The sequence below is a fragment of the Sardina pilchardus genome, chromosome 15 (assembly GCF_963854185.1).
Source record: "Sardina pilchardus chromosome 15, fSarPil1.1, whole genome shotgun sequence".
Taxonomy (NCBI): Eukaryota; Metazoa; Chordata; class Actinopteri; order Clupeiformes; family Clupeidae; genus Sardina; species Sardina pilchardus.
The window spans coordinates 21,477,824-21,622,002 of NC_085008.1; the positions used below are offsets into that span (position 1 = coordinate 21,477,824).

General features: G+C 39.8%; 8 protein-coding genes and 1 pseudogene across 12 annotated transcripts; 2 read left to right on the plus strand and 7 right to left on the minus strand.

The window, feature by feature from the left end:
- Positions 1–689: 689 nt before the first annotated feature.
- Positions 690–7,864, minus strand: LOC134101891 (cytochrome P450 2J2-like). The gene is made up of 9 exons (XM_062555753.1): positions 7,626–7,864; positions 5,019–5,181; positions 4,597–4,749; positions 4,304–4,464; positions 3,872–4,048; positions 2,194–2,335; positions 1,760–1,947; positions 1,497–1,638; positions 690–1,185 (listed from the first exon to the last, which is right to left on the minus strand). Exons 1-9 carry the CDS (start codon positions 7,815–7,817, stop codon positions 1,010–1,012), a joined length of 1,494 nt encoding a protein of 497 aa, XP_062411737.1. The 5' UTR covers positions 7,818–7,864; the 3' UTR covers positions 690–1,009.
- Positions 7,865–9,284: 1,420 nt separating this feature from the next.
- On the minus strand, positions 9,285–18,732 carry LOC134101887 (cytochrome P450 2J4-like). Of its 2 annotated transcripts, XM_062555749.1 has the most exons (9): positions 18,450–18,732; positions 17,269–17,431; positions 16,665–16,817; positions 16,330–16,490; positions 16,005–16,172; positions 15,172–15,313; positions 10,527–10,714; positions 10,246–10,387; positions 9,285–9,796 (listed from the first exon to the last, which is right to left on the minus strand). In XM_062555749.1, the coding sequence occupies exons 1-9, from the start codon at positions 18,645–18,647 to the stop codon at positions 9,621–9,623; spliced, it is 1,491 nt and encodes a 496-aa protein (XP_062411733.1). In that variant the 5' UTR covers positions 18,648–18,732; the 3' UTR covers positions 9,285–9,620. The 2 variants fall into 2 exon arrangements, with proteins under 2 accessions (XP_062411733.1, XP_062411734.1); XM_062555750.1 differs by lacking the exon at positions 17,269–17,431 and having other exon boundaries at positions 16,665–16,801; positions 18,450–18,583.
- Positions 18,733–20,746: 2,014 nt separating this feature from the next.
- On the minus strand, positions 20,747–35,225 carry LOC134101883 (cytochrome P450 2J2-like). The gene is made up of 9 exons (XM_062555744.1): positions 34,875–35,225; positions 33,991–34,153; positions 32,792–32,944; positions 30,690–30,850; positions 30,109–30,285; positions 29,738–29,879; positions 21,659–21,846; positions 21,377–21,518; positions 20,747–20,970 (listed from the first exon to the last, which is right to left on the minus strand). The coding sequence occupies exons 1-9, from the start codon at positions 35,064–35,066 to the stop codon at positions 20,795–20,797; spliced, it is 1,494 nt and encodes a 497-aa protein (XP_062411728.1). The 5' UTR covers positions 35,067–35,225; the 3' UTR covers positions 20,747–20,794.
- A 10,194-nt stretch (positions 35,226–45,419) lies between these two features.
- On the minus strand, positions 45,420–89,555 carry LOC134101890 (cytochrome P450 2J2-like; annotated as a pseudogene).
- A 2,796-nt stretch (positions 89,556–92,351) lies between these two features.
- Positions 92,352–100,567, minus strand: LOC134101888 (cytochrome P450 2J2-like). Its single transcript, XM_062555751.1, has 9 exons — positions 100,192–100,567; positions 98,181–98,343; positions 97,457–97,609; positions 96,608–96,768; positions 94,096–94,272; positions 93,599–93,740; positions 93,306–93,493; positions 92,989–93,130; positions 92,352–92,593 (listed from the first exon to the last, which is right to left on the minus strand). The coding sequence occupies exons 1-9, from the start codon at positions 100,378–100,380 to the stop codon at positions 92,418–92,420; spliced, it is 1,491 nt and encodes a 496-aa protein (XP_062411735.1). The 5' UTR covers positions 100,381–100,567; the 3' UTR covers positions 92,352–92,417.
- Positions 100,568–103,611: 3,044 nt separating this feature from the next.
- Positions 103,612–108,989, minus strand: LOC134101881 (cytochrome P450 2J2-like). The gene is made up of 9 exons (XM_062555742.1): positions 108,697–108,989; positions 107,462–107,624; positions 106,751–106,903; positions 106,334–106,494; positions 105,713–105,889; positions 105,040–105,181; positions 104,750–104,937; positions 104,432–104,573; positions 103,612–104,080 (listed from the first exon to the last, which is right to left on the minus strand). The coding sequence occupies exons 1-9, from the start codon at positions 108,886–108,888 to the stop codon at positions 103,905–103,907; spliced, it is 1,494 nt and encodes a 497-aa protein (XP_062411726.1). The 5' UTR covers positions 108,889–108,989; the 3' UTR covers positions 103,612–103,904.
- Positions 108,990–112,579: 3,590 nt separating this feature from the next.
- On the minus strand, positions 112,580–118,353 carry LOC134101889 (cytochrome P450 2J2-like). The gene is made up of 9 exons (XM_062555752.1): positions 118,126–118,353; positions 117,434–117,596; positions 117,169–117,318; positions 116,483–116,640; positions 115,678–115,854; positions 115,069–115,207; positions 114,598–114,785; positions 114,199–114,340; positions 112,580–113,946 (listed from the first exon to the last, which is right to left on the minus strand). Exons 1-9 carry the CDS (start codon positions 118,306–118,308, stop codon positions 113,771–113,773), a joined length of 1,476 nt encoding a protein of 491 aa, XP_062411736.1. The 5' UTR covers positions 118,309–118,353; the 3' UTR covers positions 112,580–113,770.
- Positions 118,354–121,868: 3,515 nt separating this feature from the next.
- LOC134101886 (cytochrome P450 2J4-like) lies at positions 121,869–129,814 on the plus strand. 2 transcript variants are annotated; one of them, XM_062555746.1, is made up of 9 exons: positions 121,869–122,384; positions 122,884–123,046; positions 123,225–123,374; positions 124,164–124,324; positions 124,645–124,821; positions 126,616–126,757; positions 126,866–127,053; positions 127,513–127,654; positions 128,170–129,814. In XM_062555746.1, the coding sequence occupies exons 1-9, from the start codon at positions 122,190–122,192 to the stop codon at positions 128,343–128,345; spliced, it is 1,494 nt and encodes a 497-aa protein (XP_062411730.1). In that variant the 5' UTR covers positions 121,869–122,189; the 3' UTR covers positions 128,346–129,814. The 2 variants fall into 2 exon arrangements, with proteins under 2 accessions (XP_062411730.1, XP_062411731.1); XM_062555747.1 differs by lacking the exon at positions 124,645–124,821.
- An 8,144-nt stretch (positions 129,815–137,958) lies between these two features.
- Positions 137,959–143,303, plus strand: LOC134102701 (collagen alpha-6(VI) chain-like). Of its 3 annotated transcripts, none has more exons than XM_062556893.1 (5): positions 137,959–138,360; positions 139,549–140,115; positions 140,221–140,778; positions 141,296–141,874; positions 142,222–143,303. In XM_062556893.1, exons 1-5 carry the CDS (start codon positions 138,285–138,287, stop codon positions 142,800–142,802), a joined length of 2,361 nt encoding a protein of 786 aa, XP_062412877.1. In that variant the 5' UTR covers positions 137,959–138,284; the 3' UTR covers positions 142,803–143,303. The 3 variants fall into 3 exon arrangements, with proteins under 3 accessions (XP_062412877.1, XP_062412878.1, XP_062412880.1); XM_062556894.1 differs by having other exon boundaries at positions 139,683–140,115; XM_062556896.1 differs by lacking the exon at positions 137,959–138,360 and having other exon boundaries at positions 139,910–140,048.
- Positions 143,304–144,179: the final 876 nt, after the last annotated feature.

Below are 144,179 nucleotides of genomic sequence, written 5' to 3' on the forward strand. Positions count from 1 at the left end.
TCAAACAAAGTTTCCTAGGGGTAAATAGAAGTGCACTCATTCCAGTCCTGTACAGATTTGAACACACTTGTAAAAGAGGCAGCAATTTGTTATCAGCAGAGGAAATTTCAAGTAGTAAGGGGAAAACCGTCATTTTCCCCTTCAATTACCAGTCTGAGTCCCTAACCCGAGGCCCGAAGATCGTGGATGCCCCTTTATGCTGAGTCACACGTACAAAGCTGTAATGAGGGTCTCATATGTCCAAACCCATTCATTTGTTGTATGTTATACTTGATACTTGATATACCTGATGTTATTACCTCCGCCAAGGAGGTTATGTTTTCATTGGGGTTTGTTTGTTTGTCTGTCTGTCTGTCTGTCTGTCTGTCTGTCTGTCTGTCTGTCTGTCTGTCTGTCTGTCTGTTTGTCTGTTTGTTAGCAAGATAACTCAAAAGTGATGGCTGGATTTCAATGACATTTTCGGGGAAGGACTGAAATGACACAAGGAAGAAATGATTAAATTGGAGTGATCCGTATGCTTTGCTTGGCGTGTGATAATGGCATAGTGTGGCCATTTGGTGGCGAGCTGAATAGTTTAGGTTCAAATGTACAGTATGACAACCAAGGAAGAAGTAGGCTACAGAAAGTGGCTACAGAAAGTGGAGCAAGAGCATAGACAGTGAAAGATATGCCAGGCAACATGATTGTGATTTTTCATCAATTTAATTATATGAAACATGAAAATTTCTACAGACATAGACAAAATTTTAACGCGCCACTTTTCATGCCTTTGATTGCCTAAGAGATAACTTGAGCAAACATCAGTAAAAATCGTGCTATAATTCATCTTTTGTTGATAAAAGAAGTGAGCACAAACCATTACTGTAATATTAACCATTTGCATTTCCCTTATTCTTGTTAAGATGCTTGACTTTTTCCTCTAAAAATAAGCATATAATACATCTGTGATGTATACATTTGATACATTTTACTTGCATAAGTTTAATGTATTCAAAAGGTCAATGCTCTGTCAGCGTGTATGTGCAAATATTTTGAAAGGGAATGGGGTGTGCGCAAATTTCACACGTCCTTTCAGGCTTAGCTCGACTCCTTCTTGCGTGGAAAACTTAAATTTCTGAAACAGGCTCACAATAAACAAAAACAACTCCATTCTAGCCAGCTGTTCCCCAAGGCATGCCCGCTTTCCTGTTAGTAAAAAAAAACAGAAGGAGAGTTTATTTAATCTGCAAGATATTCAGACACAACAGGAGAGGTGTCATCAGGCAATGGAAGAAGAACAACAATCCCTTCACTTTTGAGGAGCAACATTGAGAAGCACTTGGTAACATCATGAATCCTGAAGTTTGCACAAAGTTCATGACTGTGACTGCACTGTATATCTAGATAAGAGCACTAACATCATAATTTTATGAAGAAAAATACAGTACAGTAGGTCACTGGTCAACGAGAGCAGTACCCATCTTAAGCGACTGAATCACTCTTGCATTTAATCCTACCTGCAGAGAAGGGCATGAATGCGTCTCGTCTCCTGAACTTGCCCTCAGAGTCCAGGAAGTGACCTGGGTTGAATTCCTCTGGTGTTTCCCATTCAGACTTATCGTACAGCACTGATGTCAATATGGTCATCAGAGCTGTTCCCTACATAAATAAATACCCAATCACAGATGTAACGTGAGACTGGTCATCAGTGATCTACAAAATAATTAAATCCAACAGGTATGAGAATCCGTGACCGATTGACTGAGAAAGAAGACCCAACCTTGGGTATAAAGTATCCTCCCAGTATTGTGTCTTCTGCAGCCTTACGCATACCATTCAGAGGAATAACATGTCCTACTCTCTGAATCTCGTGGATCACAGCGTCAGTGTACGGCATATTGGCTCGGTCAGCCATGCTGGGTTGGCGTGACTGCCCAACTACATGGTCAATCTCTGCTTGCACCTTCTCTGTAATTCAACAGAATGGGAAACACTGGACATTCAGTCAAGCCCTTGAAACCTCTTATAACTGTAAACCCTACTCTTTACATAGTCAACTTCTTCCTTCTGTCAATCAAACTAGCGTGATTCACCATTAATGCATGTGCCCATGTAACTGTCTGCAGGATGAATTCCTCTGTGTCATTTGTAATCAATGATACACAGCTGAGATTTACTTAGGAGACTGACTGACTGGTCCACCAAGTCTCTCACCCTGTACATCTGGGTATTTGATCAGGATCAGCAGGGCCCACAGCAGGGTGGTGGCGGTGGTTTCTGTCCCAGCAAGAAACAGGTCCATTGAGTTTAGAACCAGGGTGGTTTCATCAAAGCCATCGGTGGGGTCACATGAACCCTAAAAAATAGATAATCAACACAGTGTACAGTAGCATCATAATCCAGTCACATTGTCTACAGCATGGGTCTTCAACCGGGGGTCCGCGACCCCTAGGGGGTCCGCGGAGGTACTGCAGGGGGTCCGCGAAAATATTTCGTCTGAAGCATTTTTATTTCTCCTCCAAAAAATAAAATTGGTTTTAGTTAACATAATGTTCAAAAGAAATTCGCTTCATATTCGTTTTTAAATAACACATTCATGTGATCCTCCCTGTGTAACTTTTGCCAACCTATGCCAAAACACATTAGCAATCAAATAAGAATGATGGATGGTTTTTTAACTCCCCGGGGGAAAAGCTACACGTCAGACATGGAGGTTCGGATAGAGGATGCCAACACGGCTTCCATGAATAGCCAGTAAACGCAGACAAGAAAAGACTCGTACATACTTGATCCAACTCAAATATGCCTAGCCTACTAAATTGAGTTGGATCATCGCGATTAAAGAACACTTTTTCTCCCGTGCGTTTTAGTTTAAAAATACCTTTGTTTTCAGCAGCATCTGACCATAAGCAAACTCGTTCTTTTCATTCCGTGAGATAAATTACGTTCCGACTGTTTGATTCGTTTGCTCAATGTCGGGACTGATGGACCCTGAGCTTTGCGGGGTAGCCTATTTGTTCTGTGTGATGTTTCGCTTTGTGTTTTCTTTTACGAGAGTCTGCGGTCTTTGCGCGTCAAGGCGTTCCGCGCGAATTAATTTCATCCGACGTTCAACGCGATTTCATAGGCTACCATCACAATAAAACGATAACGATAATCTCATGTGTTTTTGTTCCCTTCTGTAAGACAAAGTACAGTAGTATTTACACAAGAGTAACAGGCTTTCTGTCTGTATCAGTTTGAGATAATGAAGCTTTGCCTGAATTTAGCTGAACATATCCACCTTAGTTAACCCTTGTGACATTCATTCTATTATAGGGCGAATTTATGCAACAATATGTAAAGAAATATCAGAAACAAGTTGTATAAAGCAGTAGGCCTAGTTACACCCTGTTAATAATAACTTCTGTTAAAGATTGTGCGCGCACGCGCGTGCGTGCATGTAGGCTACAGTAGGCACTCATGACTGACTGTCCAAATGATAGACAGGATTTGAGGTGGGCCAGGTGTGGGGGTCCGTGCTCAGTCCCTCTCACAGCCAAGGGGTCCTTGAGCTGAAAAAGGTTGAAGACCCCTGGTCTACAGTGCATGGTGCCATTATGACGCCAGGTAATAAGTAAGTAACATGCAACAGTAAGCCTTATATGCATCCTAACTTCTAAAATTGAAACATTTAAATGTTGGGCCCTAATTTCATTGATAGAATACAAGCGAAACAATGGGTTAAGTCTGGTGCACAGAACATAAAGGTACTGTGCAGTTTGTGGTTGAGCTGACCCACCCATACCATGTTGGCACAGTTAGGATCTTGCTCATGGGATTTGCTTTGCTTGCCAATTGTCAATGGAATCAGGGCCCTTTATATTTGAGTATAGAACAAGCAAATATTTACACTCTTCATCTCAGTGAGGTAGGCATCAATGTAGTCTCTGGGGTTCTCTGGGTCAAAGTTGTCCTTGTGTCTCTCCACCTCTTTCCTTATGAATGCATGAATGCGTTCAAAGTGGGTAAAAATATCATTGTGTTTCCCAGGCAGGTGTTTCATTATGGCAGGAAAGGCCTCGTATAGCTATAACAGGAGAGTCAGTCATTTGTAGTCACGAATGCTAACACAAATATTTATATACTAATTATTTATAATAAGTTCTGATAAGAATGAACCATATTAGTAAGTGAGTAATACAACTACAGTACACTGTTCCTTCTGACCAAATGGTTGCAAACTAGAAACTTATAATCAAATTAATCCATCTTCACAGTGTGCAAATACTGTAGAGATATTGTGCGCTGAGTATGGATTATGGCTTATAATGTGCTATTATACCTGGCCCCATATTGTTCCTTCTAGTCCTATTGCTTTGTCCATTAAATGAATAATCCTCTTGAAAGTATCATCAGTGTAATCATACCGCCGTGCGAATACCAGTTGACAAATTATATTGGAAACTGCATTGATGAGAAGAACTTTCGGATCAAATGGATCACCTGGGAGGATGGAGAAGAGAGCAAAAAGATCCTTTGAGAAGGCAAAAATAGTTAAAACACTAACAAAAAAACATTCAGTATTGTACAGTTCTGTGGAATGTTACCGGGTCACTTCCTCTTCCTGGCCTGTACCTCTTTGGCTCTCCATCTCCTCCTGAAGGTAGCGGCACTCTTCACAGATGGCATTCTCCATCGTCTTCTTCCCCAGGCCGAAGTTTCTGAGTGTGGTCAGCGTGAAACGACGATGCCTTCTCCCTTTATGTCCACTACTGAGGAACAGACCCCCTGATATACAGATATGAACAGCTGACTTGATCACCATATAAGCAGTAATCTAATGAGTGTGCAAGTTGGGATGCTGCATAAGAGCACGAATATAGTTCTGCCTCTGTGTCCCGCGTGACTAGAATTGTGTCATCTCAACAGATGAATGGCAGAATGACAAAATTATGGTGAGTGAATGCCCTCCACACATAGTGTATATTAATCAAATAATTTAGCTCCAAGACCCGCTAAATACCTTATTTGTCTGAAATCTGTAGGCAAAAACTCACCATGTCCTTGACTGACTCTATCAGCCAATGGGCTAAAGGGACGATCCTCAAAGTTCTCAGCTTGAACCACAAGAGCTTCTTTCACCATTTTATAGCCAGTGACAAACACAGTCTCCTCTCGGCCCAGACGCAAAGCAAAAATGTTGCCATAAACCTCAGCCATCTACAAAGACAAAATTGATGAGTCACCTTTGACTTAAAAAACAACCCCAGAGAGAAGTACAGATTTTAGAACAGTTAAGGGCAATCCAGTAAAAATAGGCTTTGTACATCTACAGTATTTAGCTGTGCAATATGACCAAAATATCTAATCATAATATATGTTGTATCCCCCATAGCTATACCACTATACCACAACCACATTTTCTACAAATTTAATTAAAATAAGAAACAGCGCCAACCACATTTATTGGTGATGAATTTGTCATTTTATCTTAAAAAAAGAGGAAAAAACAACCTGTCTGAGAAGAAAAAATCTCCATAAAGATTTTTTTTTAATTTTTAACATCGGCACCCCTGGAAAATCTTCTCGTTAATTTTTTTCATTCAACTTCTAAAAGGTAAACAGGATTCCTATACCAAGAAGTAATCCCTTGTTTATTTAGGTATAAAATTAAAGGTCGCTATCATGACAGTCTAAAATACATGGTTCACTTCCAAAAAGTTGAACAAAGTAGTGGGTTGTCCAGTCCACATTGGGTGTGGTGTACCTATGAAATGTTATCAAACTGGTGCTTGACGCAAGAAGGTGGGCCTTATGTTTCTTAATCAGTCATAGGTGTGTTTTGGGCATCACATACTTTAAAGAGGATGGAGGAAACCGCACACTCTTGTTCTGATGCCCTCAAGCCTGTCAAGGCTCCTTGACAAAGGCTTCATCATTACCAATTAGCAAATGATGGTGTATTACTACAGTACTCATTGTGAGATGTATTTCATAAAATCTTTATTATGATTATGTTTCCCATTGTAATTGTGTAATTACCTCCGCCAAGGGGAAAATGTTTTAATCAGGGTTTGTTTGTTTGTTTGTTTGTATGTATGTACAAGTATGTTTGTCTGTTTGTCTGTTTGTTAGATGAAATTTCGATGACATTTTCAGGGAAGGTCTGAAATGACCCAAGGAAGAAACTTTTGAGAGTGATCCGTATCACCGCCGGCATTCCGGAGCCGTTTCTGTTTTTCGCTTAGCAGTGATATGGCCACATGGTGGCGATCTGAATAGTTTAGGTTCAAATGTATGACAACCTAGGAAGAACAATACAGGCGGAGGTCTGCGCTCTCTGAGTGCTTTTCTAGTTTGTAGGCCTAGTGTTTTGCCTGGATATGCGCTGGTGCACGCTCCTGTGGATAATAGAAGCAGGGTTTATTGTGCACCTGCCCATATCACTGTTGATAATGCGCTACATACAGTACATACATACAACTCACCACTGATTTCTTTTTTGAAAAGGCTTGGCCTTTTTGTCTTTATTATTATAGGACAGTGAAGAGGTAGACAGGAAACAAGTGGGAGAGAGAGATGGGGTGGGATCGGGACATGACCGCAGGCTGGATTCGAACCTGGGTCCCCGTGGGCAATCGGACCCGTATATGGTGTGAGCGCCTGCTGCGTCACAGCGCCCCGCTCACCACTGATTTCTGATCAGGTTTCCCTTGGTGAGTAGTGCAATGTGTTTCAGGTAGTGTACGATAGTGATTTTAGATAATACGCCAGACCCCTCCTTAGGTCATTTAGTGACCCACTTCTTGGCACGTTGCTCAATAAAAGAGACGAGCATGGTGAAAAACTCTATCATGATAGAGCCCATTGAGATGTCAAACACCCTAGTCATTCATGGGAAATACAAGATAAAAAACAATTAAAAAAAAGAGAACGTTTATTGACCTCTGTAAGTCAGGGCATGGGAATTATACAATTATAACAATAATTCAGAATTTCCAATCAAATGAAATGGAAAAGTAGCCTAGAAATCTAGACGCCCCTAGCGGCAGCACATCTTGATGTGGGTCTGGCTGGTCAGGCTACTGGAAAAGATCAATTCCTGGGAAAAGATCCCTGTCAATTTTGTACCTATGCATAGTGACAAGGGTGGTTGAGGCAAAAAATCCCTAACAATCACTGTTAGAGAGATACAGAAAAAGTAGTATCTTGGGATCTCCATAACCAAAAATCAGAAGTGGCCATGTTAACAGATTACTTATACTGTGTGTAAGCCTATTTGTCAATTAACCAAAATAATTGGGTCTAGTCATAAATAATCATTGTATTTATTATAACTGAATCTGAGGAAAATAGTCACCTGCCATTTTCACCACAATTACCTGTAGTCAAGTTTCAAGTCAAGTCAAGTTTATTTATATAGCGCATTTCATACACAGAGGTCATTCAATGTGCTTTACATAAACAAAAACCAAACAGTAATAGCAGATAAAAGCATAGATGAGCAAAGAGGAATCATAATAAGGCTATCTAGAGCTTGAGGCTCTAACCTTCTTCTCAAGCAGAATGAACAGTTTTGCCATAGACTATGTAAAAAAATTAACATTTAACCCACTGGCATTTGTTTTAATGAAATGGGAAAAAAGTTAAGTTTTTTTCCTCACCTTGGTTAGGTGAATATGTGGTTGTTTGGAGTCAATATTGAAGATGTTTCCCACAAAGGGCAATGCCAGTGGCCCCGGGGGATAGTTGGGAGGTTTTCGATTCTTCAGGTAGTCGACAATTAGAAGGAATATGACAAGAAAAAGCATGAAGCCCTTTAGGTCAAGCAAATTTAATATCATACTAGGCTGCATGTTTGAGAAAAGGTTTGTGCACTGCAAAAGACCTAATACTTTGCTGACTGTTTACAGAGCAACTGGATCTAGGTGCAAAGGCTATCCATGTTTTATACAGCTACAGTATTACATAATGTAGGCAGGGTAATAAAGTGACCTATTGGATCATTATGTGACAAATCACTAAGGGCCAGATGTGTTAACGCTTTTGTGCCGTATTTTCTTTGCAACGTGCATGTAAAAACATGGCTTGGTATGTACAAACAGGCCACACTTGGGTAAAACTGCAGACTGCCTGTCGCAGGAGCTGACAGTGACAATTTGCACTTTTTCTGAGTCATTCACATGCATTCAGAGGAGAGTCAGGGGAAAGTGGGAGTTCTTTGTAAAAAGATGGAAGGAGAAGCGTAAAATGTGCCTAATTAGGTATTCCCCTATATGTAAAACTGCCTATTTAAGCGCATGTCTGTTTTGCGGTTAAATATTTCTGCCTTGTAAAAGCAGGTGTTAATCCAAATTGCTGTTAAATATCGTGTCTATGTGTGAAACTGTCAAAGACAACAGAATCACTATTCAGAGCACCAGTTTTATGTCTTTGTGCTATATCAAAAGCTATACCTTAACTTTTGCTGGCCTTTCAAATGTCTTACATTCACTTTCACTTCATCCACTTACAGTACACTTTCCTACTCTCTAGATTTGATTAATCTTTCATAGCCTATGTGGACAAGTAGTTTGAATAGAACAGAACTAGTGTTTTTTATTATTTCCCTGCTTGTTGACATCTTATCATGAACTGTATTATTTCGTGATTGCTAAACGTTTGATTCCTTTAAATGTTGTCATCAGTTAACTTGATTGAAGATTGCCATTCAGTTGTGAACGTTCTCAAATCGCGGGTGAAGACGAAGAAAGCTGCTGATTACCTGATGAACTGCAGGTTTGAAAAATACCACATAAAATAAAGAATCACAGAGTGCACTCTCTGCGGGTTGGCCATGGTGCTGATAACACTATGTTCGCAAATGTACGTACATCTGGCCCACAGAATCGAACAAACTGGTTGCTGCACAGTCGCAGATTTTACTTTTTACTTTTGTCTACTACATAATGTTTAGGTCCCAAAACGAAGACCTGTAAAATATTTTTGTTCAATTTCATATATATTTTTTTGCCTTTGGATTTTTAAACTTTTCTGAAATTAGTTCAAGTCCAGCTCCTGGCTCATTCATGTTCACCTACATCAGCCAAGAACACATTTAGTATTTTTTTGGAAATGCAGTCGTTCAGCTGCCCACTAAGAAGTTCAGATAAACAGGGAAAACATCACACAAGAAACACCACCTTTTTTTTTTATATACCTGTCCTATTATTTATTTTTGAATCAAATATACCAGCTGTTAACAATTAATATTCAAATCATACTGTACATTATCCTGGAAATGAATGATAACATTGTCAATTATTAAATAATAATGAAAAATGTTACTGTCAAAATTTGTATTTTTATTTCTTTTGGAAATGGAACATTTCTAGTAAATAAAGGTTTCAGGAAACTCATTCTGCCTGACATACAATCCTTGCTCAAATACAATCTATTATATACAGTAGATATAGCCTATTAAAGTGCCACAATAAAGATTTGCCCTATGATTTCCTTAAATATAACCGGCCAGTGTCATATTCATACTTTTCATTGAATATTTTACATACTTTTGTCTCAGAGAAAGCTCTAAAATGAGTGTTGACATTTAAGATGAATTCAAGCTAAAAGTGTTGCATAAAAGCAGAAGTTTATGTATTGAAAAGATCAATTTTCTATCATCGTGTGTGAGCAAAAATTTTGAAAGGAAATGGGGTGCGTGTGGCTCCCACATTTCCTTCCAGGCTTAGCTCGACTCCTTCTTGAGTGGACACTCTAAATTTCTGGAACAGGCTCACAAAAAATAAAAACAGTTCCATCCTAGCCAGCTGTTCCCCAAGGCACACCCGTTTTCCTACAAGAAAACACAGACAAAGACGCACCAGTGTGAGCTTTTTTCACCTATATAAAACTGTGTTTTCTCAATTGCAAGGTAGCCTATTCAAACACAACATAAAAGGTATCAGGGTCAGGGACAGACTTCAGATGAAGTTACAGTGAAATGTGGATTCTGGAATGTGATCTACATGTAACAAACAAAATGTTTTGATCTACTGTAAGATGGATGAGTCTCTACAGCACAACAATGTGGATGTGTACTGTAAGGTTGACAATACCTTTTTCTAAAAACATATTGGGTCCTGAATTGCGCAAATGTAATGATTGTGAGTACACTACATGGCAAAAAAACTAGTTCATAACTATTAAAGGAAAAGAAACGACCAGTTGGCAGTCACTGGTGTAAAAGAACAATGGCACAGTCTACATAGTGCACATCTTGGCATATTGGACATTTAATCCTACCTGCAGAGAAGGGCATGAATGCGTCTCGTCTCCTGAACTTGCCCTCAGAGTCCAGGAAATGACCTGGGTTGAATTTCTCTGGTGTTTCCCATTCAGACTTATCATACAGCACTGAGTTCAGGTTGGTCATCAATGCTGTACCCTAAGAAAACCATCAACACCCATCACTTATCTATGAACAGTCTAATAGAATTAGGCTATAGTGTGTTAATATACTGTATAGCCTACTGTAAAACCAACAGGGATGAGAATCTTTGACAGCTTGACTGAGAACGGCCTACCTTGGGTATAAAGTATCCTCCCAGTGTTGTGTCCTTTTCAGCCACCCGCAGGGCATTCAGTGGAACAATATCTCCTACTCTCTGAATCTCGTGGATCACAGCGTCAGTGTACGGCATATTGGCTCGGTCAGCCATGCTGGGTTGGCGTGACTGCCCAACTACATGGTCAATCTCTGCTTGCACCTTCTCTGTAATTCAGCAGAATATCAACACATAAAATAAATGAAACGTTTAACTTGCCCACCTTATAATCAGTAATGCACTGCACTGTATTGTAACCCCTCATGACTGTTAAACTTTCTCCTCACAAACATATCTCATTGTAGTTCTTTACTTAAAGAGACCCTATGCAACTTTCTGCAGGAGACGATCGCTCCTTGTTTACATCTGGAAGTCTGAGACCAAGAACCACGCTTGCAATTTGTATATTTAAATATAGCCTATACATGTATAAATATACATGCTAAAGCTGTCGGGGAAGCTCTGCAGAGAAAATGCAAGCATAAAACGAGCGAAAACGAAAAACGAAACCGAAACCAGAGATGAAATCGCCAATCCTGCATAGTTCCTCTTTAATCCAGCCAGTGTGATTAAACATCAATATGTACCCTTGAGTGGCTTATTGCTTTTCTAAAATGGTCACTACATACATCATTTAACACTAAAATAAAGGTACAACAACGAGAAACACAATGATTTATTCATAGATAATCATCAAAGTCACTTCCGACTTCCGGCGCACACTTCCGACTTCCGGCGCCGACGAGAGTGGCAGCAACCTAGTAGCTCCGTAGCGTTTTGTGTTTTTACGTGTTTTTACGTGTTTTTTTGTTTACTTAAACATACTTTCTTACTTCGGATTACACACTTAAGGAGTATTTTTTATTCTATCCTATGGATATGGATCAACAACACCATTTCGGCGGCAGCAAATTTGTTTACACAAGGAAACAGCTGCTTGCACTACGCATACATGCCGGTGAGTCTAACGCTAACATCCCGGAGGAACTATGGTGCTTTCGGGGCTGCAGAGCTGGACTCAAAGTGAAGACGAGGCGACGGGAGATACGGGAGAAGAAGTGGAGATTTAAGCCCGCAGTTCCATCAATGGTGATGGGGAACGTGAACTCACTGGCCAACAAAACTGACGAACTGGCTTCCCTGGTAAGAAATCAGAAACTATACAGGGAATGTAGTTTAATATGTCTCACGGAGACGTGGCTGACTAGCTCCATCCCTACTGCTAACGTTGAGCTACCTGGCTTTAGCGTGGCCCGTTTGGACAGAGACAATAAACTTTCTGGCAAGAAGAAGGGCGGTGGACTGGTGATTTACAGTAACGACAGATGGTGCAACCCCGGTCATGTTACAGTTAAAGAAACTGCATGTTGTAAGGATGTGGAGTTAATAGCAGTGAGCCTTCGACCGTATTACTTGTCGAGGGAATTCACGCATGCCATTGTTGTCTGTGTTTACGTCCCACCACGAGCCCTACCGGACGTAGCGTGTGACATCATTCACTCTACAATTGCAAGACTCCAAACTCAGCACACAGATGCTTTCTTTGCGATCTCTGGAGACTTTAACCACATAACACTGGATTCTACCCTCACAAATTTCTACCAGTTTGTTGATTGCCCGACTAGGAAAAACAGGACAATAGACCTCATGTATGCAAACGTGAGGGATGCATACAGCGCCACCCCCCTTCCCCCCCTCGGAAAATCAGATCACAACCTTGTTCACCTGCAACCAATGTACATACCTAAAGTGCAGAGGCTACCATGTGACACACGCACTTTCAGGAAGTGGACCCCAGGAGCAGATGAGGCTTTGAGAGACTGTATTGAGTCCACTGACTGGAATGTACTACAGAATGGTGATTTGGAGGAGGCCACACATTGCATGACTGACTACCTGAACTTCTGTATGGATGTTGTTATTCCCACAAGAACTGTGCGCTGCTTTCCAAACAACAAGCCTTGGATAACCAGCAATGTCAAGGCCCTTCTAAATAGGAAAAAGATGGCGTTCAAAGAGGGGAACCAGGCAGAGCTGAGGCAAGTGCAGGGGGAGCTCAAAGTCAGGCTGAAAGAGGCCAAGGAGGATTACAGGAAGAAGGTAGAACAGAAGCTGCAGGAGAACAACATGAAGGAGGTCTGGGATGGAATGAAGACCATCACTGGACTTAGGAAAAGCAGCAGCTCTGTGGAGGGCGATCTGGACAGGGCGAACCAGCTAAACCAGTTTTACAACAGGTTTGATTGCCCTGCTTCAGTGGACAATGGTCGTCCACCATCACCATCACCAGCACCATCAACTGCTTCAGTGGACAATGGTCGTCCACCATCACCATCACCATCAACATCATTAGCACCATCAACTACGGACACTGCTCTTGCTGGCTTAACTGCCCAACTCACACCTCCCCCCTCACCCCCAGTGCAGCACGTCCCCTCCTCCCCTACCCCCCGGAGTGACCAAGACCTTGGTAACTCCTCACCCCCTCCCCTCCCCTCCCCCCTCATCATAACGGCAGATCAAGTTAGAGGACAGCTGAAGAAACTCCATCCCAGGAAAGCAGCCGGACCTGACGGACTGTGTCCAAGACTGCTCAAGGCCTGTGCTGCTGAACTGGGAGAGCCACTGGAGCATATCTTCAACCAAAGTCTACGTCTCGGGAAAGTCCCAACACTGTGGAAGACATCATGTCTTATCCCCGTCCCCAAGAAACCATATCCACGTGAGCTGAATGACTTCAGGCCAGTTGCTCTCACATCACACCTGATGAAGACCCTGGAGAGACTGGTTCTGGGGATACTTAGGCCACAGGTGCGCCATGCACTAGATCCGTTACAGTTTGCATACCAGGAGAAAGTGGGCGTCGACGATGCAATCTCCTACCTCCTACACAGGACACACTCTCACCTGGACAAGGGGAAAAGTGCTGTGAGAATCATGTTCTTTGACTTCTCTAGTGCTTTTAACACCATCCAACCCCCCAGATTGAGTGACAAGCTCCTGCAGATGGGTGTGGATGCTCATCTAGTATCCTGGATTGCAGACTACCTGACAGAGCGGCCACAGTTTGTCAGACTGAAGGACTGCCTCTCCAACACTGTAATCAGCAGCACAGGTGCTCCACAGGGAACGGTGCTCTCTCCAGTCCTGTTCACCCTTTACACGTCTGACTTCTGCTACAACACGGAGTCATGCCACATGCAGAAGTTTTCAGACGATACTGCAATTGTGGGATGTATCAGGGATGGGCAGGAGGAGGAATACAGGAGCCTGGTGGAGGACTTTGTGCAATGGTGCAGACTCAACCACCTACAACTCAACACGACCAAGACCAAGGAGATGGTGGTAGATTTCAGGAGGTCTAAGCCTGCTCTGCTGCCAGTCACCATTGAGGAGGTCAATGTGGAGGTGGTGAACACATAAAAGTACCTGGGCGTACATCTGGACGATAAACTGGACTGGTCAGTCAACACTGAAGCAATATACAAGAAAGGGCAGAGCAGGCTGTACTTCCTGAGGAGGCTGCGCTCCTTCAATGTCTGCAGCAAACTCCTCTGGATGTTTTACCAGTCTGTTGTTGCCAGCGTCCTCTTCTATGCTGTGGCATGCTGGGGAGGAAGCACTAGGAAGAGGGATGCTGGGCGACTAGACAGGCTGGTAAGGAAGGCTGGCTCTGTTGTGGGAGCTGATCTGGAGTGCATCACTTCAGTATCAGACAAAAGGACCCTGAACAAGCTACACAGCATCCTGGACAATGACTGTCATCCACTCTACAGCACTATCATACAGCAGAAGAGCTTGATCAGCTGGAGACTACGCTCCATGACATGCACAACAGACAGACTGAGGAAGTCATTTGTACCCAGGGCCATACAACTGTACAATGCTTCACTGAAGGGAAAAGGAGAGTTGGACTTCTATGCATAGTATACTATATCTGCACCTCCACCCTCTTATACACTTACATGGCATGGCTTACATGTCTACCCTCATGTCTAACTCTTATATTATTACTATGTTAAGTTTATTTTAATTGTCCATATATTTATACTAGTACTGTTATTATTATTACTATGCTTACATTTTGTACTGTACATATTTATTGCTGGTCACTAGAATTTAATCTTGCACTGTTGCACTGTTGGACTTATTTGCACTACCAACTTGACACACACCTCAGACTGAATCACAGTACCAATCCTCAGTACATTCATGCATACCTTATCTATAGTATTCTACTGCTCCTTTAGTCATGTTGATTTGTTGATTTGCTTTTTAATTTTCCTGTTTACATTGTTTACATTGTACTGTATGTTGTGTGTGGTGTCTTAAGCTGCTGGGACCTTGAATTTCCCCTTGGGGATCAATAAAGTATCTATCTATCTATCTATCTATCTTCTTCCGCCAAGAAATATATTTCCTCTAACTGGACAGTTGCCTTGCAATGTCAAGACACGGCTAATCTAACCTTGTTAAGTTGTGTTAGTGCAGTACTATAGAATGAAATGAAGTTGCTTGTTTTTACTGGATTTTACAACAGCATCGAACGTGATTCAGCCAACCATAATCAAGGATCAGAACTATCCGTTTTAGAACTATTCTTAAGGACCACCAGGTTTCTCACCCTGTACATCTGGGTTTTTGATCAGCAGTATCAGGCCCCACAGCAGGGTGGTGGAGGTGCTTTCTGAGCCAGCTATAAACAGATCCAGTGAGTTCAGAACCAGATTGGTTTCATTAAACCCATCAGTGGGGTCACGTGATCCCTAAAGAACAGAAAACATGATCATGTCAAAGAACTGGTAGTGTCACAGCACCCAGGGCACCAGGTGGCCCTCCTATTGTTTGAGTTTCAGGTTGACTTTGGAGAGGAAACAGAGCCAGCTGATGATTGGCTTACACCAAGGGCCCGGTGCAGGCTAACTGTTTAAATCTGTGGAGCTGCTAGTGTTCTCGCTCTCTCTGCCCTGAATGCTGGCTCTTCATATAGTGCCTGTCTGATGACAGGCCTGATGCTGGCTGAGGCTTTTGATTATTAACTGCAGGAACATACGCGTCGCAAACGGAATGCTTCAGTTACGCGTCTGGTGTAGCTCTCCTGTTACTTATACTCTTTATATTCCTTAGCTTGTATCTACAACCATTTTTGTACATACAGTAATATCCTAATTTCGGTGAATTAATTATTCATTGTCATCTGCAACCCATCCTGTGTTCTCCCATTGTTCTCCCGTTTATATGACAGTACTGTAGGTAGAGGTATTCACATTACTGTACGTACGCATTGCTTGTAGCTGCACAGTGTAAATACTGAGACATACAGTAACTTGATAATGGAACTAATAAATAACACCTTGTCTAAAATGTAAAAGTGTCATGATAAAGTATGCATTACATACAAAAATGTGGAAAAGTAGTGATTTACTATCTATGTAAGAAGATATCTACATTATTCACCTCAGTGATGTAGGCATCAATGTAGTCTCTGGGGTTGTTTGGGTCAAAGTTGCCCCTGTGTCTCTCCACCTCCTTCTCTATAAATGCACCGATGTTTTCATAGTGGCGAAAATAGTCATTGTGTCGCCCAGGAAGGTACTTCATTATGCCAGGGAAGGCCTCATATAGCTGGTGGGAGAGGACAGGGCAGTAGTAATTTGGACTCACAAACTAAACATCAGTTACTGAATGCATCTGAAAGACAGCTGATCCTAATTATTCTACAATGCAGACATGTAATGCTCAAGCACCTTCCCCTTCCCCTCAGAATCAGGTGTTTTAGTACCTTGCGCCATACTGATCCCTCTAGATATACTAAGTCACTCAATGATTGGAGAATCTTCTGGAAAGTATGATCAGTATAATCATACCGCCGTCCAAATACCATCTGACAAATTATATTGGAAACGGCATTGTTGAGCAGAGCTTTTGGATCAAATGGATCACCTAGAAGAAGAGAGAACAAAAAACTGAGTTGTGAGTTATGAGTTTGTGAATGCAGTAACAGAACCAACACACTCAAAATGTCTATGAAGCTATCAGAGAATGTTAATTTTACACATCACCACTACAAGTAGTAATCAGTGCTGGCGACTTCCTGATCCTCTTCCTGGTCTGTACCTTTTTGGCTCTCCATCTCCTCCTGAAGGTAGCGGCACTCCTCACAGATGGCATTCTCCATCGTCTTCTTCCCCAGGCCGAAGTTTCTGAGTGTGGTCAGCGTGAAACGACGATGCCTCTTCCATCTCTGCCCATTACTGAAAAACAGACCCCCTGTCGTATATGGAGATGAACAGGTGGCTTGACTGAGCATAGTGAATATTTACTGCTTCAAGTATGACAACAAAAGCAAAGTTCTCGCACCTGAACTAGAGCTGTCATGTGGCAAGAAGGAGCATTGAGCTGACTCATCAACGTTTACGCTAAAGGTCTTGTCCATGATGTTAAATGAGTTCATTGAGTTTACTTAGTCATTTGCATTAGCTAGACTTAAGACTTTGCACTTTGCCCATCTTTCATTATGGCCCAGGGTGTATGACAATGGGTGTACAGTACGTGAGAAGGCACATTGTTCCCATCAGTGATTTCCCCAGGGGATCAGACTCATGACCTAGACATCTCCATCAGTTAAGGTAGAGATAGAGATGTAGGTGAATCAGTGGAACATGTCACAAATATACACACACACACACACACACTGATTAATAATAATTCAATTTCTCACCATTTCCTGGGTAAACTCTGTCAGCGAATGCACTAAAGGGTCGGTCCACAAAGTTTTCCGCCTGACCCACAAGAGCATCTTTCACCAATTTATAGCCAGTGACAAACACCATTTCATCTCGGCCCAGACGTATAGCAAAAATGTTGCCATAAACCTCAGCCAACTAAAATCAAACCAAAAATGTGTAAAGTAGAGTACATACTGTACATACAGTGAAGATAATAAGCATTTGAACCCATGCTAAAGTTGACTAAAAAGAGGAATATAAAAATCATCTTTTGGAAATTGCTTTCAGTAAAAACAAAATGAGGAAATATCCAACCGTTAAAGACACCAATTTTCTTTGAGAATGAAATGTATCGATGTGTCAATGTATCGTAGATAAATAAATGTTCCTCCTTAAAATACAGGGGTCATACGTTTTTGACTCCTACAGTATGTTAAATTCCCATGGAGTCAGGAAGAGTTTATTTTTAAAGGCCACTTTTTTTTTCATGAATCCAGGATGCTATGCATCCTGATAAAATTCCCTTGGCCTTTAGAATTTAAATAGCCCCACATCATCACATACCCTTCGCCATACCTAGAGATTGGCACCATTACACCAAGTGGTGAAGGGTTTGTGATGATGTGGGGCTATTTAAAATCTCCTTGCCTCTATGGGAATTATATCTCTATGGGACTCCATGGTTGGAGTACACTGAACACTACAGAAAGGTATCTTCCAGTAACGCCTTTCACTTGTGCAAAATAACTGGTCTTGAAGTAATTATTTAAGGGGTTATTTTTTTAAAAAAAATCTACTAGTATGAGGGTATGCCGGAGGCCCCCCAGACATAGCCTGTCCCTGCCCCTGACCTACTCCCTGGGGTTCTAAAATCATTAAGTCAATTCTGTAGTGGTGTGGGTGCGCTATTTTTTGGTTTGTGATATGAATCTTGAAAGTCAAGCCTCGGTTGATCTCCATTGGGTCATGTGGCTACAGAGCCTTTTTTGCTTTCCTTTCTCCTTGTCCAATTAATAATTAACAGTTGTATCAAGAAAGAATGGCATAGCCTATAAATAAGTTAGTGAATAATAAACTATGTGACGGTCAATTAATGTAAAATGATTTTTAAAAAATAATAAGTTAAGCTAGGCTACTGAATAGCAATTGATTAAATCACATGCTGTTCTCTCACCTTGGTAAAATAAATGTGTGGCTGTTTGGAATCGATGGTGAATATGTTTCCCACGAAGGGTAATGCCAATGGCCCGGGGGGATAGTTTGCAGGTTTTCGATTCTTGAGGAAGTCGGCAATTACAAGGAATATGACGAGAAAAAGCAAAATGCTCTTCAAGTCCAGCGATTGCAGTAGGCCTAGCAGACTAATCGGCATTTCGGATCACAGTTGTCGTTATGCGAAAAAAACAAATGAGGCTTCACAACTAAAGGGCACACATACAGTAGCTTCAGTCATGGGCGTAACTATTGATTCGCAGGGTAGCCTACATTGCTTATGGACCCTAACCAATCAGAGGCTCATACAAATGACACCAAAAGAAGGTTGCAACCAGGTCTTCATACAGTTAGACACCCGTAACCTTGCCTTTCACTGCACCTGCTGATGGTGTCCCTCTTTAAAATGGTCATCCGCTTTCCATTCCATGTAGGCCTATTTAAAAATCATTATAGAAATACATTTAATTTTTTTTTTTAGTGATCATTATAGCCTACATTTGTCAAACTAACTAAGATGGATTTAGGTGTAATGGGGATTGTGGGATATGGTAGGCTAAGTGTAATGGAATTGCGTGCAAAACAGTAGGCCTACACTTTGACAGTTTCAACGTTCTACAGTCTGAGTCACGTTGCACTCATAGACTGTAAAGGTTGCACTGCGACAGACAATTAACTCGTTTTGCTTAACAGGCTACCAGTGACAGTGCCTTCTGCAGGGCATTATTTTTCTAAATTGAAACAGCGAAGATCTGTCATCTTTGGACTCGCCATACTGTCGATTGGTCGGAAAATGCAGCTAGCCTATGATGTAAATGAGCATTTTCATATATTTGGTCCTATATGCAGTCATAGCAATGAGTTAGTCTTTTATAGTGCCGTGTGTTTTATTTGGTGCTGTTATTACGGCCAATCACGAAGACCGGACTCACAGACTCACAAACTTTGGTGCGCGTCCTCGCAAAATTCGTAAGGGCGTCACTCTCCTACAGTCGAATTTTCAAAGGGCGTGAGGGTGTTACTTAAACACTTACCCTATCTGTGACTTCATTCAACGGCATTGCCAGAGATGGTTAAAGCGGAAGTATTGGATAATCATCAAGGATCTTTGGAAATACCCAGTGTCATGGTCCGTCAAAAGCATTGTCCGGTGTTTTATTCGCGTTGTGGCGCGCCTGTTTGCTCGACTATTCACGACTTTTTCTGTTGTTTTTGGCATCGGTGAGAACGAAATTATCTGTGGAAATATGCGTAGAATACCCTGCTACGTATACACGTGTACATTACATTTTTACGTGTTGTAGTATGGATCCCGCCATGTTAATCCTTCTTAAGGGCCCAGTGTTGCTCATGACGCCACTGGTCTTTTTATTATTTTTTTCTAGTCCTCTTCTTGGCCCATGTGTTCACCTTTATCAGTCGAGGACACATTTAGCACTTTACTGGAAATATGGAAAATAGGCGATAACACTTAGTCTTCACCTTTTGTTGTAGTTGTCTTCACCTTTCACTGCAAGAATGTGTGCAATATATTGTTTTTGAAGCAGATATACCAGCTGTTAACAATTAGTATTCAAATCATATACAGTACATTATCCTGGCAACGTATGATAACATGTATTGTCAATTCAGTCATTATACAAAATGATATTGCATAATACTTCCAGAGTTTGTATTTTATTTTGATCATTTCTTTTAGAAATAGAACATTTCTGGTAAATAAAGGTTTCAGGAAACTCATTCTGCCTTACATACAATCCTTGCTCAAATATAGTCACTATTATATAGATATATTATTAAAGTGCCACAATTAAGTAAGTATTATATTCCTACTTGTATATGTTAATTTCCTATAATTGATTAGCCTGATTGCCATCGATTTGAAAGGTTCTGCGAGACTTTAGTCTGACCAAGAGCCTGTGCTACACGGTTTCTCCAAGCGCTTGGTTGACCCGCCTCCTTTAAGTGCCTCGATTTGGTACTGGTCGATGTCAGAAAGCAGTTTGCCGAGTTTAAACCAATAACAACACTCTTTCCTCTGCCTTGAACACGCCTCTACCCAGAGCCGTTGGAGCTGCTCAAAGTTGATTGGTTCTCGACCAAAGGGGGCAGTTCCGCAGATTTGGGGAATTCAGAAATCCTTCCCGATTAGCAGTTGACCAGACCAGCGACAGCAACGTCAAAGGTGCCAGGCTAATAATTGATCATGTCTCAGAGAAAGCTCTAAAATCAGTGTTGACATAATGTATATTCTAGAAATGTTGCATAAAAGCTGAAGTTTATTGTATTGAAAAGATCAATGCTTTATCAACGTGTGTGAGCAAAGATTTTGAATGGAAATGGGGTGCGTGTGGCTCCCACATCTCCTTCCAGGCTTAGCTCGACTCCTTCTTGAGTGGACACCCTAAATTTCTGGAACAGGCTCACGAAAAATAAAAACAGTTCCATCCTAGCCAGCTGTTCCCCAAGGCACACCCTTTTTCCTACAAGAAAACACAGACAAAGACGCACCAGTGTGAGTTTTCTTCACGCAAGGTAGCCTATTCAAACAAAACATAAAAGGTATCAGGGACAGACTTCAGATGAAGTTACAGTGAAATGTGGATTCTGGAATGTGATCTACAGTAACAAACAAAATGTTTTGATCTAAGATAGATGAGTCTCTACAGCACAACAATGTGGATGTGTAAGGTTGACAATACCTTTTTCTAAAAACATATTGGGTCCTGAATTGCGCAAATGTAATGATTGTGAGTACACTACATGGCAAACAACTAGTTCATAACTATTTCAGGAAAAGAAACGACCAGTTGGCAGTCACTGGTGTAAAAGAACAATTGCACAAACTACATACAGTAGTGCACTCTTGCATTGGACATTTAATCCTACCTGCAGAGAAGGGCATGAAGGCGTCTCGTCTCCTGAACTTGCCCTCAGAGTCCAGGAAGTGACCTGGGTTGAATTCCTCTGGTGTTTCCCATTCAGACTTATCAAACAGCACTGAGGTCAGGTTGGCCATCAATGCTGTACCCTAAGAAAACCATCCAACACCCATCACTTCTCTACTAATATAATTAGACTACCGTGTGTTCAATATAGGCTGTACACAGTATTCTGTAAAAAACAACAGTGATGAGAGAGTCTTTGACAGCTTGACTGAGATCGGCCTACCTTGGGTATAAAGTATCCTCCCAGTGTGGTGTCCTTTTCAGCCATCCGCAGGGGATTCAGTGGGACAATATTTCCTACTCTCTGAATCTCGTGGATCACAGCGTCAGTGTACGGCATATTGGCTCGGTCAGCCATGCTGGGTTGGCGTGACTGCCCAACTACATGATCAATCTCTGCTTGCAACTTCACTGTAATTCAGCAGAATATCAACACATAAAATGAAACGTCTAACTTGCACCCCTTATAATCAGTAATGCACTGTACTGTAACCACTCATGACTGTTAAACTTACTCCTCACACACTAATCTCATTCTATTTCTTTACTTTATCTAATCAGTGAGATTTAAAGGTAGGGTATGGAATTAGCTTTTTGGACATTTTTGCGAAATCACTTGAAATCCTATTCCTAACCCACTTACAGCCATTGAGTTGGAAGCACTGAAATGGACATTAAACACGTCTATGGAACGGGCAGGGCTCAAAAAACTCCAGCCAATTATATTCTTAACCCGATAGCATCATTTCACAGCTCGTTTGTCAATCTAACGGTCTACTCTTCCTCTCCTAACGGTCTACTCTTCCCAACCGTTAACATAAATATACATGTACCCTCGAGTGGCTTAGTGAACGGTTATATAATTTGGGTAAGATTTCATAAGTAAAGGCACAGCAACGAGCAATGTAATGATTCATAGATAATCATTCTTCCGCCAAGAACTATATTTCCTCTAACTGATGGTTTCCTGACAACGTCAAGATACGGCTATTCTAACTTTTGTATGAAGTTGTGTTAGCGCAGTAGTGGTCAAGTTGCTTGTTTGTGTTGGATTTTACAACAGCGTTGAATGCGATTCAGCCAATCATAATGAAGGCCAGGAACTATTCGTTTTAGAATTATTCTAAAGGACTACCAAGTCTCTCACCCTGTAGGTGAACCTGATTTCTTCAAGTAGCCGTTGTTCCAGGGACAACACCCCTAAAGTTGTTCCAGGTCCAACAACTCTGTTAACCAATCACTGCTATGTGATGTCATCAATGTGCGACTTCACCCCCGTTCAAAATTTCCCTCCCGAAATCAACATCTTTTCAGCTCTGTGTAGGTAAGTCATTGCACTGTTTCTTCTGTTTCCCATGTAAAATAAGAGACTCAATGTGCATTTTCAAAATTATTTATTGTAAGAACTATGTTGTTTTGGTGCCAGTTTAGTAAGGAGTTTTCGAGTTCAATTCACCTTTTCGTTATAGCCCATATCTAAAGATATCAGTTAGCTGCTAATGGTAAGCGTAGTGTTCAGTCAAATTCAGGCAATATTGTAATGACATGTATGTTTACTCCTCAATAGCTGTTAGAATAGCTGTTTTAGCATGAGCTTGTTAATAGCAATTTGTAAACTACCACAAGCTCTTATTTTAACCTTTCAGAATGTTTGAATTTGCAATGTCATGTAGATTTAGTCAGTTATGCTACTTGGCTAGAAGCACAGATTTTGGACTACTATTCTCCGATTGTGTCTTATTAGTGGGCTAAAATCTTTATTTAGTGTACATTAAGAGTTTATACTTCTTTTGATCTGCGGAGGGTGCTATTGAGGCAATGTTAGTACAGGTTCATCATTGATCAACCTGGACCAACATCACTACATTGATCCTGGGCCGTCATTACCATGTTGACCCAGGAGCAACATTTTCTCATTGACCCTGGGCTAACGTTACCATGTTGACTCAGGAGCAACATTTTCTTGTGGAGCCTGGGCTAACGTTACCATGTTGACCCAGGAGCAACATTTTCTCATTGAGCCTGGGCTAACATTACCATGTTGACCCAGGAGCAACATTTTCTCGTTGAGCCTGGGCTAACATTACAATGTTGACCCAGGAGCAACATTTTATCATGAACTATTTGTGCCAGTTTATTTGCTTATATGCGTTGGACTAAACATTGATAGTAAAGAGTTAGCCTTTAACAGAACAATGTTTTCTTGTTGACCCTTTGCTTGGACTAGACTTCAATATGTATACCCTGTCAGAGTATTCAATTAATTGGCCGCAATCCCGGTGTGAATGGGATCTTATATCAATATAGTAAAGTGCTCCAAGAAAACATTTCTTGCCCTACCTTTAAGTTAGCGTACTCAGTAACTGACAGTGGTATTTGTGTGTTGTGTGCATTTCAGAGATGGAGGATATAATCAAGGAAGCAGTTTTTAAAGAAGAAAAAAAGAGGGAAAGAAGGAAAAACACCAAGCTTCATATCCATTTTCTGAAAGAAGTTGATGAACAGGCACATATTAGAAAGATTAATAATGAAGAAAACACAGCATCTTTCAGGAAAACATGCTATTCCAGTTTCAGTGACCAAAAAAGGTGATGCTACAGTATGTTTCACTGTGCAAGGTCTGGTCCTGTGTCTGTAAAAAGCCAAAGAGTCACTGGATGCAAAGCGTACGTTTCATTCAAAGTCAGAAATGATCATAAAGGTTTGAAAGTGGTAGTGCAGAGAACGTGCAACGATAACAGTGGGCACAACCCACTTTTAAAAGAGGATGGCCACTGCCATCGTATTCATCCAGACCTTATTCTGAAGATTGAAAAGTGGATCACTCTTGGACTTAAACCAGACATCATACTCCTCCAAGCCAATGAATGGTCACGAAAGCAAGGGAAAACCTATATAGAGATGTTGTCATGCCTCCTTTTTGGGGATTTTTTTTATTTCATAAAAAAATAAAATGTATTTAATACCCTGGAATACATGCTTTTAAGGAGAATGTATCTGTTGTTGAAACTAGCCTTTTTTTCTTTCACCCTATTGTGTCCTAGATCTTTTTATCTACACCATATGCATCCCACCCTGTTAATGCCACACTGGAAATTGCTTTGACTGTGGTGAGATCCAGGGCAAAAGCTGTGCTCAGATCAGTAATCAAATAATTGGTAATTGTTGAATGATTGCTGTAACCGTATCTTACACTGATACCTACACTTAGTTGAGTCAAATTGTTTATAATTGGGGCATATCTGTCATCAGTGGCGGTTCTAGGATTTTTCTGTAACAGGGGCCATTAAGGGGCCAGATGTTACATTCAGGGGCCGAGTACAGGGTACATCCAAGCACAGAAAATAATTTATTCAGTTCAAGTTTTCTCATTTATTTATACTGTGCGTAAAGGACACAATGCATAGAACTCATTGAATGCAACACACCACACGCACATACTCTTACCCTTATACTCTTATTTATACTATGCATAAAGGGTACACTGCATACAACAATGCATAGAACACACACACACACACACACACACACACACACACACACACACACACACACACACACACACACACACACACACTACTACAGCAATACTGCCAAGCCTGAAAAGCTCATGGAACATCTCTTTGAAAGACTCCAGAAAAGCAACAAACTCAAGGAGCGTGGTCACTTTTTTCTATCCTATCCAGCACTCTCTTGATCTGATACACATACTCTTACCCTTATACTCTTATCTATAGGCTACTATGCATAAAGGGTACACTGCATACAACAATAGACACCCCCCCACACACACACACACACACACACACATTACAGCAAGCCTGAAAAGCTCATGGAACATCTCTTTGAAAGACTCCAGAAAAGCAACAAACTCAAGGAGTGTGGTCACTTTTTTCTATCCTATCCAGCACTCTCTTGATCTGATACACATAGGCTACTCTTACCCTTATAGGCTACTTATTTATTTGCTGCAACTGAGCAGAGCAGCCACTCGTTTAATATGAGCCCTAAGCTGTTTTAAGGGCATTTTCACTACCTCTAGTTAGAAGCATTTATTCTGGTCATTGTAAGTGCCATTCACACATGCTACATATTGCTTTTTTCAGCACAGTCCAGATCTGCCACAATATCATGTATAAATACTTGCATTGATTTGATTTAGATTTTTAAATAATACAAATTTGAAAAGCGTACTATACAAATTCTTACATTTTGACGTGTAGGCTATCTCACCACAGCAAGCTGACAGCTCAACATGACTTGCATGGTTGTGTAGGCCTGACTGTCCTGAAAATGGCAATATAAGAACCATGATGGAGGTATACTTTGGGGCTGAGCAATTTACAGAAATATGTGGTGTGTGCCTTCCAGAAATAAATGGCAATTTTTATTTAGTGATGAAAAAAAATGACTTTCTCTCCATATTTGTGACACTAGCTGATCTCTCCATATTTGTGACACTAGCTGATCTGACATGACTTGTTTGCGATAGCACACATGACGTGCACAGATGATGATTCTCTATAATATTTGTTTTACTGCATTGCAATGAACACAGTAAAGGCAAAAAGTGTTTATTTGACAAACAAATTTGGATGCAATATGAGTCTTGAATTGGATACCATACAGGAGTTTGCTAGGATCTCAAAACCGTGTTATGAACGTGACTTGTCAAAGAGAAACACATGATAACATTGGATTATGAACATAGGCTATTATGCCACACAAAAACACGAGGTAAGTGGAGCTAAATGAAGTTATTATTTTGCTGTCACTTCGTCTGTTTTATGGCCTAGAAGGTTGTATTTGGTATCTGTGGATAGCTCTAGCTCTCCTCTTTCATCTGACATGAATGCCATATCTTTTTGATAGCGGTTTCACGAGGAAATCAAACGAGAGTAAAGGTAGCCATTTAGCTATATGACATTATTATTTGTTTGTAACTTCGTCTGATTTTATAATACGAAATGATCGATGTATTTGGTATCAATGCAAAGCTCTGCTTCTCCTCTTTCATTTGATATGCGTGTCATGTCTGTGCGATGCGTGGTCCGCGAGTAATTCAAGCGAGAGTTCTGGATGCGCCGGTGAACGCAGAGCAGACTGTAAATATGATATACTTTGATTTAACTTCATGATTTTATTTTATTTTCATACTTGATCGTACAGACAAGTGTCTAGTATCGTTGGAAAGCCCCGGTTCTGCTCTTTCCTGCAATATAAGTCTCATCTCGCTGTGACTAATAATAGCGGAGCAATGTAACAAAGAAAATGTGTGCGTTTTTAATGTGTGCGTTAAAAAGACTCCGGTTGCTCTTTCATCGGCGATTAATGGAACAGGGGCACTTCGGGGGCCAATCAGATTTCAGTAGGGGCCAGGGCCCCTGTGGCCCCGCCCCTAGAACCGCCCCTGTCTGTCATACGCTAGCTATTTGTTTATCCAGCAAATAGCGACGTCCACAGACAAGGTGGAGTAAGTTGCGTGATTTTATGTATTGAAGCAAGTAAAATTTGTAGTTTCTTATGTCTCATTTCATCAACTACAAATACGCTACCCGATCTGGTAAAGTTACATAGTGCGGTTATAGCCAATAGAGGGACGCAGAGTGAAAGCAGAAGTGCCGTTCACCCTGTTAGGAGTTGATGAACCGCTGAAATGATTTTGGAAACATTATTTTAACATTTGGGAGATCCGGGGCCTTTTCACGCACTTTTAAATATTTAATCTAACTTAAAACATCTAATGCAAAAGTGGCACATATGGTTATATTCTAGAGGTCCTCCACAATAATTATATGAGCGTAAAGTGGAAACTAGTTGATTTAAAGTTTCTGATGGTGTCACTTATAAATTATGTTTCTAGGACAAAAACTAGCAGAGATTGAGATGTAAGTTTGGAACAGTTTTTCAAATCCCCAGGGGGGGATTTAGACTCGGGTTAAGGTACAAAAAACTCTTTTGTGTTGCTTTAAAAATAACCTTCACCACGGCACCAGATAGACATGTAATTGAGAGATGAGGAACAGGCCTACTCTTTCTTCTTACAGCCCGTTGGCCCATGATTCTTCAAACCAAAAATTCCCTAGACCTTTTACCTCAGCTTTACCCATTAAGGTATGTAATAAGGTAATGTTAATTTCAGGGTTACTTAGGTGTTCCAGCATTTTCAATTAAAGATATTGAATGTTATCAATCACTTTGTGATAGACCTCTGTATAAAAAATGCTCTCATGAATAATACAAATGTTAAAGTTGTAGTGTAGTGATTTTGGCCTATACAGGCCTCACTGAACCAAGCCGATTTGAAGTTTGCCACAGGAAGCAAAGAGAGAAAGTGGGATGTGTTTTTATGTCTGTGTAAGTGCACTTATACTGCACATCTGATCAGCTGATCTGTAGGTAAAACTATATGTGCCTGGAATCAAATTTAGTTACGTATGTTTAAGTTGTTTTTTAACAGAAGACCATAGGTGTCACAAAGTCAAATGAAATACCCCAAATGTTATGAAAATATTCATGAAAAATTGTCTTTCATTGATTCAGATGTCCTGTATGAACAAAGACAAAAAGCCCAATTACATCTAATTTATATGACATTTAATTAGACTGAAACACAACTGGGGGTTTTAAGACAAAAAACAATGTGGCTTTACAACAAAAAACAACTAAAAGGACAACTAGTGCCTTTCATTTGCCAACCCTGTCCAGCTTGTCAATAAGAAAAGACATAGTAGCATCCAAAGCTGGAGATCCAAATTGATGATTCCGTCAAGGCTGCTTTCAGGTTGCTTTGTAATTTCTGAAGTGTCTTCCTGTAATGAGGATACGCAAATGTTACGTAAAAATATGAAAAATAAGACTTTGAAGAACAAGAGTGCATTTTGTCTCATTACAAAAGACAACTTTGGATAATATAACACTAGACAGTAACAATAGTTTTCATGAACTCTAACAGGAAGACTTCAAAGAACAGTGCATTGCATTTTCATGCAATAAAGAATAAGGCATAAGCATAAAACAGTAGTGTGGGTCAGTGTAACTGGAAAATGGAAAGTGTAGTGTTAGTCTAGGATGGAAGAACACTTAGTTACAGTACATCAGCACATGCAGCATCCACTCCTTCACAGACTGTGTCAGCAGTAACATCCAATGCCAGTCTAGTGGCAAAACCATTGGCCAGCTCCTTTGCTTCCTGCTCTGACAGGGCGCTGAATATTGTTGTCCTTGTTTTTTTCTTTTTGGGTTAAGCTTTTACGATAGCAGGCACATTCTTTTTTTGCGTCCCTGAAAAGAACAGTAATTGTGCAATGTTAGGAAAATGTTGCTCCTGGGTCAACATGGTAACATTAGCCCAGGCTCAACAAGAAAGTGTTGCTCCTGGGTCAACATGGTAACGTTAGCCCAGGCTCAACAAGAAAATGTTGCTCCTGGGTCAACATGGTAACGTTAGCTCAGGCTCAACAAGAAAATGTTGCTCCTGGGTCAATATGGTAACGTTAGCCCAGGCTCAACAAGAAAATGTTGCTCCTGGGTCAACATGGTAACGTTAGCTCAGGGTCAATGAGAAAATGTTGCTCCTGGGTCAACATGGTAATGACGGCCCAGGATCAATGTTGGTCCGGGTTGATCAATGATGAACCTGTACTAACATTGCCTCAATAGCACCCTCCGCAGATCAAAATAAGTATCAACTCTTAATGTACACTAAATAAAGATTTTAGCCCACTAATAAGAGACTAATCGGAGAATAGTAGTCCAAAATCTGTGCTTCTAGCCAAGTAGCCTAACTGACTAAATCTACATGACATTGCAAATTCAAACATATTGAAAGGTTAAAATAAAAGCTTGTGGTAGTGTACAAATTGCTATTAACAAGCTCATGCTAACATTTCTAACAGCTATTGAGGAGTAAACATACATGTCATTACAATATTGCCTGAATTTGACTGAACACTATGCTTACCATTAGCAGCTAACGGATATAACGAAAAGGTGAATTGAACTCGAAAACTCCTTACTAAACTGGCACCAAAACAACATTCTTACAATAAATAATTTTGAAAATGCACATTGAGTCACTTATTTTACATGGGAAATTGTTGAGAAGAAACAGTGCAATGACTTACCGTAACACAGAGCTGGAAAGATGTTGATTTCGGGAGGGAAATTTTGAACAGGGGGTGAAGTCGCACATTGATGACATCACATAGCAGCGATTGGTTAACAGAGTTGTTGGACCTGGAACAACTTTAGGCAGTTGTCCCTGGAACAATGGCTACTTGAAGAAATCAGGTTCACCCACCCTGTACATCTGGGTTTTTGATCAGCAGTATCAGGCCCCACAGCAGGGTGGTGGAGGTGGTTTCTGTCCCAGCAATAAACAGATCCAGTGAGTTTAGAACCAGATTGGTTTCATTAAACCCATCATTTGGGTCACACGATCCCTAAAGAACAGAAAACATGATCATACCAAAGAACTGTTAGGTATTCTCACATTACATACAGTATGCATTGATTGTAGCTGCACAGTGTAAATACTAATACATAACTTGATAATATAACTAATAATTTAAATAACATCTAGAATTGAAACGTGTCATCATGATAAAGTATGCATTACATACAAAACTGTGAAAAAGTGGTGATTCATTGTTTATGTAAGAAGATATTTACATTATTCATCTCAGTGATGTAGGCGTCAATGTAGTCTCTGGGGTTGTTTGGGTCAAAGTTGCCCCTGTGTCTCTCCACCTCCTTCTCTATAAATGCACCGATGTTTTCATAGTGGCGAAAAATGTCATTGTGTCGCCCAGGAAGGTACTTCATTATGCCAGGGAAGGCCTCATACAGCTGGTGGGAGAGGACAGGACAGTCAGTAATTTGTACTCACGAACTGAACATCAGTGACTGAATGCATCTGAAAAGTAACTAATCCTTAATTATATTATGATGCAGGTAGACCACAGGTAATGCTCGAGCACCGTCCTTCCGCATGCTGTCTAACCTGATAGATGCCTCTTTTGTAAGTAGTAATGTTGATTAATTAAGAATTGATGAAAGAGAAAGGAGAAAGGGGCTTTAGGAATAAAGGGCCACTTCAAGGAAAGTTTCATTGATCAGCAGTTTAAGAAATAATAATTAACCTATACAATAATAAAACAATTCATTAACCTCTAAAAACTAATCCTAGACCTGTTAACTGAAAACATGTATGTTGATTATGCGCTTCCCCTCAGAATCAGGTGTTTCAATACCTGGAGCCATACTGTTCCCTCTACATATAGTAAGTCACTCAATGACCAGAGAATCTTCTGGAAAGTATGATCAGTATAATCATACCGCCGCCCAAACACCATCTGACAAATTATATTGGAAACGGCATTGTTGAGCAGAACTTTTGGATCAAATGGATCACCTAGAAGAAGAGAGAACAAAATACTGTGTATGATTTTGTGAAATGCAGTAACAGAACAAAGACACTCAACAGTGAGATGAGTTCTATCTATAATAATCCCTCTTACACAACAAATAAGATACTGACACACGGAAATCAATGAGCTTCTTTACAGTTATTTCCACATCCCATGGTTGATTTCTATGAAGCTATCAGAGAATGTTAAAGAGGACATAGAATGGGTGAATTGAGTACTGCACTCTGATGTTAAAATACTATTCAACTTTGATTCATAAAAAAAGAATTGCAATTTTACAAGCCTAACGAGGGCTGTGCAATTAATCGAATGAATCAATTAATCGTGACTATGACGTCCAGCAATTATGAAAACAACATAATCGAAATGTAATGATTATTTTGCTACGTTCAGTTTTATAACAATGCTCTCCTTTTGTCTTGAGTTGCCGTGTGCATGATCTTTTTGAATGAACGTTTAGAATTCAATTTAAAAATGTTGAATATGGATGATAGTTCCAAAATCACAGAGTAATCACGTTTAATGATCGTGATCTCAATATTGAACAAAATAATTGTGATAATGATTTTTACCATAATCGAGCAGCCTTAAGCCTAATTAAAACCTTATAAACTGCTCACAAAAAGTAAGGAAACTTGACTTTGGCCCATTATATATTCCCTTTAGTATTACCAACCAGTAAAGTGTTTCATATCATTTTTATCGTTGATTTGTCACCTTTACAATGATGTATAGCTTGTAAGCATAGAGCAATCATGGAATGAGCAATACAGCCAAATGTCTGAGTAGTGCCAACCAAAAATGTGCCAAAATGGCCAGTAATAGGGTTCTGCTGCCAGACATCTCGTTTTGGGCTTCAAGTGCTACCAGGTGAGTTTAGATACCGGGATGAGATTCAGGAGCCAGTGGCAATTCCATATCTCCAGAATATGGGACCAATTGCCATCCTCCAGGAAGACAACACTCGCCCCCATAGAGCTGGGATCATCAGAGAGTACCTCCAGAATTTGGGAGTGGAGAGGATAGAATGGCCTGCCAGACCTCAACCCAGACCTGAACACTTGTGGGATCAGCTTGGGCATGCTGTACGTGCCAGAGTCAACAACAGAACCAGGTTGGCTGACTTAACAGATCCTTATCGAGGAATGGATGCCATCCTACAGCAGAATTTAGCCAGGTTGGTGACCAGCATGAGAAGAAGGTGCCAAGCTGTTGTGGCTGCATATGGATCCTCTATACCCTACTGAGGACCCTGACACTGAGTATAAAATGAACGAATGTATGCCTAACATGTTTTGTTCTCCTCATTTCTGTGGGAGAGTGCAATCGTCAATGCTTGAAGTGACAAAGGTGAATTCCAACAGCATAACAGGCCATTTTGGCACATTTTTCGTTGGCACTACTTACATGTTTGCTTGTGTTGCTCATTCCATGGGAGCCCAATGCTTACAAGCTGTACCTCATTGTGAAGGTGACTAATAAACGATGAAAATGACATAAAACACTTTAGTGATTGGTATTGTTAAAGTGGAGATATAATGGGCCAAAGTCAAGTTTCCTTACTTTTTGTGAGCAGTTTATTTAGGCTGGGTATTGAAATGGTCCGTTTGACTAAATGGCGCCCTCTTTGGCCACCACAATTGAACTTCGATGGCTTTGCGATATCTGACATCACAAGCCGGCTTTGTTCATTCTCCCCTTTTTTAGTGGCTATTTCTAAGTTCAAGATTGTCATATGAAGGAGTGCACAACCATGCCTCATGTTCATGATAGCTCTTTGGTTATGCACAACCTCTCCTAATTCATGATAACCAAGACAAAAATGGTTTCCATTCTATGTCTCGTTTAATATTACACATCACCACTACAAGTAGGTAGTAAGTAATCAGTGCTAGCAACTTCCTGATCCTCTTCCTGGCCTGTACCTTTTTGGCTCTCCATCTCCTCCAGAAGGTAGCGGCACTCCTCACAGATGGCATTCTCCATCGTCTTCTTCCCCAGGCCGAAGTTTCTGAGTGTGGTCAGCGTGAAACGACGATGCCTCCTCCATCTATGTCCACTACTGAGGAACAGGCCGGCTGTTTTAAGGAGTTGAGGTGGTTTGAGCATAGTGAATATAACTGCTTCAAGTAGCCTACTCATATGTATAGTTAAATTAGCAAATTAAGCTAATTATTAAATTAGCATTAGTTAAGACTTAAAGGGATATTCCGCCATTTTTGGAAATACGCTCATTTTCCACCTCCCCTCGAGTAAAACAATCGATATTTACCTTGCTCCCGTTCATCCAGCCATTCTGTGAGTCTGGCGATACAACTTTTAGCTTCAGCCTAGCATAGATCATTGAATCGGATTAGACCATTAGCTTCTCGCCTGCTAGCTTCATGTTTAAAAGTGACTAAGATTTCTGGTAATTTTCCCATTTAAAACGTGTCTCCTCTCAAGTTAGAAAGTGCAATAAGACCAACTGAAAAAGAAACCTGCCGTTTCTCTAGGCTGATTTGACATGGAACTACACTCTCATCTGGCGTAATAATCAAGGCAACTTGCAAATTTACCATAGGCGCAGTGATATCGTACGCAGCATCTGAAAATAGTCCCCATAGACAACAAGCAGTAGTAGTGCCAGTAGTTTGCAAGTTGCCTTGATTATTACGCCAGATGAGAGTGTAGTTCCATGTCAAATCAGCCTAGAAAAACGCCAGGTTTCATTTTCAGTTGGTCTTATTGCACTTTCTAACTTGAGAGGAGACACGTTTTAAATGGGAAAATTACCAGAAATCTTAGTCACTTTTAAACATGAAGCTAGCAGGCGAGAAGCTAATGGTCTAATCCGATTCAATGATCTATGCTAGGCTGAAGCTAAAAGTTGTATCGCCAGACTCACAGAATGGCTGGATGAACGGGAGCAAGGTAAATATCGATTGTTTTGCTCGAGGGGAGGTGGAAAATGAGCGTAATTCCAAAAATGGCGGAATATCCCTTTAAGACACTGCACTTTGTCCATCTTTCCAATTATGGCCCAGGGTGTATGACATGAGTGTATGTGAGAAGGCACATTGTCCCCATAGGCCTACACACACAACACTGATTTATAATAATAAACCCCCATTACATTTCTCACCATTTCCTGGGTAAACTCTGTCAGCGAATGGGCTAAAGGGTCGGTCCACAAAGTTCTCAGCCTGACCCACAAGGGCATCTTTCACCAATTTATAGCCAGTGACAAACACCATTTCATCTCGGCCCAGACGTAAAGCAAAAATGTTGCCATAGACTTCAGCCAACTGAAAACATAAACAAAAAAATGAGTTACTCCCTTTTATTTGTTCTGAAAGATGGGCTACCCCATGGGTGGAGTGAATTAGGTAGCCCATCTATAGATGCAAGATGCACGTCCAAAATTATAATTTCATTCTTCTCAGTTGAATTGCTCACTAGCCTACCCATCACACATCCCAGACATAGTCTGTCTCTGGTCCTACCCTCTGAGGTTCTGAAATCATTGGGTCAGTTCTGCAGATGCTCTTTAAATCTAATTGATTTTACTATGTAGATAATGACAATAAATTGAAGGTCAAGCCTCAATGTTCCATAGTTAACATGCCTATAGTGCTTAAAAAAACACAGCACTCTTGTCAGCTTCAGCATGTGTCACTCAAGGAGGATGACATGAATACAAGAATAGATCTGCCAAGATTAAACAGTGGGACAGGGCAGTTGCAGCCATTTGCCAATAGCATTAATTTGTTAACTGTATGGTATTTTGAGCCTACAGTTAAATTGGTCTTTGCAATCTGTAATTGATTTTCCATTAGGTCATGTGGAGAGAGAGCCTATTTTGCTTTAGCCTCTGTCCTCACCCGATTAATAATTTAACAGTTCTGTCAAGAACAAATGGCGCCTATAATAAATAAATTAATGAATAACAGGCTGTGACTGTCAAATGTTATCAAATTACTTAAATACTTAACAAGCAATTGATTAAACCACAGGCTGTTCACTCACCTTGGTAAAATAAATGTGTGGCTGTTTGGAATCGATGTTGAATATGTTTCCCACGAAAGGTAATGCCAATGGCCCGGGGGGGTAGTTTGCAGGTTTTCGATTCTTGAGGAAGTCGGCAATTACAAGGAATATGACGAGGAAAAGCAAAATGCTCTTCAAGTCGAGCGATTGCAGAAGCAGACTAAGCGGCATTTTCTACTATTCTATTAGTTGACGTTATGCGACCGAACAGAGTTGGCTTCAAAACTCTCTGTGTTGGTATTGTTGTCTTACTCCATGAAGAGCGCAAATAACTCTGTTTTTATTCGCTTCAAGAGGCGTACGAACTGGAGAACGTTAAGCCTACCCCGGCTTTATTAGCCTACCTTTGGGGATGGGGCGGGGATGAGAAAAGACAGATAGTAGGCCTAGGCTATGTGGACACATTGGACTCGTCATGATTTTAATGACTTAGGACTTTTTACTGTCTATAGGCCTATTCGGACGGGATTAGTTTTATGGGGGGACGTAGAGTAATGCAGGTTTATCATATGACCTCTGTACAGTGGCGGAACAACTGCACACAGGGCCCTGGGGCAGAGATGGTTGATGGGCCCCCCCCCCCCCCCCCCCTCTCCATACGCCCAACACCCCCCCCCCCCCCCCCCCTGCTCCGCCCCCGAACACGCATCATAAGATTTGAATGATAACAAGAATGTGACACAAGCAACTAAAGTAATGCAAATTGCTTATGTATTATTTGATATTTTGATCAATTGTGATATTGATATTGATAAATGGTGCAGTCACTTTAAGAAGAGTCTGAACGGTTCTCATAATGCCGTTTTGCAGGTCATGCTCAAGGCTGAAGGCTCTACCAGCTGTAGCTCGTTTGATTACACCATATTGATATCACAATACTTGTATTATTACAAGCAGCCTTCATTTGTTGCTTTGGAAATGGAGGGGCCCAAGCTTATATTTCTGTTTGCAAGTAGCCTAAACGTGCATTTTGAACCTGGTAGCCACTTAGCTATCTGAGTGGAATGCATTCACAAGAATAGTCTAATTTGTGACTCCATTCTTCAGATGGTAGATATTAGGCTAGCTAATAAATAAATTGGCTAAGTTACTCACAGTGAGTGCAGCCAATGTAAAATAGTGTTCTTACCAACCTGAGCTTACAAATGGTGAATCAAACCTGATCTGCCACCTCCTTTAGCCTCCCCTCGTCTTTGCTGCCATCATCATTAGCCACCTTTCTTAAAACGATTCTTATGGCAGAAGATGTCAACAATGACAAGCTATAGGTGGAACCTGCCTATTAGCTGTTTTCAAATGTTCTGCACATTTTGCGATAATTCCTTGCCGAATTTCGGACATCACGTCAAGCGGCCACTTGCTGTTCACATCTTATTTCGAATTTCCGTCGTTAGCTGGGCAGATAATGACACCTAAATAGGCTATGCGGTCTGACAGCGGAAGAGTGAAGCTGGAACCTGCCTCTCTGTCTCTACTGCATGCTCATAATTTCGTTCCAAATTATGCCTTAGTTTGTAGAAGTCACGAGCATGGAGAGAGCCCACAAAGTATAATGATCTTTCTCGTTTGATCGATAATTGGAATTGTCATTCATAAAAACGATACATTCTGCGTTAATTGTGTGAGAATGATCCGGGGCTGATGCTTGGCATAAGAACAAGTTAAACCAGGTAGCCTATTACCAACTTCCCGTAGCCCAGTGGCGGTTCTAGGATTTTTCTGTAACAGGGGCCATTAAGGGGCCAGATGTTACATTCAGGGGCCGAGTACAGGGTACATCCAAGCACAGAAAATAATTTATTCAGTTCAAGTTTTCTCATTTATTTATACTGTGCGTAAAGGACACAATGCATAGAACTCATTGAATGCAACACACCACACGCACATACTCTTACCCTTATACTCTTATTTATACTATGCATAAAGGGTACACTGCATACAACAATGCATAGAACACACACACACACACACACACACACACACACACACACACACACACACACACACACACACACACACACACACACTACTACAGCAATACTGCCAAGCCTGAAAAGCTCATGGAACATCTCTTTGAAAGACTCCAGAAAAGCAACAAACTCAAGGAGCGTGGTCACTTTTTTCTATCCTATCCAGCACTCTCTTGATCTGATACACATACTCTTACCCTTATACTCTTATCTATAGGCTACTATGCATAAAGGGTACACTGCATACAACAATAGACACCCCCCCACACACACACACACACACACACACATTACAGCAAGCCTGAAAAGCTCATGGAACATCTCTTTGAAAGACTCCAGAAAAGCAACAAACTCAAGGAGTGTGGTCACTTTTTTCTATCCTATCCAGCACTCTCTTGATCTGATACACATAGGCTACTCTTACCCTTATAGGCTACTTATTTATTTGCTGCAACTGAGCAGAGCAGCCACTCGTTTAATATGAGCCCTAAGCTGTTTTAAGGGCATTTTCACTACCTCTAGTTAGAAGCATTTATTCTGGTCATTGTAAGTGCCATTCACACATGCTACATATTGCTTTTTTCAGCACAGTCCAGATCTGCCACAATATCATGTATAAATACTTGCATTGATTTGATTTAGATTTTTAAATAATACAAATTTGAAAAGCGTACTATACAAATTCTTACATTTTGACGTGTAGGCTATCTCACCACAGCAAGCTGACAGCTCAACATGACTTGCATGGTTGTGTAGGCCTGACTGTCCTGAAAATGGCAATATAAGAACCATGATGGAGGTATACTTTGGGGCTGAGCAATTTACAGAAATATGTGGTGTGTGCCTTCCAGAAATAAATGGCAATTTTTATTTAGTGATGAAAAAAAATGACTTTCTCTCCATATTTGTGACACTAGCTGATCTCTCCATATTTGTGACACTAGCTGATCTGACATGACTTGTTTGCGATAGCACACATGACGTGCACAGATGATGATTCTCTATAATATTTGTTTTACTGCATTGCAATGAACACAGTAAAGGCAAAAAGTGTTTATTTGACAAACAAATTTGGATGCAATATGAGTCTTGAATTGGATACCATACAGGAGTTTGCTAGGATCTCAAAACCGTGTTATGAACGTGACTTGTCAAAGAGAAACACATGATAACATTGGATTATGAACATAGGCTATTATGCCACACAAAAACACGAGGTAAGTGGAGCTAAATGAAGTTATTATTTTGCTGTCACTTCGTCTGTTTTATGGCCTAGAAGGTTGTATTTGGTATCTGTGGATAGCTCTAGCTCTCCTCTTTCATCTGACATGAATGCCATATCTTTTTGATAGCGGTTTCACGAGGAAATCAAACGAGAGTAAAGGTAGCCATTTAGCTATATGACATTATTATTTGTTTGTAACTTCGTCTGATTTTATAATACGAAATGATCGATGTATTTGGTATCAATGCAAAGCTCTGCTTCTCCTCTTTCATTTGATATGCGTGTCATGTCTGTGCGATGCGTGGTCCGCGAGTAATTCAAGCGAGAGTTCTGGATGCGCCGGTGAACGCAGAGCAGACTGTAAATATGATATACTTTGATTTAACTTCATGATTTTATTTTATTTTCATACTTGATCGTACAGACAAGTGTCTAGTATCGTTGGAAAGCCCCGGTTCTGCTCTTTCCTGCAATATAAGTCTCATCTCGCTGTGACTAATAATAGCGGAGCAATGTAACAAAGAAAATGTGTGCGTTTTTAATGTGTGCGTTAAAAAGACTCCGGTTGCTCTTTCATCGGCGATTAATGGAACAGGGGCACTTCGGGGGCCAATCAGATTTCAGTAGGGGCCAGGGCCCCTGTGGCCCCGCCCCTAGAACCGCCCCTGCCGTAGCCTAGTCCAAGCCTATTTTATACGTTGTTCACTACAATGGAATTTTGATGATGACGTTCAACAAGTCTTCAGATATCATACCCATCATGCACTGCAGTTGTTAAAAAATTACACAAACATGATTTAATAAAAAATACAAGCCATAACAACATAGCTTATCTTAAAATAACATGACTAACTATTACATTACAAGACAGCTTTAGGGATTTCACTGGTATTTTTTGAGTCATGACTCCCACCATGATAAAAAAAGTAGATCTAAAATGCTAGATATATAAATAGGCTAGACACCTATGTCACGCAGTAAGGAGTGACGTGCGCTACAACACATTCGGTGAGAGAAAAATTACGCTTCGGGGAGATTGAGTTCGCGTTTTCGACGAAGTGCAAAGGGCCCTTTGAGCCCTCGGTAAGGGCCCGGGCTCAGGGGCAGCTGCCCCGCCTGCCCCGCCTATAGCTCCGCCCCTGCCTCTGTAATAAATGTCCAATTCGGACGGGACTAAACATCTGTTATTTTACCTGACATGGGAGGAGTAGGCCTAACTACGTTTACGTTCTGCCGTCACATCTTCGTCGTCGTGCACGTGATACTTTGCGTCAGGTACGTGCGGCATTTTCAGATTTACAACCTATGTTCAAAGCTGGTTCAAAGCCATCGATATCTCAAAGTTGCGACAGCCGTTGACTTCCATGTTAAAGCCAGATTAGAGCGGTCACGTGGTTAGTGGGTCGACTCAGTAGTTCCCTCGGTCCCTGGTTTAGCCTAGCCTACTACGGGTGTTACCAGATATACCGTTTCTGAGATTCTGAGTTTCTATGGGTGGAGTCGGGTGGAGTTTAGCGTGAATATTTATATAAGCGGAGGTTGTCGAGCGCGCGCGCCTAGACACCCAGTCATGGCGCGTGAATCAAAGGAAGAATGTTGGCAGAGAGAAGTTAGACAACAGCATGCTTTAATCTGTTTTTGAATGTTGGTATGGAGTTGTGTGCTAAAACATGACCGTTTCGACGATCACTGGTGGTATAGTAAGTTAGATTAGCCAATGCAATCTCGCGTATGTTGTGTTCTTGTGTATCCTAGTCTACAGCCTATCAAATTGTCATTTACGTTCGCTTGTTTTATGTAGGCCTAACGTAAATGTCAGTGGGACATCGTGGGCTATCGCTGTTGTCTTTAAAGTGTCAGTGGGCTTCACCATCTGTTTTGTGTGATCTGTTTTGTGTGATGTTCGAAGTGAGTTTCAAGCTTTGGTATGCATGCTGGCCTACACAAACATGCTAGCTAGTTAAAAAGAAAGAAAGACTTGTGCTGTACAATAGGCTATATTGGTACAATAACTTCAGTAATAAAACTTGTTTTGTACAATCATGTTGTTATTGTTAGGGGAGCAGTATTCTTGAATATTCCCCTATTTTTGAATTTCCCCTTGGGGATCAATAAAACAGGCTATCTATCTATCTATCTATCTATCTATGACCATGCACTCATATTGGTTATGTTAAGTTAAGTTAGGCCTTACTGCCTGCTGTGATGAAAACATGTTTACCAGCACTCACCAAGACACCACTCCACTCTTTCAAGCGATAAATGAATTTCTCCATGGGCGTTATTTCTCCAAATCCTTGTCTGTTCTTGTGTGTTTATTGCCAGACAGGCTGTAGCTATGCTGTTGTAGGCCTATGCTATGAATTTACATGTTTGACCTTACCAGACCAAGAACTGCTGTTCCACTATTCCCTATGAATATTTGCCTAACTTGGCTAGACTCTATCTTACAAAGTAACATTAGAATTGTTAGTTGGGCACTGAAAAGTATAAACATCTGATAGACAGGGCACCCAATTTCTGAAAGCTGATTACCCAGACTTTATTTTTTTTAAATATCATTATCCTTGCACACATGATAGGCTACTTTGGTATGATGAAATCGTTTTTTAAGCATATAACTTTTCATGAACTTTTATTGAGTTAATAGGCCTACTGAGTCGTGGATCTGTCTGAGGTTTCTTCCTATATGTATCTCCAATTCTAGGGAGTTTTTCCTTGTCCCTGTTACTCATGGGCTCTCTTTGAATGTCTAACACTCTGTAAAGCGCCATGAGACATGTGTAATGTATTGGCGCTCTATAAGCGACATTAAATTGAAAATTGAAATTAAAATTGAAATACTGATGTTAAGCCCATGTCTTGAAGATACAATGTGATAATGTGCCATCTTATTTTCCCAAGTCTGCACACAAACACTATATGGGCAAGGAACACGAATGGAAACATGATAACAATATTGTTTATTAGACTCGTGTTGGTCTACAGTGGGTCAATCTGATGCCAAGTCACTGTCACCACAGAAGCACACAGGCTGGGCTACAATCAAAACGATAAAAAAAAAATAAAAAAAAAGTAGCCTATCCTAGGACTACCATCACAGCATAGCCTACAGGTGTAAGCTACAATAGCCAATATTCTACATAGTCAAGCGACGTCAGATATAGATACAGATGTATATTTATGATTTTGTCTGACATGACGTTTTGCTTGAGTGGCTGCAACACAATCAGAATATCGAGGTTAATTGCATAATTTCCCCGACCACGAAATGGTCATGTTTCCTTCTTAACCCATGACAACATCCAAAAACGTGTTAAATCACCGTAGTCTTTTAACGACTGCCAACATGTTCAGTTCCCTCTGATTCACGCTTCAGTATTCCGTGTTTAGGGGCGTGCATGTGCCACAATCTCATAAATATTCACGCTAAACTCCACCCGTGGAAACTCAGAATCTCAGAAACCGGGATTGACAGCAGCGATCGCATTAATATTTACGGTGAATACTCGATGAAAATTACTATAAACTGCATTTCCACATACATATGCATTACTCAATGAAAATGCATTATTATGCACACGACTATAAGTCATGTAGAAAAGTCGTATTATATTCATTCATTCTCAATGGAATAGTTCCCGGAAGTGCCGCCATTGTTTGTTCACGGGAGTCAACGGCGGTGTCGCAACTTTGAGATATCGATGGCTTTGCCTATGTTTACAACCTACACAAGTTGGTTAACCCATTTAATCCCAACGGTCACAATTGTGACCGATTTTTTTTTTTTGCTTCTGTGCCTTTACAGATGTCATTGTATGAAGTATCAATACATTTTCCCCAAAAATGGAAACCTGAAAGGGTCTCAGTTAAATATGTGAAGTGCCAAATGTGTAGTGTAATTTGTCACATGGTCAGAGCTGCTTATGTTTTGGTTGCACCCTGAACAGAAAATTTCCACCCAAAAGCTCCCAAACTAAAGCTTAGAAAAGTATGTTTATGTAAAAATAGGGCAAAGAGTTTGGGTACACATAATCTTTAAGGTGTCTAGTATGGAGGGATGCAAATGAAATATGTGAACTTTGTTCAGCGTTCTCATAGCATGAGTGAACATGAAGACGGTCACAATTGTGACCGCTAGGCAACTACAGAGTCAGATTTTGGGGATTTTCTCTTTTTTTGACACATTTCTTTGTCCAATCATCTAATTTCCAATAAATTCCAAACAGAGATGATATGGGGACATTGTCCCAGGTCTGTTATTTACATTTGAATGTGTATCACAATACAATACTCAACATTGCCTCTGCAATTCTCTGCTATATTCTAAGTGTGCCGATTTTTACATAGAGAAGCCATTGTATCACACTATTATACATAGCTATTGTAATAGCTAATTTTCTATGTTGTTCTTTTTCTTAATTTTACTTTCAGTAATGTCCTACACATATAAGATCTAACTGACTGTCCAGATTTTACAATCATACCTCAAAAACAGTAAATCATTGTCCCCATTGACTATATTCCTATTCCTATATTGCATATGTCACAGGTGGTGGGGGTTGTAATCAACTCGCCAGTCAGCCTGTTGAAGGCAAATTGGCTGAATGTATGCAAAGACTTGCAATAGACATGAACAACCTTACCAGAAAATATATTCCCCACCCCTTTCCCAACAGCCCCCCAACCCACCCCCCAACACACACACTTATGCACAGTAAAGGGCCTATTCACAGGGGCCAGGCAGACAAACCAGAAGCACAGCTTCATGTGATCAAAAATAATTGTCTCATCAATCTGTCCTGACACTATTGTATGTCCACGTTACAGACTGTGTCCTATTATGTATTTAGAACCTTACTTAATCCAGTAGTAAAATTAATTAAATTGAGCAAAATAATGGATATCACACCGTTCTGACACTAGATTAGGCCAATAACTGAGGTCAGAGCAGGCTCCTATGCTCCTCAGGGTTATTTGGGATCAGGGACAGGGGTCCTGTGTTCTCCAGGTCAAGCATTGTATGTTTCCAGGGTCCTCCAGCATTATAAAGCACATAGTAGATACCCGAATGAGCATAGGTCCCAGGATATAGGACACTGGGGACATAGAGCCTTATGAATATGAGGCCTTTGGAGCAAAGGGACCAGGTAACTTAGGATGTCACTTCATGTGTGTTCACTAATTCACGGATGGGATAAATGCAGAAACCAAATTTCTTGTGTACGCAAGTATACTTGGCTTAAAAACTTGATTTACAATAATAAACAGACAAACGACATCTCTTTTTGCAACATGTGGTGGTTGTTGCATTGTGGTATATAGTTGATATAGATGATATAATGGCTTTTCTATGTAAACATGGTAAGGTTGTTCATGTCTATTGCAGGTCTCAGCATACATTTAGGCATTATGCCTCTAACAGGCTGACTGGCGAGTTGATTATACCCCCCACCACCTAGTTTGTATGTGACATATGTAAAATAGTAGTCAATGAGGACAATGATTTACTGTTTTTGAGGTATGATTATCAAATCTGGACAGTCAGTTAGATCTGATATGTGCAGGTAATGACTGAAAGTAAAATTAAGATAAAGAACAGCATAGAAAATCAGCTATTACAATAGCTATGTATAATAGTGTGATATAATGGCTTCTCTATGTAAAAATCGGCACACTTAGAATATAGCAGAGAATTGCAGAGGCAATGTTGAGTATTGTATTGTGATACACATTTAAATGTAAATAACAGACCTGGGACAATGTCCCCATATCATCTCTGTTTGAAATTTTTTGGAAATGAGATGATTGGACAAAGAAATGTGTCAAAAAAAGAGAAAATCCCCAAAATCTGACTCTGTAGTAGCCTAGCGGTCACAATTGTGACCGAAAATAAAACACTCCTTTTCACCCACTTTTTTATCAAAATTTAAAAAAAATAGTAATTGATTACTTCAAAGGGTTACTCAAGACACATGATTTTGATATTTTCATGTCTGGGAAAAATTTGGGATTAAACGGGTTAAACTAGCAAACGTTAGCTTTATGTTATGCCATAAGTAGTTTGAAATGGCTAACAATATCAAGCTAATAGGCGAACTAGCTAACGTCCTATTAGGAGCTGCACAGCATGTTATGTTTTCATTCAGACATTCAGTGGAATTGTTTTCAAATCAGGATGTGACGAAATATTACAGACATCTTTACAGAGGGTCGCGTTCGCACGGGATTAATTTTACCTAAGATAATTTCTCCGGACCGTTTTACGGAAGGTAAAAGTGTCTGTAAATGTCACCGACATACTCCGTTATGTTTACTGACATGGCGCGTCCGGACCATAGACTGTAAAAAATAGGTCCGGACGGGACTACATTACCTGCTAATTATTACCTGATGTCACCCCATAAAACTAATCCCGTCCGAATAGGCCTTTTGCCTCAAACTTGGTCAAATTCGGCATGGCTTGCGACTCAAGGTGTACAATCAAGCACCTTGATTATGAATGCAGACTGCATGGTGCTTGATTAATACACCTGTGGAAAGGGACCTGATGAAACCCATGAATAGGCCTATATTCTCTCGAGACTTGATTCGGACTTAGCCTCTTTGACTTGTAATGACATGTCTCGAGTAAAAAAAAAAAACATTTCCGCCATTGGACAGCCTAATAAATTCTTTGCGAGCAAAACAACCTTCTCATTAGCACATCAATGTGACACGTGTTAGTTGGTTCTCTCTAACTTTGGAGGCAACACCTTTAATCACTTTTCGTTTTCCTGATGTGAACTGTAAAATCACTGCCCCTATTTTTCTTTGAACTCAGTTGTTTTTGTAATTTGTAGGCTAATGCAGGTTAACATTGTTTTATTGAAATATTAAGTGTCATTGTGATGAAAGGAAAATGTTGACATGTACAGTAACTGTCATCCACTCAAGCTGCTGCTCTTGGGCATCCATGCTCATATGCCTCACTAGTTAAGGCGCTTTAACAACTTTAAGGTCAAGGTGGTGCACTCCGTGCTAATATAATTCAACCATCATTCACTTTCACTTTTTTCTAGACAACACACAATACTTTGAAAGTCTTATGAACATGTTCTAATCTGTAATTAAAAGACTTGATTAATGTTATAGAATTATTATTGATAGTATAATAACAGCATTTTTAAGTGAAGAGTAGGCCTACATGATGACTTGTGGTGCTTTAATCTCCCCTCCTATTCAGGGTTCCACTAAAAGGGTTGTTTGGTTACGGTAGGACGAAATAATGTATCCTTTCTTTTTTGTATTCTGTTTGCTTTATTAAAAATAAAGTAGGCCTAGTCCTGCGAAAAGGGGGGGTGGTGGCAGAAAAAAAAAGAAATGAAAGATAACATTGTCAATTAAATAATAATGAAAAATGTTACTGTCAGAATTTGTATTTTTATTTGTAACAATTCTTTTGGAAATGGAAAAGTTCTAGTAAATAAAGGTTTCAGGAAACTCATTCTGCCTGACATACAATCCTTGCTCAAATACAATCTACCGTATTATATACAGTAGATATATTAAAGTGCCACAATAAAGATTTGCCCTATGATTTCCTTAAATATAACCGGCCAGTGTCATATTCATACTTTTCATTGAATATTTTACATACTTTTGTCTCAGAGAAAGCTCTAAAATGTGTTGACATTTTGATGTATTCAACATAAAAGTGTTGCATAAAAGCAGAAGTTTATGTATGGAAAAGATCAATGTTCTATCATCGTGTGTGAGCAACATTTTTGAAAGGAAATGGGGTGCGTGTGCCTCCCACATCTCCTTCCAGGCTTAGCTCGACTCCTTCTTGAGTGGACACCCTAAATTTCTGGAACAGGCTCACGAAAAATAAAAACAGTTCCATCCTAGCCAGCTGTTCCCCAAGGTACACCCGTTTTCCTACAAGAAAACACAGACAAAGACGCACAAGTGTGAGTTTTCTTCACCGATATAAAACTGTGTTTTCTCAATTGCAAGGTACAGTAGCCTATTCAAACAAAAGGTATCAGGGACAGGCTTTAGATGAAGTTACAGTGAAATGTGGATTCTGGAATGTGACAGCACAACAATGTGGATGTGTAAGGTTGACAATACCTTTTTCTAAAAACATATTGGGTCCTGAATTGCGCAAATGTAATGATTGTGAGTACACTACATGGCAAACAACTAGTTCATAACTATTTCAGGAAAAGAAACGACCAGTTGGCAGTCACTGGTGTAAAATAACAAATGGAGCACCGCGTTAGTTCAGGCAGGGCACGGAGTCTCGCTAGCTTCCCTGAATGGCCCAGCTGACTGTCAATCTAATCGCCCAGCTGATTGCCAGCTGAGTGCCAGCCGGCCAAGCCTTGCTTTCATTGGTGGAGATCATTCAGAGCGCTTATTACAGTGCATGAAAATGCACTGTACTGTTCTTCCAAAACTTCTTCTTCTTATTACATTGCATGTGAATGCAATGTACTGTTATCCCTATTCTTCTTAATATAGTTATTCTTCTTCCGACCAAAATCCACGTTTTATAACGCTAAAACCACTTAACCGTTTGACGTCATTCAAACACTTCTACAAAGGTCTTGTAAGGGAGATTTGTCCAATGTATTTTTCACATTTGTGAACTTTATACTTGTAGAGATATTTACGATAAAAGATTTTAAAATTCCCATAGAGTTAACGTTGAGACCCTTTGGCGGTAAAGACTAATTGTTACGTCAGTGCTCAGCTGTCAGTAATCAAGGATCTTTGATCCAAATGCCACCGCTGCACCAGGCTGTAACAGCTATGAAAACATTCTACCATGCCACTGCTGTAGGCCTAGGCTAAACCAGGACGTTATCGTCTTGTCTCCAGCTACTCCTTACTTGATTTGTTTCTATCGTTACAGTAACCGGTTTGCTCTCTGTAACGTTATCAACAGCTAAAGGCAATCTAACCTAACGTCAACGTAAACACTGTATTTACTGTAGCTAACGACAAGCAGGTTACTAGCAAGTTACAAGCAACTAGTTGCACCATTTAGGTTCAAGCCTTACAGTCGTTTCTAGTACAAACTGCATTGCTATGATTTTCACGTTTGTTTGTTAGCAATTATCATTTAAAACTTTCGGCATCATTCACAAATTAAAAACCTTTGTTAACAGCGTATTGTACATTCCTATTAGGACAATCACACACCTGGAAACACTTCGAAGAACATACTAGCTCATCCTGTAGGCTAATATGTGTAGCCTAGGCCTACATAAAATATCCTACTGTAGCTAACGTTACATTTGCTAGCTAGATATCCTACCTGTTGCTGCATCATCGTTAATTGATTGGCGTTGTTTGAGATTGTATTCCGTGTTCCAATGGTGTCTAAATCTATAGCCTATGGTAGGCTACTTTTAACCTGCATTAGTGTATATGAAGGCTATGTAAGCTATCCTACCAGTCGTCACTGTAGGCTACTAAAGTGTCAGCTCTTGCAACTCGTTTTAAGTAGGCTAGGCAACTTCATGTCAGTCTTTTATAATAGAGTTATTTTCCAAAATAGCCTATATCCACAATTTTGATGCATTTTCATAAATCACTTTTTAAATGTGACTTTCCAAGTAATTTCAGTGGAATTGTAATTGGGTTATTGTTATTTATCTATATTCTGTGTAGCCTAGTTGTCTTTTTAACTATAGGCCTGATACAATGTTTTACACAATCAGCAACCTTTTTGCATTTACATGCAATGGTAATTCCTTCCATGGAATTACATTTTCTAGTTAGAGTGCATGAAAATGCACTCTACTGTTATCCGACTTCTTCTTATTATTACAGTGCATGAAAATGCACTGTACTGTTCTTCCTATTCTTAAACTTCATCTTCTTATTATTACAGTGCATGAAAATGCACTGTACTGTTATCCCTAGGCTTCTTCTTCTACTACTTCTTATTATTACAGTGCATGAAAATGCACTGTACTGTTCTTCCTATTCTTCTTATTATTAGAGTGCATGCAAATGCACTCTACTGTTATCCGACATCTTCTTATTACAGTGCATGAAAATGCACTGTACTGTTCTTCCTATTCTTCTTATTATTATTATTAAACTTCTTCTTCTAACGCTCGCAATTCAGCTTCAACCGTTTAACGTAGAAACTTCATTCAAACTTTGTTGCGTAGGTCTTGCTTATGCCATATGTGCTTTATATTTTTCAACTTTGTAACTTTTATACTTTTTAAACTATTAGTTAAAAACTATCACCATTTCCCCCATAGACTTAACATTGCTCATTATGACATCACGGCAGCAATTAGAATGTTACCCCAGCTGGTCAGCCACCTGGGCACCAACTGTCAGTTTCTCTCAGGCTCCTCTCTGAAGACTACATATTCTGTTCCCCTGTATCCTCTGCGCACAACAGTATCAAAATAAGTCCTCCTAATTCCATCCAACTTTATATCCATTCATCTTCTTCAAACCATTCACTCATCCACCCATTCTAAACAGTCTGCCTATCAACAACATCAATTAGACGCTCTACATTGAACTTTTAAACAATCTACTCTGTCTCAGGCTGGCTCTCTTAAGACTAGCCAGTTAAATTGATTACACCTGTATCTGTATCCACTACTCTCAGTAGAGAGCTGTGTCTCTCCATTCTACAAGAATATAAGGCACATTCCATCCAACATTCTATCCATTCATCTTCTTCAGACCATTCACTCATCCACCCATTAAACTGTCTATCAACATCTATTAAACAATATGTCTAACATCCATTAAACTCTCTGTCTATCAACATTAATTAGACTATCTACATTCAACTTTTAAATTATTTACTCTGTCTCAGGCTTTAAGATATTCTGGCTCTCTTAAGACTAGCCAGTTAAATTGATTACACCTGTGTCAACTACTCTCAGAGAGCTGTATCAGTGTCTCTCTTAACAAGAATATAAGGCACATTCCATCCAACCTTCTATCCATTCATCTTCTTCAGACCATTCACTCATCCACCCATTAAACTGTCAATCAATATCTATTAAACAATCTGCCTATCAACATCCATTAAACATTCTATCTATCAACATTAATTAGACTATCTACATACAACTTTTAAAGTATTTACTGTGGGTCCCTCTCAAGCAGCGTTTATATGTCCTCCCTCGATCCTCGATCCTCAATGATCTACATAAAGAAAGATAGAAGAAGGGCTAGACTATCCCATTGTTGCCGCTCCATCATTCTTTATGTAGATCAGTGAGGAGCGAGAGAGGACGCGTAAACGCTATGAGAAGCACCTTCTGTCTCAGGCTTTAAGCATACAATCTCATTAAGACTACAGATCCTGTTTCACTACTTCCTCTGTCCACAACTGTTTCAAAATAAAGGTCCTCACTGCAATAATACACTATTAAATCATTTAACCATTGAAACTACTCAACTATTGAACTGTTCAACCATTCCAACTGTCAGTTATCATCCACTATGCCTCCAGTCAACTACATGAAACCTCCATGTACCTAGCAACCCACATAGCAACCATTAAAAAGTGTTTATGACCGTTTCCATAGCAACCAACATGATTATACTGCAGTAACTTCTTGTTTCCTGATAGTGGCCACCATGGATACCCTAGCAACAAATGTTTCAAAATAAAAGTCCTCACTAGCAAGTTAGCTAGTTACCATGGTTAGCATAGTTAGCATTGTTAGCATAGTTAGCATTTTTAGCATAACTGCAAAAAATCATCAACTAAGTTAGCTAATTAACCTGGTTAGCATTGTTAGCAAATTTAGCATTGTTAGCATAGTTAGCATTTTTAGCATTACTGCTAGAAATCATCGGTTAAGTTAGCTAATCAACCTGGTTAGCATTGTTAGCATTGCTAGCATAGTAAGCATTTTTAGCGTAACTGCTAGAAATCATTAGCTAAGTTAGCTAATCAACATTTTAACATGAATAGAAATCATTAGTTAAGTTAGAACTGGAACGTTTCATCTTTAAACTGTCTACCTTCACACTATCAACTCTCTGTAAACTATGCAACCACCATGTTTACCCTAGCTACACCTTAGTAACCATATCTACATTATCTATCTATTTTTGCATTTTCATGCACTGGTAATTCCTTGGAATTGCATTTCTAGTTATTATCGATATTATTATTCTTCTTCTAACGCTTTTTGTGCGTTCAATTCAGCTTCAACCGTTCGACGTAGAAACTTCATTCAAACTGCGCTGCGTAGGTCTTACTTAGGTGACTTCAGCTATGTAATTTTCAACTTTGTAACTTTTATACTTTTTGAACTATTAAATAAAAACTATTAAAATTTCCCCATAGACTTAACATTGGATTATGACATCATAATAGGGCAATTAGAATGTTATGCCAGGTGGCCAGCCCCACCTGCAGCAGCTCTCTCTCTCTCTCTCAGGCTTTAAGCATACAATCTCTCTGTGAAGACTACATATCCTGTAAACTGTTTCCTCTGTCCACAACTGTTTCAAAATAAAAGTCCTCACTGCAATAATACACTATTAAATCATTTAACCATTGAAACTACTCAACTATTTAACTGTTCAACCATTCCAACTGTCAGTTATCATCAACTATGCCTCCAGTCAACTACATGAAACCTCCATGTACCTAGCAACCAACATAGCAACCAGTAAAATTAAGCGTTTATGACCGTTTCCATAGCAACCAACATGATTTTACTACAGTAACTTCTTTATTCCTTATAGTGGCCACCATAGATACCCTATCAACAAATGTTTCAAAATAAAAGTCCTCACTAGCAAGTTAGCTAGTTAGCATGGTTAGCATGGTTAGCATAGTTAGCATTTTTAGCATGACTGCTAGAAATGATTAGCTAAGTTAGCTAATCAACCTGGTTAGCATTGTTAGAATAGTTAGCATTGTTAGCATAGTTAGCATTTTTAGCATAACTGCTAGAAATCATTAGTTCAGTTAGAACTGTAATGTTTAAGCTTTAAACTGTCTACCTTCACACTATCAGCTTTCTTTAAACTATGCAACCACCATGTTTACCATAGCTACACCTTAGTAACTATATCTACATTATCTACTGTTTCTATACATTTTTGCATTTTCATGCACTCGTAATTTCCCTGGAATTACATTCTCTAGTTATTATTAAACTTCTTCTTCTAACGCTCGCAATTCAGCTTCAACCGTTTAACGTAGAAACTTCATTCAAACTTTGTTGCGTAGGTCTTGCTTATGCCATATGTGCTTTATATTTTTCAACTTTGTAACTTTTATACTTTTTAAACTATTAGTTAAAAACTATCACCATTTCCCCCATAGACTTAACATTGCTCATTATGACATCACGGCAGCAATTAGAATGTTACCCCAGCTGGTCAGCCACCTGGGCACCAACTGTCAGTTTCTCTCAGGCTCCTATCTGAAGACTACATATTCTGTTCCCCTGTATCCTCTGCGCACAACAGTATCAAAATAAGTCCTCCTAATTCCATCCAACTTTATATCCATTCATCTTCTTCAAACCATTCACTCATCCACCCATTCTAAACAGTCTGCCTATCAACAACATCAATTAGACGCTCTACATTGAACTTTTAAACAATCTACTCTGTCTCAGGCTGGCTCTCTTAAGACTAGCCAGTTAAATTGATTACACCTGTATCTGTATCCACTACTCTCAGTAGAGAGCTGTGTCTCTCCATTCTACAAGAATATAAGGCACATTCCATCCAACATTCTATCCATTCATCTTCTTCAGACCATTCACTCATCCACCCATTAAACTGTCTATCAACATCTATTAAACAATCTGTCTAACATCCATTAAACTCTCTGTCTATCAACATTAATTAGACTATCTACATTCAACTTTTAAAGTATTTACTGTGGGTCCCTCTCAAGCAGCGTTTATATGTCCTCCCTCGATCCTCGATCCTCAATGATCTACATAAAGAAAGACAGAAGAAGGGCTAGACTATCCCATTGTTGCCGCTCCATCATTCTTTATGTAGATCAGTGAGGAGCGAGAGAGGACGCGTAAACGCTATGAGAAGCACCTTCTGTCTCAGGCTTTAAGCATACAATCTCATTAAGACTACAGATCCTGTTTCACTACTTCCTCTGTCCACAACTGTTTCAAAATAAAGGTCCTCACTGCAATAATACACTATTAAATCATTTAACCATTGAAACTACTCAACTATTGAACTGTTCAACCATTCCAACTGTCAGTTATCATCCACTATGCCTCCAGTCAACTACATGAAACCTCCATGTACCTAGCAACCAACATAGCAACCATTAAAAAGTGTTTATGACCGTTTCCATAGCAACCAACATGATTATACTGCAGTAACTTCTTGTTTCCTGATAGTGGCCACCATGGATACCCTAGCAACAAATGTTTCAAAATAAAAGTCCTCACTAGCAAGTTAGCTAGTTACCATGGTTAGCATAGTTAACATTGTTAGCATAGTTAGCATTTTTAGCATAACTGCAAAAAATCATCAACTAAGTTAGCTAATCAACCTGGTTAGCATTGTTAGCAAATTTAGCATTGTTAGCATAGTTAGCATTTTTAGCATTACTGCTAGAAATCATCGGTTAAGTTAGCTAATCAACCTGGTTAGCATTGTTAGCATTGCTAGCATAGTAAGCATTTTTAGCGTAACTGCTAGAAATCATTAGCTAAGTTAGCTAATCAACATTTTAACATGAATAGAAATCATTGGTTAAGTTAGAACTGGAACGTTTCATCTTTAAACTGTCTACCTTCACACTATCAACTCTCTGTAAACTATGCAACCACCATGTTTACCCTAGCTACACCTTAGTAACCATATCTACATTATCTATCTATTTTTGCATTTTCATGCACTGGTAATTCCTTGGAATTGCATTTCTAGTTCTTCTTCTAACGCACGCAATTCAGCTTGAACCGTTTAACGTAGAAACTTCATTCAAACTGTGTTACGAAGGTCTTGCTTAGGACATCAGCGCAATGTATTTTTTAACTTTGTAACTTTTATACTTTTTAAACTATAAATTAAAAACTTAACAATTTCCCCATAGACTTAACATTGCTCATTATGACATCACGGCAGCAATTAGAATGTTACCCCAGCTGGTCAGCCACCTGGGCACCAACTGTCAGTTTCTCTCAGGCTTTCAATCTCTCTGAAGACTACATATTCTGTTCCCCTGTATCCTCTGCGCACAACAGTATCAAAATAAGTCCTCCTAATTCCATCCAACTTTATATCCATTCATCTTCTTCAAACCATTCACTCATCCACCCATTCTAAACAGTCTGCCTATCAACAACATCAATTAGACGCTCTACATTGAACTTTTAAACAATCTACTCTGTCTCAGGCTGGCTCTCTTAAGACTAGCCAGTTAAATTGATTACACCTGTATCTGTATCCACTACTCTCAGTAGAGAGCTGTGTCTCTCCATTCTACAAGAATATAAGGCACATTCCATCCAACATTCTATCCATTCATCTTCTTCAGACCATTCACTCATCCACCCATTAAACTGTCTATCAACATCTATTAAACAATCTGTCTATCAACATCCATTAAACTCTCTGTCTATCAACATTAATTAGACTATCTACATTCAACTTTTAAATGATTTACTCTGTCTCAGGCTTTAAGATTACTCTGGCTCTCTTAAGACTAGCCAGTTAAATTGATTACACCTGTGTCAACTACTCTCAGAGAGCTGTATCAGTGTCTCTCTTAACAAGAATATAAGGCACATTCCATCCAACCTTCTATCCATTCATCTTCTTCAGACCATTCACTCATCCACCCATTAAACTGTCAATCAATATCCATTAAAAAATCTGCCTATCAACATCCATTAAACATTCTGTCTATCAACATTAATTAGACTATCTACATACAACTTTTAAAGTATTTACTGTGGGTCCCTCTCAAGCAGCGTTTATATGTCCTCCCTCGCTCCTCGATCCTCAATGATCTACATAAAGAAAGATAGAAGAAGGGCTAGACTATCCCATTGTTGCCACTCCATCATTCTTTATGTAGATCAGTGAGGAGCGAGAGAGGACGCGTAAACGCTATGAGAGGCACCTTCTGTCTCAGGCTTTAACCCGTTTAATCCCAAATTTTTCCCAGACATGAAAATATCAAAATCATGTGTCTTGAGTAACCCTTTGAAGTAATCAATTACTATTTTTTTAAATTTTAATAAAAAAGTGGGTGAAAAGGAGTGTTTTATTTTCGGTCACAATTGTTACCGATGGGAAACTACAGAGTCAGATTTTGGTGATTTTCTCATTTTTTGACACATTTCATTGTGCAATCATCTAATTTCCAATAAATTCCAGTCAGAGATGATATGGGGACATTGTCCAAGGTCTGTTCTTCACATTTATATTTGTATCACAATACAATATTTAACATTGACTCTGCAATTCTGTGTTATATTCTAAGTGTGCCGATTTTTACATAGAGAAGCCATTATATCACACTATTATACATAGCTATTGTAATAGCTGATTTTCTATGCTGTTCTTTATCTTAATTTTACTTTCAGTCATTACCTGCACATATCAGATCTAACTGACTGTCCAGATTTGATAATCATACCTCAAAAACAGTAAATCATTGTCCTCATTGACTACTATTTTACATATGTCACATATACAAACTAGGTGGTGGGGGGTATAATCAACTCGCCAGTCAGCCTGTTAGAGGCATAATGCCTAAATGTATGCAGAGACCTGATATAGACATGAACAACCTTACCATGTTTACATAGAAAAGCCATTATATCATCTATATCAACTATATACCACAATGCAACAACCACCACATGTTGCAAAAAGAGATGTCGTTTGTCTGTTTATTATTGTAAATCAAGTTTTTAAGCCAAGTATACTTGCGTACACAAGAAATTTGGTTTCTGCATTTATCCCATCCGTGAATTAGTGAACACACATGAAGTGACATCCTAAGTTACCTGGTCCCTTTGCTCCAAAGGCCTCATATTCATAAGGCTCTATGTCCCAGTGTCCTATATATCCTGGGACCTATGCTCATTCGGGTATCTACTATGTGCTTTATAATGCTGGAGGACCCTGGAAACATACAATGCTTGACTTGGAGAACACAGGACCCCTGTCCCTGATTCCAAATAACCCTGAGGAGCATAGGAGCCTGCTCTGACCTCAGTTATTGGCCTGATCTAGTGTCAGAACGGTGTGATATCCATTATATTGCTCAGTTTAATTCATTTTACCACTGGATTAAGGTTCTAAATGCATAACAGGACACAGTCTGTAATGTGGACATACAATAGTGTCAGGACAGATTGTTGGGACAATTATTTTTGATCACATGAAGCTGTGCTTCTGGTTTGTCTGCCTGGCCCCTGTGACATAGGCCCTTTACTGTGCATACGTGTGTGTGTTGGGGGGCTGTTGGGAAAGGGCTGGGGATTATATTTTCTGGTAAGGTTGTTCATGTCTATTGCAAGTCTTTGCATACATTCAGCCAATTTGCCTTCAACAGGCTGACTGGCGAGTTGATTACAACCCCCACCACCTGTGACATATGCAATATAGGAATATATACAGTAGGAATATAGTCAATGAGGACAATGATTTACTGTTTTTGAGGTATGATTGTAAAATCTGGACAGTCAGTTAGATCTTATATGTGTAGGACATTACTGAAAGTAAAATTAAGAAAAAGAACAACATAGAAAATTAGCTATTACAATAGCTATGTATAATAGTGTGATACAATGGCTTCTCTATGTAAAAATCGGCACACTTAGAATATAGCAGAGAATTGCAGAGGCAATGTTGAGTATTGTATTGTGATACACATTTAAATGTAAATAACAGACCTGGGACAATGTCCCCATATCATCTCTGTTTGGAATTTATTGGAAATTAGATGATTGGACAAAGAAATGTGTCAAAAAAAGAGAAAATCCCCAAAATCTGACTCTGTAGTTGCCTAGCGGTCACAATTGTGACCGTCTTCATGTTCACTCATGCTATGAGAACGCTGAACAAAGTTCACATATTTCATTTGCATCCCTCCATACTAGACACCTTAAAGATTATGTGTACCCAAACTCTTTGCCCTATTTTTACATAAACATACTTTTCTAAGCTTTAGTTTGGGAGCTTTTGGGTGGACATTTTCTGTTCAGGGTGCAACCAAGGCATAAGCAGCTCTGACCATAAGGATAAGGATAAGGATAACTTTAATAATCCCCTAAAGGGGAAACTCAGTGCCACCATACAGACAACAACATAAGCAAAGCACAACATGACACACAATAACATAAAGCAAGACACAGCAACAGGAAAAGCAACATACAGTTAGACAGAACACAAGCAGACAGCAAAGCAGACCATGGCAGTGGACTACCAACATGTGCAACATACAGCAGTATAGGAGGAGGAGGTAAAAAAAATAATAATAATAATTATAAATAAAATTATAAATAATTAAGAAAATCAACCCTGATGTCAGAGGTGCTTATTAAAAAGCCTGACTGCAGAAGGCACAAAAGATCTCCTGAATCTCTCAGTTGAGCAGCTGGGAAACAGGAGTCGCTGACTCCTACCACTTCTTATAAAAAAGCTATGAAGAGGGTGGTCATCTTGTGACACAATCCTTTTTATTTTCCTCATGGTTCTCTGTTCTATCACATCTTCCAGGGCACTTTGGCTGAGACCAATGACTGAACCCGCTTTCCTAATGAGTTTATTGAGCCTGTTCCTATCCTCCACTGCCAAACAGCTACCCCAGCATACCACCGCATAAAAGAGGACACTGGCCAGAATCCCATTGTAAAAAGTGTTTAAAATGGGCCTGCTAACATTAAAAGACCTGAGTTTCCTGAGGAAGAACATCCTGGACTGAGATTTCTTGAGTGTAGCACTGCTGTGCATCTTCCAATCCAGTTTATTATCCACATGTACACCCAAGTACTTATAGCAAGAAACTATCTCAACAGGCTGGTCTCTGATTAAAATTGGGCTAACCTCAGTTTTTTTACGTCTAAAATCAATGGTAAGCTCTTTTGTTTTCTCAACATTTAAGATGAGCTGTGCTTCATCACACCATTCAACAAACCTACTAACCTCTTCTTCATATGCTCTAAAGTCATTATTAATGATGTAGCCTACCAGGGCAGAATCATCTGAAAACTTTTGCAAATGACAGGTTGCACTACTGTGTCTGTAGTCAGAGGTGTACAGTGTGAATAAAAAAGGAGAGAGAACTGTCCCCTGTGGTGACCATGTGAAAAATTACACTACACATTTGGCACTTCACATATTTAACTGAGACCCTTTCAGGTTTCCATTTTTGGGGAAAATGTATTGATACTTCATACAATGACATCTGTAAAGGCACAGAAGCAAAAAAAAAAAATCGGTCACAATTGTGACCGTTGGGATTAAATGGGTTAAGCATACAATCTCATTAAGACTACAGATCCTGTTTCACTACTTCCTCTGTCCACAACTGTTTCAAAATAAAGGTCCTCACTGCAATAATACACTATTAAATCATTTAACCATTGAAACTACTCAACTATTGAACTGTTCAACCATTCCAACTGTCAGTTATCATCCACTATGCCTCCGGTCAACTACATGAAACCTCCATGTACCTAGCAACCAACATAGCAACCATTAAAATTAAGTGTTTATGACTGTTTCCATAGCAACCAACATGATTATACTGCAGTAACTTCTTGTTTCCTGATAGTGGCCACCATGGATACCCTAGCAACAAATGTTTCAAAATAAAAGTCCTCACTAGCAAGTTAGCATGGTTAGCATAGTTAGCATTGTTAACATAGTTAGCATTTTTAGCATAACTGCAAAAAATCATCAACTAAGTTAGCTAATCAACCTGGTTAGCATTGTTAGCAAATTTAGCATTGTTAGCATAGTTTGCATTTTTAGCATTACTGCTAGAAATCATCGGTTAAGTTAGCTAATCAACCTGGTTAGCATTGTTAGTAAAGTTAGCATTGCTAGCATAATTAGCATTTTTAGCGTAACTGCTAGAAATCATTAGCTAAGTTAGCTAATCAACATTTTAACATGAATAGAAATCATTAGTTAAGTTAGAACTGGAATGTTTCATCTTTAAACTGTCTACCTTCACACTATCAACTCTCTGTAAACTATGCAACCACCATGTTTACCCTAGCTACACCTTAGTAAGCATATCTACATTATCTATCTATTTTTGCATTTTCATGCACTGGTAATTCCTTGGAATTGCATTTCTAGTTCTTCTTCTAACGCACGCAATTCAGCTTCAACCGCTTAACGTAGAAACTCCATTCAACTTTTGTCCCGTAGGTCTTACTTACGCGATGTGGGCAATGTATTTTTCAACTTTGTAACTTTTATACTTTTTAAACTATTAGTTAAAAACTATTACAATTTCCCCCATAGACTTAACATTGCTCATTATGACATCACGGCAGCAATTAGAATCTTACGCCAGGTGGCCAGTCCAGGTGCAGCAGCTCTCTCTTTCTCTCAGGCTCTTGAGACTACATTTTCTGTTCCCCTGTATCAACTGTATCAACATAAGTCTTCCTAATTCCATCCAACTTTCTATCCATTCATCTTCTTCAAACCATTCACTCATCCACCCATTCTAAACAGTCTGCCTATCAACATCAATTAGACGATCTACATTCAACTTTTAAACAATCTACTCTGTCTCAGGCTTACACTCTGGCTCTCTTAAGACTAGCCAGTTAAATTGATTACACCTGTATCTGTATCCACTACTCTCAGTAGAGAGCTGTGTCTCTCCACTCTACAAGAATATAAGGCACATTCAATCCAACTTTCTATCCATTTATCTTCTTCAGACCATTCACTCATCCACCCATTAAACTGTCTATCAACATCTATTAACAATCTGCCTATCAACATCCATTAAACTCTCTGTCTATCAACATTAATTAGACTATCTACATTCAACTTTTAAATGATTTACTCTGTCTCAGGCTTTAAGCACACTCTGGTTCTCTTAAGACTAGCCAGTTAAATTGATTACACCTGTATCAACTACTCTCAGAGAGCTGTATCAGTGTCTCTCTTAAGGCTGGCTTACATTGCACGATTTTGGTCTGTTTTAACAGTCGGCGACTAAATTTCCAAAATCGGGCGGAAATCTTGGGAGTTGTACTGAAATCGCAGCGCGCTCCCGTCATCTAAATCGTTTAGTGTAAGGTGCCAATCTTAGCGGTTTTAAGTCCGTCGGAGGCAGTCTTTTTCTAGTTTTGCCGTTACGACAATATCAAACATGTTTGATATTATCGGAAGTCTTTTCAGTCGTGGCTCATGCAAATAGTGACGTGAACATTAAAAACCAATAGTAACCTTGCGCGAACATGAAACAGGAAGGGGCAAAATAGGCGACAGCTGTAGCCTTTATGATTATTTGTTATTTCATTTCTTATAATTTATTAGTCGGTTGTTCTACGTGACAGAACAGCTCTATATCTGTTAGTGATGTCACACATCAAACAATGCTGCAGAAACGCGAAAAAATTACTTTGATATGAGTAGGCTATCATGTGATTTCCTGTGAATGATGACGTGTAGCCTATTGCACGATGGAAATAATTTGAAGGAATCTAGCAGCAGTCTTGTAAATAGTGACCCACAGTCTTTGCAAAATCCTAATCTGAGACTGGCCTGTGACTAGACTGTGACTAAAACCTCAATGAATTGTCTTTAGATGTGAGAGGGTCTGAGACTGTAGTTTTTCAAAAATCTTTTCCAAATCTTTGCAAAGTCTGGCAATGTAAGGTAGGCTTTAACAAGAATATAAGGCACATTCCATCCAACCTTCTATCCATTCATCTTCTTCAGACCATTCACTCATCCACCCATTAAACTGTCAATCAATATCTATTAAACAATCTGCCTATCAACATCCATGAAACATTCTGTCTATCAACATTAATTAGACTATCTACATACAACTTCTAAAGTATTTACTGTGGGTGCCTCTCAAGCAGCGTTTATATGTCCTCCCTCGCTCCTCGATGATCTACATAAAGAAAGATAGAAGAAGGGCTAGACTATCCCATTGTTGCCGCTCCATCATTCTTTATGTAGATCAGTGAGGATCGAGGAGCGAGAGAGGACGCGTAAACGCTATATGAGAGGCACCTTCTGTCTCAGGCTTTAAGCATACAATCTCATTAAGACTACAGATCCTGTTTCACTACTTCCTCTGTCAACAACTGTTTCAAAATAAAGGTCCTCACTGCAATAATACACTATTAAATCATTTAACCATTGTAACTACTCAACTATTTAACTGTTCTACCATTCCAACTGTCAGTTATCAACTATGCTTCCAGTCAACTACACGAAAACTCCATGTACCTAGCAACCAACATAGCAACCATTAAAAATAAGCGTTTATGACCGTTTCCATAACAACCAACATGATTATACTGCAGTAACTTCTTGTTTCCTGATAGTGGCCACCATGGATACCCTAGCAACAAATGTTTCAAAATAAAAGTCCTCACTAGCAAGTTACCTAGTTAGCATGGTTAGCATAGTTAGCATTGTTAGCATTTGTAGCATAACTGCAAAAAAAAAACATCAACTAAGTTAGCTAATCAACCTGGTTAGCATTGTTAGCAATTTTAGCAGTGTTAGCATAGTTAGCATTTTTAGCATTATTTCTAGAAATCATCAGTTAAGTTAGCTAATCAACCTGGTTAGCATTGTTAGTTTAAGTTAGCATTGCTACCATAGTTAGCATTCTTAGCATAACTGCCAGAAATCATTAGCTAAGTTAGCTAATCAACCTGGTTAGCACTGTGAGCATAGTTAGCATAGTTAACATTTTTACCATTACTGCATGAAATCAGTAGCTAAGTTAACCAATCAACCTGGTTATCATTGTTACCATAGTTAACATTTTAACATGAATAGTAATCATTACAGTGCATGAAAATGCACTGTACTGTTCTTCCTCGGTCTTCTTCTTATTACAGTGCATGAAAATGCACTGTACTGTTCTTCCTATTCTTCTTATTATTACAGTGCATGAAAATGCACTGTACTGTTCTTCCTATTCTTCTTATTATTACAGTGCATGAAAATGCACTGTACTGTTATTCCAAGTCTTCTTCCGCAACTTCTTCTTATTATTCTTCTTCTAACGCACGCAATTCAGCTTGAACCGTTTAACGTAGAAACTTCATTCAAACTTTGTTGCGTAGGTCTTGCTTATGCCATGTGTGCTTTGTATTTTTCAACTTTGTAACTTTTATACTTTTTAAACTATTAGTTAAAAACTATTACAATTTCCCCCATAGACTTAACATTGCTCATTATGACATCACGGCAGCAATTAGAATGTTACGCCAGGTGGCCAGTCCAGGTGCAGCAGCTCTCTCTCTCTCTCAGGCTACATACACTGGCTCTCTTAAGACTAGCCAGTTAAATTGATTACACCTGTATCTGTATCCACTACTCTCAGTAGAGAGCTGTGTCTCTCCAGTCTACAAGAATATAAGGCACATTCCATCCAACTTTCTATCCATTCATCTTCTTCAGACCATTCACTCATCCACCCATTAAACTGTCTATCAACATCTATTAAACAATCTGCCTATCAACATCCATTAAACTCTCTGTCTATCAACATTAATTAGACTATCTACATTCAACTTTTAAATGATTTACTCTGTCTCAGGCTTTAAGCACACTCTCTCTTAAGACTAGCCAGTTAAATTGATTACACCTGTATCAACTACTCTCAGAGAGCTGTATCAGTGTCTCTCTTAACAAGAATATAAGGCACATTCCATCCAACCTTCTATCCATTCATCTTCTTCAGACCATTCACTCATCCACCCATTAAACTGTCAATCAATATCTATTAAACAATCTGCCTATCAACATCCATTAAACATTCTGTCTATCAACATTAATTAGACTATCTACATACAACTTTCAAAGTATTTACTGTGGGTGCCTCTCAAGCAGCGTTTATATGTCCTCCCTCGCTCCTCGATCCTCAATGATCTACATAAAGAAAGATAGAAGAAGGGCTAGACTATCCCATTGTTGCCGCTCCATCATTCTTTATGTAGATCAGTGAGGATCGAGGAGCGAGAGAGGACGCGTAAACGCTATATGAGAGGCACCTTCTGTCTCAGGCTTTAAGCATACAATCTCATTTAGACTACAGATTCTGTTTCACTACTTCCTCTGTCCACAACTGTTTCAAAATAAAGGTCCTCACTGCAATAATACACTATTAAATCATTTAACCATTGTAACTACTCAACTATTTAACTGTTCAACCATTCCAACTGTCAGTTATCAACTATGCCTCCAGTCAACTACACGAAACCTCCATGTACCTAGCAATCAACATACCAACCATTAAAATTAAGCGTTTATGACCGTTTCCATAGCAACCAACATGATTATGCTGCAGTAACTTCTTGCTTCCTGATAGTGGCCACCATGGATACCCTAGCAACAAATGTTTCAAAATAAAAGTCCTCACTAGCAAGTTAGCTAGTTAGCATGGTTAGCATAGTTAACATTGTTAGCATAGTTAGCATTTTTAGCATAACTGCAAAAAACATCTAACTAAGTTAGCTAATCAACCTGGTTAGCATTGTTAGCAATTTTAGCATAGTTAGCATTTTTAGCATTATTGCTAGAAATCATCAGTTAAGTTAGCTAATCAACCTGGTTAGCATTGTTAGTTTAAGTTAGCATTGTTACCATAGTTAGCATTGCTAGCATAGTTAGCATTTTTAGCATAACTGCTAGAAATCATTAGCTAAGTTAGCTAATCAACCTGGTTAACACTGTGAGCATAGTTAGCATAGTTAACATTTTTACCATTACTGCATGAAATCAGTAGCTAAGTTAACCAATCAACCTGGTTATCATTGTTACCATAGTTAACATTTTAACATGAATAGAAATCAGCAAATCAAAATGTTTCAGCTTTAAACTGTCTACCTTCACACTATCAACTCTCTGTAAACTATGCAACCACCATATTTACCCTAGCTACACCTTAGTAACCATATCTACATTATCTATCTATTTTTGCATTTCATGCACTGGTAATTCCTTGGAATTGCATTTCTAGTTATTATTAAACTTCTTCTTCTAACGCTCGCAATTCAGCTTCAACCGTTTAACGTAGAAACTTCATTCAAACTTTGTTGCGTAGGTCTTGCTTATGCCATATGTGCTTTATATTTTTCAACTTTGTAACTTTTATACTTTTTAAACTATTAGTTAAAAACTATCACCATTTCCCCCATAGACTTAACATTGCTCATTATGACATCACGGCAGCAATTAGAATGTTACCCCAGCTGGTCAGCCACCTGGGCACCAACTGTCAGTTTCTCTCAGGCTCCTCTCTGAAGACTACATATTCTGTTCCCCTGTATCCTCTGCGCACAACAGTATCAAAATAAGTCCTCCTAATTCCATCCAACTTTATATCCATTCATCTTCTTCAAACCATTCACTCATCCACCCATTCTAAACAGTCTGCCTATCAACAACATCAATTAGACGCTCTACATTGAACTTTTAAACAATCTACTCTGTCTCAGGCTGGCTCTCTTAAGACTAGCCAGTTAAATTGATTACACCTGTATCTGTATCCACTACTCTCAGTAGAGAGCTGTGTCTCTCCATTCTACAAGAATATAAGGCACATTCCATCCAACATTCTATCCATTCATCTTCTTCAGACCATTCACTCATCCACCCATTAAACTGTCTATCAACATCTATTAAACAATTTGTCTATCAACATCCATTAAACTTTAAATTAAACATTAATTAGACTATCTACATTCAACTTTTAAATTATTTACTCTGTCTCAGGCTTTAAGAGTACTCTGGCACTCTTAAGACTAGCCAGTTAAATTGATTACACCTGTGTCAACTACTCTCAGAGAGCTGTATCAGTGTCTCTCTTAACAAGAATATAAGGCACATTCCATCCAACCTTCTATCCACTCATCTTCTTCAGACCATTCACTCATCCACCCATTAAACTGTCAATCAATATCTATTAAACAATCTGCCTATCAACATCCATTAAACATTCTGTCTATCAACATTAATTAGACTATCTACATACAACTTTTAAAGTATTTACTGTGGGTCCCTCTCAAGCAGCGTTTATATGTCCTCCCTCGCTCCTCGATCCTCAATGATCTACATAAAGAAAGATAGAAGAAGGGCTAGACTATCCCATTGTTGCCGCTCCATCATTCTTTATGTAGATCAGTGAGGAGCGAGAGAGGACGCGTAAACGCTATGAGAGGCACCTTCTGTCTCAGGCTTTAAGCATACAATCTCATTAAGACTACAGATCCTGTTTCACTACTTCCTCTGTCTACAACTGTTTCAAAATAAAGGTCCTCACTGCAATTATACACTATTAAATCATTTAACCATTGAAACTACTCAACTATTGAAATGTTCAACCATTCCAACTGTCAGTTATCATCAACTATGCCTCCAGTCAACTACATGAAACCTCCATGTACCTAGCAACCAACATAGCAACCATTAAAATTAAGTGTTTATAACCGTTTCCATAGCAACCAACATGATTATACTGCAGTAACTTCTTGTTTCCTGATAGTGGCCACCATGGATACCCTAGCAACAAATGTTTCAAAATAAAAGTCCTCACTAGCAAGTTAGCTAGTTAGCATAGTTAACATTGTTAACATAGTTAGCATTTTTAGCATAACTGCAAAAAATCATCAACTAAGTTAGCTAATCAACCTGGTTAGCATTGTCAGCAAATTTAGCATTGTTAGCATAGTTAGCATTTTTAACATTACTGCTAGAAATCATCGATAAGTTAGCTAATCAACCTGGTTAGCATTGTTAGTAAAGTTAGCATTGCTAGCATAATTAGCATTTTTAGCTTAACTGCTAGAAATCATTAGCTAAGTTAGCTAATCAACATTTTAACATGAATAGAAATCATTAGTTAAGTTAGAACTGGAATGTTTCATCTTTAAACTGTCTACCTTCACACTATCAACTCTCTGTAAACTATGCAACCACCATGTTTACCCTAGCTACACCTTAGTAACCATATCTACATTATCTATCTTTTTTAGCATTTTCATGCACTGGTAATTCCTTGGAATTGCATTTCTAGTTCTTCTTCTAACGCACGCAATTCAGCTTCAACCGCTTAACGTAGAAACTCCATTCAAACTATGTCGCGTAGGTCTTACTTACGCGATGTGGGCTTTGTATTTTTCAACTTTGTAACTTTTATACTTTTTAAACTATTAGTTAAAAACTATTACAATTTCCCCCATAGACTTAACATTGCTCATTATGACATCACGGCAGCAATTAGAATCTTATGCCAGGTGGCCGGCCACCTGGGCACCAACTGTCAGTTTCTCTGGCTTTAAGCATACAGTCTCTCAGAAGACTACATATCCTGTTAACTGTTTCCTCTGTCCACAACTGTTTCAAAATAAAAGTCCTCACTGCAATAATACACTATTAAATCATTTAACCATTGAAACTACTCAACTATTGAACTGTTCAACCATTCCAACTGTCAGTTATCATCCACTATGCCTCCAGTCAACTACATGAAACCTCCATGTACCTAGCAACCAACAAAGCAACCATTACAATTAAGTGTTCATGACCGTTTCCATAGCAACCAACATGATTATACTGCAGTAACTTCTTGTTTCCTGATAGTGGCCACCATGGATACCCTAGCAAAAAATGTTTCAAAATAAAAGTCCTTACTAGCAAGTTAGCTAATCAACCTGGTTAGAATTGTTAGCAAATTTAATATTGTTAGCATAGTTAGCATGTTTAGCATTACTGCTAGAAATCATTGCTTAAGTTAGCTAATCAACCTGGTTAGCATTGTTAGTAAAGTTAGCATTGTTAGCATAGTTAGCATTTTTAGCATAACTGCTAGAAATCATTAGCTAAGTTAGCTAATCAACATTTTAACATGAATAGAAATCATTAGTTAAGTTAGAACTGGAATGTTTCATCTTTAAACTGTCTACCTTTACACTATCAACTCTCTGTAAACTATGCAACCACCATGTTTACCGTAGCTACACCTTATTAACCATATCTAAATTACATTATCTATCTATTTTTGCATTTTCATGCACTGGTAATTCCTTGGAATTGCATTTCTAGTTATTATTAAACTTCTTCTTCTAACGCTCGCAATTCAGCTTCAACCGTTTAACGTAGAAACTGCATTCAAACGTTGTTGCGTAGGTCTTGCTTATGCCATGTGTGCTTTGTATTTTTCAACTTTGTAACTTTTATACTTTTTGAACTATTAAATAAAAACTATTAACAATTTCCCCATAGACTTAACATTGCTCATTATGACATCACGGCAGCAATTAGAATGTTACACCAGGTGGCCAGTCCAGGTGCAGCAGCTCTCTCACTCTCTCAGGATTTAAACACTGGCCCTCTTGAGACTACATTTTCTGTTCCCCTGTATCCTCTGCGCATAACTGTATCAACGTAAGTCTTCCTAATTCCATCCAACTTTCTATCCATTCATCTTCTTCAAACCATTCACTCATCCACCCATTCTTAACAGTCTGCCTATCAACATCAATTAGACGATCTACATTCAACTTTTAAACAATCTACTCTGTCTCAGCTTTAAGCACACACTCTCTTAAGACTAGCCAGTTAAATTGATTACACCTGTATCTGTATCCACTACTCTCAGTAGAGAGCTGTGTCTCTCCATTCTACAAGAATATAAGGCACATTCCATCCAACTTTCTATCCATTCATCTTCTTCAGACCATTCACTCATCCACCCATTAAACTGTCTATCAACATCTATTAAACAATCTGCCTATCAACATCCATTAAACTCTCTGTCTATCAACATTAATTAGACTATCTACATTCAACTTTTAAATGATTTACTCTGTCTCAGGCTTTAAAATACACTCATGGCTCTCTTAAGACCAGCCAGTTAAATTGATTACATCTGTATCAACTACTCTCAGAGAGCTGTATCAGTGTCTCTCTTAACAAGAATATAAGGCACATTCCATCCAACCTTCTATCCATTCATCTTCTTCAGACCATTCACTCATCCACCCATTAAACTGTCAATCAATATCTATTAAACAATCTGCCTATCAACATCCATTAAACTTTCTGTCTATCAACATTAATTAGACTATCTACATACAACTTTTAAAGTATTTACTGTGGGTGCCTCTCAAGCAGCGTTTATATGTCCTCCCTTGCTCCTCGATCCTCAATGATCTACATAAAGAAAGATAAAAGAAGGGCTAGACTATCCCATTGTTGCCACTCCATCATTCTTTATGTAGATCAGTGAGGATCAAGGAGCGAGAGAGGACGCTTAAACGCTATATGAGAGGCACCCTCTGTCTCAGGCTTTAAGCATACAATCTCATTAAGACTACAGATCCTGTTTCACTACTTCCTCTGTCCACAACTGTTTCAAAATAAAGGTCCTCACTGCAATACACTATTAAATCATTTAACCATTGTAACTACTCAACTATTTAACTGTTCAACCATTCCAACTGTCAGTTATCAACTATGCCTCCAGTCAACTACACGAAACCTCAATGTACCTAGCAACCAACATAGCAACCATTAAAATTAAGCGTTTATGACAGTTTCCATAGCAACCAACTTGATTATACTGCAGTAACTTCTTGTTTCCTGATAGTGGCCACCATGGATACCCTAGCAACAAATGTTTCAAAATAAAAGTCCTCACTAGCAAGTTAGCTAGTTAAACTTCTTCTAACGCTCGCAATTCAGCTTCAACCGTTTAACGTAGAAACTTCATTCAAACTTTGTTGCGTAGGTCTTGCTTATGCCATATGTGCTTTGTATTTTTCAACTTTGTAACTTTTATACTTTTTAAACTATTAGTTAAAAACTATCACCATTTCCCCCATAGACTTAACATTGCTCATTATGACATCACGGCAGCAATTAGAATGTTACCCCAGCTGGTCAGCCACCTGGGCACCAACTGTCAGTTTCTCTCAGGCTCCTCTCTGAAGACTACATATTCTGTTCCCCTGTATCCTCTGCGCACAACAGTATCAAAATAAGTCCTCCTAATTCCATCCAACTTTATATCCATTCATCTTCTTCAAACCATTCACTCATCCACCCATTCTAAACAGTCTGCCTATCAACAACATCAATTAGACACTCTACATTGAACTTTTAAACAATCTACTCTGTCTCAGGCTGGCTCTCTTAAGACTAGCCAGTTAAATTGATTACACCTGTATCTGTATCCACTACTCTCAGTAGAGAGCTGTGTCTCTCCATTCTACAAGAATATAAGGCACATTCCATCTAACATTCTATCCATTCATCTTCTTCAGACCATTCACTCATCCACCCATTAAACTGTCTATCAACATCTATTAAACAATCTGTCTATCAACATCCATTAAACTCTCTGTCTATCAACATTAATTAGACTATCTACATTCAACTTTTAAATTATTTACTCTGTCTCAGGCTTTAAGAGTAGCCTACTCTGGCTCTCTTAAGACTAGCCAGTTAAATTGATTACACCTGTGTCAACTACTCTCAGAGAGCTGTATCAGTGTCTCTCTTAACAAGAATATAAGGCACATTCCATCCAACCTTCTATCCATTCATCTTCTTCAGACCATTCACTCATCCACCCATTAAACTGTCAATCAATATCTATTAAACAATCTGCCTATCAACATCCATTAAACATTCTGTCTATCAACATTAATTAGACTATCTACATACAACTTTTAAAGTATTTACTGTGGGTCCCTCTCAAGCAGCGTTTATATGTCCTCCCTCGCTCCTCGATCCTCAATGATCTACATAAAGAAAGATAGAAGAAGGGCTAGACTATCCCATTGTTGCCGCTCCATCATTCTTTATGTAGATCAGTGAGGAGCGAGAGAGGACGCGTAAACGCTATGAGAGGCACCTTCTGTCTCAGGCTTTAAGCATACAATCTCATTAAGACTACAGATCCTGTTTCACTACTTCCTCTGTCCACAACTGTTTCAAAATAAAGGTCCTCACTGCAATAATACACTATTAAATCATTTAACCATTGAAACTACTCAACTATTGAACTGTTCAACCATTCCAACTGTCAGTGTTTATGACTGTTTCCATAGCAACCAACATAATTTTACTGCAGTAACTTCTTGTTTCCTGATAGTGGCCACCATGGATACCCTAGCAACAAATGTTTCAAAATAAAAGTCCTCACTAGCAAGTTAGCTAGTTAGCATGGTTAGCATAGTTAGCATTGTTAGCATTTTTAGCATAACTGCAAAAAATCATCAACCAAGTTAGCTAATCAACCTGGTTAGCATTGTTAGCAAATTTAGCATTGTTAGCATAGTTAGCATTTTTAGCATTACTGCTAGAAATCATCGGTTAAGTTAGCTAATCAACCTGGTTAGCATTGTTAGTAAAGTTAGCATTGCTAGCATAATTAGCATTTTTAGCGTAACTGCTAGAAATCATTAGCTAAGTTAGCTAATCAACATTTTAACATGAATAGAAATCATTAGTTAAGTTAGAACTGGAATGTTTAATCTTTAAACTGTCTACCTTCACACTATCAACGCTCTGTAAACTATGCAACCACCATGTTTACCCTAGCTACACCTTAGTAACCATATCTACATTATCTATCTATTTTTGCATTTTCATGCACTGGTAATTCCTTGGAATTGCATTTCTAGTTCTTCTTCTAACGCACGCAATTCAGCTTCAACCGCTTAACGTAGAAACTCCATTCAAATTTTGACGCGTAGGTCTTACTTACGCGATGTGGGCTTTGTATTTTTCAACTTTGTAACTTTTATACTTTTTAAACTATTAGTTAAAAACTATTACAATTTCCCCCATAGACTTAACATGGCTCATTATGACATCACGGCAGCAATTAGAATGTTACCCCAGCTGGTCAGCCACCTGGGCACCAACTGTCAGTTTCTCTCAGGCTTTACAATCTCTCTGAAGACTACATATTCTGTTCCCCTGTATCCTCTGCGCACAACAGTATCAAAATAAGTCCTCCTAATTCCATTCAACTTTATATCCATTCATCTTCTTCAAACCATTCACTCATCCACCCATTCTAAACAGTCTGCCTATCAACATCAATTAGACGCTCTACATTCAACTTTTAAACAATCTACTCTGTCTCAGGCTGGCTCTCTTAAGACTAGCCAGTTAAATTGATTACACCTGTATCTGTATCCACTACTCTCAGTAGAGAGCTGTGTCTCTCCATTCTACAAGAATATAAGGCACATTCCATCCAACATTCTATCCATTCATCTTCTTCAGACCATTCACTCATCCACCCATTAAACTGTCTATCAACATCTATTAAACAATCTGTCTATCAACATCCATTAAACTCTCTGTCTATCAACATTAATTAGACTATCTACATTCAACTTTTACATTATTTACTGTCTCAGGCTTTAAGAGTACTCTGGCTCTCTTAAAGGGATATTCCGCCATTTTTGGAAATACGCTCATTTTCCACCTTCCCTCGAGCAAAACAATCGATATTTACCTTGTTCCCGTTCATCCAGCCATTCTGTGAGTCTGGCGATACAACTTTTAGCTTCAGCCTAGCATAGATCATTGAATCGGATTAGACCATTAGCTTCTCGCCTGCTAGCTTCATGTTTAAAAGTGACTAATATTTCTGGTAATTTTCCCATTTAAAACGTGTGTCCTCTCAAGTTAGAAAGTGCAATAAGACCAACTGAAAATGAACCCTGCCGTTTTTCTAGGCTGATTTGACATGGAACTACATTCTCATCTGGCGTAATAATCAAGGCAACTTGCAGCTACTGGCACTACTACTGCTTGATGTCTATGGGGACTATTTTCAGATGCTGCGTACGATATCACTGCGCCTATGGTACGTTTGCAAGTTGCCTTGATTATTACGCCAGATGAGAGTGTAGTTCCATGTCGAATCAGCCTAGAAAAACGCCAGGTTTCATTTTCAGTTGGTCTTATTGCACTTTCTAACTTGAGAGGAGACGCGTTTTAAATGGGAAAATTATCAGAAATCTTAGTCACTTTTAAACATGAAGCTAGCAGGCGAGAAGCTAATGGTCTAATCCGATTCAGTGATCTATGCTAGGCTGAAGCTAAAAGTTGTATCGCCAGACTCACAGAATGGCTGGATGAACGGGAACAAGGTAAATATCGATTGTTTTGCTCGAGGGGAGGTGGAAAATGAGCGTATTTCCAAAAATGGCGGAATATCCCTTTAAGACTAGCCAGTTAAATTGATTACACCTGTGTCAACTACTCTGAGAGCTGTATCAGTGTCTCTCTTAACAAGAATATAAGGCACATTCCATCCAACCTTCTATCCATTCATCTTCTTCAGACCATTCACTCATCCACCCATTAAACTGTCAATCAATATCTATTAAACAATCTGCCTATCAACATCCATTAAACATTCTGTCTACCAACATTAATTAGACTATCTACATACAACTTTTAAAGTATTTACTGTGGGTCCCTCTCAAGCAGCGTTTATATGTCCTCCCTCGCTCCTCGATCCTCAATGATCTACATAAAGAAAGATAGAAGAAGGGCTAGACTATCCCATTGTTGCCGCTCCATCATTCTTTATGTTGATCAGTGAGGAGCGAGAGAGGACGCGTAAACGCTATATGAGAGGCACCTTCTGTCTCAGGCTTTAAGCATACAATCTCATTAAGACTACAGATCCTGTTTCACTACGTCCTCTGTCAACAACTGTTTCAAAATAAAGGTCCTCACTGCAATAATACTATTAAATCATTTAACCATTGAAACTACTCAACTATTGAACTGTTCAACCATTCCAACTGTCAGTTATCATCCACTATGCCTCAGTCAACTACATGAAACCTCCATGTACCTAGCAACCAACATAGCAACCATTAAAATTAAGTGTTTATGACCGTTTCCATAGCAACCAACATGATTATACTGCAGTAACTTCTTGTTTCCTGATAGTGGCCACCATGGATACCCTAGCAACAAATGTTTCAAAATAAAAGTCTTCACTAGCAAGTTAGCTAGTTAGCATGGTTAGCATTGTTAGCATAGTTAGCATTTTTAGTATAACTGCAAAAAATCATCAACTACGTTAGCTAATCAACCTGGTTAGCATTGTTAGCAAATTTAGCATTGTTAGCATAGTTAGCATTTTTAGCATTACTGCTAGAAATCATCGGTTAAGTTAGCTAATCAACATTTTAACATGAATAGAAATCATTAGTTAAGTTAGAACTGGAACGTTTCATCTTTAAAACGTCTACCTCCACACTATCAACTCTCTGTAAACTATGCAACCACCATGTTTACCCTAGCTTCACCTTAGTAACCATATCTACATTATCTATCTATTTTTGCATTTTCATGCACTGGTAATTCCTTGGAATTGCATTTCTAGTTCTTCTTCTAACGCACGCAATTCAGCTTCAACCGCTTAACGTAGAAACTCCATTCAACTTTTGTCCCGTAGGTCTTACTTACGCGATGTGGGCAATGTATTTTTCAACTTTGTAACTTTTATACTTTTTAAACTATTAGTTAAAAACTATTACAATTTCCCCCATAGACTTAACATTGCTCATTATGACATCACGGCAGCAATTAGAATCTTACGCCAGGTGGCCAGTCCAGGTGCAGCAGCTCTCTCTTTCTCTCAGGCTCTTGAGACTACATTTTCTGTTCCCCTGTATCAACTGTATCAACATAAGTCTTCCTAATTCCATCCAACTTTCTATCCATTCATCTTCTTCAAACCATTCACTCATCCACCCATTCTAAACAGTCTGCCTATCAACATCAATTAGACGATCTACATTCAACTTTTAAACAATCTACTCTGTCTCAGGCTTACACTCTGGCTCTCTTAAGACTAGCCAGTTAAATTGATTACACCTGTATCATCCACTACTCTCAGTAGAGAGCTGTGTCTCTCCACTCTACAAGAATATAAGGCACATTCAATCCAACTTTCTATCCATTCATCTTCTTCAGACCATTCACTCATCCACCCATTAAACTGTCTATCAACATCTATTAAACAATCTGCCTATCAACATCCATTAAACTCTCTGTCTATCAACATTAATTAGACTATCTACATTCAACTTTTAAATGATTTACTCTGTCTCAGGCTTTAAGCACACTCTGGTTCTCTTAAGACTAGCCAGTTAAATTGATTACACCTGTATCAACTACTCTCAGAGAGCTGTATCAGTGTCTCTCTTAACAAGAATATAAGGCACATTCCATCCAACCTTCTATCCATTCATCTTCTTCAGACCATTCACTCATCCACCCATTAAACTGTCAATCAATATCTATTAAACAATCTGCCTATCAACATCCATGAAACATTCTGTCTATCAACATTAATTAGACTATCTACATACAACTTCTAAAGTATTTACTGTGGGTGCCTCTCAAGCAGCGTTTATATGTCCTCCCTTGCTCCTCAATGATCTACATAAAGAAAGATAGAAGAAGGGCTAGACCAGGGGTATTCAATTAAAATTCAAAGAGGTCCAGTTACTAAAATGTCCTCCCGGCAAAGGTCCGAATCATAAATTGTCACTGAAAATAGTGTAGGCTACCCTGAAGTTAATAAAATCAATAACGCATGTACATGTCTAGGCCTATTTAATTTATTGTTACATTTCAAGTGTTTTCAAAGTAATATGCTTGTAACATACCAAAAAGTCTTAACTTGAATGGTACTTGAATGCAAAACAATACTGTAGTTGTCTTTACTAGGCCTACATTTCAAGAAAGACAGACAACAGACACTGAATCTATTCTGAATAGAATAAATATAAAGTGCAAAATAACTTTGAGCAGCCTGAACTTAAGGCCTATTTCAAGCAGCCTAGGCCTAATGTAAAACATTCCGAATCTTTTGAATAAAATAAAAGTGGATCTTTAAAGGGATATTCCGCCATTTTTGGAAATACGCTCATTTTCCACCTCCCCTCGAGCAAAACAATCGATATTTACCTTGTTCCCGTTCATCCAGCCATTCTGTGAGTCTGGCGATACAACTTTTAGCTTCAGCCTAGCATAGATCATTGAATTGGATTAGACCATTAGCTTCTCGCCTGCTAGCTTCATGTTTAAAAGTGATTAAGATTTCTGGTAATTTTCTCATTTAAAACGTGTCTCCTCTCAAGTTAGAAAGTGCAATAAGACCAACTGAAAATGAAACCTGGCGTTTTTCTAGGCTGATTTGACATGGAACTACACTCTCATCTGGCGTAATAATCAAGGCAACTTGCACACTACTGGCACTACTACTGCTTGTTGTCTATGGGGACTATTTTCAGATGCTGCGTACGATATCACTGCGCCTATGGTACGTTTGCAAGTTGCCTCGATTATTACGCCAGATGAGAGTGTAGTTCCATGTCAAATCAGCCTAGAAAAACGCCAGGTTTCATTTTCAGTTGGTCTTATTGCACTTTCTAACTTGAGAGGAGACACGTTTTAAATGGGAAAATTACCAGAAATCTTAGTCACTTTTAAACATGAAGCTAGCAGGCGAGAAGCTAATGGTCTAATCCGATTTAATGATCTATGCTAGGCTGAAGCTAAAAGTTGTATCGCCAGACTCACAGAATGGCTGGATGAACGAGAACAAGGTAAATATCGATTGTTTTGCTCGAGGGGAGGTGGAAAATGAGCGTATTTCCAAAAATGGCGGAATATCCCTTTAAGAAAAGAAAAAAAGACCTTTGCATACTGCGTTCTAGTATCCTCTGCTAATAGTTCAGATGTTCTTGAATCTTGTTGTTGAAGCTGACAATGGGATCTGTAAAGTTTCTGCAGCCGCATTAAGCACTCATTCACAGCTGCTGTCCCATTGCTAAATGCTCTCTTGTGTTGCATCAAAATCCACGCAATCTTTAACGAACACTAATTTGCCTGTACATGCATGCGTGATCACACGAGTAGACCTGTCATAGTGTGCTTTCAATTTGATAATTATTATCCTACCTCCGCCGAGGAAAGTAATGTTTTCATCGGGGTTTGCGTTTGTTTGTCTGTTTGTTCGCTCTCGGAGTGCTTTTCAAGTTTTACTTGCCCTCACTGCGGACTTCTGCGTGTACCTTTCCTCTAACGACCCGTGTCTGATCTCAGTGACGCACGCTAACGTCGCCACAGTTTCACAGCGCATATTCACAGCAGCACGAACATATTGGTCCGTCCGTCCATTCATCTTTAAAAGTTCGGTTTTCACCATCATTTTTGAGCAAGCCATTTTCTCTCATCTCCTCTCTCTCCCGCTAGGCCTATTCTCTGTTGCTGAAAGGTAAACAATCGAGTTGATTGGCTTGGCTACGGACGATGCTCTTTGATAATATTAGGCCGACAATTTCAACGGGTCCGGACAGCTCCGTCACTGGGTCCGGACCCGGACCGCGGTCCGCCATTTGGTGATGCCTGGGCTAGACTATCCCATTGTTGCCGCTCCATCATTCTTTATGTAGATCAGTGAGGATCGAGGAGCGAGAGAGGACGCGTAAACGCTATATGAGAGGCACCTTCTGTCTCAGGCTTTAAGCATACAATCTCATTAAGACTACAGGTCCTGTTTCACTACTTCCTCTGTCAACAACTGTTTCAAAATAAATGTCCTCACTGCAATAATACACTATTAAATAATTTAACCATTGTAACTACTCAACTATTTAACTGTTCAACCATTCCAACTGTCAGTCATCAACTATGCTTCCAGTCAACTACACGAAAACTCCATGTACCTAGCAACCAACATAGCAACCATTAAAATTAAGCGTTTATGACCGTTTCCATAGCAACCAACATGATTATACTGCAGTAACTTCTTGTTTCCTGATAGTGGCCACCATGGATACCCTAGCAACAAATGTTTCAAAATAAAAGTCCTCACTAGCAAGTTACCTAGTTAGCATGGTTAGCATTGTTAGCATTTTTAGCATAACTGCAAAAAAAACATCAACTAAGTTAGCTAATCAACCTGGTTAGCACTGTTAGCAATTTTAGCATTGTTAGCATTTTTAGCAAGTTAGCTAGTTAGCATGGTTAGCATAGTTAGCATTTTTAGCATATTTAGCATTTTTAACATAGCTGCTAGAAATGATTAGCTAAGTTAGCTAATCAACCTAGTTAGCATGGTTAGCATTGTTAGCATTTTTAGCATAGCTGCTAGAAATGATTAGCTAAGTTAGCTAATCAACCTAGTTAGCATTGTTAGCATAACTGTTAGAAATGATTAGCTAAGTTAGCTAATCAACCTGGTTTGCATAGTTAGCATAGTTAGCATTTTTAGCATAACTGATAGAAATCATTAGCTAGGTTAGCTAATCAACCTGGTTAACATTGTTAACATAGTTAACATTGTTATTATTGTTAGCATTTTTACCATAACTGTTATAAATCATTAGCTAAGTAAACCAATCAACCTGGTTATCATTGTTAACATAGTTAGATAACATTTTAACATACCTTTTAGAAACATTAGTTAAGTTACAACTGGAATGTTTAAGCTTTAAACTGTCTAACTTCACACATCAACTGTCTTTAAACTATGCAACCACCATGTTTACCCTAGCTACACCTTAGTAACCATATCTACATTATCTATCTATATATTTTTGCATTTTCATGCACTGGTAATTCCTTGGAATTGCATTTCTAGTTTAAACTGCCTTTGCCAATCTGCTGCCATCTGCTTTTCTGCAACTTTGCCACCCACCTCCTCCCCTTAACCCCCTCATACTTCTGACTTATCAATGTTGTGTCATTGATGTTTGTTCTGTTCTGTACCCCATGGGGGGGTTATTGCTGCTCTCCCTGCCTTGGGCTTTCCATGTTGAACATGGAAGGGCAGGGGGCCCCCAGAACAGAACATACCGCCAAGAATGTATTTCATGCAATAGTAAATAAAAATATTTTATTGACAAAGTGGTCCTGACTGAATTGCATAAACTACATACAGTAGTGCACTCTTGCATTGGACATTTAATCCTACCTGCAGAGAAGGGCATGAAGGCGGCTCGTCTCCTGAACTTGCCCTCAGAGTCCAGGAAGTGACCTGGGTTGAATTCCTCTGGTGTTTCCCATTCAGACTTATCATACAGCACTGAGTTCAGGTTGGTCATCAATGCTGTACCCTGAGAAAACCATCAACACCCATCACTTATCTATGAACAGTCTAATAGAATTAGGCTATAGTGTGTTAATATACTGTATAGCCTACTGTAAAACCAACAGGGATGAGAATCTTTGACAGCTTGACTGAGAACGGCCTACCTTGGGTATAAAGTATCCTCCCAGTGTTGTGTCCTTTTCAGCCACCCGCAGGGCATTCAGTGGAACAATATTTCCTACTCTCTGAATCTCGTGGATCACAGCGTCAGTGTACGGCATATTGGCTCGGTCAGCCATGCTGGGTTGGCGTGACTGCCCAACTACATGGTCAATCTCTGCTTGCAACTTCTCTGTAATTCTACACATAAAATGAAACGTCTAACTTGCCCACCTTATAATCAGTAATGCACTGTACTGTAACCACTCATGACTGTTAAACTTACTCCTCACACATTAATCTCATTCTATTTCTTTACTTAATCCAATCAGTGAGATTTAAAGGTAGGGTATGGAATTAGCTTTTTGCCCATTTTTGCGAAATCACTTGAAATCCTATTCCTAACCCACTTATAACCATTGAGTTGGAAGCACTGAAATGGAACAAGTCTGTGGAACGGGCAGGGCTCAAAAAACTCCAGCCAATTATATTCTCAATCCGCTAGCATCATTTCACAGCTCGTTTGTCAATCTAACAGTCTTTTCCTCCTCCCCCCCGCGCGCGACCCTTTCGTGCACATAGCTGCATATCTTCGGGAATTTGTGGAACTATTACCTACAACCCTTTGGAGGTGAATAAAGAATGTAAAACTAGTAAACTACTGTAAGTAACCTGCTAGGGGAAGTTGATTTGAGCGATTGTATGGAGACTAGAGCTCATATAGTGCTGTACAGACGCCAGGCTGGCATTTCATTTTATACAGCTCAAGAGTACCTAGCCTGGCTCGCTCTCGCGCATCTGAATTTTCACTTGTGCATGAATGTGCATCCATTTTCTCCGAATGGAGGGAGGGACTATCAGTTGTGTATTTTCAAAATATGGCGGCCGTTTTGCGAATTCCATACCCAACCTTTAACATAAATACATGTACCCTCGAGTGGCTTAGTAAACGGTTGTTAGATATATAATTTGGGTAAGAGGGCAATGAGAAATTTAATGATTTATTAATAGATAATCATTCTTCCCGCCAAGAACTATATTTCCTCTAACTGATGGTTTCCTGACAACGTCAAGATGTGGCTACTCTAACTTTTTGTATGAAGTTGTGTTTGTATGAAGTTGTGACCGCAGGAGTGGTCAAGTTGCTTGTTTGTGTTGGATTTTACAACAGCGTCAAATGCGATTCAGCCAGTCATAATGAAGGACTGGAACTATTAGTTTTAGAATTATTCTAGGACTACCAAGTCTCTCACCCTGTACATCTGGGTTTTTGATCAGCAGTATCAGGCCCCACAGCAGGGTGGTGGAGGTGGTTTCTGTCCCAGCAACAAACAGGTCCAGTGAGTTTAGAACCAGATTGGTTTCATTAAACCCATCAGTGGGGTCACACGATCCCTAAAGAACAGAAAACATGATCATACAAACTGTTATTCACACATTATATACAGTATGCATTGATTGTAGCTGCACAGTGTAAATACTAATACATAACTTGATAATGTAACTAATAATTTAAATAACACCTAGAATTGAAACGTGTCATGATAAAGTATGCATTACATACAAAACTGTGAAAAAGTGGTGATTTACTGTTTATGTAAGAAGATATTTACATTATTCATCTCAGTGATGTAGGCGTCAATGTAGTCTCTGGGGTTGTTTGGGTCTAAGTTGTCCTTGTGTCTCTCCACCTCCTTCTCTATAAATGCACCAATGTTTTCATAGTGGCTAAAAAAGTCATTGTGTCGCCCAGGAAGGTACTTCATCATGCCAGGGAAGGAATCATACAGCTGGTGGGAGAGGACAGGACAGTCAGTAATTTGTAGTCACGAACTGAACATCAGTTACTGAATGCATCTGAAAAATAACTCATCTTTAATTATATTATGATGCAGGGCAGGTAGACCACAGATAATGCTCGAGCACCGCCCTTCCGCATGCTGTCTAACCTGATAGATGCTCCTTTTGTACAAGTTTGTTACGCAATTATTAACTTGAAACATTAAATAAATTACAATAATGTTTATTAATTAAGAATTGATGAAATAGAAAGGAGAAAGGTAGCCTAGAAATCTAGACGCCCCTTGACTTGGGAGCTGGCCAATTTCAACGAGGGCCGGGCCAATCACGTCGTGTATAGTCGGTAGACGGGCTATAATGATGACTGAGCTGCGACCAGAAGTTGCGACTGTTAAAGGGATAATCCGGAGTGAAATGCACTTTAGATAAATTTTTCGGACTATTGGGAGTACATACGTTGAGTTGACACCAAAATCATGTCATTCGCATGTATTTTGAGAAAGTTCGAGTTCACCGTTTTTAGGCAAAACTCTTGGCCTGGAAGTGACCGGGGCACGTCCTTTCGTGCTACAAAACACTATTTTTATACCTCTTCTACTGTTCCAAACAACACTACACTTACGTGGTAGTGAGTAGAGGGTCCCTAAAGCCAAACCGAAGTATCCCCACATCTTTATGTGGTCGGATAGAGAGTCCAGAATGAATTTAATCGAGTCAGTACCTTCCCGGAAATGTCGCTGCTGCAGCTGGCAACGCTTTAACAACACTTTACTAACATTTCCGGAAAGGTACGGACTCGATTAAATTGGAGATTGGAGCGTTTTTTGACCTCGCTCTGTAGCTCTCACCCTCGAGATATATATGTATTTTGTGGATAACTTTATTATTTTTTGTAATGTTGCTTGAAGAGTTTTAAGTAAACAGTTAAACATAAGAAGTGGACTCGTGGAATCTTTTCAAGTGCTTTTGAGACGAGGGAGTTTGCTGAGCGTCAAGCTAAAGCTTCAATCGAAACCTAAGAACCTACAGCCTCTATGGGTTGTAGTAACCCATTTGAACCATTTTTTTTTTACAGACATCGTCTGCACATCAATGTGGCTCGTGTTAGTTGGTTCTCTCTAACTTTGGAGGCAACACCTTTCATCACTTTTCGTTTTCCTGATGTGAACTGTAAAATCACTGCCCCTATTTTTCTTTGAACTCTGTTGTTTTTGTAATTTGTAGGCTAATGCAGGTTAACATTGTTTTATTGAAATATTAAGTGTCATTGTGATGAAAGGAAAATGTTGACATGTAGCCTACAGTAGGCTAGGCCTAACTGTCATCCACTCAAGGGGTGAGGGGTGTTGGCTTATTTTGAGGGCCACCCAAAAAAATGGGTGCAAAAGGTATCAGCACAATCTTTAAGGCTGCGTTTACACTGCCAGTTTGAAGTGACCCAAATCCGATTTTTTGCTCTCATGTGGCACGTATCCGATCTGTGCCACGACAGTGTAAACAGAAAAAAAAACACATGAATTCCGATCTCCTCAGATCGGATACAGGCCCCTTTCGTATGTGGTTTTAAATCAGATATGGATCGGATTTGTGTGCATGTGTCTACAGTCTAAACACACAAATCGGATATTCCAGTGCAATGCGTCCCACACGTCATTAATCTGTGACAATTTTGCGCCTGGTGACGTTAGGTTACAATTCCAAGTGGGCGCGCTGGCGGACTCGGAGCGTGTTAAAAGTTGCCCTATTTGATACTTTGATAGACTATTACGTTTCCGTAGACCATGTATTGAGAATAAAACATTTGTAGCATACCTAATTATCTACAATCGTAGGCCTATAGCCATCCAAATATGAATGGTCTACTGTAAATAGCCTACAACCCAGGCGCGTAGGAACCGCGGGGGTCGGGACACCCCCAATGTTGGACCCCCTCCCGAAAGAAAAACGCTGCAAAGTACAGATGTTGTTGATTACTTAGCTCAATTATATCCTCCTGAGTTACGGCCCCATAACTATAGCTATCGCTGCGCATCGGAGGTCTTTTACATTGTGTTTTAAGAATGTTTCCCGAAACGAAGCCCGTCTCAATAATGCAGCATGGAGCACTTCCTCACCTTGAGTGTCTGAAAGCTAATGTAGGCTCCTCTCTCAGTCCACATATTTAGTGTACGGCCTTCTTTCATTCTTTTCGAAATAGTTAAGAGGATAGCCTATTGTGGGTGAATACAGTAGGCTAGTCTACGATAGCCTAAATATAGTCTTATGGCTGTCGCTTTTAAATGTAGGCTTATCACTTGCGAAATCGGACGTGGCACATAGCCTAATTATCTGGTTACCTGGATTTAGCAAGTCCATACACTTTATTCATCCTATTATAGGCTATGCTTTTAAAATTAAATGTGTAACAATTTGCCCCTTATTATAATCTACACACTGTCACGACGCACATAAGGTTACGGGCGGATATGAGCAACCGAAGGCCTCGGTTGACTTAAGATAAACGGGCAGAATGCCTGTTTACAAACTACGTCAAACATGCAACATTATCTAACAAATGAAAAAACACAAATGAAAGATGAATAGGCTAGGCTACTCACTGTATTTTGTCACAAATTAAGCAATGAGTTCGTTCGTGGCCACCTAGCGCGCAACTTACGCGCTGAGGTGAAGGCCCGACAAATACTAATTAACACAAAGCTTCATAATGCACAAACAAACACCCCCTCAAAGTTCAGTGTCCATACGTCCAAACAATAAACATAAGAAGCCGACAGTCAAAAACGACAACGAGATCTCCCAGACACGAAAAACAATGTTTATCTCACAGTTTGTTGAGTATCGTTCCAACACTGATGCGCAAGGCAATCTCAGCTTTCGTGTTCGTTAGCTGTATTCCAATGAGAAAAATCCACAAGGAAATGGTCACGGCAATGCAGCATACAGGCATCTTCTAACCACATTACTTTGTTGAGCTGGCTGCATACAGGTAACAATAGCCACAGCGCGCTCTCCCTGCGTCTCCATTTAAACTAAGGGCAAACCCATTCATTGTGCCCAAAACGCGCATCCATCTGTCAGCTGACATAAAATTTACTTAGATGGCATATGAAAAGTCAAGAAGAAGAAACATATTTTCATTTAAGCAACGTTTATGCAACCACGTAAAGGGAAGCATTGGGGGAGTCAGTTGTCCTACAGACTAGCTGTGTGCGTTTTCAGGGAAGAAATGTGTTCTGAACAGCCTATGTGCAGATGTTCTTCCCAGTTCCAAATAGGTTAAGAAAAAGACTGAAATAGGCTACATATTTTCAAAGCGGCATCTTACAGAGGGCCATTAAAACTTCAGCAATAGGTTTTGTTTATCTCTTATGTGACTTATAATTCGCCCCCTTTATTTATTAATATAAAAAAATTGCGCGCGCAACGGAACTCATTCTTGCCCCCCCCCCCCCCCCAATGCTTAGGTCTACTACGTTCCTACGCGCCTGCCAACCAGAGATATTAAGCAAAAAAGTGCCAAATTCAAGCATCGCGATTTGTAGGCTATTAGCCTATTTTTTTAAACTGCAACTGCAGTTCTGTTTGTTAAACTTTGCTTCGTGAAATTTGAATGTGTAGACTTCAATCACATGTCGTTCATTTCGTCAGTCCCTCGATCTGTTTCAAGTTAACATGAGTGCCATTTGATTTATATAGTCACAGCAAATGCAATTAAATGAAAATAAAAAACATGACCTAGACCTGTGCGGGTTAGTTGCATAGACAGTAAAAGAGTTAGTTGTAACACCCGTCACTGGCAAAATTAACTGATTTTATCGCGCATGTTGCGAGCAATTATGATTGCGAGTTATGGATTATTTTTATGTGCCGCGATCACACCCAATGAAAGTTAACACAGCAACTTCAAATATCAGTGTTGGACCAATTGCTTCAGACATGTAAGAAATAAGCAGTTCATCAACTATATTAACAGGTTTTATCAAGTCGATAGGACCAAAATAAGCCTATTTAAAGGTTATTGTGAGCTAGCATAATACCGTATGGTTTGCAATGGCTAATCACTCATACAACTATAGCTTTTAACAGTCATACATTTGGACCTTTTTTTGTTGATTATATATGAAAACAGATGTTCTTTGTTTAAGCCAGCAGTGTTTTGTGTTAAAATATGTTATAGGATTCACGATTTTAGCACTGTTACAACCATGACGCTATATTGTTACAACTGTAGCCTACCGCACTTTTTAATGGCTGCGTAGGTTGGAACAAAGGTACATGCCACTGTTAAGTTAAGTTATTAACAAACTGCAACATATTTGTTACATTCTGTTTCAACTTTCATGGAGTAGAGATGTATGACTCTGTTCTGGTCAAGTTTCACTGCTCTCAAGGCTATGGTCTTTGTGTAAAGCTAGTTTGAACTGAGAAAATAAAAAAGTGTTACGATTGTGCTGGTTAATAATAATAATAATAATAAAATTTTTTATTTGTATTGCACTTTATATTATGGACAATCTCAAAGTGCTATGGTTCTCCCCTACAAGAAACTTTTAGCCCATGCGCATGCGGGCCATTTCAAGTGTCTGGCAAATGTAAACACACATGATCGGATTTGGGTCACTGGCGAAAGTAGATGTAAACATGCAATCAAAAAAATCGGATATGAGCACAAAATCGGAATTGAGCATATCCGATCTGCAGTCTAAACGCAGCCTAAGTGCAGGCCCCTTGCCAGACACACGGGCCCATAGCCTAGACCACAACATATACTAACATATGGTTGTTTCACAGGTGAATATAATATACCAGCATGGGTTTCTCATGTCATTTAGTGGTGTTGTAGACCGATACAACTCACATCCAATACAATATATCTATTTACAGAATCATAGATGTTCTGTAGGCTATCTATCCATCCATATATTTAGGTCTATCTCATGCATCACTTAGGAGCCATAGCCAGTGAAAAATACATAATAAAAAAACAATTGTTTTGATATTGACAACCAGTCAAGAATGTTAATTTTCTTGATTTGATTTGGGATGCTAATGCTTGTTTTCTAGTAAAAAAAAGTGGTTCTCAAACTTTTTCTTTCATTCCCCACTTTGATCAAGGGGGCTTTCTCGAGTCACACCTGTCCATCACTCTAAGAAAGTAGTAGCCTAGGTCAAGCTCAAAATTGTCAAATTTATTGACATAATGTCACTTGCTAAATATACCTCAGTAACAAATAACAGTTAGGCTACAGATAGGCCTAAATATCAGTTCAGATATAGAGAAAATACAAATCTAAATCAATGACCAATATCGTCAGTTTTTGTCATCCTTGCTTCAAAAAAAGCTTATTTCCAAAAATACAGAAAGAGGGCCAACTATAGGTGGCATATGAAATCCAACCCTGTACAAGGGGTACATTGTCTGTAAAGCAAGTTGTGCTCCGTGCTTGAAAAGTGCTAAATAAATAAATAAATAAATAAATGTAATTACTATGTACTTATAGGCCTATTCATTTAGGTTCTTTGTGTGCATGTTGAAGATATACATATGTCAAGAGTTTAAAATGCTATAGATTGTACAGATATGTAGGCTATGGTTTCAATAAAATTAATTTGCAGGTTTTCAGTAACTTGATTTTTTATCAGTAACTTAAAGATGATATGTGTCCTGTGTGACCCTTGTATGTGTTTTCCAAAGACTTGATGGACTCAGCTGAACTTCAGCTCAGTAACCTTTGTCATCACTGAAGCATGTGATATTTTTGCTTGTACATTTACACTCCTGACTCACTGATTGGTTGATTTATTGGTTTGATACGCTTTTATGTCTCTTTATTATTTACAAACAACTTATTTTTCTAGGCCGTGGACTCTCTTGTCTGAAATGTAATTGTCAGATTAATTATCCACTGAGGAAAGAGCAATAAAAACTTCCCAGTCACCATACTTCCACATTGGAATACATTTTTGAAATGGTACATTGATACAACAAGATACATAAAAGAGGTATAATACCTTCATGGGTATATCATTTATGGGATATGGGTATATCATTTAAGTGCCATGGCCTAAACTGGCCTCTGAAATAACTGTTACGGTATTCTGCTTTGCGTTGACCATACACACTCGGCTGAACTCAAACCCGCAACTTGCAGCATCTCAGTTTGGGAGTTGACCACAGTAGCAAGTAAGCTAAAAGCCCAGGTTGCTAGCATCACCTACTAGGATGTGTCTTCAGGCGTCAGGAGGGAGGTTTACTGCACTGCAGCTAAATACCAGCTGACTACGTTAAATCAGCACCAGATACAAACTCTGGGACACATTGTCAGTCAATACAGTTAATCTTCATAACATGCAATTAATCACATTACCTATTACAGATTTTGTGTCAAAGTAAAGCCTCAAAAAATGAATGTAGCCTATTAAAAAAGTGCAATTGCTAATAATTAATTATGTAAAATAATTAAGGATGAAAAATATCAGACACATAATTGCTCTGTCACCGTGTGTGTGCAAAAATTTTGAATGGGTAGGGTGTATGTGTGACTCCCATATCTCCTTCCAGGCTTAGCTTGACTCCTTCTTGTGTGGAAAACCTAAATTTTTGAAATAAGTTCACAAAAAACAAAAACAGTTCCATTCTAGCTAGCTGTTCCCCAAGACACACCCGCTTTCCTGTGAGAAAACAGACAGGACCGTCAGTGTACGTTTTCTCAATTTATCAAGATCTATGCTCTCATTCTATAGGTGGGCCAGAGGTGAGCTAAACTGATGACAACAGCGCTGCAACGCTCAAAGTCAGTAAACATAGGTCGTAGTGATATCCAATTGCGTCGAAATCTGGAATCAATCAGAATAAACATTGATTGTAGTGTTATCCAATTGCGTGCAGCGAGATTTTCAAATGCATGCGTGGTACCACCCCTCGAGTTGGGCCATTACATTATTCGTCGCCAAACCGCTAATCTGAAAGATTACCAGGGTCTGGATTTTCCAGGCTACAAATGGCTGGCAGCGGTCCTATATGTCCTATATAACTTGCATATTTTATGTTCAGTAAGTTCAGTGGCCTGAGATGCACATATCTTTTGTAGTGTAAACGATAATGCATTCTAATGCGTCCCCTTACAATTAGAGCTCTAATAAATGTGACATTGGCAATAGTGGAATCTAAACACTCTGGCTGTGCACTTTGGATACATGTGTAAATAGTGAGTACGTATACATGGACATTAAAGGGATAGTTCGGATTTTAAGACACGAAGTTGTATGGGTTCCCTGTCAGCAACGTAGTGCATCAGCACTGACTTACCCCCGACAGCGTCCTGTGAGCCGAGATCCAGCCGGTTTTAGATCGTTTTTGATGCTGAAGAAAGTAGTCCGGCAAGTTTCTGGGGTCACGAAAGTAAAGTGTTTTTCTTCTCAAAACCATATGCGTTCAACAGAGTGATATATTTGCACCACAAAAACGTTGTCCAGGAAAAATTCAAACCTCGTTATCACTTACTTATTTTTCGCGATTCCTATCACTGCGCGCTACTGACAGCTGGACAACGTTTTTGTGGTGCAAATATATCACTCTGTTGAACGCATATGGTTTTGAGAAGAAAAACACTTTACTTTCGTGACCCCAGAAACTTGCTGAAGAAAATAGTCCGGCATCAAAAACGATCAAAAACCGGCTGGATCTCGGCTCACAGGACGCTGTCGGGAGTAAGTCAGTGCTGATGCACTACGTTGCTGACAGGGAACCCATACAACTCCGTGTCTTAAAATCCGAACTATCCCTTTAATATTCTGATATTGGTGATGTGTCTCAGCAGACTACTCAGATCCCCAAAGACGCATTCTAAAACCAAATGCAAACACGTCCACGTCCATTTATATTCAATTCAACACACTGACATGCTCATAAGGACCACCAAGTCTCTCACCCTGTACATCTGGGTATTTGATCTGGAGCAACAGGGCCCACAGCAGGGTGGTGGAGGTGGTTTCTGTCCCAGCAAGAAACATGTCCAGTGAGTTTAAAACCAGACTGGGATCGTCAAAGCCATCAGTGGGGTCACATGATCCCTAAAGAATAGAAAGTAAACACAATGTAGCTACTGCTGCTGTATCAGTTGAAAAGTAATCTTAACGATGTGCCATGCTAAAGAATGAATCATCATCATATTGCTATCTACGTAAAACAAGAAGATATTTACACTCCTCATCTCAGTGATGTATGCATCAATGTAGTCTCTGAGGTTGTTCGGGTCAAAGTTGTCCTTGTGTCTCTCCACTTCTTTCCTTATAAATTCACAGATGTGTTCGTAGTGGCTAAACATGTCATTGTGTGGCCCAGGAAGGTACTTCATTATGCCAGGGAAGGCCTCATACAGCTAGTGGGAGACAGGACAGACCATAATACTCAGGCTCTGAATACTGAGATACTATGGAGATACTACAGAGACCTTAAAATACTACTGAGCAGAGTATGGATTATAATGTGCCTGGATAATAATACCTGGACCGATTCTGATCCTTCTATGGATATTGCGTCGTTCATTAAATTAAGAATCTTCTTGAAAGTATCATCAGTGTATTCATACCGCCGTCCGAATACCATCTGACAAATTATATTGGAAACTGCATTTATGAGAAGAACTTTCGGATCGAATGGATCACCTGAATGGAGAAAAGAGCAAATTATTTGAATATTTTTTTGTAAAATAAAATAATAATAAAAGTAAACAATAATAATAATAAAAGTACCAATTGAACAAACTAACATTTCTAAAGCTCTCATTAATCATCATCATCTCATTAATTTGATTTCTAAATCGTTCTGTTGTGCAACCAGTCAGGACACTGGTGCTCAAAAATGTTTTTGCATATGTTCTCAAATCTCGACTCAATCTTTCAGCATCCCAGCAAATTCCACTGGGTTGATTTCCATCACAGAATGCAGAATGCGGAATGCTTACTGCCGCACCAAATCCAGAAAATATCTTCAGAGTGTTACTACTGTAGGTCCTCCTCCTGGCCTGTACCTTTTTGCCTCTCCATCTCCTCCTGAAGGTAGCGGCACTCCTCACAGATGGCATTCTCCATTGTCTTCTTCCCCAGGCCGAAGTTTTTGAGTGTGGTCAGCGTAAAACGACGATGCCTCCTCCATCTCTGCCCATTACTGAAAAACAGACCCCCTGTCGTATGGAGATGAACAGGTGGATTTATCTTTTATTTGCTGCCAGCCTATGGGTGAACTGGTATACAGCCACATGGCATGCAATGACAAGTGAGAAAAAAAGAGAGAAAATCTCTCACCATTTCCATGGTAGATTCTGTCACCCATTGGGCTAAAGGGCCGGTCCGCAAAGTTCTCAGCTTGACCCACAAGAGCCTCTTTCACTTATTTATAGCCAGTGACAAACACAGTTTGTTCTCGGCCCAGGCGCATAGAAAATATTTTGCCATAAACATCAGCCAGCTAAAAAGACAAAATGTATACATTCACCATCTATTTTTTTTCCTGAACAGAGAAACCTCTTTCAGGAAACCAATAACCCGTGTTGGCCTATGCATTACCCTTAGACCCTTCCCTCCACATGGTGTGGCTGATATGCAATAATCTCTTTCTCCTCGAATGACAAACAGGTGTATCAGGAAGTAGTAAGATGACTAATAAACTGTTAAGTAATAGCAAATGACAAAAACACTCAATTTAAGCCAAATCAGTGTATTGGTTGACTTGAGAGCGCTACCCTTCTCTCACCTTGGTGAAGTAAATATGTGGCTGGTTGGAATCTATGTTGAAGATGTTGCCCACGAAGGGTAATGCCAATGGCCCTGGGGGATAGTTTGGAGGCTTTCGATTTTTCAGGTAGTCAGCAATTAGAAGGAATACCACGAGGAAGAACAAAATGCTCTTCAGGTCGAACGATCCCAGCAGAAGACTAAGCTGCATGTTCCACTGTTAGAGTTGTCGTAATGCGAACGACCACAGTTGGCTCTAGAACTCGGTGCTAATATCTTAATCTCATATTCTATTAAAAGAGTCCGGGTGGGGTTAGATGGCGCAGCAACTTCGGTGAAGCTTCCGCATCGTCAGGGTCTACGTCATAGCCCACTGTTTTCTCAAGCGTAGGCTATTAACTTTACGCATTATAATGTAGTTGGCCTACGTGTATTTGTTTGCCACACAATCGTCAATTGTAGAGATGTAGTAATGAGCTATGATCTATTATCCGCACTAAGTAGCCTAGTCGATGTCAAAAATGTGGCATCAACATTGTGTGGAGCTCTCGAATTGCCACGGTGCCAATTATTGTCATGGGGCGGGCCTTGATTTTTAGTGCTTATTTTAGCAGTTTTTCACGTCGGTAACATTTTTATTACATAATAGGCAGTGTCAACCGTAGTAGCCTAGGGTAGATTTTGGGGTTTTTTTCACCCAAAAGGACCGCCTACATATGTGTGCGTAAATGAGATACGGGTGTTTCCCAGACGCGTTCTTAATTGCCTACGTTAAACATCATATAAGTGTATTGTATTATTATCCTGACTGTAGAAGAGTCGGTTAGGGTGCGCATTGGCCACAAAAATCAGTCTGAGTATAGGCGACGTTATTGGCTGAATGATTATTAGGCCTATGTTTTTCAAACTGGTAATTTTTTTCGTGGCGCAACGCGCCACGTACGCTTCTGGTGGGCGTTGGAAGGAGCCCATGTTTTTCAAACTGGTAAAACACTCAATGGTCATTTCGGCAGGCTGTGTAGCCGAATTACATTGATATCATATTGTAATACGATAACCTCTTCTTAATTGTGTGCGATGTGTTCTGTTACCTGTTGAGTTCCTGAAATTGTTGTGTTCCTTTTAGAGGGATGTCTGGCAGGCCATTTGCAGCAAGTCATTTGTCTGACATGGTGATTTTTTAGTTCAGTGGGATGTGCTTTTTCATTTCAAGGTGGTGTCATGTGGTCTGTAATCTATGTCAATTGTATACTATTGTGTATTGGGCCCACATTTGAGGGGTGTCTGGCAGGCCCTTTGCAACAGACAGTGTCTGGCATGCTGATGGTTGTACTTAGTGGATGTGCACAATTGGTTCAGAAACTGTTTGAAGTGGCACTCTCAACATTTATTCCACTGCTCGGTTGAGTTCCCCATTGTTCTGCGTTCTATAAGGGTGTGCATTAACTTTGAATAACCGCACGGCTATGAAGTAGTTCCATTGTTTTTGACCGTATTACACTTGAATATTAATTCGCCAAACTTGTTGTGAAGTTTAAATGCACTGTCACGTTACATACAAGCTGTAAAATACAGACGTTCAGATCATAGTAACGTTTAGCATATGACAGAGGTGTCATTTAGCTAGTTAGGTGGCAGTAGGCTAAGAAAAATAGCAATCTTTCAAAGTTAACGTTGATCAGAATCTTGGGATATGCCAGCTTGACAACGGGAGATTAGAACTAACGACTGGCTTTTGGCCATAGCAACCATCCATTTAGAACTAGTAACCGCAGTTTGAGAAATTAGTTGAAATGTGTCTGGGAAAAGTAGTTCTACAAACAAAACAGTTCTAGCGATTAAAACATTTAAATTAGCACCGGAAACGAACACAACGCAGTGGCAACAGTGGAATAAGCGGGATAATGGACTTCACGCCGTGCGGTTATTCAAAGTTAATGCACTTTTCTAGACGGAACGTCCCTCCGCTTCGCGTCGGGCCGTATCACCGTCTAGAACGTGCATTAACTTTGAATAACCGCACGGCGTGTCGTCCATTATCCCGTACTTAATCTATGTCAATATAATATTGTTTATTGGGGCCGCATTTGAGGGGTGTCTGGCAGGCCCTTTGCAGCAAGTCATTCGTCTGGCATGGTGACTTTTGGGTTCAATGGGATGCTTTTTCATTTCAAGGTGGTTTCATGTGGTACCTCCTTCGTTTGATCTAAGCCATATCTGAGGGGCCCTTTTTTGGTGTCTGCCGGGCCCTTCGCAGCAGATAATTTGTCTGGCAGGGGCCATTCAGTACTCTGTTTGACCTGCCTGTTCATATCAGATTAGTTTAAAATGGTACTTTTGAACGTTTGATCAAACACATTTTTTCAGCCCTCTTTTAGGACCCCAGGGGCAGCAGTGGGGCTCCGGCAGACATCCATATCTTCATAGGAGAGGTCATCTTCTGGATGCCCCTGTGCTCAAACATTGATACTCTTCTCCTTTGATCAAAAGGCTCTGGGCTGCCGGACTAATAGATGTGCAGGTTTCCAGCCTGAGTTTCAGGGTGAAATCCATATCGCTGGCAGATCAGGCAGGGCTTACGCAGCCTAACTACACATATATTTCTTGGCAGAAGAATGATTATATGAATACATTGTTACATTTTTCGCTGCTGTGCCTTTGTTCCATGAAATCTTGCCGAATAGATGTAACAGTTTTAGAAAAGCAATAAGCCACTCAAGTCCGTTGTTTGCACTGATTTTAGAACAGCTAAATAATGGCTGTTGTTAGGCATGAGGCGCAAGCGTGGCCTCTCGGGGCTTATTGCTTAATTGACCACCCTCTGGCCACCCCCAAGTCTAGTTCTGCTACTGCAGATTGGCCTACCACCTGATTGCTTATGACAATAGACCTGAATCGGTAGTGGTGATCAGCATCAATAACTATCTACCCTTGTATAAATAGTAATCCCAGACTGGATAATTAGATGAAGGTTCATGCATGGGAACAGTCTAGTTAACATTCAGTCAGAGGCTGGTTTTTGTTTTTCTGAATAAATGTCATATTAAATTGTTAATTCAGAAAATCAGGGCCCGTCTTTTCCCCCCCATCAATGCAATATGCTTCCTTAGGGGATACCCCAGATTGCCATGTGGATTTGTGAATGGACTGTTCGCCAACAATTAACCAATCAAGGGACTTATATGGTGGTTATACTTGATACTTGATATATTTGATGATATTAATAAAAAAAATGACACAACTGTCACATAAAACAAGATTAATTGTGATTTTTAATCAATTTAATTCAAGTTTAATGTATTGAAATGGTCAATGCCCTGTCAGCGTGTATGTGCAAAAATTTTGAAGGGGAAGGGGCTGTGTGTGACTCCTACATCTCCTTGCAGGCTCAGCTCGACTCCTTCTTGTGTGGAAAACCTAAATTTCTGAAACAGGCTCACAAAAAACAAAAACAACTCCATTCTAGCCAGCTGTTCTCCAAGGCACACCCGCTTCCCTGTGAGAAAAAAAAAAGAAGGAGAGTTTATCTAATCTGCAAGGTATTCAGACAAAACTGGAGAGTTGTCAATGAAAGGCCTCCAGCATAAAGTGCTGTGCTGAATATTTTGTGTGTGTTTTGTGCAATAAAAGGGATTTTCTCATCAGGCAATGGAAAAAGAACAACAATCCCTTCAACTTTGAGGAGCAAGGCTGAGAAGCACTTGGCCACATCATGAATCCTGAGGTTTGCACAAAGTTAATGACTGAGTGCACTATAGGTCTACGTAGATAAGAACACTATATCATAATTTTATGAAGAAAGATACAGTACAGTCGGCAGCCACTAGTCAACTAGTGCAGTTACCCATCTTAAGTGACTGAATCACTTTTGCATTGGACATTTAATCCTACCTGCAGAGAAGGGCATGAATGCGTCTCGTCTCCTGAACTTGCCCTCAGAGTCCAGGAAGTGACCTGGGTTGAATTCCTCGGGTGTTTCCCATTCAGACTTATCAAACAGCACTGATGTCAACATGGGCATCAGAGCTGTTCCCTACCGAAATAAATACCATATCAATGTAATATGAGACTGGTAATCACAGTGACGTACAAAACAGGTCATCGGTGACGTACTAAACAAGTCAATCCAACATGGACGAGGAATCTTTCATCAGCTCTACTGAGAAAGAAAACCCCACCAGAGAGGGTTGAAGGATTTTTTACCCCACCTTGGGTATAAAGTATCCTCCCAGAGTTGTGTCCTTCGTTGCCATATGTGGACCATTCAATGGAACAATATTTCCTATTCTCTGAATCTCGTGGATCACAGCATTAGTGTACGGCATATTGGCTCGGTCATCCATGCTGGGTTGGCGTGACTGCCCAACTACATGGTCAATCTCTGCTTGCACCTTCTCTGTAATTCAACAGAATGGTTAACATTCAGCAAAGCTCTTGAAACCTTAGGGTAAACCCTACTCTTTACATAATCAACTTATTCTTGAGACTGACTGACTCTCACCCTGTACATCTGGGTTCTTGATCAGGAGAAGCAGGGCCCACAGCAGGGTGGTGGAGGTGGTTTCTGTCCCAGCAATAAACAGGTCCAGTGAGTTCAAAACCAGCCCGGTTTCATCAAAGCCATCAGCGGGATTACATGATCCCTAAAGAATAGATAATCAACATAACCTCATAATCCAGTTACACTGTCTACATGGCACCAGGTGACTATTACTAATTATCTACTAGATTACAATGAAATAATCCCAGATGTAAATAATGTGTGTATAAAACAAGTAAGCCTTATACCGGTAGGTAATGAAGTAACATGCAACAGTCACATAGTCATAACCATTACATAAAAGGTACTGTGTAGCCTAGTTTGTGGAAGCACTGAGCTGACCCACCCATACCATGTTGGCACAGTTAGGATCTTCCTCATGGGATTTGCTTTGCTTGTTGCCAATTGTCAATGAAATCAGGGCCCTTTATATTTGGGTAAAACAAGCAAATATTTACACTCTTCATCTCAGTGATGTAGGCATCAATGTAGTCTCTGGGGTTCTCTAGGTCAAAGTTGTCCTTGTGTCTCTCCACTTCTTTCCTTATAAATGCACTGATGTTTTCATAGTCTTTAAAAATATCATTGTGTCGCCCAGGCAGGTACTTCATTATGGCAGGAAAGGCTTCATATAGCTAAAACAGGAGAGTCAGTAATATGTAGTTACAAATCACATTAGAAAGTGAGTAATTAACTTACAGTACACTGTTCCTTCTGACCAAATGGGTCTAAACTAGAGGCTAGAAACTTCTGCCTGCAAACCAGGGCTGTACACTGCGAGCAGGTCGTCAGTAAAAATATATTAGTGCGAGTATAAAAATGAAAATGCTCGCACACGTGCGAGTACTGATTTCAACCCTTTCATTCGCATTTTGCTCCTAAAATGAATCCACACCAAGTGGATCAAAGTATAGTACAATTTTTGCGCATACAAATTTCAGAGTTGACGACTCTTACACACCTGGCTGGACACTCACAGTTTCGGCATCAACCTCGCACTCTCACACACACGCAAGAAATGTCACTCCAAATCCATTCTTCTTTTTCTTCAATCTGTTCGTTATCAGTTGGTGACTATGTAACGATTACCGGTGAAACAGTAAACCATGATAAAAATGTTGACTATAACATTTACCGTGTTCATTTCAAATATTATAATTATCACAGTTGATAGGCTAAATCATCGTGAAAACCGTACGTTAAATTCCTCCCAGCTTCACCCGAGCCTGCATTTGACATACTGTAGGCCTGGTAGACTTCTATGAAACAAAAATGGTATCCTACTGATTCTGTGTCTAAATGATGTATCTAACCACGATTCGGTGTAGGCTACATCTGATTTAGAAAGGCGGAACATTTTCATCGCAAATGTGCGCTGTATCATATAGCCACTGCGTCTTTTTATGTAGGCTACGTTCACATTAAATCCATTCCACTAACGTTATCAGGAGAATACCGTAACGGTAACGTTTTATTTTGAGCTCTGGTTGTCACACATTGGATATAACAGATATAGGCTGCCAAACTCCAAGACAAGTCATGGTAGAATAAGTTAAGCACCCAGCCAGTTAAACATGACCAAGGAAAAAGTGAACGGACAACTCACAATGCCATGCCACAGTAGGTTACCTAAATCATAGAATTTAACATTGCTGGACACTCATCTTTTCTATTACACCGGAAATATTTGTCTTTACCGTTGTTAGTTTTTTTAAACATTCATGTTATTTAATGAAAACATGTATCCTTGAACTATGCGCGACTATTTTCCTAAAACCGAATGAAACCTAATTATGTTCATGTAGGCTACGGTAGGCACTTCTTAAAGTGTGTTAGGCCTACTTCTTAAAGTGACAGGCACTCAATTAGACCTACACACCACCCCTGTAGTATCAGTAAAGACAAGTGTAATCAATATGAAGATTTCAAATTACTTTGAATTTTAAGCTATAAGTAATTATCCTATAATGCTATGAATTGTTAACTAAATGTATACAAATTGTGAATTCAAAATATGAAATAGAAACCAGACAAGCCATTTTCTGTGTGTGTGGAGGGTTTGAGCAGAGACTAGGATTGCCACTGCTGTGAATGATCGGTATCCTGCTTAAGGCAATAAGGTTTTCAAGGAAATGTCATTTTTTTTCTGTGCTCCTACATTTTTTTTTCATTTATAGGAGCACCTATGCTCCTAGTGAAAAAGCTAAGCGTACAGCCCTGCTGCAAACTATATGAGCACAAGACAAGAGACAATACTAGGGATACAAATGGACGTATGAAATTGGGTTATTCATCATCTGCGCTAGAGCAGCCTCCGTCTTCACAAGTACAAAATGGCAATGCAGACTAAGACTAGGCGATTTCCTAGGCATATATTGACTTGGGACTATATTGGGGCGAAGCAATGCTACTTGTCCGTGCTGTGGCGAGTGAGAAAGTAATGATGTGTTGCATGATATCTCTGCAGTTAAGTAGCAGTGCATTGCCCCAATATACTGTAGTCCCAAGTCAATAGCTGCCTATAGGAAACAGAGGCCTCATTTTAATCTGCATAGTCATTTGTCCTCGTTGTGAAGAGGGAGCCTACAAGAAGTAATTAGGCTACATTTTATTTGCTGTTGGTTAACTCATACTCATGTCATGGTCATGCTATCCGGCAACAAAGGATTCCATGAGGCACTGCCAGACTACGCCATTGAATTCACTGAGACAAAAATATTTTTGCTCACTTATCTAACTCTCGGGAACACAGTGAACAGTGAATAACCCAATTTCCTAAAACGGTGGCGAGTTCCTTTAACCCCAAAGTTTCTCCTGGGACATACTAACATTGCCCTTGTAATATAATTGTCTAAATGAAATAATGTAATTTTTAAACAACATTCATGTTCTGCTCTTATCTTAGAATATCAAACAGGGTGCTGAGCAGAGTATGGATTATGGATTATGGATTATAATGTGCTATGGTACCTGGCCCCATAATGTTCCCTCTAGATATATTGCTTCGGTCATCATATGAATAATCTTCTTGAAAGTATCATCAGTGTAATCATACCGCCGTGAAAATACCATCTGACAAATTATATTGGAAACAGCATTGTTGAGAAGATCTTTTGGATCAAATGGATCACCTAGGTGGATGGAGAAGAGAGCAAAAAAGATTAACATTTTAGAAGGTAATATATTTGTAACATAAAACATTCAAAACAAAACAAAACAAAACACACTATTGTACAGTTCTCATGCATTGTTTGAGCTGTAGTTTTCTTATAGCCAGCTAGACCCACATCAAGCTGTAGGGACTAGAAACTCACCATAGCAGGGCTCAATCGGAGGGGTGAGATAAATTATTGTCTTTCAAACTCCCTCTCCACGCAATAGCATAGCGCTAAACTAATCATCTTCTTGTTTGCAAGTAGCAGGATGCTTAAAGCTGCCGTCGGCAAGCCTTCAAAATTATGACTCTTGAGAAATAAGAATCAACTGGGATACTGAAAAGATCACAAGATTTGTTCTTAGAACACTGATTGGCTGCATTAGAAAACTAGCCTAGAAATCTAGACGCCCCTAGCGGCAGCAAATCTAATTTGATGCCGGTGTAGTCTAGCAACTCTCCATTTGACTCCGGAGCTGGGCTTTGGCAGAAATCATTGTACAGTTCTCATGCATTTGTTAGAGCGGTAGTTCTCTAAAGCATCCAATCAGTGTTCTAAGAACAAATCTTGTTATCTTTTCAGTATCCCAGTTGATTCTCATTACTAGAAGCGGCCAGGGAGTCAGTGGAATGTTACCGGGTCACTTCCTCTTCCTGGCCTGTACCTTTTTGGCTCTCCATCTCCTCCTGAAGGTAGCGGCACTCCTGACAAATGGCATTCTCCAGCGTCTTCTTCCCCAGGCCAAAGTTTTTGAGTGTGGTCAGCGTGAAACGACGATGCCTTCTCCATTTATGTCCACTACTTGGGAACAGACCCCCTGATATACAGATATGAACAGCTGACTTGAGCATCATATTCATGGTGCCCAGCAGTAATCTAATGAGTGTGCATGTTGCATGGGATGCTGGATAAGGGCCTGCATCAACCCAACATACTGTATATGGCCGTGAGTCATGACACACGTCTTTTACACGCTTAAATGCACAGATTAGTATGCTACTTCCTTAAAGAATGACAAAAATGTGAAATGTCCATTTCAATACATTTTAAAGGAAGACGATGCACTTGTTTTACCTGAAAATAATGGCTTAAAACTCATTCTGATCTTACTCTGACTTACAGAGAATAAAATCTGACACTGCCAATGTGTCACTGTTCTGTTCAAGTTTTTCAGTGTCCTGATCCTGATTTGTGATGTGACCATTAACATGATCAATCAACAATAATATTGATATTAAAAGTCGTTTTTACAAGTGAGATCACTGTCTGTAGTGACTTACCTGAATCAAACCAATGTCTGTATTCAGCAAAGATATAGGACATACATCATAAATAACACACATATAGCATGTGATGACACTGATTAATGGAAAGATCTAATTTCTCACCATCTCCTTGGTAGACTCTATTAGCCACTGGGCTAGAGGGACGATCCTCAAAGGTCTCAGCCTGACCCACTAGGGCCTCTTTCACCATTTTATAGCCAGTGACAAACACCACTTCATCTTGGCCCAGACGTAAAGCATAGATGTTGCCATAAACCTCAGCCAACTAATAACAAACAAAACAAGTTACGAGTCAATTGAATATCAAATAAACAAAGCATATGTGGGTGGTTGACGTTTTAGGCCGAAAAAAAAAAAAATCTGATATTATGCATGGAAATCACTTAGTTATGTTGTACTGACTCTCCCATTCCCAAAATATGTATGATCTTTTAGAATTTGTATTGGAATTCATATTTATTCACTAATGTCTTGTGTTAGTGACTAAAATTACCATATGGTGTGACATGAAAGTTATTGTGTGTAAAACTATGATGGGGTATATATTTTTTATGTGAGTCAGTGTATCATAATCTTCTATCTTTACTTCATCAAGATCTAGCATTTCCTTGTGTTAATGTATTATATTTTACAGTACATTTTACTCATCAATACACAAAGTAAGGCATTTGTCCCTAATCTTTCAATAAACTTCATATTAATTTGGACATATTTTGATACAAAAGAAATGAAATGCATACAATGTTTGCTGACCCTATTTCCTATCTGTTACATTCAGATTTGTATGATTCAGACTCCGAAAGCCTTTTTATTTTCATAATTTCTTGATGTTTCTTGATGTCACACCAAATGATATGGTGTCACACCATATGATAAATTACACCAAATAACAATCTGTTAACGCAAAAATGTGAATATATGCATTTCACAAACAATAAATCACAGTTTAAGACAAATATATCACATAAAGGATCACTGTTAAAAACTCAGAACTTTGTAAAACAGAATTCCAGATATTGTATAGCACTTGGGTAGCCTAATAGGTGCCACATATTAAATAATAAATGTTAACAAAATGTTAAATATGTTCAAATATGTATAACACTAAACTATTAATTAAACATATGTTTGAAAAAAACATTATTCATGTAGGCCTAGGAAAATACAGATTATATCATATAGTGTGACAAATAAATCATATGGTGTGACAGCAAAACCCCATCACACTATGATATGGGGTCACTCCATATGAGGTTTCATGCACTTAGCAGAACAATGAGTCTTGAGGCTACATGCTAGGACCAAAATCATATATGCTCACTTTAACATGGTAACATAGATGTAAAGGTAATTTTGACCAAAAAACTGTTTACTTTTGAAATTTTCCTGAAAAATGGGTCACACCAAAAGACAGCAAAAAGTGGAACTGAGATAGGAGTGCTGGAAATACTTGATTTATTGAAAGAAATATGAGAGATAACTCAACACGTAAACTTTCAATGTCCTTCTGAGAAGTTATTATACTTCCTGAATGAGGAAGGACCCCCTATCCCTAAAGGTCTCCACACAATTGCACATTTAAAAAACATAATTTAGGGTCACACCATATGATATTGATTTTTGGGACAAAATGTTTTTGTTTATGGCTTGTTCAAAAATATTATGCCTGGACTTTAAACAATAGGCCTACATACTTACAAGTAGAAATCTTTAGTATTCATTGTATTTAAGTAATGGGAAAATATATTAATTAGATTTTTTTTTAATTCAAAATCAAACTTTATGAAATAGGCTCAGTCACGCCATATGAGCTTTTCCTGGTTTGGCTGAACATTTTGAGAAATAGATATGACTGGCATGGTCCATGTTCATATAAAGCAGGTTTTTCTGAACAATATAACCACATGTAGGCTATTTGCAGTTTAGACATTTCTTTACTTCAGTTTGACACTCTGGACCAAAAAAGGCCATGTCATGTCAACCACCCATACGGACCATTTTGACGTAGGCTATAGCAATAGACTACGTTAAGCTAGGCTACTAACAATATCAAATGTCAGGCGCTGTTCCCTTGGCTTAGCCTATTAGGTCTATAGACATTCTGTTCTCTCACCTTGGTAAAATAAATATGTTGCTGTTTGGAATCGATGTTGAATAGGTTTCCCACGAAGGGCAATGCCAGTGGTCCAGGGGGATATTTAGCAGGTCTTCGATTCTTGATGTAGTCGGCAATTAAAAGGAATATGACGAGGAAAAGCAAAATGCTCTTCAAGTCGAGCGATTGCAGTAGCGAAGTAAGCATTTTGTAGGCTATTCGGAACACAGTCGTTACGGGGACGAACAGAGTTGGCTTCAAAACTCACTAGCTCTTGTTGTTTTAAGTCTAGGCCTACTCCATAAAGAGTGCAAATAGTTTATGTCCGAGGCGTGTCTATCACACTCGGAATAATATAAAACAACAGCGGCCACCTGTCGGGATGGGCTGGGGAGGGGCTGGGGATGAGATGAGAAAAGGAAACTCGTTTTTTTTTCAGTGCTAGGATAGCCTACTGTCAATTCACAATTTTAAACTTCTGCTTATCTGTTCAAGACTAATAGTTTTCTATAGAGCTAAAATAATAGTGAAGTAGCCTAGGCTAGCCTAGCCTATTCATGTTTCACCAGGTTCCCACAGGTAGCCTAAACTTATGAATGCAGGGTGGATGAAACCAGACAATGTCTAATAATATTCGTTGACGGGCTCTGACTGATGAAACTATGAATAGGCTGTGAAATAACTACACAATTAAAACATTAGGCCTACTAGAGGCAGTTAAACCGGAGACAAAGGGAGACGATTAAAAAAGATTATAAGGCGAGACGATTCAAAAGAGAGTCATTTCCTGCCTTATAGCATCTGTTAGGAGTCCGGAAGTAGCTACAGCACAATCAATGCATGGGTCTCATTAGACTGCATGGTGCTTGAATAGGCTAATACACCTGTGGAAAGGGACCTGATGAAACCCATGAATTCTTGTTGTCAATTGAAATGTATTTCAAAAGCAGCCCCTAAAGGTAAAACAGCCTCAAAAGCAGTCAAAGACACTGTGCCCTAATTGCCAGATAAATTTGTTTCCCTTCAAGGTTGGATTTTTGCTCACTGTTTTCATTGTGAAACTTCAATACGAAGATGACATTACCAGGGGTGCCAATAATTCCTGAGGACACTGTGTATTCCTGCTTGACAAAACCAAGAGGGCTTATTATGACCTTTTTAGGCTACATTTGTAAACTATTTTTTAGGCCATTCAAGACACTAATAGTGACACATGCACCTTTTATCATGGTCTGTGATATTAGGCTACTTTGAAAAACAGTCTGCTGTCTACAGTACTTTTGTGCTGGACATATTGCGATATGCTTTTCCAAACTGTCCGACAAAACTCACACCATATACTGTAGGCCTACCTCATTATACAGGCCTACTGTGTGTATAGGCCTAAAGAGGTGGCGTGAAATCCAAACCTGCACAGGGGACATAATTGTCTGTAAAGCATGTTGTGCTCTGTGCTTGAAAGGTGCTACATAAATAAATTATTTTTACTAGGCTATATAGGCCCATATATCATTCTGTTTCTTTAGTGTCCATATTGAAGATATTTGTCAAGAGCCTACGATGCTATAGATTGTAGAAATATGTATGTGTTTTTTCAATTAAATTAATTTGCAGGTTTTCAGCAACTTGATTCTGTGATCAGGAGGAACTCTGAAAGATGATATATGTGTCCTGTCATCCTTTGTAAGCCTTGTAGGCTTTGTGTTTTCCAAAGACTTGTTGGACCTGTATTCAGCTCAATAACCTCTATATATTTGTTTTAATTATTTATTTATTTATTTATTTTTTCAATGTTTCTTTTAATTGTATCTACTTTTCTGGTTGTTAAACTTGCACCTGTACGGCACTGTGGTCAGTGTAAACTGTATTTTATATGTGCCTTATAAATACATTTTACTTACTTACTTACTTACTTACTATTACCACTGAAGCATGTGACGTTTTTCTGGGTTTCACCCTTGCTCTCAATGCACTTGCCTGTAGGCCTTTGTGTGTTTCACTCGTGACAGACATGATTCAACACTGTTGACTCACTGATTGGTTGATTTATTGGTTTGATATGCTTTTATGTCTTTTTGTTATTTACAAATGACATTTTTTACATTTTATGGGTATATTAAACAATATGGGTAAATTTAAATAATAGGCCTACTGTATGTGGATGCATGTTATTTATCATGAGCTTAACTCAAAGACTTTCTCTATACACAAACTGCCTGTTTTTTTTCAAATTCCTTCCTAACCCAACAAAATTATATATCCATATATGTATGTGTGTGTATATATATATATATATATATATATATATATACACAGTATATATATATATATATATATATATATATATATATATTGCAAGTCAATTCATGTACAGAATAACTAGCAAAGGTAAAAACCTAATTAAGGACAAAGTTGACTAATACATTGGAAGACAGAGAGACAGTCATGCTCATGCATAACCTGATGGTATTGGGATTAGTGAGATGATGATATAATGTAATGTATTGCAGGTCAACTAACTGGTTGATTGATTTGATGTGTAAAGGCTATGTAAAAAGGCCATAAGTTGTCTTTGTTTTCATTATTCCTATTATTTCCTATTTCTTTGTTTACCTTATCATCAAAGACATAATCTTACTCTCTAGCATTACTAAGGAAAAGCTGAGACACTAGCCCAAACTGGTCAGTGACTGCACAACCAACTTGCCGACATGCTCTTTTATCTGCCCCGGGCCAGCAGCCCATTGCTTATGTTGAATCCTGTTCTAAGAAGACAGAAGGAGGAGATGGAGAGTTGATTAAAAACGTATTTATTAGGGATTGTGTTATTTAGACGTTCCCTGTAGGTGTCCAGTAATTAGTTGACCAGATTGTGCACCCAAACTGTGATCCTTGAAGGTTCTAGATACTATCTCTGAGCCACAATTTGTTACAACATTCCACGTCTGTGAAAATATCTTTTCCCTCCACTGGTAAATAATAGGCAAACCATTTACAGTAAGACTATTTGGACTTGGCCTGGTTGACTTTCAGCACTGTAACCTCTGTTGCCGCTAAAGCATGTGACACTCTGTCACACTGCATTCTCTCTGTGCATGTGTTTCTTCACTCCCACCTGATATGATTCATTTCTGCGTGTAAACAACACATCCTTTTGAAAAGACAAAAGGTGAACTTGACTGCAACTGCTTATGTTCTGTTATGCAATAGCCTGTCAGTTTAAAAACTACAAATGTTCTCCCCCAACAGGCAAATATGGGCAAACCCTTTATGCTGAGTCACGCACACTAAGCTGTAAGGGAGGGTTCAATATGGACAAACCCTTTATGCTGAGTCACGCACACTAAGCAATGAGGGGCTCGTAAGTACAAACCCACTAATTTGTTGTAAAATGTTATACTTGCTTCTTGATATACTTGATGTTAAAAAACGACACAATTGTCAGGAAAATGATAACAAGTTTAATGGGATTTTTCATCAGTGTAATTATACATAATATGGACATTTCTACAGATGTAGATGAAACTATTACAATTATTTTTTGTTATTAAAACAAGTGAGTACAAACCATTACTGTAAACCATATTTGCATTTCCCTTATTCTTGTGAAGATGTTTGACCTTTTTCTAAAAAAGAATATAATGATGATATAATGATATAGCATCTGCGATGTGTTGTATAATTTTCTAAATGTTGCATAAATTAAATGCATTGAAAAGGTCAATGCTCTGTCAGCGTGACTGTGCAAAAATTTTGAAAGGCAATGGGCTGCGTGTGAATCCCACATCTCCTTCCAGGCTTAGCTCAACTCCATCTTCGGTGGAAAACGTACATTTCTGAAACAGGCTCACAAAAAACAAAAACAACTCCATCTTGGCCAGCTGTTCCCCAAGACACACCCGCTTTCCTGTGAGAAAAAACAGATGCAGAGTTTCTTTAATCTGCAAGATATTCAGACAAAACAGCAGAGGTGTCAAGAAAAGGCTTCCAGCATGAAGTGCTGTGGTGAATGTGCTCTGTGCCCTGGGCGCATCTCATCAGGCGATGGAAAAAGAACAACAATCCTGTCACATTTGAGGAGCAAGATTGAGAAGCACTTGGAAACGTCATGAATCCTGGGGTGTTAATGACTGTGAGTGCACTATATACTGTATCTAGATAAGAGCACTATATCATAATTGTATGAAGAGACATACAACTAGAGCAGTTACCCATCTTAAGCGACTGAATCACTCTTGCATTGGACATTTAATCCTACCTGCAGAGAAGGGCAAGAAGGCGTCTCGTCTCCTGAACTTGCCCTCAGAGTCCAGGAAGTGACCTGGGTTGAATTCCTCTGGTGTTTCCCATTCAGACTTATCATACAGCACTGATGTCAACATGGGCATCAGAGCTGTTCCCTACCGAAATAAATACCATATCAATGTAATGTGAGACTGGTAATCACAGTGACGTACAAAACAGGTCATCGGTGATGTACTAAACAAGTCAATCCAACATGGACGAGGAATCTTTCATCAGCTCTACCGAGAAAGAAAACCCCACCAGAGAGGGTTGAAGGACGTTTTGACCCCACCTTGGGTATAAAGTATCCTCCCAGAGTTGTGTCCTTCTCTGCCATCCGTAGACCATTCAGTGGGACAATATTTCCTATTCTCTGAATCTCGTGGATCACAGCCTCGGTGTACGGCATACTGGCTCGGTCAGCCATACTGGGTTGGCGTGACTGCCCAACTACATGGTCAATCTCTGCTTGCACCTTCTCTGTAATTCCACAGAATGGGAAACATTCAGCAAATCTCTAGAAACCTTTCGTAAGGGTAAACCCTACTCTTTACATAGTCAACATATGCTTGAGACTCTCACCCTGTACATCTGGGTATTTGATCAGGAGATTCAGGGCCCACAGCAGGGTGGTGGCGGTGGTTTCAGTCCCAGCGAGAAACAGGTCCATTGAGTTTAGAACCACAGCGGTCTCATCAAAGCCATCAGTGGGGTCACGTGATCCCTAAAGAATAGATAATCAACACACTATATCAAACACTACAAGATTACAATGAATCTTGTATAGTAGCCTATACAATATAGTCACACTACAAGATTACAATGAAATAATCAGTAAATCAGTAAGCCTCCTAGGTAATAAGTAAGTAACATGCAACAGTAAGCCTTAACATATTAACTTCTAACATTGAAACATTAACATGTTGGGCCCTAATTTCATTGACGGAATACAAGCAAAATGGATTAAGTCCGGTGCACTTAATTTACCATGTCAGAGTACCGTCACTACAGTTGAGTATGCACTCTGACTGCCAACGGGTCTGGCTCTATATAGGTGTTGTAGTCAAGCTTCAGGGTTAGTAATTTGGAGACCCAGGTTCAAGACCTGGTGGGGTTATCACTCTCTCCATTCCCTACCAACACCCACCCATACCATGTTGGCACAGTTAGGATCTTCCTCATGGGATTTGCCTTGCTTGTTGCCAATTAATGAAATTAGGGCCCTTTATATTTGAGTAAAACAAGAAGACTTTACACTCTTCATCTCAGTGATGTAGGCATCAATGTAGTCTCTGGGGTTCTCTGGGTCAAAGTTGTCCTGGTGTCTCTCCACTTCTTTCCTTATGAATGCATGAACGTGTCCATAGTTGCTAAAAATATCATTGTGTTGCCCAGGCAGGTACTTCATTATGGCAGGAAAGGCCTCGTATAGCTAAAAAAGGAGAGACAGCCATTTGTGCTCAGAAATATCATAGCAGATACATTTGAATATTAGTATCTAGCAATTACAGTACAAATAAGTAATTAATCATATTAGTAAGTGAGTAATTTAACTATGCTGTTCCTTCTGACCAAATGGGTGCAAACTAGAAACTAGAAACTCCTGCCTGCAAACTAGATGAGCACAAGAAATTAGACAATAGGAATACAAATAGCCATATGAACTGCAACCCCAAGTTTCAACATAACTGACTTAAATGAAATGATGTTAAACGGCATTGTTGAGAAGAACTTTTGGATCAAATGGATCCAACTTCACAGTGTCCAAATGTGGAGATCTTGCAGGTAACTAACTTTGATGTTCCTCTCTTATCTTGAAATATTAAACAGAGTGCTGAGCTGAGTATGGATTATGGATTATAAAGTGTTATAATACCTGGCCCCATATTGATCCTTCTAGGGATATTGCTCTGTTCATGAAATAAAGAATCCTCTTGAAAGTATCGTCAGTGTAGTCGTACCGCTGTGCAAATACCATCTGACAAATTATATTAGAAACTGCATTGTTGAGAAGAACTTTTGGATCAAATGGATCACCTGGGAGGATGGAGAAGAGAGCAAAAAGATCCAAGTTTGAGATGGCAAAAATATGTGTAATATTAAACACTAACAAAAAATATACACAATATTGTACAGTTCTCATGCATTTGTTAGAGCGGTAGTTCTCTAAAGCATCCAATCAGTGTTCTAAGAACAAATCTTGTTATCTTTTCAGTATCCCAGTCGATTCTCATTACTAGAAGCAGGGAGTCAGTGGAATGTTACCGGGTCACTTCCTCTTCCTGGCCTGTACCTTTTTGGCTCTCCATCTCCTCCTGAAGGTAGCGGCACTCCTCAGAGATGGCATTCTCCATCGTCTTCTTCCCCAGGCCGAAGTTTTTGAGTGTGGTCAGCGTGAAACGACGATGCCTTCTCCATTTATGTCCACTACTTTGGAACAGACCTCCTGATATACAGAAATGAACAGCTGACTTGAGCATCATATTCATGGTGCCCAGCAGTATTCTAATGAGTGAGCATGATGCATGGGATAAGGGCCCGCATCAACCCAACGTGTGACCACGCGTCAATGCCGTCTAAAATTCACCTCCGTCAAAAACGAGATAAATGGGGAGTGAATGCTCTCCACACACAGTATACGTTAATTAAATAATTTAGCCTTAAGAACCGCTACATGCCACTCTCCTCCTTGTCTGAAATCTGCAGACAAAGACTTAAAGGAGCACTGTGTTCCTGATCCTGTTAATAGTTTTCATTGTCTTACTATCATGTCCTGATGTCTGGTGATGTGGTCATTAGTATACGGTATGATCAATAAACAATAATATTGATCAAAAGTTGTTTTTACTACAACTGAGATACACTGTCCCTGCAGGGACTTACCTGAATAAAACCCATGTCTGACATCTACTCAGTTCAGATAGATATGGGACATAAATCATAAATAATAACACACATATGGCATGTGATGACACTGATTAATGGAAAAAATCACATTTCTCACCATCTCCTTGGTAGACTCTATTAGCCAATGGGCTAAAGGGACGATCCACAAAGTTCTCAGCTTGAACCACAAGAGCCTCTTTCACCATTTTATAGCCAGTGACAAACACGGTTTGTTCTCGGCCCAGACGCAAAGCAAAAATTTTGCCATAAACATCCGCCAACTATAAAGACATAATTGATAAGTCAACTTCGCCTTTTTTTAAAAAAACAACAACAGCAACAACAACAGCAAATCAGAAGAACCCTCTGAAATATTAGATTTTAGAATAGCTAAGGGCTATCCAGTAACATTAGGCATTTACTATCCATGTACAGTAGCAGTGCAATATGACCAAAAATGAATCTCTGGATTTAGGCTACTTGATTTTATCATGTTCATAGTTCTCTTTAAGAGACTAATGTGAATAGCCTACTTCTGGCAGCACCGTTTAGTTTAAGCTTCATGATTATCTCAGTGTTCTTGCAAAGGCTTCATATAAACTTAGCTCAATATTTTTTATTGAAATTGTTTGATCAAGCATGAATCAGCTTTGTAAACCTATACATTTAATTCATGTGCAACCGTTGTACATGATAAAATCATGTAAATCCAGCCTCTTTTTCTTCAGTGTACTTGAGGCTACTGTAACCTTCTTCTCAAGCAGAATGAACACGTTTTGCAGTGAATTATTTACATTTATAGGCTATAACCGATGACTGCATCTGAGGAAAATAGTAATTTTCCATTTTCCATTCACCACAATTACGTGTAGAGCTTGAGGCTACTTTAACTCTATTCTCAAACAGAATGAACAGGTTTTGCAGTAAACTACAGTATGTCCAATTAGACCCTGTAAAGCGGAACCAGTCGTTTCGGTAAAATTTACTAAATAAAGTTATTGTGCTCACGTGAACGGCCATAAACTAAGCTTTCCAACGATATGTAGGCCTATATCGAGGTTATTTCACAAACTCGCTAAGATAACTGCATCCAAAGTTGACATGGTTCTCCTGTCATGATGCCAGAAGAGGAGAAATCACCTTTTCCGTGAAATGCGTCCACGATATGAAACCGTAGACTGTATACAGTCGAATTATGCGAAAACGTGAAATTCAACATTTTAAGTTTGTTGATTTTCTCAAAATAACGTTGTGCGCAAAACGACTGATTTCGCTTTGAATGGTCACAAATGATCATGAAACGTATTATGGCATGTGTTTTACTGATATGGGAAAGTTGATCTTTTTTCTCACCTTGGTTAGGTAAATATGTGGTTGTTTGGAGTCAATACTGAGGAGGTTTCCCACGAAGGGCAGTGCCAATGGCCCCGGGGGATAGTTTGGAGGTTTTCGATTCTTCAGGTAGTCGACAATTAGAAGAAATATGACGAGAAAAAGCATGAAGCTCTTTAGGTCAAGCACATTCAATATCATACTCGGCTGCATGTTTGAGAAAAGGCTATTGTCCTGCAAAAGACCTAATCCTTTGCTGACTGTTTACTTATGCAGAGCAACTGGATCTTCGTGCAAAGGCGGTCCATGTTGTAGCTATTGCATAATGTAGGGTAATAAAGTAACCCAATAGGTTACTCTTTGACAAATGACACAATCCTTCACTGACTGTTTACCAGCTGGATGTTGGTGCAAAGGCTATAGGGATTATCCTATACGATTTGAAGTTATTGCAGTAAATAAGTGACATAATGGATTCTAGGAATCACGGAATCTAGGAAATGGTTGCTGCACAGTCTCAGATTTTACTCAAAGTCTGTCTACTACATAATAGTTATGTCCCAAAAATGAAGACTGTAAACTATTTTTGTTCAATTTTGATGTTTTCATATTTTCTTTGCCCTCAGGATTTTAAAATGTCTTGTTTGTCATGTTGGAAGCCATGGTAGGACATTGATATTTTAAGTAAGTGATACTTTATAATGTTTTTTTTTTTTTCTCATTACTCTTTATGGTGGCTTTTTGAGATGTGTACAGTATGTCATAAGACAACTGATGAGCAAAGTAAGGGATTTTGCATTATGTGTCTGCAGGGGTGCTGCGAGAGAACTTGGGCCCTATGACCGACAGTAATTCTGGCCCCTCTAATAGTATTATTGGGAAAGGGGCTCTCTGGGCTCCACTGCCAGTGTGGGTTTTTTCTGAGTGTACGTGATAAAACCAAGTAAATCCAGCGATTCCTTCTTTTCAGTGATCCAGTGAGCTATAGCTGCCTGTAGCTCCACTCCCCTATGCATCATGGAGATATTTGCCTTCGCCTCATTAATTCATTAATTCTGTATTTTGGGACACCTCGACAGCCGCTATCCCTTACCCTGCAATAACTACAAAACATGGATAATCCCTTGCCTGTGCACCAACATCCAGTTGCAGACACATAATGCATGAAAATATGCAACCATTGAAATTGAACAAAAATAGTTTACAGGTTTTTGGGACCTAACCATTATGTAGTAGACAACTTTTAAGTAAAATCTGACACTGTGCAGCAACCATTTTCCTAGATTCTGTGATTCCCAGATTCACATGATCCATTATGTCACTTTATTACCCTATATTACCCATAATCCCCTAACTGCTGTAGTTAGGACCATAATCTATCATTTTCAAGTTCAACCCACATGAGTTGAAAATGAGCTTTCCGTTCTTGCACCTGCAGTTAAACCCTTGTTAGTGCAGATATTGTTTTAGTCTCACAATCTGAAGGTTGTGGGCATGACGGTTTTTCATCCACTGTACAGATAAACCATGATTAATCCATGGTTAATTTTCGTAAGGGATAGCTTGGAACCATGATGTACCAACTTGCTCTTATACGTTGAGTTTACTCAAAGATCTTTGGCAGCGGGTTGCCTTACATTTTTTAGTTGTCCTGACTAAAATTACAGTAAGGGTAGCCTAGAAATCAAAAAGGAAAAGTCAGGGCAGTCCAATTTATCAAACCATATTACATTACAATTACATAAAACAGTCTAGTTCTGGATGAAACACATCCTTATTTTGTTCAAATAGTCTTCCGATTGAGTAATCAACTTTTTCTAATTGAATTCAGTATAAGATAAGGGAAATATGGTTTGTCACAAACAAAGAATTAAATTAAACAAACTCATGCTTTTCTTTCAAACACAATGTTATTACGTTGAACTGACATATTTTGCCAACAATGAATTCATCCAACAAAATCATGTTCAATGTGAAGCACCTACTGTAAGTACTGAACAAGTAAGGCAAATGAACACATGGGATGCCTTGATGTCACCATTACATTGTGTTCCCATGAGCCTTGCCAGAACACTGAGATAATCAAGCAGCTAACATTGTCCACTTAATGGTTGTGTGTGTGTGTGTGTGTGTGTGTGTGTGTGTGTGTGTGTTCACTATCTCAATTGTTGTACCTCCTCTGTCACCACCTTCTCTCTCTCCTTCTTCAATTGCTGTACCTCCTCTGTCGCCTCCTTCTCCCTCTGGTCACCTCTCTCTATTCACCTCCTTGGCCATTTCCCTCTCTTTCCCTCTTCTCCTCATATATAAAAATCTCAGTTAATGTTCAAATGGTTTGAGAGAGGTAGTATGTCCTAATCAGTTTTGGTGAATGTGTGTTTCCTCACCAAGAAGTTGGAAAGCATTTTAAACACCTTTTGCCCACTTACTAGCACATTAAGATTGCTACAAAATAATAATAATAATAATAATGTTTCATTGTTTCCCCAGAGCAAGCCTACTCACATGCACTGTCATTAACCGTGTGTACGTATACAAGTACAGTAGCCTACAGGCGTGCGCACTCTAAAGGAGTGCCGTAACCTCTGAACTAGCCCACAGCAGATAGCATGTGACATCTCCAAGTAAATTATGCAATCCCCCCCAAAACGTGTGACTGTATTGGAGCAAACGGCAACTTACTGTAAATTACAATTCAGTGACATTGATTCAACACAGTAAATCTCTGACACCCTCTGGCTTTACCTCATAGGACACTGGCAAACTATAGACATCTATGGGGTATCCTACGAAGCTCGATTAGTGGGTATGTTGCGCTCAAAGCCAGGGTATTCTGTCATACGAAAGTGGCTCTGTTTTAGCGTCACTCTATAACTATAGTGCCTTATGCTGCCGACCAAACCTGCTCGGATGCACGTTATGTGGTAAGTTATAGCCCAAATAGTGTAAAACTACCGCCTACTGACCAATCATCAATTATCTTGAAAAGCAAAGTTATCTCACGTGTAAGATATATTAGCTGGATATGATTTTTTGGGGGGTTATGACCCCCAAAACCCCCTGCAAATTATGTGCATGATCGCAAGAAATTGCTGAGTTTGAACTACCTTTTCTATAAACACCAAATCCAAGAACGACGAAGCAAACCACCAAGGTTGCGACGCAAGTTAGCCTACTGTAGGTAGGATGCTTTCTGGAAACGCACCCCAGAATGACCATTCAACACAATAAGGATTTGTTTCATTCAGAACTAGGCTAGTTTCATCTAATTGTACAACCTATGATTTGATAAATTGGACAACATAACTTTTCATTTTTTACTGTGCGCCTTACCCAGGCCTTGGTTTTTGGACCCGTTCTTAAAATAGACCAAGTCTGAACAACATCTGATGGTGGAGCAACACCTTATCTGATATACTGTAGCATGATTTGACATGACATGCCCATATGGGAACATTCCTTTAGTTCATGCAGGTTATTTGGAGCCCAAAAGAATGTTTCTCTCTGACCAGACAGACTTAATATGGATTGTTTGTTCTTTTGTTTAAATCATCTTCCTTATTATTTTTCCCTCTCATTTTTCTCTCTCAAATAGCAGGATAACGATGCTTGTACACTTATGGAAACATGTTTCCATGATTAGTGATTCATTTGTTTCTGTATCCTCATGCAAAAACACATATTCCTTGTTGCGACTCCTTTAATTTTCATGCACAACATTAGGCCTATAATGTTGCTTACTCAAGTTTACTTTGACCTATCCTAGGGCTTTGGAGATAAGGATATTGAGATTGTTCAGAGAGGCACAAAAAGGCTTTGGTTTAGTTGGCCAGATAGATAGCTTGTAGTAGGCTATTACAACCATGTATTTATCTTGCTGCTATTTGTACACATTGAGGGCATATTCAAATGATGAAATCTTTTATTTTCCGACACACAGTATCACTATCATCATATTCACTACCCTTTTTATTCCAGACATGACCATTCCCTGTTATTGAACAGCTAGCAGGCAGCATGTTTAAAATAATGTGCTTTCAAAACATACATTATGTCAAATAACAGACAAAAGGCAAACCCTCCCAGCACTGACACAATATATATAGACTATTTAAAGGTTTCACAGGCAGGCAAGCAGCCCAGGAGACTGTGAACAAGCTCGTTCAGAGCTCTCGGAAAACATGGTGGACCGATACAAAAGCCCTGCAGACTGTTGTTGTTGTGTGTGTGAGAGCATTAGCGCACTCTGGGCTTGCTTCCGATGAGACAGAGCAGGAAGAGAGCTGCCGCTCTGTTAACAAATGTGTGTGTGTGTGTGTGGAGGGTGTGTGTCAGCTGGACAGCCTGTTATGTAAGCTGGGTTCAGACAAGTTTTCCTGGAAAACCTAAGGGTGAATAGAAGTCCACACATTCCTTTTCTGCACTCATATCCCTCTGCTTGCAAACAAGGCAAGCTATCGCCACGGAAAATGTATACTAGTGAAGGGCACTGTGAATCACAATCTCAAGTTTTTTTAAAGGCATCACCCATAATCATCACTCACAAGTATCATCAGCTTGAGAGAAAACTGTTTATATTTAAGTATTTTTGACCACACAGTGATTTATATACATATAAGATTAATTTACCTTAACTGAACAGTTTCGGTTATGTATCTTTTTTCAGATTGAATGGTGGCAGTGTCGCTTCCACCTAGTGCCTGTGAGCGGAATAACATTTTGAACTGAGCTGGCGGGCCACCGTACTTACAAACAAAAAGTCTCATAGCCTCGCGATCTTGTAATGTCATGGCAGAGCCAGTGAAATGAAACACAAATCAGAAAAACGAAAAACAAGATAACAGCAAAGAAATTGCCAAAATGCATAGTTTCCCTTTAAGCAAGCTAATACATTTATGTGGAGTGACTAGGTTTCTCACAATTATGATGATTAACAATCTCACAATCAGACATAGACATTAATCCGCCTTTACATGGTTCCATGGTTTACTTGATTTGACATCCATTTCAGGATGTTCAAGGTGATCCTACAACAGTTTTATATTGAGACTGTCTTTGTTTCTTTGTGTGTTTCTGAAGGAAGAGGGCCTGGACATCACCGAGGCTTGACACAGATCTTATGGGCAGGAGGCGAGTAGGTGAAGCCTAGCAGTCCCTCCAGGCTGAGCTCCACACCTGGGATTGCGGAGATAGTGAACCTCTGCAGCAGCGAGGTGAACACCAGGAAGAGTTCCATACGAGTCAGCTGCTCCCCTAGGCAAACTCTCTTCCCTGGGGGGTTATGAATACATGTGACAACATGAAGATACATACCAGACCTAAGTGTACTCACATACACAAGAGTCAGTGTCAGCAACAACAACATTCTGTCTGTTGATTGCTTAGTCATTGACTACCACTGCAACAACGTGTCAATTTGAAAATGACATCATAATAATGTGATAATAACGTGTACTCAATTTTTTTCAAGAATGTGTGATGACACAGTTTAAAAAATAGGTGTAGGGCTTAATATTTGGTCACCTGCTGAAAACGGAAAGAAAGCATCTCTCTTGCGGAAGTGTCCCTTGGAATCCAGGAAATGTTCAGGGTTAAAGACATCAGGTGTCTCCCACTCATTTTTATCATGGAGCACAGATGACAGGTTTGCAGTTATCGCTGTTCCCTGAGCAGATAAAGACACACATGCCATTTAGAAATATACAGTATTGCAAACAATTCAGGCAGCATTTACTAAAGGCTTGAAATTGAACAGCTTAAAAGCTGTTCTTGTTTGTTTGGTTTGGTTTTCCCCCCTTTACTTGCTCTTGCTCTTGCTTTTGGGGGTTCAATGAGCTAGGAGGGTAAGCATGTGGTTTTACTCAGATGATTGAAAGGTCAAAGAAGGTCAAAGATCAGGGTCAAAGGTCAAGGATCATTCACCTTGGGTATAAAGTATCCAGCCAGGGTGGTGTCTTTGGAGGCCATCTTTGGAAATCCTAATGGCACAACATTTCCCAACCTCTGAGTTTCATAGATGACTGCTTCGGTGTAATGCAGTTTAGGTCTGTCTGTCATGTTTGGGAACCGTGACTGGCCAATCACATTGTCTATCTCAGCCTGGATCTTTTCTGCAATAGAGATGTAGATGTGCTGGCTTAGACACGGCCACTTAAAGCTGCTGATTATAGTGTGTCAGTGACCTCTGATGTAGTGATCATTACTAAATGGCATATTTCATTCATAATGTCATCACAACAATGCTATCCCTACCAGTGCATACGTTATGTTTCTCTGTTTCATATACAATACATAGTTGAACATCTTCATGGTCTCTAGTGACAACTGAATGTTGTATGTAAAATAATGATTTAAAAAACAACAACAGCAACAACAACATCATAGATCACTTACGTTGTATCTCAGGGTACTTCATCATGAAGTACAGGGCCCAGCGCAGTGTCGTGGCAACGGTCTCAGTGCCAGCCTCAACCATGTCGAGGGTGCAGATGACCAGGGTCTCCAAGTTAAATCCTGCCTCCTCATCAGTACTCTGAAAGGCAGAGAGGAGGAGCTTGCTTTTATTGCACCAGCATACTGGATGACCTCCCGATGTAAGTGCAGTTTAACTTGTTAATGTTAATGTTGCACAGTGGTGTTCTATCACAAATCTAATGTCAATGTTTTGTGATCTTCGAGGGCTGAGAACCAAAGGGGCGTAAGTGACATTTTGGTCAAAATTGAGTTATATATATCACCTGAAAGCTCTTGATGAGCTCTCTTAGCTGACAAAATTATAGAAGTAAAATATTTATAAATATAAGGTCTTTAACTGTGAACATATAGAAGCAGTTAGATTTGTTTTGGCTCTTCCGTAAAGTTGGTGAAATGTCACTTACGCCCCTTTGGTTCTCAGCCCTCGTAATGTAATCTTAAAATGACATTAAAATGACAAAAGCTAACATCGCAAAAAGCAGTTGGGTTTGTGGGATTCCAGTGGCTATCTGTCTGCCTCTGTCTCACCTTCTCCATTTCACCCAGAAACACGTCTACGTAATCACGTGGGTCTGACGGATCCCTGTCCTCCGTGTGTTTCAGGATCTGCTCTCGCAGGAAGTCTGTGACCATCTTGTAGTTGGAGTGAATGGTCTGGTGGGGACCTGGCAGGTGGTGGAACAGGCCCGGGAAGGCGTTGTACAGCTGGGAAAGAGTAGAACACCGACACAGATTAACAGGGGAATGTGGATCAAAATGTATCACGTTGCATTGTGACCAGGGGTGTTTGTGGTCAAATAAGAGGTGGGTAAACTATGAATTCTGTTCATGGTATTCAGAACATGTTTGGTGAGGGTGGAGGTTATTGACCAATGCTTATAACAATACCAGTGCTATGAAATGGTTCCTAGAGTGTTGATGAGTGTACATAATTGTGAATGTGAATAATACAGTGTGCTTTTTGAATGTGAACAGTTGCAGTGAATAAACTCTTTTGAGCAGTGGGTAAACTCGATGTCTAGAACTCTAGAATCGCCATATCTCACTGAAGAAGGGTAAAGCCCGAAACGTCTGTGAGGCGATTAAAAAAGTAAAAGGAAACTGCCGTGTGCTTGCTTTATTTATTTTCAATGTTTATGATTTAGTATCAAGTAAGTTTAAGCACCCAGTTCGAAGCACTAAGGTGTTGAGCGCGCTTCTTTATTTATAAACTCTATGTCTGAAATTTCAGAGGTGGATAAAGTGTGTTTGCGTGCATGTGGCCTCCACTAGAGCCCTGATCATGACGAATCAGAATTGTGGATTTCGCAACAAGTGCAGCTGCAGCACTGACCTGTGCCTGTGCAGTCCCTGCCAATATAACTGCCTGAGCATCTGCCTGGAGAACGTTCTGGAAATGTGCATCACTGTACTCAAACCGACGCCCAAAGACGACTGAGTAGATGACATTTGCTGTTGCACTGCACAGCACGTACTGCGGATCAAATGGCTCTTGGGGACAAAACAAAACAAACAAACAAACAAACAACAAAGACAGTCATTAAGCATGTATAAGAGAATGCTGCTGATGTTTTTCTGTGTGTTCAGCAGATTTCCCTCATCAGAATAAGATGATTTGGCAACTATTATTGCTCATTGCAAATCCATTACATTTTGTGTGACTGTTTGCCTCAACAATGACAACAGCAGCAGTGAGAATGAATCAGCATTGAGAATGAATCAGCAGTGAGAATAAATCACTAACTATTGAGTATTGACTGCCAATGAGAGCCCCACTGACCCTGTCCCTTGAACCAAAGGTAATAAATGTCAAAATCAGAATGATTTGACAGATCTACTTCTAATCAATAGTCCTTAGGTCAATAGTCCTTCATTAATAATCAACAGCTTAACCTGTCGTGTGTGGCCTGGGCTCATTGATATTTACTGCTTTTGTGGTTACAATATGCATCCATTCATATCTAAGCATGGAAATCATCTGTATTTGATAATTCAGTGTTGTTTCTAAGCGACTCACACCTTGTTCCTCCTTGAATGCGTCACAAAGGTATTGACACTCTTGCAGAATGTGAAGCTCCAGGGTTTTCTTTCCTTCTCCAAAGTGTCTCAGATGGGCATTGGCAAATTTCTTTTGCACCTTCCACATATACCCATTACTCAAGGCAATACCTTAATTCAAAGACATACAATGTAAATGTACATTCGGCGTGGCCTTGCAATGCCGGCATGTGCCATACCATACATAATGCCAACCATGCAGTTTAGCATCAGATTCTTTACTCACCGATCCCTTTAAAGACCTTGTGGAATAGAGGAACGACTGGCCGGTCTGCAAAACTGTCCAACTGAGTAACCAGGGCCTCCTTCACCATTTTGTATCCTGATATAAACACTGTTTTCTCACTGCCCCACCTCAGGCTGTAGACATCTCCATACACCTCAGCCAGCTTTAAAGGTAAACACAGTAAACTTGTCAGGAGGTCAGACATTACTTACTGACTTACTTCATATTTTTTTTGGTTTTAAAAGGTATAGTCATTGATTCCAGCTAAAGTGATTGATTATTTGATTGCATTTTGATATGAGTGAATGATAGCCTTCCAATGTGCTGCTGAAGAAGTGTATGGCTTAGTACCAGCAACTTGGCTTATTTCCCACTGAGAGAGGTCACAGAAACGTGCAGAGTTTTAAGACATTATTTTTTTTTTGGGGGGGGGGGGGGGGTACAAAAAGGATGGATATGGAATGGAAGGAAGTATAATGTAAGGTCAAATAAATACAAGCAGTCATCTTTTATATTCATTGAAGGGTGTAATGCAATACATTTATGGGTCTGTGTTTAGAATTCTGCTTGATAAAGCAAATATCACAGTTACGAAATGTACTGAAATAATATCTACAGCAATCCAAAGCTAAGAACTCTGGTGATGGTATTTGTAAGTGTGCAATGACAGCATGGGTATATTATTTTCCTACCTTGTCCATAGATTTGAAATCTACTCCTGTGAAAACATTCCCAACTACTGGGAGAGGCCATGGTCCAGGTGGAAAATTTGGAGGATCTTTGTTTCTGACTACATCCACTACAATCAAGAGAACACAAATAACAACTAACCATCCTTTTAAGTCAAGCAGATCTAGCAACAAGTTTAGTATCATGACTGGATGTGTTCTCAAAAGTCTTGCTATGTGAATGGCCCTCTGTTGGGAGAGGAGACTATATATGGGGTGTTATGTAACCCATTGCAATCTTTTCCTATGTGAGGGGATGGGGTGGGTGGGATCTTAGTTCCTTTGTTTATAAAATGTGAAAGTTTATGCTTGATAACACTCTGAAATGGGAGTAAAGTTCTTGCAAGGTAAATTGCTTGGGAAAAAAAACCTTGGAGCTGTGCCAAATGCTGTGCAGTGGGATTGTTGTGTGAGCTCTCTCTCTCTCTCTCTCTCTCTCTCTCTCTCTCTCTCTCTCTCTCTCTCTCTCTCTTTGTGTGTGTTTTCTGTTTTCTTGTGTGATTGTAATCAGTGTGTAGTGTAGAAATTCCTTATTGTAGTATGTACTGGTGGTAATAAGATTTATATAAAACTATAAGATAGTAGTGTGTATAGTGGTTACATGGTAATGTATAATACTTCTACGATGTATACCTCTATACAGTATATCACCCTTTATAGTGTTCCTATAGTATTTATATTTGTCTCAACATACAAATTCCAAAAATATTACTAATATGTTGTCACAAAATAATATTTTAAAGAAGAATCCGCACACTTCAAGTCTTTGTGCAAAAATAGCTTTACTGATAGCAATCAGTAAAGCTATTTTTGCACAAAGACTTGAAGTGTGCGGATTCTTCTTTAAAATATCCAGTCACTCTTAATCCTGCACCTCACACGGATGAGTGGTGATTTTTTACTTTTTTGGTCACAAAATAATATACAATTCCTGTATTTTTTGTAAGGTGTAGTTTTCTTCATGTATTCAGGTGTGATGAAGAGTTCATACAGACCTGCAATATGTTGGTCCGACATATCTGAAACTTTGACTTTCGGGAGAAAGCAGACTGCCTTGATCAATCCAATGGTGGAGAGCTTTCAAAGAACACAAACAGAAGAGATAAGATAAGATTGGCATGAGAGTTAGCCGTGTGTCAGAAGGATATGTTGACAATTATGAAAATCCTAAATCTTTCTATTTCCAGATTGCTAACTGAACCATTGGCAATGTTAAGCTGCTTGTGGATGACTGTATAGATCATTTTGGCAACCTTAGCTTCACATGTCATTATCAGTTGTATACCTTCATTTCCCCAACTTGAATTATGTTAGTTTTTTCTACATCTAAGGTCAGGTAGTTGACTTGGATATGTTATAGGCCCACTGAAGATGTTACAGTTAGCTACAGTAGCTTTTACAATTGAAGATCATGTGAAATGTATGCTGCCAGCCAAATTTGCCCTCAAAACTGGCACAATGGAGGCATTGGCACATCCCTGAGCTGGGTGAGTTTGGTGTGGTGAACTTGACTGGCCTGCAAAGAGTCCTTACCTCAACCCAATAGAACACCTTTAGGATGAATGAGAGCGGAGACTGAGAGCCTCTTGCCAGTCTCCACGTCCAACATCAGTGTGTGACCTGGCAAATGCGCTTCTGTAAGAAAATAATTCCCATAAACACACTCCTAAACTGTGTACTTAGCCTTTCCAGGCCAACGTCATACCCTTTGGATTGTCACTTACGTTCATATGCCAGACAGGTTCAGTTCAGACAGGGAACTGGTTTTTGAACCAGTTCTATTCAGAGTAGCCAAGACATTCCACATTGCTTCTTTTAAAGTATGGCTTTTTGTACTTTAATAATTAACGCTTGCAATCTAAATAGGAGAGTGAACAGTGATTGTGATGAGTGGGAGAGAGAGATGGGGTGGAATTGGGACAAGGTCAGATTCACACACGGGTCACAGTGGGCACCGCTTGCGCCACAGCTTCCATCCACAGTATCTATGATGTGGAGTGTTAAGGCTTATGCTGTGTAGGCCTATGTCCTTTTGGAGAAACAGTGGCCTAGTGTGATCCAGTTGTCCAAAGGGCTCTTCTTACGAGTTATAAGATGATTAAAAAACGGCAAATGACACGAGTAGAATACCCCCCCCCCCCCCCCCCCCTATACTCGTCTGATGACAAGTGATCTTGTACAAATAAAAAGGACCCCCAGTTCACGGTGAGTTCTTACGACAAGGAAGTTACGTCATATCACAGGTTGTCACAAACCTCCAGTATAGGGGTACACATGGCATGCAAATGCCTACATTTGAGAACCCTGCTGATGTCATAGTCATGTCATAGATGTCATTAGGGGCAGCCGTGGTGTACTGGTTAGCGCATCGGGCTTGTAATCGGAGGGTTGCCGGTTCGATCCCCGACCAGTCCACCACGGCTGAAGTGCCCTTGAGCAAGGCACCTAACCCCTCACTGCTCCCCGAGCGCCGCTGGTTGGGCAGGCAGCTCACTGCTCTGGGTTGTGTGATTCACCTCACTGTGTGTTCACTGTGTGCTGTGTGTTCACTAATTCGGTTAAATTGGGTTAAATGCAGAGAACTGAATTTCCCTCACGGGATCAAAAAAAAAAGTATATATTAATTATTAATTAGTCCCCCAGTACATGCCTGTGGTGTGGCCAGCTGCTCAGTCACCAAGATCCAAATGATCAAATGTTTACAATAATAACAGAGGCAGAATACAACTGATGGTTGAGAACTTCTCCACAAAAATAACCACACAAAAATAACCAGCATCACATACTCCCCACTGTATATGTGTGTGTGTGTGTAGCCACTGCAGTGCTGCCACAGTAGGGGTCTGTGTGTGTGTGTGTCTTATTTTTTTTTTATCTATTTATCTATTTATTATCTTCTTCCCACCCACACCCACACACACACACACACACACACCTGCCCCACCTTAACCTAACCCCCACTTCACTGCATCATAGAAAGCCACACTCCTTACAGACAACATACAGCTCACCAACCCCACTGTATCATCATAAAATTCTGCCACATACATACAACACACTGTCCACCACCCTCTGAATCATCAGTATGCCGCAGCCGCTGTCCCACACACAGCACATTGCTACCCCCCCCCCTCCCCCAACACACACGCGCACACACACACTGCCCCTTACCAGCATCTTATTAAGCCACATAAATACAACACACTGCCCACCACCCTTTGATCATCAGTATGCCACTGCCCCCCCCCCCCCAAACACACACACACACACACACACACACACACAAATGCACACTTCCAATGCACACACATACACTTCCCCTTCACCCTCCAAGCCCTACATACATATAGTACACCACTACATGACTATACACTTTGAATTTTGAACTTTGGTTAGATAAGCAGTTTTTTTTTTTACAGTGTATGGCATGTGCCTGTAGGCTACAGCAGCCTAAATACTTTCCTATACCGTCCGTTCCCGTCCGAAATAATAGATATAGCCTACTGTATGACATTTGAAGCATCAGTAAAACAAAAAAACAAAAATCCAGATGAAGTTAATGTAAAGTTCGTAACCACTAGTCTAAATTTAATAATAACGTGGACGACAAATTGATATGGATCACTTTGACGCTGTTTCCCTCCCTCGCTTCGGAAGCAACTCTGAAAAACTTGTTATGCTCCTATTTCCGTGCAGTGCCTGTGATTTTGAACGCACGCCAAACGGGACAGCAGGACCAAGCAAGAAGGCTACATTTTGAGGAACGAGAACTGAACAGGGTCATTCTTTAAGAAACACTATCCTACATTCAGCAAAGTCTGATCAAGAAACTGTCTGATGAGCTGTAATGAGAACAAACATGAAATAGAATTCGAAAAGAATAGGCTACCCAATGCTGCAGAGAATGACTGTGTTGTTTTGACTTTGCCGCTGACTGGTTTACACCAAGACAGGTTGTTTGTTTAGAAACTGAACGGAAGCTGATTTTATTTAGAAGTTACGTGTTTAATACATTTTAACCTAGCAAAATGACGTCGATCTTATTTATTTTTTATTGGATCGACATTAAGAGTGTTTTTGTGTTTCTCGCCGTTTTCCTTTTAATTTATGACTTCATCAAAAACAAACGTCCAAAGAACTTTCCTCCTGGGCCGCGTCCTTTGCCTTTTATAGGTAACCTTCATCATCTTGACTTCAACAATATCCATCTACAGTTTTCCGAGGTAGGTCCCTTGGCTGGTTGTAAAGCAGGAACTACACAAACCTGTGTAGCCTAGGCTATCCCTTACAACAAATAACTGCAAACAACTGCATTTTTCGAAACACATTGCCGTTGTACTGCAGTACAGCGTAGGCTAGGCCTACAATGATATTTTAATGTCCAAAATATTGCATTTCTCCAGTAAAGAACAGTATGCAATGCAATGCAACTGTTTTCATCTCTAAAATATTGCATTTCCTGCAAAAGAACTACAAAAACTGCAGGATACTTGAAGTAGGCTAGTAGTGCAGTTCGTTTTTGGAAAGGATGTGTCTTCATGATTCATGAATTCTGTTACTGTCACTAGGCTACAGTGTAGCATGTGTCAGAATGTGTTGAGATATGCAGTTGTAACAAATTGATACAAGGTTAAAGTCTAGGCCTGCGCAGCATTTACCAAACTTACTTTATTGTTAGAGTAGGGCTACATACTTGCCCATTTAATTCCTGTTTTATTTCAGTTTGCTGAAACATATGGAGATATTTTCAGTATTCAGTTCATTGGACCATGGGTTGTTGTTCTCAATGGACACAAGTTAGTGAGAGAAGCATATGTGCTTCAAGGAGAAAACTTTGTTGATCGGCCATCCTTACCTGTGTTTGAGGACCTTGTGGGACACAACGGTAGGCTACATGACTTCAAGGCAAGATTACAGGAAATGTAGACAGAATGCTGTCTATTATGATAAAGTTTCATGATAAGGTGTTAATAATAATAATAATAATACATACGTTTTATATAGCGCTTTTCAGGGTACCCAAAGACATGTTAAATCTTGACTTTCTGATGTTCCCTGGTTAGGGGTGGTGGCATCTAATGGATATTCATGGAAACAGCAGAGAAGGTTCGCGCTTCACACCCTGAGGAATTTTGGACTGGGCAAGAGAAGCCTTGAGCCCTCCATCCTTCAAGAGTGCAGATATCTAAATGAAGCATTCGCTAATGAGCAAGGTAAGTGAGCCAGATGCATGTAGGCCTATCATGATTTTTTATTTTTTTTGGATTCATATCATTTTGGTTCATGTTGTGTTATAAATGTTTATGTTAAATATTTTAGAAAAAGAAACACCATTTTATTTACACAAACAGGCAATTTGGAAACAATGTGCCTCATTCACATACCACAACAGTGGAAGTTTGTCATTATGCTAGTGCACAGAAACGATATGGTAGTCGAAGGTCAAGGTGTGCTGTGACCTTAAATTCTTGTGAATACAGTTATCAAGAAAGGAGCATCTGAAGGGAATTTTTATTCAAGGAAAATATTTGTATTACTCACTAATTGCCGCTACTTTTAAGTAAAACTGATGTAAAACTGGTGTGATGTTTAGATATGAACAATTACAACTTAATTTATACTTAAAATTATTAACAGTAGGCCTATTGAAAATGTGAGGTGTCGAAGAGATAACGAAACAAATGAAAACGTAATGGTACCAGCTACTCTGAAAGACATCCATGGGCAGGGCAGGTGCCTATAGAAGTGGTAAGGGAAACTCACACTGCCAGTTGAGGGGTTAGGTGCCTTGCTCAAGGGCACTTCAGCCGTAGTGGACTGGTCGGGGATCGAACCGGCAACCCTCCGGTTACAAGCCCGAAGCCCTAAACAGTACACCACGGCTGCCCAATAATTATATGTGTGTGACAATAATTGGACAATATGGCATGGAGTAAAATGGGAGCTTTTTGTTGGACTCAAAAGTGATCCGGCCAGTCTAATATGAGTGTTCTTGCTTCCAGGCAAACCATTTGACCCACAATGGCTCATTAACAATGCTGTGGCTAACATAATTTGCTTGCTGGTGTTTGGGGAGCGCTATGAGTACTCCAGTGATGAATTTCAGTCCCTCCTCAAGAACATCAACGAGGGTGTCCTTCTGGAGTTTGGAATATGGTCACAGGTGATATTCTCATCACACTTTCATTTTACTGTAACTCTTCCAGAAATGGGCGTAGAGCAAAGTCACTCCAATGAGCAGTGAGTCTACTCTTGTGCATGAACTAAAGCGGTTGTGTTGGATGTGTCAGCTCATGATCTATCTTGGTCGTTGAATTAGCAAATAGATTTTGCCTCGTTATTCAATTATCTTTAGACTCTGCTGTCTGCCCGCCTTTTAAATGAAGACTCGAGGTGTGTATGGATATAAAACATGATGGGGCACTAATATCACCCCAGAGAAACATTCTACGTTCTATTGCGCTGTACTTTGTGTGTTCACAGCTGTATAATATGTTTCCATGGTTATTTCGCCGAGTGCCTGGCCCACACAGACGGTTGTTTCATGTTTGGAAGGAAGTGATTGACTTTGTAAAGAAAATAATTGAGGATCACCGTGTGGACTGTGATCCTTCTTCCCCTAGGGACTACATTGATTGCTTTCTTGCAGAAATGGGAAAGGTGAATTTAATCATGCAAACTACTATTTGATCACTGCACTCTACCATTTAAAATGTTCTTAGAATTGTTGTTAGAATTGCTTTTAAAAAGCGTAAAATATTTTACCATGTTGTACTGTAAGTCGCTTTGGTTAAAAAGCGTCAGCCAAATGTAATGTAATGTTAAAGGGATATTCCGCCATTTTTGGAAATACGCTCATTTTCCACCCCCCCTCGAGCAAAACAATCGATATTTACCTTGTTCCCGTTCATCCAGCCATTCTGTGAGTCTGGCGATACAACTTTTAGCTTCAGCCTAGCATAGATCATTGAATCGGATTAGACCACTACACTCTCATCTGGCGTAATAATCAAGGCAACTTGCACACGTACCATAGGTGCAGTGATATCGTACGCAGCATCTGAAAATAGTCCCCATAGACAACAAGCAGTAGTAGTGCCAGTAGTTTGCAAGTTGCCTTGATTATTACGCCAGATGAGAGTGTAGTTCCATGTCAAATCAGCCTAGAAAAATGCCAGGTTTAATTTTCAGTTGGTCTTATTGCACTTTCTAACTTGAGAGGAGACACGTTTTAAATGGGAAAATGACCAGGGCCCGTATTCACAAAGCATTTTATCTTACCACTAAGAGTACTCCTACAGTAAATCGCGCTAGAAGATTTTAGTTAGGAGTTTTCCATTAAAAGTTATTCACAAAGCCTTTCAGACCTACTTTTAGTAAGGAGAAACGCCCACTCCTAAACTAAAAGTGAGTCTTCGTTGCTATGGTTGACGTCATTACTCATGCACAAGCTTGATGAAAGTGACCACGTTGATTGGCTGGTGATTATAAGGCGGGAATGATGGCAAACCTCCCCTACAATGACGAGTTGAGTGACAGGTGTTAGGTCTTAGCGTGCGCTATGTCGGGCTGTGAAGGATGGAAGATGATGAATAAATAGGCATAGCCTTACTGAATAAAGAGTAAAGCAAGCCTTGGCTTAATGAAACACTATGGACTGGAGCAGTATATGTGCAACATGTTTTAAATTAATCTGTATGAAAACACGTAGCCTATATTTGCAAAGAGGAGAAGCGATTTAATTTAATTAGGCACAATAAGACGTTACATTTAGTTTACATGCAATGGTGGTTTTGGTTGTCGGTGGCATTATTGCATTTGCATCCTTAGTTGCAATGCACATTTATTCCCTTGCATGACAGCGAGCTCCTGCACTGCACGGTGATTTCAAAACATCGCGACGTGAAATGCCACTAAAAGCGGGTTGTGAATAGGTCTTAGTGAGTTAGAAGTCCTCTCGAGTTCTTTTACGCTGTCTTAGACTTAGGAGCTACTTTTAGGCTTAGAATGCTTTGTGAATAACTTTTAGTGAAAAAAATTAGGAGTCATAAAGTTAGGAGTGACACGCCCATTATTTTTAGGAGTTCCTCCCTAAATTCGCCAGTTAGGAGCTACTTTTAGCCCTAAAATTCTTTGTGAATACGGGCCCAGAAATCTTAGTCACTTTTAAACATGAAGCTAGCAGGCGAGAAGCTAATGGTCTAATCCGATTCAATGATCTATGCTAGGCTGAAGCTAAAAGTTGTATCGCCAGACTCGCAGAATGAACGGGAGCAAGGTAAATATCGATTGTTTTGCTCGAGGGGAGGTGGAAAATGAGCGTATTTCCAAAAATGGCGGAATATCCCTTTAAGTTACATACGACTGATTAAAGGTGGATTGAGCTATCTCTACAATCAGCTACAGTATGTAAGACTATTACACATGATGTATGAATCAACTCTCTTTCTCTAGTGGAAGGATGATGAAGCATCAGGCTTCGATATAGAAAACCTGTGCTTCTGCACACTGGACCTGTTTGTTGCAGGAACTGAGACCACTTCTACAACTGTGTACTGGGCACTGCTCTACATGATTGCATATCCTGAGATACAGCGTGAGTAGTTTTGCATAGTCCCATGCAGCACCTACTTCTTTCTCTGAGGAGAAGTAATTCCTGATAAAATTGAATGTATTGTCTCTTTCTCTGTTGCTCCGTCTTAAGGCAAGGTGCAAGAGGAGCTAGACCAAGTGGTCGGATCTTCCCGACAGCCATCCTTGGCTGACAGGGAGAGCTTACCTTATACAGATGCTGTTATCCATGAGATCCAGAGATTTGGAAACATCATTCCATTGAACCTGGCTAGATGTACCACCAAAGAGACCCAAATTGGTGACTACACCATTCCCAAGGTGAGCTAGGTGACAGTTAGATCGAGCTATTTATCAATATATATTTTACGACCAAATTACAGCCATGCCTCGTGTCATATAGCTTAATTAACTATTGCATTATAAATATACAGTGTGTTGCAAAAAGTGAAAAGATTAGCTCATTTTACTCATTTTATCCATCGTTCCAATTTGGCCGAGTAGCTAATAGTATCCTTATCAGTAGTGTGGCTAAAATCCATTTCTTCTTTTCTCAATCTTGGCCGGGTTGCTTATAACTCATAACTGATAAAAAAAAAAAAAAGGATAAAGATACGGTTGCTTACTAACATGCCGGGAAGGGCGGGATATGTGTAGACAACTGCCATATTGGTGTTACAAACCAACTCCATACATTTCTATGAAGGATTCTTTGAGTGCTGTGTCTCCTCATTACATTACTCCTCTCTACTAAGTGATTCCCATTATGTGGTTTTTCAGGGTACAATGGTGATGGGCAATTTGACCTCTGTTTTGTTTGATGAGACGGAATGGGAGACCCCTCACACCTTCAACCCAGGCCACTTCCTGGATGCAGAGGGGAAGTTCAGGAAGAGGGAGGCCTTCTTGCCTTTTTCTATTGGTACACCACATCTATTAATCTTCACTGATGGTTGAGTTTGAATTTAATGGCTAAAACACATTTTAGTCATCAAAGTATTATACTGCAATTTAAGAAGGAGTTTGTTTTAAAGGAACACTTCACCGTTTTTTCATAATACACTACGTCATTCCCTTAACTAAGACGAGTTGATACTGTACATACCTCTCACGTTTCAATGCGTGCAGTGCACTCACTGGCTCTAGCGCACGGCACTACTTTGATAGCGCTTAGCTAACCCAGTTCATTCATTAGGATCCAAACAGAGATGAATTTAGAAACGACCATAGATCTTCATGTTTTCCGTGTTTCCCCAGTTACACAAATAGTCACACGACCAAGTATGGTGAGACAAAATAAAACGTGGTGCATTTCTAAGCGGGTAACAGGGATAACTATGTTGTGTGGCTACTGTATGTTGTGTGTGTTACTGTGTTCCTTAACTTGCTTCATTGATAGTTCTTGACTTGGGATTTTTTCGCTGGGCTTCTTCTCAGGAAAGAGAGTGTGCCTGGGAGAGCAGCTGGCCAGAATGGAGCTGTTCCTGTTCTTCAGCTCGCTGCTCCAGCGGTTCTCCTTCTCACCACCACTGGGAGTAGAACCCAGTCTGGAGTTCCGATTTGGAATCACTCGCACCCCTCATCCCTATCAACTCTGTGCTATCCCTCGCTGAGACTTAACTTTAAAAAAAGAAATGCTTCACTGCACCATGCAGTCTGCATTGATAATCAAGGTGCTTGATTTCATACACCTGTGGAAAGGGACCTGATGAAACCCATGAATAGATATAAATGTATAATCTTTGAAGAAGAAAAACTCCTGCAGTGGTGCTGCAGATGTAAACTAGGCATGAACGCAGCATCAGAGGATAACACGATGACAAGCACATTTACAAGCAGCAGATTTACATTTGACAAGCAACATTAGCTTGTGGAGTTGAGTTAGCCTACTGTGGACAAATGTCTGCTAAAAATGGGCTGAAATAGGCATATTCGCATACTGTATTATGGAATCAGAATTTCAATGGTGTATTAATTTATCAAGTAATTACAAATGAAACCTACATAATAATGCAACATTTAATTTGGAACAGCTACTTGTAGTTTAGTGTATTTTGACTTTAGTTCACTCCATTTGGAAGTATTTCCATAAAATAAGCTTAGCTGTTTCAAAAATGTTGATGTTTAGAACCAGCACAGATATAAAAAATAAGGTGAATAAGCTATTTAAAAAATGCTGTCAGGGCTTACATTCTGGAGCTGGCCAGTTGGCCACCTTGCTGACCGTTCTGTGTTAAATGTGGTTTGACTTGATTTTGATTTGTTTACCTGTCTGTTGTCATGTGCTTTTTCTCCCACACCTATCCTTATTTGTTCTGTGCTGAATCCTGTCTTTGTCTATTTTCCCGTCACTTTCAGTTCAGTTGTCAACTGTTTTGTATGATTATTACAGTGCATGAAAATGCACTGTACTGTTCTTCCTAGGTTTCTTATTATTCCAACTTCTTCTAACGCTCGCAATTCAGCTTGAACCGTTTAACGTAGAAACTTGATTCAAACTTTGTTACGTAGGTCTTACTAAGGAGACCTGTGCAATATATTTTTCAACTTTGTAACTTTTATACTTTTTAAACTGTAAATTAAAAACTATTAAACATTTCCCCATAGACTTAACATTGCTCATTATGACATCACGGCAGCAATTAGAATGTTACGCCAGGTGGCCAGTCCAGGTGCAGCAGCTCTCTCTCTCTCTCTCTCTCTCTCTCTCTCAGGCTTTAAACTGGCTCTCTTGAGACTACATTTTCTGTTCCCCTGTATCAACGGTATCAACATAAGTCTTCCTAATTCCATCCAACTTTCTATCCATTCATCTTCTTCAAACCATTCACTCATCCACCCATTCTAAACAGTCTGCCTATCAACATCAATTAGACGATCTACATTCAACTTTGAAACAATCTACTCTGTCTCAGGCCTGGCTCTCTTAAGACTAACAAGTTAAGTTGATTACACCTGTACTACTCTCTCAGTAGAGAGCTGTGTCTCTCCATTCTACAAGAATATAAGGCACATTCCATCCAACTTTCTATCCATTCATCTTCTTCAGACCATTCACTCATCCACCCATTAAACTGTTTATCAACATCCATTAAACTCTCTGTCTATCAACATTAATTAGACTAGCTACATTCAACTTTTAAATGATTTACTCTGTCTCAGGCTTTAAGCGTACACTCTGGCTCTCTTAAGACTAGCCAGTTAAATTGATTACACCTGTATCAACAACTCTCAGAGAGCTGTATCAGTGTCTCTCTTAACAAGAATATAAGGCACATTCCATCCAACCTTCTATCCATTCATCTTCTTCAGACCATTCACTCATCCACCCATTAAACTGTCAATCAATATCTATTAAACAATCTGCCTATCAACATCCATTAAACATTCTATCTATCAACATTAATTAGACTATCTACATACAACTTTTAAAGTATTTAGGCTACTGTGGGTGCCTCTCAAGCAGCGTTTATATGCCCTCCCTCGCTCCTCGATCCTCAATGATCTACATAAAGAAAGATCAGTGAGGATCGAGGAGCGAGAGAGGACGCGTAAACACTATATGAGAGGCACCTTCTGTCTCAGGCTTTAAGCATACAATCTCATTAAGACTACAGATCCTGTTTCACTACTTCCTTTGTCCACAACTGTTTCAAAATAAAGGTCCTCACTGCAATAATACACTATTAAATCATTTAACCATTGTAACTACTCAACTATTTAACTGTTCAACCATTCCAACTGTCAGTTATCAACTAGAACTATGCCTCCAGTCAACTACACGAAAACTCCATGTACCTAGCAACCAATATATCAACCATTAAAATTAAGTGTTTATGACCGTTTCCATAGCAACCAACATGATTATACTGCAGTAACTTCTTGTTTCCTGATAGTGGCCACCATGGATACCCTAGCAACAAATGTTTCAAAATAAAAGTCCTCACTAGCAAGTTAGCATGGTTAGCATAGTTAACATAGTTAGCATTTTTAGCATAACTGCAAAAAACATCAACTAAGTTAGCTAATCAACCTGGTTAGCATTGTTAGCAATTTTAGCATTGTTAGCATAGTTAGCATTTTTAGAATTATTGCTAGAAATCATCAGTTAAGTTAGCTAATCAACCTGGTTAGCATTGTTAGTTTAAGTTAGCATTGTTACCATAGTTAGCATTGCTAGCATAGTTAGCATGTTTAGCATAACTGCTAGAAATCATTAGCTAAGTTAGCTAATCAACCTGGTTAACACTGTGAGCATAGTTAGCATTTTAACATGAATAGTAATCATTAGTTAAGTTAGAACTGGGAATGTTTCAGCTTTAAACTGTCTACCTTCACACTATCAACTCTCTGTAAACTATGCAACCACCATGTTTACCCTAGCTACACCTTAGTAACCATATCTACATTATCTATCAATTTTTGCATTTTCATGCACTGGTAATTCCTTGGAATTGCATTTCTAGTTCTGTTTGTCATAGCCAGTCATTTGTGGCTTTTTTTCTACCCTGATGTTCCCTTGTTTCTTTATCAGATCATGTCACCTTATAATGTTTTTGTTTCCTCAATGATTGCTCTTTAGTATTTTGTTCCTTGTCTGCTGTTCTGTTGGAAGTAAAATCTTGTTTTTACTAAATATACTGCACTCTGTTTTGTGCATTTGGGTCCTTTCCCCAGTCCCTGACAAAAGTCGCTGAATACATAGGCTACTGTACACAAAAAAAGGATGATAAAGGATTTAGCAGAAGCGTGTCAGTGTGAGGAGAGTAGCCTATTTGCTACAGCTGCTATACATACAGACGGCATCTCGACATAATCGTGGTTACCGCCCCCAGTTACCATGGCTGAAACACCCCCCCGTGGGGGAAAACATTTGTTTTCTGCTAGCGAGTTAGCCCATTGACTTTCATGTGTGATGTTAGCATGTTAGCATGTTTTCCCCCACAGAGGGGGCGGCAACCTTCTAACCGTCTGTATCTGTGCCATTGTAGTCTAATTAGCGTTGCAATTGTGCAGCAAAGGCTGCTTATGTAGGTCTTAAACAGTGGAAACACAACAGACAGAAATGACTCAATGGCAGGGCATTTCACCCTGCAGCTCAGGCTGGATACCTGCACATCTATCTCTCCAGCTTCCTGTTCACATCTTCTGGGTCCAATCACAAACTAGCTTATCCAAAAGGCACACTGGGATCGTTGGGCTGATTGGTTGAAGGACTATCCAAAAGCAAACAGAATCATTTGAACTTTGCCCATTGATCACGCCTCTTGTGCTGCAGAAATAAAGCACAGACTCCTGTTCAATATTAAACGATTGCTTAGTATGGTGATAGCCAGACTAGGGCGTTTAGTGTACATTTAGTGCATTTATTCTTCAGGACCATATACAGGGTGATCACTTGTATGGAGGCACTTGGTAGAAGCACTCGGTAATAAAGAAAATCTAAAGAAAAATATTTGGCAAAAAGGTGGAAAGACTTTAACCTGACTTTCGCCAGATCCTGTAGTTCGCTGTCTGCTTCACACAAGGATCTGGGACTTCTCGATAGGAGATGTATTTCTGAAGGCGGGTCCTTGTAAAACATCCTCGCATGTGATTTGATAAACCACTTGCCTGTTATCTTGAATGACGTGCTAGGCTTCTTCAAGTTCTTGCCAAACCCGGTCTGAAGAAGAGTAAAAACATCCTTGCCACCAATAAATGTCTTCAAAACTATTCTCTGAAAGAATGAATACTCGATAGATTCGACAAAACGGTTGAAATAGCAGAATCAATGTCAGCACAAGACTCCTCGCTGCGTGCCGCCATTGTTATTTGAATCAAACACTCGCTTCGGCGCTCCTGATTGGCTGCTCATTTTTTGATCACTGTGGCAGGGGTTTGGATTGCCCTCGCGTCCAGACCCTTGTGTGGAGCTCAGCGAAACGCCTCTGGTGGAGCATGGCGGAACTACAAGGGTCTGGCGAGAGTCAGGCTAGAAAGACTTAGGGTTGCCACTTTCCGTGACACAAAAGGATTGAAAGCAAAGGGTACTGTTAAAAAATATTGGTGTAGCCTATTAATTGACAGTGATCAAAATTTCAACAGCCACATGAAATAAATCATAACATAAATCAGCTTTTTACCCCCTTAAAAATATTGCCAAACGGTAGAGGGCTGATGTCAAAACATGATTTAGAAAACATTTATCTCTTGAAGGGTTGATAATGGCAATGGACTTTTCACAGGCCTTCCTACAGATGGTACGGGTTGAGAATGCTCCTTTCTTTCCCGCACATCGGGACTCCCGAAGCATCGGGACTTTAATTAAAACTGCAACCGCAAGGGGGCAACATAAGACCGCCTTAATAAAAGGAAGGTTCGGCTCATACCGGAAAACACGGAAAAACCCGAAGACACCGCGCTGGTGACAAGCGGAGAAAAGAGACATCACGCTCGGCATGTCAGATTGCAGTTTCAGAGTTTTCGAATGTTTTACAGCGTAGGCTACCTCACAGCTGGCTCTCTCACTCGACGTAGCCTATAACTCAGTCAGTCCAGCAGAGATGCCAGAGCAACGTTTTGGTCAATGGAGGGGGAGAGAAATGCTCCGCATATCCGTCTCATTTAATCCGTCTCATTTAATCATTAAAATGAAGGTGATGACTGGCGAAATTATAATCAAACGACGTTTCAATAAACCATTGTTGAAATTAATGAAAATGGTTTTAGAAGCCTTCAATTCAACCTGAAAGACTCGATATAGGCAACCTTAGATTAATTCATTAATTCATTACGGTTACAAGACCGCATTTCCGTGAATAGGCTATTATTGTCAAGGCGAAGACGAAAGAGATGGACAAGATGGACATTTAGGCTACATTTATGTTAGGAATACTTAGAAATGTGTAGGCCTATAGGCTATTTTAAAACGGAGGCATGTTCATTTTAACCGGCGACGCTGGGTAGCTTACCCAGCACTTTATCACAGATTTTGTCCCCACCACTTTTGACAACTGAAAATGAAACGTATTTAACAGAAATATCTTTAATAGGCCTACATGCCTATCATGTCACTTTACTTATAACCGTAGGCTACATGATTGGAGAAGATCGCGCATTTTGTAACATTATAACAATGGATGGTCAGATATGCGATAGGGCAGTGAGGGTGATTCATTGTAACCATCGACTAGTAGGCCTAGCTCCGCAAAAGAAGTTTCTAGCAACTTAGAATATATGGATCTCGTTATGCATGTTCATGTTGATTCAGAGATAGACATAGACTACCGTGTGCGTCAATATAACAGCATTTTATCATGTGGTGAATTAATGACTAACGTCAGTTTAACATGTCAGAACTTTTGATCGGCGTTTCAAGTGCATGCTGCGAATAGGCTAAATGAACTCGACTGACTGAATCCTTTATATTTCTTGGCTAAGTGCGAAGAAATTGACACTCGAACTGTGGCGTAAATGGTTGAGGCATCTTAATCATACGTCAGCGACCGGGGTTCAAAACTTACTCTACGAACCTCCGGAACCCATTAAGACAAGAGGCATTATTTTATTAAAAAGTTTTGCGATTTTTTTATGATTGCGATGTCTGCTGAAAAGAAAAGTTAATATGTGAATTCGTGGTTCAGCGCACACACACACACACACACACACACACACACACACACACACACACACACACACACACACATTTTTACATTTACATAATAGGGCTCGGGCACACGCCTTGCATTCTAGGAATATCGCCGCCATTTGGTAGCGCACTGAACGTAATATCCATTCATTCAGATGCACAAGACAAGAAGCAGAAATAGTAGCGATTTATTCTTTTCCTCTTGCGATCGTGGGTTGCACTGTTACACCCCACTACACAGCAACATACTACCAAGAAGGCAAAAACTAAGTAACAGGAACACACTAAAAGGCGGGAGTAAATCCATAGTAATCCATAGTAAACTAAGGAGTGAAGCTGCCAATGTGGCTGTGCCCGCGAAGTTTTGATGTCATGATCCCGAGCCCTAGTGTCAGGAAGTGTCTGTCGAGAGAGAGGGGGAAGGGAGGCAATCGTCCAATGCCGCATACAGGTAGGCTATAATGTCTAGTGAACTGGTTAGACAAGTGTGGGGGAGGGGGAATGATCGCACAAGACAATTGCTCTTCATGAAATGGGTAGTCTCACAGACGTTTGTCGATGTTTAAACGTAGCCTACTACATCACTTGCGAAATCGGACGTGGCACATAGAATTATTAGGCTACTGGATTTAATATAGCATAGACTTTGTTCATCCTATATTAGCCTATATTAAAATGTAATGTGCTGCGGGGAAGCATTGGGGAAGTCAGTTTAAGTTGTCCTGTAACAATTTGCCTCTTATTATAAGAGTATGCAGCCACTACGCACATAATAGTCTAGGTTACGGGCGGATGCGAGCAACCCCATGCAAAAGAAGGCCTTAAGTTAACGGACTGAAGGCCTGTTTACATGTCAAACATGCATTAAATCTAAGAAACGAAAAACACAAATATCATGTATTGTGTCGTAAACAGTTAATGACTTCGTGGCCACTATGCGCAACTGCATCGCGCAGTGAGCTGAAGGATAGGAGGACCGACACTTATTAACACAAAGCTTTGTAAAGCACTAACAACCACCCCTCAAAGTTCATTGTCCATAAGTCCAAACAATAAGTATAAAAATTCGACAATCCAAAACGATAACGAGATCTCCCAGAAACGAAAAACAAGTTTGTTGAGTAGCCTAGTCCTTCCAACAATCTCAGCTTTTGCGTTTGTTAGATAAAAGGCATTCTGTCCTGCTGTATTCCAATGAGAAAAAATCATCCACAAGGTAGGCTAAGGGTCACGGTAATGCAGCATGCAGGAATCTATATAGGCCTACGCACAAAACGAATGAATGGATTATATCGGCCAAAACGAATGAATGGGTTGGGAGAGTCGTCTGGCTGTGTCAGCAGACTGCAGTCGGTCTCGAGGGGTTAAATAGCGCACGTACTTGAATTTTAATCTGAAGAAGACCAAATCAAATCAAAAAAGAAGGATTTCATGTGTGCGAACCTTTTTCCATTTTTTTTATGATTTAGCCTACTCTTGTTCTGCACCTTGACCGGGGATGTGCACAAACTTTTTTTACTACACTTGAATTTTAAACCAACTCTTCTCTAGCCTATATCCTATAAAAGAAGGATTTCAAGTGTGCGAACCTTTTTCCATTTTTTTTATGATTTAGCCTACTCTTGTTCTGCACCTTGACCGGGGATGTGCACAAACTTTTTTACTACACTTGAATTTTAAACCAACTCTTCTCTAGCCTATATCCTATAGCCATACTTTAATAATCAGATGTTATGCTCATTTTTGTAGGCTACACCTCACCGGCAAGCACGCACGCAAATGCTGCTTTTGCACATCTACAATATTGGCCAGGCTATATAGAATAGGCTTTTAGGACTGTATTTTGCCTTCGTGCAACTTTAGTTGTGCTCAATCTAAATTATTGTCAGTAAGGATAGGTCATATTACCAAATGGCGAACCTCGAAAATTATTTAGGATATAGAGCCGTGTCCATTACGCATGCAGTTATTTTTTAGGCTATTGTTTTATTTGAGTGTTTTTGTCTATGGCAAACATAGTTGAAACGTTCGCTCTAAACTTAAGTATTTCCAATCGGCTTTCACAAAACCGATGAGGTCCAGATCTCAGTGGCCTCATAGCTGCCTACAGCATGCATAGTAAGCCTAATGATAGCCTAATAGTTATGACATTAATAGCCTATTAATGACCTCATGTCGGAATGGCACGTTGTTTGAAAAAAAAAAAGTTAAATAGGCCTAGGCCTACCGCCGAGTGGGGATATGTCGGAATGAACAGCGGATACCAGCTGGGTTGTAAAACATTACTGTATTCGTTGATCTTATCGATGCAGTCCTTGCGGCCACTTCTCCCCATCGTAGGAAACTTTCTGTTTGACAACACAAAGGCCTTCACGTTGTGTGGCAGTGCTTGCTTGCCCTTCGATCCATCCCAGTTGGTGGTTTTGCACCTGTCCCTGAGTTATAGTCTATATGAGTAAGCGCTTATATGCTCTAACCGCATAATAAAAGAAGCACCTGCAGCAGTGCTTATGGCAAGGCTATTAACACCTGTCACTGAGCTATGGACAAGCAGTTATGCTCGAAAATTATCATAATAACAGACACACCTAATTGTATGTCTCTATGTTTAAACACATCAAATTAGGAAGCATTTCCGCCGCAACGTTTGCTTTCTTTTTCTGTCGGTCCGCGGTTGCTTGGTCAATTGCGCAGCAAATTATCAGATGACCGGACCTAATTTCACCCCATGTCTCGCGGACCAGCAGCAGTCTCCACGTTTCGCGGCCCATAGTTTGAGAAACGCTGCATTAAAGTGTCATTAGGTTGTAGGCTATATGTTTAGTGATTTCTTTGTGTGTTTTTCATTGTAGTGTGTGTGCATTGAGTAGTTCCTTAAAATACGGAACAAAGAGCGTCCCGTAGCCTATCTGTTCAATACGGAAGAAGACCAACTATTACTTATATATTTCTTATAACGAAACGCGAAGAAAAAATACGAGGACTGACCATCTCGTTTCTCCGCGTTTCCCCCAATACCATGGCGACAAAGAGAAATAAATATGATTTGACATTTAAGCTGATTGCTGACAAATTTGCCACACAATTCGGGAGAAGCAGCGGACAGGAGCGCCACCACAAGCAAGCACTTCTAGCCCAAATTAACATGGCAACGTTGCCTATGACTAAAGTGTCTAAGTAGGCTAGTCCTACTAATATTACATTTGATTGGTAGCATGTTTGTAGCGCGCCAGTTTACCCATCCCCTACATCAAAACAGCTTAGAATCAATCAAAGAATCAGCTGTGTCGGCGTTAGGCTGTAGGCGATTTTCTATAACCATTTTCATTCATTTCAACAATGGTTCATTGAAACGTTGTTTGAATAATTTCGCCAGTCATCACCTTCATTGTAATGATTAAATGAGATTAACGAGTCGACTATTGACGGATATGCGGTCTTCATCATTTTGAAATGCGGGATGAAACTTTCTGCCACCTGGTGGTTGTTTGGGTACATTGCCTTAGGCTCGAAAAAAATCGGCTTGACGGCCTGCGGGATCTCTTCGGGAGTCCCGCGGGAGAAGGTGCATTCTCAACCCGTACCCACTGTAAAAAGACTATCAAACAGCTTCAGGTGCTTCAAAATGCAGCAGCTACAGTAGGGTAAATCAGATCATTATACTTTGAGATCATTATACTTTCTATTAAGGTTGCTTTCACAGTAGGTCTGTTTAACTGGACTGGACCCGAGTGCGGTAACTCCCCCTGACCCCTACCATAGTTGGTCTCCGTTTACATAACATGTTTGTCTGCGCACCCATCTGTTTGCATCAGAAGTACCACCAGAGAGGGTTAAAGCGGTGAAATACCAGTAACTTCTTTACACAAAGTCATTGTCTTTTACATGTTATTTATTTCAGACTTTCAGAAATACTGTGAACATGGCAAATACTTGTGTTCTTTTCGGTGCCATGATCACAGCATCTTGTTTTCTCCTGAGTGCATCACAAAGAACAGGTAAATGTATCTCCGAAACAAAACAGATGTCCTATGATTATCAGGAACTTTCTGACTTTGCATGGTAATAATTAGGGTAGGACAACTGTCAATCGGATCGCTTTTCTTTCACTTATGAGTGGGTGTTAAACATATAGGCTATATTGACTAGATGTCGCCTTGACTAGGCTACTGCTGTTCATAGGAAGGAATGCGTCAATAGAGACGCCATCTTGCAGCGGGGATCTACTCCACTTAAATGCATTGGCGTCAATACAGGCAAAGATCTATCGAAAATTAAATCACCATAAATTGTCAAAATCTCAAGCGATTTCATAATGTTTTGGTTTGTTTCAACTGACAAACGTGTATTTACGTTGAGTCCAGAGAAAAATTAAGCTTTTTAAAATGATGAAGATAAACTTACCCGTCTAGCCCCATAGACTCCCATTCATTCTGCTCTAGCTCACGACCGCCTCTGAACTCAACCAGGTTTGACACAATGGCGGACCCTGAGGCTGCTGCTTGTCTCGTTGACTGTTTGAACATTTACTTCTGTGCTTTAACACGGTCTGATAATAGCCTACATAGGCCAATCATTACTTTGATAATCATGTGGCGATGCGTTTGGCGAATGCGAATGCGATGTAGTTTAGAGTAATTCACAAATGGAAAAGCCACTATAAAGGTGATTTTCTGACGTTTCAACTGAGAAACGGAGTTTGACGTCATTATGAGAAGTCGCCAAATTTGTCGCTAGTCAATAGATAAGATTTTAATCACTCGGGATGCCCAAAAGTAGCTAAATATGTAACCCTGGACAACACGGGTGAACTAGTTTAGAGCTTCAGATCCCCGCTCCAAGATGGCGCCGGTGTTAACGTACTGTAGGCCTATGCTTAGAAGCTCAAGGCGACATCTAATCAATACAGTATATCTATGGGTGTTAAAGATACATCTAAGAAAGAACTGATAGAGATGGCCACCAACTCAGTTAGGAACTATGTGGTATCCATTGATGATTTTGTGAAAAAAGTCAATGGAATCACATCTGACAAAAATAATTTGCCGTGACATTACGAAACCACCCCCACCACCACCACTGAAACGAGGTCAGTGTCCACAGCAGTGCTAGCTGCATTTATGACGTGAGATAAAATGTGATTTTGAAATTTTTATAGTATGTTCTGTTTGCTTGTTGTCTTGTAGACTGTGTCAAAACAGTGGAAGCAGATGTCTTTTTTTTGATTGACCAATCATCCAGCATTGCCAATAGGGATTTTGGCAAAATGAAAAAGTTTATTTTGGAATTTATAGAGATGTTTCCTATTGGACCAAAACAGGTACGTGTTGGTCTGGCAAAGTTCTCCTCCAGTCCTAACCTGGAGTTCAACCTGGGCGATTACAAAGACAAAAAGTCTTTGAAGAAGGCTGTGGATGCTGTCAAACAAACTGGAGGGGATACTTATACAGGAGCTGCTTTAAATTTCATGAGTCCGTATTTTGAGGAGGCTGTAAAGGCGCGTGGTGATATAGTACCGAGGTACCTTATTGTAATAACGGATGGGGAGTCGAGTGACAATGATGTTGTCAAAACGGCAGCAGAGAGATTACGCCAACAGGACGTCACCATTTTTGCCATTGGGGTGAAGGCTGCCAATATCGACGAGTTGCTGGACATTTGCGGTCATCCTAAGAGAAGGTTCTTGGTCAGTAACTTTGATGCACTTAGACCTCTCATGAACAGTATTGTGACACACATATGCTCTGAAACAGGTGAACCAAATGTATTTTTAATGATTGAAGTGTATGAATTGATATAATATTTTCCAGCTGTGTCCTGTGAATCGGTTTGACCAAGCTTTGATTTCTCCCATGCAGCATGCAAGGAAATGCTGGCTGATGTCATATTCCTGGTTGACAGCTCTGGAAGCATCAACCCCAAAGACTTCCCCATGATGAAGGCCTTCATTAACAACACAATTATGCGGTCCGTCATTGGGCCAGACTCGGTGCGCATGGGGGTGCTGCAGTTCAGCAGCTACCAGAGGGAGGAGGTTTCTCTCGACAGCAACCAAACCCAGAATGACCTTGTGCAGAAGGTGAACGCCATGCAGCAACTGGGTGGGGGAACTCTGACTGGTCAAGCTCTCAGCTTCACCTCCCAGTACTTTGACACCTCAAGAGGCGGGCGCCCCAATGTCCCAAAGATCCTGATCGTCATAACAGATGGTGAAGCTCAAGATGCCGTTAAGTTGCCTGCACAGGCTCTGAGAGACAACAATGTGGCCATCTACTCCATCGGTGTGGGCAGTGCCAACATAACCCATCTGAATGAGATCAGTGGCATCACAGACAGGGTGTTTACAGAGACAGACTTTGACACCCTCCAGTTTTTGGAGGATGAGATCTTCGATAAGATCTGTCATCCTGACACTGGTAAGTGGTTGTGGTCGCAGTAATGCTTGTAATTATACAGAAAATATATGTTCCTACTTGTTTACAAAAAAGAAAGAGTGCCTGAAGAATTTGTTACCTGTATGTTCTTTCTTCTGTCCTCTTCTTCATTGTCATTGTACTGTATGAACTATAAAAGTAAAGCTCTACACACATTTTCCCATACATTAATTAAGGCTAGACTGAAGGAAAGGAATGAAAATCTTCACTAAAGGATTTTTGGTCCTTTTGGTAGCCTGAAGGATTAGAATTAATCCAAGAAACTGTCCAAATAAAATGTCCATCCATTGACATTGTGTATTTGACACAATTGCTTTGGATAACAAACACTATCTCTCTCATACACACATACACAACTCGATTCTCACAAATACACAACTGGTTTCTCACCTCACCCGTAGCAGAAGAGTATCTGAGTATAAGTATACCTGACTCCTGAACGCCCTAAGCCCCTTTGTGACAACATAAACACAACTGTTTTGTTTCTACTCCCTTTTAGACTGCACAAGGACAGAGGTGGCAGACATGATCTTCCTTGTTGATGGCTCCAGCAGTATCAGTGCGGATCAATACAAGAGCTTGCAAAGCTTTATGATCTCTTTTGTGAACAGCATGAATATTGGAGAGAGTCTGGTCCGTTTTGGTGCAATTGTCTACTCGGACAGTGCGAAGTCGGAGTTCACCCTAAACCAGTACAATACCTCAAGGGAGGTACGAACGGCCATAACAAACATTACAAAACCAGGTGGAAACACATTCACAGGAGCTGCCCTTCGCTATGCACTGGACTACTTTGGAAAAGAATATGGCGGCCGTCGGGAGGAGGACGTAAATCAGATCCTTTTCATCATTACTGATGGAGCAGCAACAGATCCTGTTGTGTTGCCTGTGTGGTCGAATGAGATCATCAATTATGGGATCATAATATATGCCATCGGCGTGGCAGGGGCCAACATGAGTGAGCTTGCGATCATGACTGGTGGAGACAGAAGAAAGGTGTTTTATGTGGAAGACTATGATGCTTTGGAGTTCCTGCACAAGAGCATCTCCAGTGAGCTTTGTAAAGATATTAAACCAAGTAAGTTATTTTTTTTAATTAAGTAAACAGTCTCAGGTGCCCCCATTTCGTCTGGATTATCTGCTAAAGCTTTCTTCTTATTTCATTTTATCTACGCTACTGACACCTTTGTGTATATTCTAGAGGGTGGGGACTTTTTTGAAAAGAGTATTGAGACCATGTGTTTTGTTATCAATGTTCACTGAAACTATATGAATAAATGTAATTGGTACTGGTACTCAAAAATGATTGCAAGCATATGACCTAAATTCGGATGTGTAATCTGGAAGTAATTTCTAATCTCAACAATTTAAGTGTGAAAGTGAAAAACAAATCGACATAAAATACAAATTATGATTTTTCTTTAGCATGCCAGAAAAAGAAGGTAGACCTGGTCATGTTGACAGACAGCTCCGGCAGCATCAGTGCTGCGGACTTTGGCATCATGAAGACGTTTATGAAAAAGGTGGTGAGAAGCTTCCACATCAAACCAGAGGCAGTGCAGGTGGCCCTAGCTCAGTTTAGCTCTTTCCCCAAGAAAGAGTTCCATCTCAACGAGGTCGACAGTGAAGCCGCAGCACACGCCAAAATTGATGCCATTGATCAATTAGGACAACTGACGTCGGACATCGGACGGGCCCTTGAGTTCACCCGGAAGCGCTTCTTCCAGACTGCAAACGGTAGCCGGAGAAACAAGGGTGTCTCACAGAACCTTATTGTGATCACCGATGGCGAATCACATGGTGCAGTGGAAGAAGAGGCAAGGCTGCTCAGAGCCATGCAAGTGGATGTGTATGTCATTGGAGTGGGCAACATCCACAGGGATGAGCTGATTCAGATTGCTGGTACTCCGGACAGGGTCTTCATTGTGAATGACTTTCGTGTCCTTGAAGAAATCAAGACAAAAGTGGTGGAAACTGTTTGCGAGCCAGCTGACTCAGATGTTTGAGCAAATGTTATGATATTTCACAATCATAACCCTTTAATGCACAAGCTATTGAAACCCTGTCTAATACATAACATGAGTCACAAGTGACCCGTCACCCGCATTCATTTCAAATGTAATTCCAAGCATGGATGTGGCTTTCTCTCTTACAGCTTCTGAAATAATACCTTTAACCTTATACTATTTTCTAAAAGTTGATAAGTAGTGTTTTAAGCACACTATTTTTTTTTTACCTTTTTTTTAAAAAAACTTTTGTATCTTATAAATAAACATTGATTTGGGATTTTTCCATTATTTTGCAGACATGGGTCAAAAAAGACCCGCATTCATTTCTAATGTATTCCAAAGCATGGACATGATTTTCTCTCTGATAACTTTTAAAATGAATTAATTTCATCTTGTAAGATTGTACAAGTTTCTGCTACTACTTTTTTGGTTTTGTTTATGTAAAGCACATTGAATGACCTGTGTATGAAATGCGCTATTAAACTTGACTTGATTTTATTTGATATTGGTGCGTTCATGAGCAACTGATGTAGGAGAATGCTAGAGTTTATGGGGTGTACGTCACACCTACAGTAACTGAGAACTTCCCAGTTTGAAGTGGGGGCTTGGGGAGATTACCCAGGCAAATAGTGAACGCTCTCACTTCGGAAGTGGGGAGTTTAGAAGTGAGAACCTTCCCACTTCCCAGCGGTATGAACGCACTATAAATAATACAAGGCAACCACCCCCAGGGTGATGATTTTGCCTGGTTAAGGTAAAGAAGGTTACCAATGTAATCGACAAGGAGGGTGAATTTGAAGTAAGTTAGGCAGTAAGAGGCTAGTGGATCACTGTCGGCCCACTGGGGACAGATCTGGCAGTCCTCTGGCATTTTGCTCATCAGTTCTCTGGCGGTCCGCTGGTGGGTTGCCAACAAAATGCCCCACTATTGGTTGTTTTCATGTGTTCAGTTATACTTCATCCATCATGTTAATAACATGTCATGTCTTTTCTTAATATTCATGACAAGTTAGACAAGATGGTAGGCCCTAGTCCAACAGAGGACCACAAGTGGCACGCCACAAGCGCCCCGCTCGCACTGCCAATCTAATTTTGCTAAAGGGGGTGTGATATTTTTTCAGTAGTAGCCTGTATAATATGGTGATAGCCAGACTAGTAGAATACCCGAGGCTGACCACAAACATGTCATTGTTTCCTACAGTTGTATAGAGCATATAACAAACACATTTGAAATTGACACTAAACTACTGAGTAAACATTACTCAGGGAGGCCATGTTGCACGAATGCGATAAGAGCATTGATTTGCAACATATCACGCACATGGCGACAGGGAGGTGACCGTAGTGCGTGGATTCAGTTATCCCTCCCATTTC

What these genes read in the sequence shown, in the direction of transcription:
- LOC134101891 (XM_062555753.1), bottom strand. Translation starts at nt 7,817, where the DNA reads ATGCAGCCTAGTATGATATTAAATTTGCTTGACCTAAAGGGCTTCATG. An exon ending in AAGGAACAATATGGGGCCAG is followed by an intron (nt 4,049 to 4,303) that starts GTATAATAGCAC and finishes CTCCTGTTATAG; the next exon opens with CTATACGAGGCCTTTCCTGC. An exon ending in CAAATACCCAGATGTACAGG is followed by an intron (nt 1,948 to 2,193) that starts GTGAGAGACTTG and finishes GTTGAATTACAG; the next exon opens with AGAAGGTGCAAGCAGAGATT.
- LOC134101887 (XM_062555749.1), bottom strand. Translation starts at nt 18,647, where the DNA reads ATGCCGATTAGTCTGCTAGGCCTACTGCAATCGCTGGACTTGAAGAGC. An exon ending in CACACATTTATTTTACCAAG is followed by an intron (nt 17,432 to 18,449) that starts GTGAGAGAACAG and finishes GTTTGATTTTAG; the next exon opens with TTGGCTGAGGTTTATGGCAA. An exon ending in CAGAGTTTACCCAGGAAATG is followed by an intron (nt 16,818 to 17,268) that starts GTGAGAAATTGA and finishes CATATACGACAG; the next exon opens with GGGGTCTGTTTTTCAGTAAT.
- LOC134101883 (XM_062555744.1), bottom strand. Translation starts at nt 35,066, where the DNA reads ATGCCGCTTAGTCTGCTTCTGCAATCGCTCGACTTGAAGAGCATTTTG. An exon ending in CACACATTTATTTTACCAAG is followed by an intron (nt 34,154 to 34,874) that starts GTGAGTGAACAG and finishes TTATGTTTTCAG; the next exon opens with TTGGCTGAAGTCTATGGCAA. An exon ending in GAGGATACTTTATACCCAAG is followed by an intron (nt 21,519 to 21,658) that starts GTAGGCCGATCT and finishes TGGTTTTCTTAG; the next exon opens with GGTACAGCATTGATGGCCAA.
- LOC134101888 (XM_062555751.1), bottom strand. Translation starts at nt 100,380, where the DNA reads ATGCTTACTTCGCTACTGCAATCGCTCGACTTGAAGAGCATTTTGCTT. An exon ending in AACATATTTATTTTACCAAG is followed by an intron (nt 98,344 to 100,191) that starts GTGAGAGAACAG and finishes GTTTGTTATTAG; the next exon opens with TTGGCTGAGGTTTATGGCAA. An exon ending in CAAGAACCCAGATGTACAGG is followed by an intron (nt 93,494 to 93,598) that starts GTGAGAGTCAGT and finishes GTTGAATTACAG; the next exon opens with AGAAGGTGCAAGCAGAGATT.
- LOC134101881 (XM_062555742.1), bottom strand. Translation starts at nt 108,888, where the DNA reads ATGCAGCCGAGTATGATATTGAATGTGCTTGACCTAAAGAGCTTCATG. An exon ending in AAGGATCAATATGGGGCCAG is followed by an intron (nt 105,890 to 106,333) that starts GTATTATAACAC and finishes CTCCTTTTTTAG; the next exon opens with CTATACGAGGCCTTTCCTGC. An exon ending in CTTCTTGCCCTTCTCTGCAG is followed by an intron (nt 104,081 to 104,431) that starts GTAGGATTAAAT and finishes TTTTTCTCACAG; the next exon opens with GAAAGCGGGTGTGTCTTGGG.
- LOC134101889 (XM_062555752.1), bottom strand. Translation starts at nt 118,308, where the DNA reads ATGATACTAAACTTGTTGCTAGATCTGCTTGACTTAAAAGGATGGTTA. An exon ending in CGCATTCAAGGAGGAACAAG is followed by an intron (nt 116,641 to 117,168) that starts GTGTGAGTCGCT and finishes TTTGTCCCCAAG; the next exon opens with AGCCATTTGATCCGCAGTAC. An exon ending in CAGGGACTGCACAGGCACAG is followed by an intron (nt 115,855 to 116,482) that starts GTCAGTGCTGCA and finishes ACTCTTTCCCAG; the next exon opens with CTGTACAACGCCTTCCCGGG.
- LOC134101886 (XM_062555746.1), top strand. Translation starts at nt 122,190, where the DNA reads ATGACGTCGATCTTATTTATTTTTTATTGGATCGACATTAAGAGTGTT. An exon ending in AGCATTCGCTAATGAGCAAG is followed by an intron (nt 123,375 to 124,163) that starts GTAAGTGAGCCA and finishes TCTTGCTTCCAG; the next exon opens with GCAAACCATTTGACCCACAA. An exon ending in AGTTTGGAATATGGTCACAG is followed by an intron (nt 124,325 to 124,644) that starts GTGATATTCTCA and finishes GTGTGTTCACAG; the next exon opens with CTGTATAATATGTTTCCATG.
- LOC134102701 (XM_062556893.1), top strand. Translation starts at nt 138,285, where the DNA reads ATGGCAAATACTTGTGTTCTTTTCGGTGCCATGATCACAGCATCTTGT. An exon ending in GAGTGCATCACAAAGAACAG is followed by an intron (nt 138,361 to 139,548) that starts GTAAATGTATCT and finishes GTTGTCTTGTAG; the next exon opens with ACTGTGTCAAAACAGTGGAA. An exon ending in TTGTAAAGATATTAAACCAA is followed by an intron (nt 141,875 to 142,221) that starts GTAAGTTATTTT and finishes ATTTTTCTTTAG; the next exon opens with CATGCCAGAAAAAGAAGGTA.